Here is a 130,598-nt window from a genome sequence, read left to right on the forward strand (position 1 = left end):
TCCTGTTACTACCTGATGACCCACCACACAGCCCTGTTACTACCTGATGACCCACCACACAGCCCTGTTACTACCTGATGACCCAGCACACAGTCCTGTTACTACCTGATGACCCACCACACAGCCCTGTTACTACCTGATGACCCACCACACAGCCCTGTTACTACCTGATGACCCACCACACAGCCCTGTTACTACCTGATGACCCAGCACACAGTCCTGTTACTACCTGATGACCCACCACACAGCCCTGTTACTACCTGATGACCCACCACACAGTCCTGTTACTACCTGATGACCCACCACACAGCCCTGTTACTACCTGATGACCCACCACACAGTCCTGTTACTACCTGATGACCCACCACACAGCCCTGTTACTACCTGATGACCCAACACACAGCCCTGTTACTACCTGATGACCCACCACACAGTCCTGTTACTACCTGATGACCCACCACACAGTCCTGTTACTACCTGATGACCCACCACACAGCCCTGTTACTACCTGATGACCCACCACACAGTCCTGTTACTACCTGATGACCCACCACACAGCCCTGTTACTACCTGATGACCCAACACACAGTCCTGTTACTACCTGATGACCCACCACACAGTCCTGTTACTACCTGATGACCCACCACACAGCCCTGTTACTACCTGATGACCCAACACACAGCCCTGTTACTACCTGATGACCCAGCACACAGTCCTGTTACTACCTGATGACCCACCACACAGTCCTGTTACTACCTGATGACCCACCACACAGCCCTGTTACTACCTGATGACCCAACACACAGCCCTGTTACTACCTGATGACCCAACACACAGTCCTGTTACTACCTGATGACCCAACACACAGCCCTGTTACTACCTGATGACCCAACACACAGCCCTGGTACTACCTGATGACCCAACACACAGCCCTGTTACTACCTGATGACCCACCACACAGCCCTGTTACTACCTGATGACCCACCACACAGCCCTGTTACTACCTGATGACCCAGCACACAGTCCTGTTACTACCTGATGACCCACCACACAGCCCTGTTACTACCTGATGACCCAACACACAGCCCTGTTACTACCTGATGACCCACCACACAGCCCTGTTACTACCTGATGACCCACCACACAGCCCTGTTACTACCTGATGACCCACCACACAGCCCTGTTACTACCTGATGACCCAACACACAGCCCTGTTACTACCTGATGACCCAGCACACAGTCCTGTTACTACCTGATGACCCAGCACACAGTCCTGTTACTACCTGATGACCCAGCACACAGTCCTGTTACTACCTGATGACCCACCACACAGCCCTGTTACTACCTGATGACCCACCACACAGCCCTGTTACTACCTGATGACCCACCACACAGCCCTGTTACTACCTGATGACCCAACACACAGCCCTGTTACTACCTGATGACCCAACACACAGCCCTGTTACTACCTGATGACCCAACACACAGCCCTGTTACTACCTGATGACCCACCACACAGTCCTGTTACTACCTGATGACCCAACACACAGCCCTGTTACTACCTGATGACCCAACACACAGCCCTGTTACTACCTGATGACCCACCACACAGCCCTGTTACTACCTGATGACCCACCACACAGCCCTGTTACTACCTGATGACCCACCACACAGCCCTGTTACTACCTGATGACCCACCACACAGCCCTGTTACTACCTGATGACCCACCACACAGCCCTGTTACTACCTGATGACCCACCACACAGCCCTGTTACTACCTGATGACCCACCACACAGCCCTGTTACTACCTGATGACCCACCACACAGCCCTGTTACTACCTGATGACCCACCACACAGCCCTGTTACTACCTGATGACCCAACACACAGTCCTGTTACTACCTGATGACCCAACACACAGCCCTGTTACTACCTGATGACCCAACACACAGCCCTGTTACTACCTGATGACCCAGCACACAGCCCTGTTACTACCTGATGACCCAACACACAGCCCTGTTACTACCTGATGACCCAACACACAGCCATGTTACTACATAATGACCCAGCACACAGCCATGTTACTACATAATGACCCAGCACACAGCCATGTTACTACATAATTACCCAGCACACAGCCCTGTTACTACCTGATGACCCAACACACAGCCCTGTTACTACCTGATGACCCAACACACAGCCATGTTACTACATAATGACCCAGCACACAGCCATGTTACTACATAATGACCCAGCACACAGCCCTGTTACTACCTGATGACCCACCACACAGCCCTGTTATTACATAATGACCCAGCACACAGCCCTGTTACTACCTGATGACCCAACACACAGCCCTGTTACTACCTGATGACCCAACACACAGCCCTGTTACTACCTGATGACCCACCACACAGCCCTGTTACTACCTGATGACCCAACACACAGCCCTGTTACTACCTGATGACCCACCACACAGCCCTGTTACTACCTGATGACCCACCACACAGCCCTGTTACTACCTGATGACCCAACACACAGCCCTGTTACTACCTGATGACCCAACACACAGCCCTGTTACTACCTGATGACCCAACACACAGCCCTGTTACTACCTGATGACCCAACACACAGTCCTGTTACTACCTGATGACCCAACACACAGCCCTGTTACTACCTGATGACCCAACACACAGCCCTGTTACTACCTGATGACCCAACACACAGCCCTGTTACTACCTGATGACCCAACACACAGCCCTGTTACTACCTGATGACCCAACACACAGCCCTGTTACTACCTGATGACCCAACACACAGCCCTGTTACTACCTGATGACCCAGCACACAGCCCTGTTACTACCTGATGACCCAACACACAGCCCTGTTACTACCTGATGACCCAGCACACAGCCCTGTTACTACCTGATGACCCACCACACAGCCCTGTTACTACCTGATGACCCCCCACACAGCCCTGTTACTACCTGATGACCCAACACACAGCCCTGTTACTACCTGATGACCCAACACACAGCCCTGTTACTACCTGATGACCCACCACACAGCCCTGTTACTACATAATGACCCACCACACAGCCCTGTTACTACCTGATGACCCACCACACAGCCCTGTTACTACCTGATGACCCACCACACAGCCCTGTTACTACATAATGACCCACCACACAGCCCTGTTACTACCTGATGACCCACCACACAGCCCTGTTACTACCTGATGACCCACCACACAGCCCTGTTACTACCTGATGACCCACCACACAGCCCTGTTACTACCTGATGACCCAACACACAGCCCTGTTACTACCTGATGACCCAACACACAGCCCTGTTACTACCTGATGACCCACCACACAGCCCTGTTACTACCTGATGACCCACCACACAGCCCTGTTACTACCTGATGGCCCACCACACAGCCCTGTTACTACCTGATGACCCCGCACACAGCCCTGTTACTACCTGATGACCCACCACACAGCCCTGTTACTACCTGATGACACACCACACAGCCCTGTTACTACCTGATGACCCACCACACAGCCCTGTTACTACCTGATGACCCACCACACAGCCCTGTTACTACCTGATGACCCACCACACAGCCCTGTTACTACCTGATGACCCACCACACAGCCCTGTTACTACATAATGACCCAACACACAGCCCTGTTACTACCTGATGACCCAACACACAGCCCTGTTACTACCTGATGACCCAACACACAGCCCTGTTACTACATAATGACCCACCACACAGCCCTGTTACTACCTGATGACCCACCACACAGCCCTGTTACTACCTGATGACCCACCACACAGCCCTGTTACTACATAATGACCCACCACACAGCCCTGTTACTACCTGATGACCCAACACACAGCCCTGTTACTACCTGATGACCCACCACACAGCCCTGTTACTACATAATGACCCAACACACAGCCCTGTTACTACCTGATGACCCACCACACAGCCCTGTTACTACATAATGACCCAACACACAGCCCTGTTACTACCTGATGACCCAACACACAGCCCTGTTACTACCTGATGACCCACCACACAGCCCTGTTACTACCTGATGACCCAACACACAGCCCTGTTACTACCTGATGACCCAACACACAGCCCTGTTACTACCTGATGACCCACCACACAGCCCTGTTACTACATAATGACCCAACACACAGCCCTGTTACTACCTGATGACCCACCACACAGCCCTGTTACTACATAATGACCCAACACACAGCCCTGTTACTACCTGATGACCCAACACACAGCCCTGTTACTACCTGATGACCCAACACACAGCCCTGTTACTACATAATGACCCACCACACAGCCCTGTTACTACCTGATGACCCACCACACAGCCCTGTTACTACCTGATGACCCACCACACAGCCCTGTTACTACATAATGACCCACCACACAGCCCTGTTACTACCTGATGACCCACCACACAGCCCTGTTACTACCTGATGACCCAACACACAGCCCTGTTACTACCTGATGACCCACCACACAGCCCTGTTACTACCTGATGACCCAACACACAGCCCTGTTACTACCTGATGACCCACCACACAGCCCTGTTACTACCTGATGACCCACCACACAGCCCTGTTACTACCTGATGACCCAACACACAGCCCTGTTACTACCTGATGACCCAACACACAGCCCTGTTACTACCTGATGACCCACCACACAGCCCTGTTACTACCTGATGACCCACCACACAGCCCTGTTACTACCTGATGACCCACCACACAGCCCTGTTACTACCTGATGACCCACCACACAGCCCTGTTACTACCTGATGACCCACCACACAGCCCTGTTACTACCTGATGACCCACCACACAGCCCTGTTACTACCTGATGACCCACCACACAGCCCTGTTACTACCTGATGACCCACCACACAGCCCTGTTACTACCTGATGACCCACCACACAGTCCTGTTACTACCTGATGACCCAACACACAGCCCTGTTACTACCTGATGACCCACCACACAGCCCTGTTACTACCTGATGACCCACCACACAGCCCTGTTACTACCTGATGACCCAACACACAGCCCTGTTACTACCTGATGACCCACCACACAGCCCTGTTACTACCTGATGACCCACCACACAGCCCTGTTACTACCTGATGACCCACCACACAGCCCTGTTACTACCTGATGACCCACCACACAGCCCTGTTACTACCTGATGACCCAACACACAGCCCATTTACTACCTGATGACCCACCACACAGCCCTGTTACTACCTGATGACCCACCACACAGCCCTGTTACTACCTGATGACCCAACACACAGCCCTGTTACTACCTGATGACCCACCACACAGCCCTGTTACTACCTGATGACCCACCACACAGCCCTGTTACTACATAATGACCCAGCACACAGCCATGTTACTACATAATGACCCACCACACAGCCCTGTTACTACCTGATGACCCACCACACAGCCCTGTTACTACATAATGACCCAACACACAGCCCTGTTACTACCTGATGACCCACCACACAGCCCTGTTACTACATAATGACCCAACACACAGCCCTGTTACTACATAATGACCCACCACACAGCCCTGTTACTACATAATGACCCACCACACAGCCCTGTTACTACCTGATGACCCACCACACAGCCCTGTTACTACCTGATGACCCACCACACAGCCCTGTTACTACCTGATGACCCACCACACAGCCCTGTTACTACATAATGACCCAGCACACATCCATGTTACTACCTGATGACCCACCACACAGCCCTGTTACTACCTGATGACCCACCACACAGCCCTGTTACTACCTGATGACCCACCACACAGCCCTGTTACTACCTGATGACCCACCACACATCCCTGTTACTACCTGATGACCCACCACACAGCCCTGTTACTACCTGATGACCCACCACACAGCCCTGTTACTACCTGATGACCCACCACACAGCCCTGTTACTACATAATGACCCAACACACAGCCCTGTTACTACCTGATGACCCAACACACAGCCCTGTTACTACCTGATGACCCAACACACAGCCCTGTTACTACATAATGACCCACCACACAGCCCTGTTACTACCTGATGACCCACCACACAGCCCTGTTACTACCTGATGACCCACCACACAGCCCTGTTACTACATAATGACCCACCACACAGCCCTGTTACTACCTGATGACCCAACACACAGCCCTGTTACTACCTGATGACCCACCACACAGCCCTGTTACTACATAATGACCCAACACACAGCCCTGTTACTACCTGATGACCCACCACACAGCCCTGTTACTACATAATGACCCAACACACAGCCCTGTTACTACCTGATGACCCAACACACAGCCCTGTTACTACCTGATGACCCACCACACAGCCCTGTTACTACCTGATGACCCAACACACAGCCCTGTTACTACCTGATGACCCAACACACAGCCCTGTTACTACCTGATGACCCACCACACAGCCCTGTTACTACATAATGACCCAACACACAGCCCTGTTACTACCTGATGACCCACCACACAGCCCTGTTACTACATAATGACCCAACACACAGCCCTGTTACTACCTGATGACCCAACACACAGCCCTGTTACTACCTGATGACCCAACACACAGCCCTGTTACTACATAATGACCCACCACACAGCCCTGTTACTACCTGATGACCCACCACACAGCCCTGTTACTACCTGATGACCCACCACACAGCCCTGTTACTACATAATGACCCACCACACAGCCCTGTTACTACCTGATGACCCACCACACAGCCCTGTTACTACCTGATGACCCAACACACAGCCCTGTTACTACCTGATGACCCACCACACAGCCCTGTTACTACCTGATGACCCAACACACAGCCCTGTTACTACCTGATGACCCACCACACAGCCCTGTTACTACCTGATGACCCACCACACAGCCCTGTTACTACCTGATGACCCAACACACAGCCCTGTTACTACCTGATGACCCAACACACAGCCCTGTTACTACCTGATGACCCACCACACAGCCCTGTTACTACCTGATGACCCACCACACAACACTGTTACTACCTGATGACCCACCACACAGCCCTGTTACTACCTGATGACCCACCACACAGCCCTGTTACTACCTGATGACCCACCACACAGCCCTGTTACTACCTGATGACCCACCACACAGCCCTGTTACTACCTGATGACCCACCACACAGCCCTGTTACTACCTGATGACCCACCACACAGCCCTGTTACTACCTGATGACCCACCACACAGTCCTGTTACTACCTGATGACCCAACACACAGCCCTGTTACTACCTGATGACCCACCACACAGCCCTGTTACTACCTGATGACCCACCACACAGCCCTGTTACTACCTGATGACCCAACACACAGCCCTGTTACTACCTGATGACCCACCACACAGCCCTGTTACTACCTGATGACCCACCACACAGCCCTGTTACTACCTGATGACCCACCACACAGCCCTGTTACTACCTGATGACCCACCACACAGCCCTGTTACTACCTGATGACCCAACACACAGCCCTGTTACTACCTGATGACCCACCACACAGCCCTGTTACTACCTGATGACCCACCACACAGCCCTGTTACTACCTGATGACCCAACACACAGCCCTGTTACTACCTGATGACCCACCACACAGCCCTGTTACTACCTGATGACCCACCACACAGCCCTGTTACTAGATAATGACCCAGCACACAGCCATGTTACTACATAATGACCCACCACACAGCCCTGTTACTACCTGATGACCCACCACACAGCCCTGTTACTACATAATGACCCAACACACAGCCCTGTTACTACATAATGACCCACCACACAGCCCTGTTACTACATAATGACCCACCACACAGCCCTGTTACTACCTGATGACCCACCACACAGCCCTGTTACTACCTGATGACCCACCACACAGCCCTGTTACTACCTGATGACCCACCACACAGCCCTGTTACTACATAATGACCCAGCACACAGCCATGTTACTACCTGATGACCCACCACACAGCCCTGTTACTACCTGATGACCCACCACACAGCCCTGTTACTACCTGATGACCCACCACACAGCCATGTTACTACCTGATGACCCAGCACACAGTCCTGTTACTACCTGATGACCCAGCACACAGCCCTGTTACTACCTGATGACCCAACACACAGCCCTGTTACTACCTGATGACCCAACACACAGCCCTGTTACTACATAATGACCCAACACACAGCCCTGTTACTACCTGATGACCCAACACACAGCCCTGTTACTACATAATGACCCAACACACAGCCCTGTTACTACCTGATGACCCACCACACAGTCCTGTTACTACCTGATGACCCACCACACAGCCCTGTTACTACCTGATGACCCACCACACAGCCCTGTTACTACCTGATGACCCACCACACAGCCCTGTTACTACCTGATGACCCAGCACACAGTCCTGTTACTACCTGATGACCCAGCACACAGTCCTGTTACTACCTGATGACCCACCACACAGCCCTGTTACTACCTGATGACCCACCACACAGCCCTGTTACTACCTGATGACCCACCACACAGCCCTGTTACTACATAATGACCCACCACACAGCCCTGTTACTACCTGATGACCCACCACACAGTCCTGTTACTACCTGATGACCCACCACACAGCCCTGTTACTACCTGATGACCCACCACACAGTCCTGTTACTACATAATGACCCACCACACAGTCCTGTTACTACCTGATGACCCACCACACAGCCCTGTTACTACCTGATGACCCACCACACAGCCCTGTTACTACCTAATGACCCAGCACACAGCCCTGTTACTACCTAATGACCCAACACACAGCCCTGTTACTACCTGATGACCCACCACACAGCCCTGTTACTACCTGATGACCCACCACACAGCCCTGTTACTACCTAATGACCCAGCACACAGCCCTGTTACTACCTAATGACCCAACACACAGCCCTGTTACTACCTAATGACCCAGCACACAGCCCTGTTACTACCTAATGACCCACCACACAGCCCTGTTACTACCTAATGACCCAACACACAGCCCTGTTACTACCTAATGACCCAACACACAGCCCTGTTACTACCTGATGACCCACCACACAGCCCTGTTACTACCTGATGACCCACCACACAGCCCTGTTACTACCTAATGACCCACCACACAGCCCTGTTACTACCTAATGACCCAGCACACAGCCCTGTTACTACCTAATGACCCACCACACAGCCCTGTTACTACCTGATGACCCACCACACAGTCCTGTTACTACCTGATGACCCACCACACAGTCCTGTTACTACCTGATGACCCACCACACAGTCCTGTTACTACCTGATGACCCACCACACAGTCCTGTTACTACCTGATGACCCACCACACAGTCCTGTTACTACCTGATGACCCACCACACAGTCCTGTTACTACCTGATGACCCACCACACAGCCCTGTTACTACCTGATGACCCACCACACAGTCCTGTTACTACCTGATGACCCACCACACAGTCCTGTTACTACCTGATGACCCACCACACAGTCCTGTTACTACCTGATGACCCACCACACAGTCCTGTTACTACCTAATGACCCAACACACAGCCCTGTTACTACCTGATGACCCACCACACAGTCCTGTTACTACCTGATGACCCACCACACAGTCCTGTTACTACCTAATGACCCACCACACAGTCCTGTTACTACCTGATGACCCAGCACACAGTCCTGTTACTACCTGATGACCCACCACACAGTCCTGTTACTACCTGATGACCCACCACACAGTCCTGTTACTACCTGATGACCCACCACACAGTCCTGTTACTACCTGATGACCCACCACACAGTCCTGTTACTACCTGATGACCCACCACACAGCCCTGTTACTACCTGATGACCCACCACACAGTCCTGTTACTACCTGATGACCCACCACACAGTCCTGTTACTACCTGATGACCCACCACACAGTCCTGTTACTACCTGATGACCCACCACACAGTCCTGTTACTACCTGATGACCCACCACACAGTCCTGTTACTACCTAATGACCCAACACACAGCCCTGTTACTACCTAATGACCCACCACACAGTCCTGTTACTACCTGATGACCCAACACACAGCCCTGTTACTACCTGATGACCCACCACACAGTCCTGTTACTACCTAATGACCCAACACACAGCCCTGTTACTACCTAATGACCCACCACACAGTCCTGTTACTACCTGATGACCCAACACACAGTCCTGTTACTACCTAATGACCCACCACACAGTCCTGTTACTACAATATCTCGATACCTTTGAAGTAACATAATTTCAATCCCATTACTAACATGCGTTCAACAAGGTTAAATAAAAACATGTGTGTTTCTATAACGGAGGTGTTGTTGAACTTACCCCTGGTCTAATGGAATGTGTTATGAGTAGCAGTCCATCATGATGACTGGTCTGAAGCTGAACGTATTGTTTTTTCGGTCTTTTTGGTGCTTTACGTGATGTTCATTCCTTTTTATTGGAGTGATCAGTCTTCCTGTGTTGAGCTGTTAAATGGCATCTTTCAGAGACAGACACAACGTAAACACATGTTGTCCCATGGAACAGAGAGTACCTATTGGAGCAGACAGACAGACAGCAGATAGATGGCAGACAGACAGACAGACAGACAGACAGACAGACAGACAGACAGACAGACAGACAGACAGACAGACAGACAGACAGACAGACAGACAGACAGACAGACAGACAGACAGACAGACAGACAGACAGACAGACAGACAGACAGACAGACAGACAGACAGACAGACAGACAGACAGACAGACAGACAGACAGACAGACAGACAGACAGACAGACAGACAGTAAACACATGTTGTCCCATGGAACAGAGAGTACCTATTGGAGCAGTGATACATTGTCTTGTTCAGGCTCTGGTCTAAGTGGGGAGTGAGTGTAGGAACTTCATCTGCTTTTTAATTGGGATCCCAGGGACTTAAACCCTTTAAAGCTGACAGCACAGCCACAACTACGGTGTCCCTTTTAGGACCCTTTCAGTCTCAGTAAGACTCATTCTAACAAGATGTTGAGTCATACTCAAAAGGATTTAAAGACAGCAAGAGTTGAGTCATTCTCAAAAGGATTTGACTCATTCTTGCAAGTACTTGAGTCATTTGCACACGGACTTGAGTCATTTGCACAAGTACTTGAGTCATTTGCACAAGGACTTGAGTCATTATTGCAAGTACTTCAGTCATTCTTGCAAGGACTTGAGTCATTTGCACACGGACTTGGGTCATTCTTGCAAGGATTCTATTCATTCTCGCAAGGAGTTGAGTCATATAAGGACTCAGGTTAGGGTTAGACATAAGGTTAGCGGTGTGGTGAAGGTTAGGGACATAAGGTTAGCGGTGTGGTGAAGGTTAGGGACATAAGGTTAGCGGTGTGGTGAAGGTTAGGGACATAAGGTTAGCGGTGTGGTGAAGGTTAGGGACATAAGGTTAGCGGTGTGGTGAAGGTTAGGGACATAAGGTTAGCGGTGTGGTGAAGGTTAGGGACATAAGGTTAGCGGTGTGGTGAAGGTTAGGGACATAAGGTTAGCGGTGTGGTGAAGGTTAGGGACATAAGGTTAGCGGTGTGGTGAAGGTTAGGGACATAAGGTTAGCGGTGTGGTGAAGGTTAGGGACATAAGGTTAGCGGTGTGGTGAAGGTTAGGGACATAAGGTTAGCGGTGTGGTGAAGGTTAGGGACATAAGGTTAGCGGTGTGGTGAAGGTTAGGGACATAAGGTTAGCGGTGTGGTGAAGGTTAGGGACATAAGGTTAGCGGTGTGGTGAAGGTTAGGGACATAAGGTTAGCGGTGTGGTGAAGGTTAGGGATATAAGGTTAGCGGTGTGGTGAAGGTTAGGGACATAAGGTTAGCGGTGTGGTGAAGGTTAGGGACATAAGGTTAGCGGTGTGGTGAAGGTTAGGGTTAGACATAAGGTTAGCGGTGTGGTGAAGGTTAGGGTTAGGGTTAGAAATTGTAGAAATAGGGCAAGGTTTATGACTTTATATATATATAGTAAAGTAAAGTACAGATACCCAAAAAAACGAATTAAGTACTGCAGTACTTTAAAATATGTTTACTTAAGTACTTTACACCACTGTCTTTACCTAACCTTAACCTTATTCTCCTAACCTGCTAAGTTAATTCACCTAACCTGTTACTAAACTGCTACTTTCATTATCCTAACCTGCTACGTTATTTCTTCTAACCTGCCACATTAATTATCCTAAACTGCTAAATTTATAAACCCAACCTATGTAAACAAACGATATATGGCGACAAAGTGGGTGCTTGGTTTCCCTGGGCAGCTCATTCCTGGGTTAGTTGACTGAGAACACTTCCTTATTTACAGAATCGACCTGGGGATAGTTACAGGGGAGAGGATGGGGATAAATGAGCCAATTGGAAGCTGTGGATGATTAGGAGGCAATTATGGTCAGATTGGGAATTTAGCCCAATTTAGCCCAGCTAGATTAATACCCCTACTCCTACAATAAGTGCCATTGGATCTGTCTCCCAGTCTCCCTGCCTCCCTGCCTCCCTGCATCCCTGTCTCCCTGTCTCCCTGTCTCCCTGTCTCACTGCCTCCCTGTCTCCCTTCCTCCCTGTCTCCCTGCCTCCCTGTCTCCCTGCCTCCCTGTCTCCCTGCCTCCCTGCATCCCTGACAAAGCTGTCTCCCTGTCTCCCTGCCTCCCTGCCTCCCTGCATCCCTGACTCAGCTGTCTCCCTGCCTCCCTGCATCCCTGTCTCCCTGTCTCCCTGTCTCACTGCCTCCCTGTCTCCCTTCCTCCCTGTCTCCCTGCCTCCCTGTCTCCCTGCCTCCCTGCATCCCTGACAAAGCTGTCTCCCTGTCTCCCTGCCTCCCTGCCTCCCTGCATCCCTGACTCAGCTGTCTCCCTGCCTCCCTGCCTCCCTGTCTCCCTGACTCAGCTGTCTCCCTGGCTCCCTGTCTCACTGTCTCCCTGTCTCCCTGTCTCCCTGCCTCACTGCCTCCCTGTCTCCCTGTCTCCCTGTCTCCCTGCCTCCCTGTCTCAGCTGTCTCCCTACCTCCCTGTCTCCCTGTCTCCCTGCCTCCCTGTCTCCCTGCCTCCCTGTCTCACTGCCTCCCTGTCTCCCTGCCTCCCTGAGTCAGCTGTCTCCCTGCCTCCCTGTCTCACTGCCTCCCTGTCTCCCTGAGTCAGCTGTCTCCCTGCCTCCCTGTCTCACTGCCTCCCTGTCTCCCTGCCTCCCTGACTCAGCTGTCTCCCTGCCTCCCTGTTTCACTGCCTCCCTGTCTCCCTGCCTCCCTGACTCAGCTGTCTCCCTGTCTCCCTGCCTCCCTGTCTCACTGCCTCCCTGTCTCACTGTCTCTCTGCCTCACTGCCCACTGCCTCACTGCCTCCCCACACAGACACAGACACAGACACAGACACAGACACACAGACACACACGTCTCGACTGCTGACACTTCACGTTAACCCCTCTATCTAATAGGGACGTTGTCTTAGACAGCAGTCATGACTGTCAATGTGTTTTGGCCCGACCCTGACAGCAGTAATGACTGTCACTGTGTTTTGGCCCGACCCTGACAGCAGTCATGACTGTCACTGTGTTTGGTCCTGACCCTGACAGCAGTCATGACTGTCACTGTGTTTGGTCCCGACCCTGACAGCAGTCATGACTGTCACTGTGTTTTGTCCCGACCCTGACAGCAGTCATGACTGTCACTGTGTTTGGTCCTGACCCTGACAGCAGTCATGACTGTCACTGTGTTTGGTCCCGACCCTGACAGCAGTCATGACTGTCACTGTGTTTTGTCCCGACCCTGACAGCAGTCATGACTGTCGCTGTGTTTTGTCCCGACCCTGACAGCAGTCATGACTGTCACTGTGTTTTGTCCCGACCCTGACAGCAGTCATGACTGTCACTGTGTTTTGTCCCGACCCTGACAGCAGTCATGACTGTCACTGTGTTTTGGCCCGACCCTGACAGCAGTAATGACTGTCACTGTGTTTTGTCCCGTCCCTGACAGCAGTAATGACTGTCACTGTGTTTTGTCCCGACCCTGACAGCAGTCACGACTGTCACTGTGTTTTGTCCCGACCCTGACAGCAGTCATGACTGTCACTGTGTTTTGTCCCGACCCTGACAGCAGTCATGACTGTCACTGTGTTTTGTCCCGACCCTGACAGCAGTCATGACTGTCACTGTGTTTTGTCCCGACCCTGACAGCAGTCATGACTGTCACTGTGTTTTGTCCCGACCCTGACAGCAGTCATGTGAGGGGGCTTGGCCCGTTATTTACCTCTCTGGTTTATGGGTAAGGAGCATCCAGCTGCTGCTACCCCACCTCATACTCTCATCCTCCTGAGGATGCAGTGTGTTTTCCTGCCTGCCTTTCTACTTTCCTGCCTGACTGTCTGTCTGCGTGTCTGCGTTTCTGTGTGTCTGTGTGTCTGTCTGCTTCCTGCCTTTCTACTTGCCTGCCTGACTGCCTGTCTGTCTGCCGTCTGACTGCCTGTCTGCTTCCTGCCTATCTACTTTACTGCCTGACTGCCTGCCTGCCTATCTGTCTGTCTGCGTTTCTGCATTTCTGTGTGTCTGTGTGTCTATCTTCTTCCTGCCTTTCTACTTGCCTGCCTGACTGCCTGACTGTCTGTCTGCGTGTCTGTCCGCATTCCCGCCCGCTCATCCATCTGTCAGTCTGTCCCCTGTCCCCTACCTAGCCTCAGCCAGGCTCCAATGACAACAACACACAAACACGCCTGTTATAAACACATCTACTGTGGATAGATTATATACAGTATATCTACCCTATTTAATTAATCTATCTCTACCTAGAGTAACCTCAGCCCTCCTCTAATGACATCCCTCACAGACAACTCATCTCTCTCTACCTAGCCTCAGCCCTCCTCTAATGACATCCCTCACAGACAACTCATCTCTCTCTACCTAGCCTCAGCTCTACTCTAATGACATCCCTCCCGGATATCTCAATAGTCTGATCACATTAGATCAGATAAGACAGGAGACAGATGGAGGGAGGGAGGGAGGGATGGGGGCGAAGGGGAGGGAGAGAGAGAGGAAGGAACCATGAAAGGAGACAGAGGTTTAACAACATCAACATCAGGGCCAACTGCATCTTCTGGCATCGATCGTCTGGCATCACCATCATCAAATCATCTAGCCTAACTCCAGCGGGTTGCCAGGAGCACCAGTTTCCGTTGTGAAGGAACTCTCTGGCTTCGTCACCATGTCAACATACAGTAGATTGTTTTGTTCGTCTACTTCATTGTTATGTCTCCTTAAATGGGGACTCTTTATCTGTGGGTCTATACCGCAATCCAGCTTTTAGAACCCTAAAAGTTGACGTCGCCCCGCGGAAATCTAGTTAGCATAATATAAAATAAATAGGTGGCAGCATCATGTTATGGGTATGTACTGTGGTGGCAGCATCATGTTAGTGATATGTATTGTGGTGGCAGCATCATGTTAGTGGTAGGTATTGTGGTCACAGCATGTCACGTTCCTGACCTATTTTTATGTTATTTTGATTATGCTTAGTTGGTCAGGGCGTGAGTTGGGGTGGGCATTGTATGTTGTGTGTGTTTTGGTTAGTCTATGGGTGTTGTATGTGTATGGGATAGAGTATTGTTAGGTTGTCTAGTTATGTCTATGGCTGCCTAGATTGGGTCTCAATCAGAGACAGCTGTCATTCATTTGTCTCTGATTGGGAGCCATATTTAAGGTAGCCATAGGCAGTAGGCTTTTGTGGGTAGTTGTCTTGTTTAACGTTTGTTGCTTGTCTGGGCACTTGCGTTATTTAGCTTCACGATCATTTGTTGTTTTGTTTGTTTGTAATAGTGTTTTCGTTTCATGTTCATCTTCGTTCGTTTAATTAAAAGAAGATGGCTTATTTTCCTCATGCTGCGTTTTGGTCCGTCTCTCCTCCACACGATCGTGACAGAACTACCCACCACAACAGGACCAAGCGGATTGAGGAAGGAGGGAAGGAACTAAAGCAATGGAGAGAAGAGGAATGGAGTTGGGAGCAAATTTTCAATGGAGAAGGATCCTGGGCTAAGGTTGGTGTGAATCGCCGCTTGAGGGAGGAGAAGAAGGCAGCCACAGCCCAGGAGCGCTGGTATGAGGAGGCAGCACGTAAGAGAGGCTGGAAGCCCGAGAGGCTCACCCCAAAATTTCTTGGGGGGGGGTGGCTAAAGGGGAGTGTGGCGAAGCCGGGTTGGATACCTGAGCCAACTCCCCGGGCTTACCGTGGAGTAAGAGGGCGTCGTACTGGTCAGACACCGTGTTATGCGGTAAAGCGCATGGTGTCCCCAGTACGCGTGCTTAGCCCAGTGCGGGCTATTCCACCTTGCCGCACTGGGAGGGCTAGGTTGGGCATCGAGCCGGATGCCATGAAGCCGGCCCAACGTATCTGGCCTCCAGTACGTCTCCTCGGGCCGGTGTACATGGCACCAGCCTTACAGGTGATGTCCCCGGTTCGCCTGCATAGCCCAGTGCGGGCTATTCCACCTCGCCGCACTGGCAGGGCTACGGGGACCATTCAACCTGGTAAGGTTGGGGAGGCTCGGTGCTCAAGAGCACGTGTCCTCCTTCACGGTCCGGTATATCCGGCGCCACCTTCCCACCCCAGTCCAGTACCACCAGTGCCTACACCACGCACCAGGCTTCCAGTGCATCTCCAGAGCCCTGTTCCTCTTCCACGCACTCTCCCTATGGTGCGTGTCTCCAGCCCAGTGCCTCCAGTTCCGGCACCACGCACCAAGCCTCCTGTGCGTCTCCAGAGCCCTGGACGCACTGTTCCTTCTCCCCGCACTCGCCCTGAGGTGCGTGTCCTTAGCCCGGTACCTCCAGTTCCGGTACCACGCACCAGGCCTACAGTGCGTCTCAGCCGGCCAGAGTCTGCCGTCTGCCCAGCGGCGCCTGAATTGCCCGTCTGCCCAGCGGCGCCTGAACTGCCCGTCTGCCCAGCGGCGCCTGAACTGCCCGTCTGCCCAGCGGCGCCTGAACTGCCCGTCTGCCCAGCGGCGCCTGAACTGCCCGTCTGCCCAGCGGCGCCTGAACTGCCCGTCTGCCCAGCGGCGTCTGAACTGCCCGTCTGCCATACGCCGTCTGAACTGTCCGTCTGCCATGAGCCTGCAAAGCCGCCCGTCTGCCATGAGCCTGCAAAGCCGCCCGTCTGCCATGAGCCTACAGAGCCGTCCGCCAGACAGGAGCCGCTAGAGCCGTCCGCCAGACCGGATCAGCCAGAGCCTTCCGCCAGACCGGATCAGCCAGAGCCTTCCGCCAGACCGGATCAGCCAGAGCCTTCCGCCAGACCGGATCAGCCAGAGCCTTCCGCCAGACCGGATCAGCCAGAGCCTTCCGCCAGACCGGATCAGCCAGAGCCTTCCGCCAGACCGGATCAGCCAGAGCCGTCAGCCAGCCATGACCAGCCAGAGCCAGCCAGCCAGGATCCGCCAGCCAGTCCGGAGCTGCCGTCCCTCAGCCCGGAGCTGCCGTCCCTCAGCCCGGAGCTGCCGTCCCTCAGCCCGGAGCTGTCGTCCCTCATCCCGGTGTTGCCCCTTATCCCGGTGCTGCCCCTTATCCCGATGCTGCCCCTTCAGTTAGGTGGGTTTAGTTGGAGGGTGGTCATTGGGGGGGGGATACGGAAGCGGGGAGTGACTATGGTGGTGTGGGGACAGCGTCCAGAGCCGGAGCCACCACCGTGGACAGATGCCCACCCAGACCCTCCCCTAGACTTTTGGTGGTGCGTTCGGAGTACGCACCTTGAGGGGGGGGTTATGTCACGTTCCTGACCTATTTTTATGTTATTTTGATTATGCTTAGTTGGTCAGGGCGTGAGTTGGGGTGGGCATTGTATGTTGTGTGTGTTTTGGTTAGTCTATGGGTGTTGTATGTGTATGGGATAGAGTATTGTTAGGTTGTCTAGTTATGTCTATGGCTGCCTAGATTGGGTCTCAATCAGAGACAGCTGTCATTCATTTGTCTCTGATTGGGAGCCATATTTAAGGTAGCCATAGGCAGTAGGCTTTTGTGGGTAGTTGTCTTGTTTAACGTTTGTTGCTTGTCTGGGCACTTGCGTTATTTAGCTTCACGATCATTTGTTGTTTTGTTTGTTTGTAATAGTGTTTTCGTTTCATGTTCATCTTCGTTCGTTTAATTAAAAGAAGATGGCTTATTTTCCTCATGCTGCGTTTTGGTCCGTCTCTCCTCCACACGATCGTGACAGAACTACCCACCACAACAGGACCAAGCGGATTGAGGAAGGAGGGAAGGAACTAAAGCAATGGAGAGAAGAGGAATGGAGTTGGGAGCAAATTTTCAATGGAGAAGGATCCTGGGCTAAGGTTGGTGTGAATCGCCGCTTGAGGGAGGAGAAGAAGGCAGCCACAGCCCAGGAGCGCTGGTATGAGGAGGCAGCACGTAAGAGAGGCTGGAAGCCCGAGAGGCTCACCCCAAAATTTCTTGGGGGGGGGGGGCTAAAGGGGAGTGTGGCGAAGCCGGGTTGGATACCTGAGCCAACTCCCCGGGCTTACCGGGGAGTAAGAGGGCGTCGTACTGGTCAGACACCGTGTTATGCGGTAAAGCGCATGGTGTCCCCAGTACGCGTGCTTAGCCCAGTGCGGGCTATTCCACCTCGCCGCACTGGCAGGGCTACGGGGACCATTCAACCTGGTAAGGTTGGGGAGGCTCGGTGCTCAAGAGCACGTGTCCTCCTTCACGGTCCGGTATATCCGGCGCCACCTTCCCACCCCAGCTCAGTACCACCAGTGCCTACACCACGCACCAGGCTTCCAGTGCATCTCCAGAGCCCTGTTCCTCCTCCACGCACTCTCCCTATGGTGCGTGTCTCCAGCCCAGTGCCTCCAGTTCCGGCACCACGCACCAAGCCTCCTGTGCGTCTCCAGAGCCCTGTACGCACTGTTCCTTCTCCCCGCACTCGCCCTGAGGTGCGTGCCCTCAGCCCGGTACCTCCAGTTCCGGTACCACGCACCAGGCCTAGAGTGCGCCACGAGAGTCCAGTGTGCCCTGTTGTTGTTCCCCGCACTCGCCCTGAGGTGCGTGTCCTTAGCCCGGTACCTCCAGTTCCGGTACCACGCACCAGGCCTATAGTGCGTCTCAGCCGGCCAGAGTCTGCCGTCTGCCCAGCGGCGCCTGAACTGCCCGTCTGCCCAGCGGCGCCTGAACTGCCCGTCTGCCCAGCGGCGCCTGAACTGCCCGTCTGCCATACGCCGTCTGAACTGTCCGTCTGCCATGAGCCTGCAAAGCCGCCCGTCTGCCATGAGCCTACAGAGCCGTCCGCCAGACAGGAGCCGCTAGAGCCGTCCGCCAGACAGGAGCCGCTAGAGCCTTCCGCCAGACCGGATCAGCCAGAGCCTTCCGCCAGACCGGATCAGCCAGAGCCTTCCGCCAGACCGGATCAGCCAGAGCCTTCCGCCAGACCGGATCAGCCAGAGCCTTCCGCCAGACCGGATCGTCCAGAGCCTTCAGCCAGCCATGACCGTCCAGAGCCGTCAGCGAGCCATGACCGTCCAGAGCCGTCAGCGAGCCATGACCGTCCAGAGCCGTCAGCGAGCCATGACCGTCCAGAGCCGTCAGCGAGCCATGACCGTCCAGAGCCGTCAGCGAGCCATGACCGCCCAGAGCCGTCAGCGAGCCATGACCGTCCAGAGCCGTCAGCGAGCCATGACCGTCCAGAGCCGTCAGCGAGCCATGACCGTCCAGAGCCGTCAGCCAGCCAAGAGCGTCCAGAGCCAGCCAGCCAGGATCCGCCAGTCATTCTGGTGTTGCCCCTCATTCTGGTGTTGCCCCTCATTCTGGTGTTGCCCCTCATTCTGGTGTTGCCCCTCATTCCGGTGTTGCCCCTCATTCCGGTGCTGCTCCTTATCCTGATGATGCCCCTTAATTTAGGTGGGGTTATTTGGAGGGTGGGCATTGTGAGGGGGATAAAGAAGCGGGGATTGATTATGGTGGGGTGGGGACCTCGCCCTCAGCCTGAGCCACCACCGTGGACAGATGCCCACCCAGACCCTCCCCTAGACTTTTGGTGGTGCGTTCGGAGTACGCACCTTGAGGGGGGGGTTATGTCACGTTCCTGACCTATTTTTATGTTATTCTGATTATGTTTAGTTGGTCAGGGCGTGAGTTGGGGTGGGCATTGTATGTTGTGTGTGTTTTGTTTAGTCTATGGGTGTTGTATTGTGTATGGGATAGATAATTGTGAGGTTGTCTAGTTATGTCTATGGCTGCCTAGATTGGGTCTCAATCAGAGACAGCTGTCATTCATTTGTCTCTGATTGGGAGCCATATTTAAGGTAGCCATAGGCAGTAGGCTTTTGTGGGTAGTTGTCTTGTTTAACGTTTGTTGCTTGTCTGGGCACTTGCGTTATTTAGCTTCACGATCATTTGTTTTTGTTTGTTTGTATAGTGTTTTCGTTTCATGTTCATCTTCGTTCATTTAATTAAAAGAAGATGGCTTATTTTCCTCATGCTGCGTTTTGGTCCGAATCTCTTCCACACGATCGTGACACAGCATCATGTTATGGGTATGTATTGTGGTGGCAGCATCATGTTATGGGTATGTATTGTGGTGGCAGCATCATGTTATGGGTACGTATTGTGGTGGCAGCATCATGTTAGTGGTAGGTATTGTGGTCACAGCATCATGTTATGGGTATGTATTGTGGTGGCAGCATCATGTTATGGGTATGTATTGTGGTGACAGCATCATGTTATGGGTATGTATTGTGGTGGCAGCATCATGTTATGGGTATGTATTGTGGTGGCAGCATCATGTTATGGGTATGTATTGTGGTGGCGGCATCATGCCATGGGTACGTATTGTGGTGGCAGCGTCATGTTATGGGTATGTATTGTGGTGGTAGCATCATGTTATGGGTATGTATTGTGGTGGCAGCATCATGTTATGGGTATGTATTGTGGTGGCAGCATCAAGTTATGGGTATGTATTGTGGTGGCAGCATCATGTTATGGGTATGTATTGTGGTGGCAGCATCATGTTATGGGTATGTATTGTGGTGGCAGCATCGTGTTATGGGTATGCTTGTCACCGGCAGGGAAGGGGAGTTTGTCAGGATCAAATGAAATATGAAAGTTGCATAGCCCAGATAAAAAGTTAAAGGAAAACCCTCCTCAGACTGAAAACCCAATTACACAAATGTTTACGCAAAAGACACACCGGAAGGCCATTCTGAACATTTGTGTAATTGGGTTTTCCCAGGTGTTGAGTGTTCCTGAGTGGCCTAGTCTCAGTCCTGACTTAAATCTGTTTTTAAAAAAAATCTGTGACAAGGTATAAATATCGCTGTCCATCAATGATCCCCAACACAATTTACTGAGCCTGAGCTATTTTGACAAAAACGATGAGATGTATGTTGCCCAATCAGTTGTGCAAAGTTGGTAGAATCATAATAATGAAAATGATTTACAGCTGTAATGGCAGCATTAACTCAGGAGGGTAGAGACATATCCAATTAAGATTTATTTTATTTTTATTTTAATGTTCTATTACTTTCTTTCAATTTGAAAATGTGAAGTAGGATGTGTAGATCTGAAGGAAAACAACGTAATTTAATCTCTTTTTAGATTTTAAAAGCAAAATGTGTAGATGTTCTGGACGTGTAGCCGACTCGGACACCGGGTCTCCACATCTCCCACTCTCCAACGCCAAATAGCCTGAAGCCACAGGGTTCTTCTCGCAGACTCTATTTCCCTATATGGGAGCATTGCGAACCGTAGATCGGGAATTTTTGACCAACAGAGCAGCTTTTTGAAATGTTTTTGTTATTTCTGTATAACAGAAAATCAACAGCTTTTTTCTAAGGTCAATGGGGGGTCAATGGGAAAGAATGTTTGTTTCTCCCAATTTCTGGCCTGGGTTGAGAGGAATTCCTTCTTATGACATCAATACTGACTTGGGGTATACAGTATATTCATAGCAGATCAGTATGCATCGCTGGTCTCCAACACAATCAAGGTCTCTCTCTCTCTCTCTCTCTCTCTCTGTCTCTCTCTGTCTCTCTCTCTCTGTCTCTCTCTCTCTGTCTCTCTCTGTCTTTCTCTGTCTTTCTCTGTCTTTCTCTGTCTTTCTCTGTCTTTCTCTGTCTTTCTCTGTCTTTCTCTCCTCTCCTCTCCCTCTCTCTCTCTCTTTCTTTCTTTATTTCGCTCTGTCTTTCTCTCTCACATAATCTCTCTCTTTCTCTCTCTCTCTGTCGCTTTTCCTCTCTTTCTTTCTGTCTCTCTCTCTCTGTGTCTCTCTCTCTATTTGTCTCTCCCTCAGGTCTCGTTCTCTCTCTGTCTTTCTCTGTCTCTTTCTCTCCTTACCTTTGTCTCACATACACGGTCTCACATCCCATGGTTTTCTCATTTTAATAATTTTAATCAAAAAATCGTATTGGTTTGATTAGACAGAAATGGTGGCTCTATGCCTTCCCTCGTCTCTGTCTCTGTCTCTGTCTCTGTCTCTCTCTCTTAAGTGAAATGGCCAGAACGAGATAAGGTTTTCCACATTTAGATTTGTAATAATGAGACTCTGCTCTTTGTCTGCTAATATGAAAGTCAGATTATAGATCAGGTTAGACAATTGTCAAGAAAAGACAATATAGGGAGGGCTGCTTCAATTTTGTTATAAATACATGCATGGTATCAAAGGGTTGCTCATTTTAAACAATGGGTCTAAAATACAATGAAACAAAATGTCTCAGTAAGGTCAGAACTGAAAGCAAAATAATTGTTTTTGGATCAAGAGAAGACAGGTTAGACGTATCACACAGAGAGGACAGGTTAGATGGATCACACAGAGAGGACAGGCTAGATGGATCACACAGAGAGGACAGGTGAGATGGATCACACAGAGAGGACAGGTTAGATGGATCACACAGAGAGGACAGGTTAGATGGATCACACAGAGAGGACAGGTTAGATGGAAACGTATTATTGTTCCGTACCCCTTCAAACATTCAACCTCCAGCTGTACCCCCTCTAGCACCAGGGTTAGCGCACTCTCAAATGTTGTTTTTTGCCATCATTGTAAGCCTGCCACACACACTATACAATATATTTATTAAACATAAGAATGAATTAGAGCTCTTTGTCACAACCCGGCTCGTGGGAAGTGACAAAGAGCTCTTATACGCCCAGGGCACAAATAATAATATTATAATAATCAATCATTTTGCTATTTATTTGACCATCTTATATGTAAAACCTTATTTGTTCATCGAAAATGGTGAATAAGAAGGGTGTGCTTGAAAGGATGCACATAACTCTACAATGTTGGGTTGTATTGGAGAGAGTCTCAGTTTTAAATCATTTCCCACACACAGTCTGTGCCTGTATTTAGTTTTCATGCTAGTGAGGGCCGAGAAACCACTCTCACATAGGTACGTGGTTGCAAAGGGTATCAGAGTCTTAACAGCAGGATACTCTGAGCGCAGCCCATTCCAGAAATCTGGCAGTGGCTTCTGATTAAATAACATTTTCACAGAACCGCTTGTGGCAATTTCGAGGCGCTCTTGTTGAGATATCGGTAAGTGGACTGGAGGCAGGGCATGAAAGGGATAATGAATCCAGTTGTTTGTGTCATCCGTTTCGGGAAAGTACCTGTGTAATTGCGTACCCAAGTCACTCAGGTGCTTCGCTATATCACATTTGACATTGTCCGTAAGCTTGAGTTCATTTGCACACAAAAAATCATACAATGATGGATAGACCTGTGTGTTGCCCTCGTTAATGTAGACAGAGAAGAGCTCCAACTTCTTAAATCATAGCCTCAATTTTGTCCCGCACATTGAATATAGTTGCGGATAGTCTCTACTCCTAGATTCAGATCATTCAGGTGAGAAAAAACATCACCCAGATAGGCCAGTCGTGTGAGAAACTCTTCATCATGCAAACGGTCAGACAAGTAAAAATTATGGTCAGTAAAGAAAACTTTAAGCTCGTCTCTCAATTCAAAAAAACTTGTCAATACTTTGACCCTTGATAGCCGGCATACTTCTGTATGTTGTAAAAGCGTAACATGGTCGCTGCCCATATCATTGCATAGTGCAGAAAATAGACGAGAGTTCAGGGGCCTTGCTTTAACAAAGTTAACCATTTTCACTCTAGTGTCCAAAACGTCTTTCAAGCCGTCAGGCAGCAAGAGCCTCTCGGTGGATGCTGCAGTGTACCCAAGTGGCATCGGGAGCAACTGCTTGCACACGCATTACCACTCCACTATGTCTCCCTGTCATGGCTTTTGCGTCATACCAACATGAGCAGCAGCTACAGTTGGCTACATACAGACCGTTAGTGGAATTCCCGCGAGAGAGTAACGGTTAATGTGATTGGATGTTAATTATTTGACTAGGCTACCTGTATTTGACATTGTGTTGTTATTTTGCTGAACACTAGATGGTTTAATTTTATTTTTGGCAGTGAAATTAGGCTAATCAGGCAACAAAACAAAAAAACTCACCCAAATGTATAGTCCCATTAGAATATATAAATGGACAACTTTATCAGTATGGATGGTGTGTCCTGTTCTGTCCTCACAGGGACGGAGACTAGGGGAGGAAGACTAACAGACACACACAGCTACGCACGTGTGTGCACACACACACCAACAAACACACTTACACAGACAGGGGAAATGCTAATTGAGAGTGTAAATGACCTGGAAAAGCCAGCTACATCGTCGAAAGATTAAAACTATGTGTTTGAAGATCCAAAATAACTGATATCCAGGAAAACCAAAGTTCCAAAAGCTGGAGATCAAACAAAATATTTTGCTCTGACTCTTATGTGGATGATGTTAAAAAAGATTTGTTGGTTTGATCGAGACGCTGCACTTGATTAATTTATGAAATTGCTTCTTCCAATTACTGATAAGCACCTGTTAAGAAACTGACTGTTAGAACTGTTAAGGATGGAAGGATTAATGAGGAATTGAAAAACTGTATTGTTGAAAGAGATGGGGCAAAAGGAGTGGCTGGCTGACTTACTGCAAATTGAGAAATTATGTGACAAAACTCAACAAAAAGAAGAAGAAACTGTATTATGAAGCCAAGATTAATGATATAAAGAATGATGGGAAAAGTTTTGAGTATTTTAAATGAAATTATGGGTACAAAGACAAATTCATCTCTATCTTTCATCCAATCAGATGGCTCATTCATCACAACACCATTTGATGTTGCCAATTATTTTAATGATTCATTGATTGGCAAATTTAGGCAGGAAATTCCAACAATGAACAGTGAGCCATTGTATTCATCCAAAAAAGAAACTATAATCAGAGAGAGAGAGAGAGAGAGAGAGAGAGAGAGAGAGAGAGAGAGAGAGAGAGAGAGATCCTCTTCCCCCTCCTCCACCTTCCCTTCCTCCTCTTCCTCCTCCTCTTCCTCCTCCTCCATTCCCTCCTCTCTTTGATCTATTCAGCTCCCCGTTGGCCACTTCATCCATTCCGAAAGTGTCAGTCTAATCAACCTCATCATCTGCTGCATGAACTGCGGTTCACAGCCACGGGAGGTAGCTTGGGTACGGAACATCTTGAGATGTTTTATGCAGATTGGGTGGGGGGGTACGGGGGAATGGTGGGGGATGCAGAAAAAGAATGGCCACAAATGCTGATGTTCCAGATACTAAACTAGTCTAAAGAAGGTCAGTTTTATTGCTTCTTTAATCTAATCAACAATTTTTCAGCTCTGCTAACATAATTTCAAAAGGGTTTTCTAATGATCAATTGGCCTTTTAAAATTAGAAACTTGGATTAGCTAACACAACGTGCCATTGGAACACAGGAGTGATGGTTGCTGATAATGGGCCTCTGTACGCCTATGTAGATGTTCAATAATAAAATCTGCAGTTTCCAGCTACAATAGTCATTTACAACATTAACAATGTCTACACTGTATTTCTGATCAATTTTATTTTATTTTAATGGACAAAAAATGAGCTTTTCTTTAAAAAACAAGGCCATTTCTAAGTGATCCCAAACTTCTGAAAGGTCGTGTACACTTGCTGCAGCATTACGACAACTCAGAGACACAACGGTGGGTATTATCTGAGCTGGGCTTGGGTCATTGAAAAGTCGTTGTATCCAGGAGCCAAGATGATTTGGATGGAATCTATCATTCCTGTAGAGGATCTTCTGTTTCCAGAAGGTGTCAACGTTATCTATAAAAGATATTCTAACAATAATCTTTTAGCCGTGTAATGCCAGTAGCCTGCTGAATTTCTCACACCCACGGCTCAACGATGATACCAGACCTGAAATAATAATTGCTCGCTTTATGGAATCAGTTGTTTAAAACTTCTTGCAACTATAGGGGGTGCTGTTCCGCATTAGCATTTTTTGGTCTCCAAATTAAACTGCCTCGTGCTCAATTCTTGATCGTACAATATGCATATTATTGTTATTATTGGATAGAAAACACTTTCTAGTTTCTATAGCCGTTGGAATTTTGTCTCTGAGTGGTACAGAACTACTTCTACAGCACTTTTCCTGACAGGGAGTCAGATTTCAGAAATTTTGACCCCTGATCTGGGGTCGGTTTTAAGGTGCCTGTAGATGCTATGGAGAAACCGACACTGCCTACGTCTTCCTCTGGGTGTCAGTACGTCATCACGCTTTGAATGGATTCGATTGCGCAATCAGAGCCACTATAAAACACAAAAACGTGGAAGTACCGTTCTCTTCCTGCATGCATCTTGCGCAAGATGGACATCAGACCTGCCTCCTTCCAAATGGTTGTTTAGCCAGTGATATTTCTCCGGTCATGTTTTTAGTCGTTATAGTTGTTAAAAACATCATAATGTAGTTAATTTGAACCGTTTTATAGCAATTTATATCCGTTTAGTGCGATTTTGAGGAATTTCTTTGTCGTGCACTCTGAAACTTTGGGCACGTTTCGGGGTCCCGTTCGATCGTTAGTGGACATTTCGAAGGACAGAGGACATCTATCGACCAAAAGAAGATTAGACCCAAGAAAGGATACATTGCCCAAGAATCTGATGGAAAATCACCTCATAGTAAGAAATATTTAATATGATAAATCGTTGTTCTGTCGAAATATTTTAAACGCATATTACGCCATTTTGTTTGTTATAGCTTCTCTTGGCGAACGCTGTATAAGAAAGTAAGGATAATTTTAGAAATGTAAATCAGCGATTGCATTAAGAACTAATTTGTCTTTCGATTCCTGTCAACCCTGTATTTTTTAGTCAAGTATATGATTAGCTTTCGATTAAACTAGATCACTCTGAAAGATGACGTCCGACATTTTGAGGCTTGATTTCCTACTATTTTCATTGTGTAACCACGGTTTTGTATGGATAAATATGCACATTTTCGAACAAACTGTATATGTATGTTGTAAAATGATGTTACAGGAGTGTCATCGGAAGAATTCTGAGAAGGTTAGTGAAAAAATTAATATATTTTGGCGATGATTACGTTATAGCTCTCTTTGGCTTGAATCGATGCTCTGGTAACGTTTGCACATGTGGTATGCTAACTTATCGATTTATTGTGTTTTCGCTGTAAAACGCTTAGAAAATCTGAAATATTGTCTGGAATCACAAGATCTGGGTCTTTCCATTGCTATGCTTTGTCTATTCTTATGAAATGTTTTATGATGAGTAAATTGGTCATACACGTTGCTCTCTATAGTAATTCTAGTCGAGTTGTGATGGTCGGTGCAATTGTAAACTGTGATTTCTACCTGAAATATGCACTTTTTTCTAACAAAACCTATCCTATACCATAAATATGTTATCAGACTGTCATCTGATGAGGTTTGTTATTGGTTATTGGCTATCAATATCTTAGTTTAGCCGAATTGGTGATAGCTACTGGTGGAGAGAAAAAATGGTGGACAAAGAAATTGTGTATTTTGCTAACGTGTTTAGCTAATAGATTTACATATTGTGTCTTCCCTGTAAAACATTTTAAAAATCTGAAATGGTGGCTTTATTCACAAGATCTGTATCTTTCATCTGGTGTCTTGGACTTGTGATTTAATGATATTTAGATGCTACTATCTACTTGTGAAGCTATGCTAGCTATGCTAATCAGTGTGTGGGGGGGGGTGGGGGGTGATCCCGGACCCGGGGTAGAGGCTCGTGAAAGGTTAAAATCCCTTTTCAGCAGTACCGAGCTAGTCCTCCTAATGTCGTTTGACCCCACTTCGACTACGACAGCGTCAGCTCCCGGCAGCTGTAGTAGAACGGTCGGAAGTAGACTTGTAATGTCCTGTACTTCTGCTCCAGGATAGCACAGGAAACAAAATGTGCCATAGACCTCGTGCACCTGGTAACCCTGCAGCTTTCCGCTCAGAGACTAAGTCCACTCACCTGCGTTACTATCTGGGCCTCCGGACTCTGGCTCTGCCGATGACGACAGCAGGAGAAACGGCTGAGGAGATTAAGACGTTTTTTTTGCCTAGATTTTGCCCGATAGACCCGAGCCAGCAGTACTATCCATCGTGGATGACGAATGGGCCAGAGTCTCAGACAGCCTCACGGTCCGATAAGGCTCTGAGGATCTGAACCTGTGGTAGAAGCAACCGGAGAGGGAGACATAACAACGAAGGCGCTGGATCCAAACTTGAATCAGAAGACCCTAGGGAAAAACGCGCCAGATCCTCTTGATCCAGGACTACAACATTTTCCGCCAAGATCAAACTGCCAAAGAGGGAGGAGTTGCAATCTACTGCAGAGATCGTCTGCAGAGTTCTGTCATGCTATCCAAGTCTGTGCCCAAACAGTTCAAGCTTCTATTAAAAAAAAATACACCTTTTCAGAAATAAGTCTCTCACTGTTGTTGCTTGTTAAAGACCCTCCCCTCAGCCCCCAGCTGTGCCCTGGACACCATATGTGCATTTTTCTTCAGAGTTCGTACTGTTAGGTGACCTAAACTGGGATATGCTTAACACCCCGGCCATCCTACAATCTAAGCTAGATGCCCTCAATCTCACACAAATTATCAAGGAACCTAACAGGTATAACCCTAAATACAAAAACACAGGCATCCTCATAGATATCATCCTGACCAACCTACCCTATAAATACACCTCTGCTGTCTTCAACCAGGATCACAGCGATCACTGCCTCATTGCATGCGTCCCCTATTGCCTGCTCTCCCTAAAACACTTCAGCGAGCAGGCCTTTCTAATCGACCTGGCCCTGGAAGGATATTGACCTCATCCCGTCAGTAGAGGATGCCTGGTTATTCTTTAAAAGTGCTTTCCTCATCATCTTAAATAAGCATGCCCCATTAAAAAATGTAGAACTAAGAACAGATATATCTCTTGGTTCACTCCAGACCTGACTGCCCTTGACCAGCACAAAAACATCCTGTGGCGAACTGCATTAGCATCGAATAGCCTCCGAGATATGCAACTTTCAGGAAAGTTAAGAACCAATATACAAAGTCAGTTAGGAAAGCTAAGGCTAGCTTTTTCAAACTGAAATTTGCATCCTGTAGAACAAAGTCCAAAAAGTTCTGGGACACTGTAAAGTCCATGGAGAATAAGACCACCTCCTCCCAGCTGCCCACTGCACTGAGGCTAGGAAACACTGTCACCACCGATAAATCCACGAAAATCGAGAATTTCAATAAGCATTTTTATACGGCTGGCTATGCTTTCCACCTGGCTACCCCTACCCCGGCCAACAGCTCTGCACCCCCTGCAGCAACTTGCCCTAGCCCACCCCCCCCGCGCTTCTACTTCACCCAAATCCAGAGAGCTGATGTTCTGAAAGAGCTGCAAAATCTGGACCCCTACAAATCAGCTGGGTAGACAATCTGGACCCTCTCTTTCTAAAATTATCTGCCGCAATTGTTGCCACCCCTATTACTAGCCTGTTCAACCTCTCTTTCGTATCGTCTGAGATCCCTATAGATTGGAAAGCTGCTGCGGTCATCACCCTCTTCAAAGGGGGAGACACTCTAGACCCAAACTGTTACAGACCTATATCCATCCTGCCCTGCCTTTCTATTCTTCGATAGTCAAGTTAACAAACAGATCACCGACCATTTCGAATCCCACCGTACCTTCTCCGCTATGCAATCTGGTTTCCGAGCTGGTCATGGGTGCACCTCAACCACGCACAAGATCCTAAATTATATCATAACCGCCATCGATAAAAGACAGTACTGTGCATCGACCTGGCCAAGGCTTTCGACTCTGTCAATCACGACATTCTTATTGGCAGACTCAACAGCCTTGGTTTCTCAAATGACTGCCTCGCCTGGTTCACCAACTACTTCGCAGACAGAGTTCAGTGTGTCAAATCGGAGGGCCTGTTGTCCGGACCTCTGGCAGTCTCTATGGGGATGCCACAGGGTTCAATTCTCGGGCTGACTCTCTTCTCTGTTTACATCAATGATGTCGCTCTTGCTGCTGGTGATTCTCTGATCCACCTCTACGCAGACGACACCATTCTGTATACTTCTGGCCCTTCTTTGGACACTGTGTTAACAAACCTCCAGACGAGCTTCAATGCCATACAACTCTCCTTCCGTGGCCTCCAACTGCTCTTAAATGATAGTAAAACTAAGTGCAGGCTTTTCAACCGATCGCTGCCTGCACCCGCCCGACTAGCATAACTACTCTAGACGGTTCTGACTTAGAATATGTGGACAACTTCAACTTCAACTCCAATCCAAAATTAAATCTAGAATCGGCTTCCTATTACACAACAAAGCCTCATTCACTCATGCTGCTAAACATACCCTCGTAAAACTGACTATCCTACGACACTTGACTTTGGCGATGTCATTTACAAAATAGCCTCCAACACTCTACTCAGCAAATTGGATGTAATCTATCACAATGCCATCCGTTTTGTCACCAAAGCCCCATATACTACCCACCACTGCGACCTGTATGTTCTCGTTGGCTGGCCTTTGCTTCATATTCGTCACCGAACACACTGACTCCAGGTCATCTATAAGTCTTTGCTAGGTAAAGCCCCGCCTTATCTCAGCTCACTGTTCACCATAGCAACACCAACTCATAGCACTCGCTCCAGCAGGTATATTTCACTGGTCACCCCCAAAGCAAACTCCTGCTTTGGCCGCCTTTCCTTCCAGTTCTTTGCTGCCAATGACTGGCACGATTTGGAAAAATCACTGAAGCTGGAGACTCATATCTCCCTCACTAACTTTAGGCAGCAGCTGTCAGAGAAGCTAACCGATCACTGCACCTTTACACAGCCCATCTGTAAATAGCCCACCCAACTACCTCATCCACATATTGTTATTGATTTTTGCTCTTTTGCACCCCAGTATCTCTACTTGCAGTATCTCTACTTCCTCATCACCTGCACATAATTTAGTTAATGCTAAATTGTAATTATTTTCACCTCTAGGGCATATTTATTGCCTTACCTCCCTACTCTTACTACATTTGCACACTGTATATAGATTTTATATTGTGTTATTGACTGTATGTTTGTTTATGTGTAACTCTGTGTTGTTGTTTTTGTCACACTGCTTTGCTTTATCTTGGCCAGGTTGCAGTTGTAAATGAGAAATTGTTCTCAACTGAACTACCTGGTTAAATAAAGGTGATCTGGTCTACCTGGTTAAATAAAGGTGATCTGGTCTACCTGGTTAAATAAAGGTGATCTGGTCTACCTGGTTAAATAAAGGTGAAATAAAGGTGAAATAACTGCGCATGCCCCCATTCTCATCGGCGGGTCGAGCTGAGAGAGCTTCAAGTTCCTTGGCGTCCACATCACCAACAACTAACATGGTCCAAGGACATCAAGACAGTCGTGAAGAGGTCACGACAAAACCTTTTCCCCCTCAGGAGATGGAAATATTTGTCATGCTTCCTTTCAACATGAGCCAGCATCCCTGTGGAACGCTTTCGACAACTTGTAGTCCATGCCCGACAAATTTCCGGCAAAAGGGAGTGCAACTCAATATTAGGAAGGTGTTCCTAATGTTTTGTTCACTCAGTGTAGATACCCGTTCATATTCAACCATATCCATGTGAGTAATACTACTCCTCCATAAACTCCCTCCTGATATAGACTGATTAAGGGAACATTTACTCTTTTGCAGGAAAGTTGTACTTGCTGTGATATATGCTTGTCTTCCTTAGTACAATGCACTGACTGTAGGTTTTTCTATATGAGAACATGTGGTTAAATAATAAAAATGTATGCATGGAAGACTGTAAGTGACTTTGAATAAAAGTGTCTACTAAATGGCATATATTATTAATATAATAATTATTATTATTATTAAAAAGGTAAAAATGGCAAGTGTGAGATATGATGTCCTCAGCATTGCACAACCACTCAAATCATTTCCATAGAAAACCATTAAAATTATGCACAGAATGAATAGCAATTACTCATCCAAACATTGCTCATCAGACTAATAGATTCAGTGCCAAATTGGAATTACATTGCAAAAGGTCAGACAGTGGTATTATAGTCAGAAGTTTTGATAAAAGTTTTCATGTAGATAAATGCCACTATTAGTGTATCCTCCTGCATGTTGAGTATTCTGAAACGTAACTCTGTGAATCTATAAATAGTTTGTTGTGGGGGTGATAGCGTTGGTTGAAGCTCAATGTTACCTAGCATCATATCTAAGACAATATGACACCAATGTTGATGAAAATTCGTAAATCAACTTGATTGGAGGTACATGACACACTCCTCGTCTCTCGTCGTTATCCGCCCAGCCGTTACCGATAACTACTATACCGGATTTTCAACAAGGTTATTAGCATTAGGATGGTCTGACAATTTTTTGCCCAAACCTATCTCAAATTAAACGAGGCTACAGCGTCCATAAGGTGACCATTAGACTTGCCACCTTTTGGACTGAAAAAGCTAGCACCCAGTGTCCTTCGCTCCCAAACAGCTGCCTTCACCATCATCAATAAACCTGCAGGAAAGCAGTGTTCAACAGGCTAGGTCGAAGGAAACTGTCTACCGGTGTGCTAACTATTGTTATCAAGATAGATACCTATTCCACCTGCTGTATACTGGAGTCCTAGTTAGCTAACAAGATAGCTAGCTCCGAGTGTCCTTCAGTAATGCTAACACCTGTCCTCAACGTTGTTAACAGAACTGAGAGAAAACAGTGCCAGACAGAAGGGGTCTCTCCAGAGATGTTCGATCGGGTTCAAGTTCGAGCTCTGGCTGGGCCACTCAAGGACATTCAGAGTCTTGTTCCTAAGCCACTCCTGCGTTGTCTTGGCTGTGTGTGTAGCGTGGTTCGTTCTGCGTTGTGTACTTTTAATTAGGACGCTGCCACAACTGACGGTCTGCTAGTTGAAATCTTTTTATTTGCCCTGCACACGAAGAGACAACACACATTATGTTAACCCTTGGCGCAGTCACAGCTCTCAGGCACCTTTGCTAGCCGAAGGTCAGGCAAAAGAGAACAATAAGGGGGTATGGAAATACAGATAACCCGCAATGGGCCAAACCAAAATATACAAAACTTTTACAATCACATGTATGTACAATATTGATATGAAAAAGTGTTTGTACACCAAATAAAAACATTAGCTATGCAGCTGTAATTAAATAAAAAAATACACTGAATTATTATTATTATTATTATTAAATTATTAACATCCCCTCTTGACCTATTTGAATTTGGTGCATAACATCACACTACTACATGTGCTTAGGGTCGTTATCCTGCTGGAAGGTGAACCTTCGCCCCAGTCTGAGGTCCTGAGAGCGCTGGAGCAGGTTTTCATCAAGGATCTCTCGGTACTTTGCTCCATTCATCTTTGTCTCGATCCTGACTAGTGTCCCAGGCCCTGCCGCTGAAAAACATCCCCACAGCATGATGCTGCCACCACCATGCCACTTGGCATTCAGGCAAAAAAGTTAAATCTTGGTTATATCAGACCAGAGAATCTTGTTTCTCATGGTCTGAGAGTCCTTTGGATGCATTTTGGCAAACTCCAAAAGGGCTGTCACATGCATTTTACTAGGGAGTGGCTTCCATCTGGCCACTCTACCATAAAGGCCTGATTGGTGAAGTGCTGCAGAGATGGTTGTCCTTCTGGAAGGTTCTCCCATCTCCACAGAGGAACTCTGGAGCTCTGTCAGAGTGACCATCAGGTTCTTGATCACCTCCCTGATCAAGGCCCTTCTTCCCCGATTGCTAGGTTTGGCTGTGCGGCCAGCTCTAGGAAGAGTCTTGGTGGTTCAAAACTTCTTCCATTTAAGAATGATGGAGGCCACTGTGTTCTTGGGGACCTTCAATGCTGCAGACATGTTTCGGTACCCTTCCTCAGATCTGTGCCTCGACACAATCATGTCTCGGAGCTCTAGGGACAATTCCTTTGACCTCATGGCTTGGTTATTGCTCTGACATGCACTTTCAACTGTGGGACCTTATATAGACAGGTGTGTGCCTTTCCAAATCATGTCCAATCAATTGAATTTACCACAGGTGGACTCCAATCAAGTTGTAGAAACATCTCAAGGATGATCAATGGAAACAGGATGCACCTGAGCGCAATTTCGAGTTTTATAGCAAAGGCTCTGAATACTTATTTAAATAAGTTATTTTTGTTTTACATTTTTTTAAATTTGCAAACAATTCTAAAATACTCTTTTTTTCTCAGTCATTGTGAGTTATTGTGTGTGGAATGATGATGATTTTAATCCGTTTTAGAATAACGTAACAAACGTGGAAAAGTGAAGGGGTCTGAATACTTTCAGAATGTACTGTATATGGATGTTACTCGACATACGCAGTAAAAAAAAAAAAATGAAATTACAAGTGTAATTCATGGTAATATGTACATTTAGTAAACTCAAAGAATGTGATTGTGTGTGTGTGTGTATTTGCGTGTGTGTGAGTGTGTATCCTTGACCTTCATGTCTATCTGTCAAGCTCAGCCTGTCAGTAATCAAACTTAATCTCATGCTCTCGGTCAGTCACACACACACACACACACACACACACACACACACACACACACACACACACACACACACACACACACACACACACACACACACACACACACACACACACACACACACACACACACACACACACACACACACACACACACACACACACACACACACACACACACACACACACACACACACAGAGACACACACACAGACACACACACACACACACACACACACACACAGACACACACACACACACACACACAGACACACAGACACACACACACACATTCTCCCAGTGTTGTTTCTCAATATGCATTCTACCGCATTCTGCACCCCAATGCTCCGCACTCCCGTACTCCGAGTGCGTTCTTCGAGGATGTTCTGTTGACTACGTTCTCATTATTATTAAGAGATGACTTGTGTTTACATTATACGCATTAGCTGGCAAGATACTTTAACTTAGAGTTAACATAGAACATTAGAATAGATAATGAACCTACTTGTTCATTTGCTAGTGCTTTAGCCATAGGTGTTCCGGTCAAGATCCATGTTAGCTGGCTAGCTAGGCTATCACTGGTCACGATTCATGGTTATTTTCGCAAGAGTCCCAAGTTAGCTGGCTAGCTAGGCTATCACTGGTCATGATTCGTTGTTATTTCGCAAGAGTCCCAAGTTAGCTGGCTAGCTAGGCTATCACTGGTCATGATTTGTGGTTATTTTCGCAAGAGTCCCAAGTTAGCTGGCTAGCTAGGCTATAACTGGTCACGATTTGTGGTTATTTTCGCAAGAGTCCCAAGTTAGCTGGCTAGCTAGGCTATAACTGGTCACGATTTGTGGTTATTTTCGCAAGAGTCCCAAGTTAGCTGGCTAGCTAGGCTATCACTGGTCATGATTCATGGTTATTTAGCAAGAGTCCCATGTTAGCTGGCTAGCTAGGCTATCACTGGTCACGATTCGTAGTTATTTTCACAAGAGTCCCAAGTTAACTGGCTAGCTAGGCTATCACTGGTCACGATTCGTAGTTATTTTCACAAGAGTCCCAAGTTAGCTGGCTAGCTAGGCTATCACTGGTCATGATTCATGGTTATTTCGCAAGAGTCCCAAGTTAGCTGGCTAGTTAGGCTATCACTGGTCACGATTCGTAGTTATTTTCACAAGAGTCCCAAGTTAGCTGGCCAGCTAGGCTATCACTGGTCACGATTCGTAGTTATTTTCACAAGAGTCCCAAGTTAGCTGGCTAGCTAGGCTATCACTGGTCACGATTCATGGTTATTTTCGCAAGAGTCCCAAGAGTCCCAAGTTAGCTGGCTAGCTAATCTATCGCTCGGAATGATTCATGGCTACGTGGGTTACTACAGAGACTGCAAGTACTCTGACAACGCTGGGAAAACCTGGTACCTGCTATTATAGAAATAAACATCCTCCAACAACATATCCCTGTTTTGTGCCTGATCCATTACCGCTATTCGGGCTACACTCACCTCAGCACAACTATGTCCTGTAACGTTACCCATTCACTCAATCTGCGGCCAGACAGCCAGCCAGGCTAATGCTAATACAGACGACAACAAACGTTTAACTACATAATTATCAGCTAGCTATGTGTGAATCCTAATGTTCAAAAACAACATACAACTAATGTTATTCAAGGTATATGACTATAGGTAAATTATTTGTGGCTAGCTAGTTACCAATTATTCACAGCCCTATTAACTTACTATTTGGTTTCGATCTAAGCAGGTAAACATGCCAAAACTTAACACAATGTATTTATTGACATATCAGGAGAAAATATTGTAGTAGGAAACATATGTGACATGAATGTTTTCTCTCGCTTCAGCCCAGATAATGACTTAGATAATTGTTAATTATTATAAATATTATTATTAGATAATGGCTGATTTAAGGACATTTTGCATTGTTTTTTTTTACAGGGTTGCGTTACATTTCTGTGCATACTTTCCGTTGAAGCTTTCATCAATGAATACTTCAACATGCGTACAAGCGGAGTACATATCCGAGAAGTGCCCACACCCAGACACATCAAAGTCCTCGAAGTCGTCTTTCTGAACTGAGGAGGACTTTGATGTGCCTGGGTGGTTTAATATAATATCCGCATCATATTCCACAGCATAATTATTAACTTGACCATGCTTAAAGAGATACTCTATGTCTGATTTGTTATTGTTACCCATCTACCAATCACCAGTGGTGTAAAGTAAAAATACTTTCAAGTACAACTTAATTCATTTTTTTGGGGGGGGGGGGGGTATCTGTACTTTACTTTCAATTTATATTCATGACAACTTTTACTTTTACTTCATTTACATTCAATTCCACCCCAAAATAATGTACTTTCTACATTTCTTCTGACACCCAAAAAGGTACTCGTTACATTTTGAAGGCTTAGCAGGACTGGAAAAGGGTCCAACTCATGTAGTTATCAAACATCCACGGAAACATGGCTCTCTTGGGATATGCTGTCGGAGTCGGTACAGCCAAAGGGTTTTCTGTGCAACGCGCTGACAGAAATAAACATCTCTCCGGGAAGAAGAAGGGCGGGGGTATATGTCTCATTATTAACGACTCATGGTGTAATTGTAACAACATACAGGAACTCAAGTCCTTTTTTTCTCACCTGACCTAGAATTCCTCACACATCAAATGCCGATCGTATTATCTCCCAAGAGAACTCTCTTTGGTTATTGTCACAGCTGTGTATATACCCCCTCAAGCCGATACCAAACTTTTACAGATACACAATTGAGAGGATCCTGCCAGGCTGTATCACTGTGTGATACGGCACCTGCACCGCCCTCAACCGCAGGGCTCTCCACAAGGTAGTGAGGTCTGCACAACGCATCACCGGGGGGCAAACTACCTGCCCTCCAGGACACCTACAGCACCCGATGTCACAGGAAGGCCAAAAAGATAATCAAGGACATCAACCGCCAGAGACACAGCCTGTTCACCCCGCTATCATCCAGAAGGCGAGGTCAGGATAGGTGCATCAAAGCTGGGACAGAGAGACTGAAAAACAGCTTCTATCGCAAGGCCATCAGACTGTTAAACAGCCAGTGAGGCTGCTGCCTACATACAGACCTGAAAACATTGACCTCTAATAAATGGAACACTAGTCACTTTAATAATGACACTTTAATAATGTTCACATATCTCGCATTACTCATCTCATATGTATATACTGTATTATATTATTACTATTGCCTAAGCCACTCTGACATTACTCATCTCGTACTGTATGTATATACTGTATTATGTTATTACTATTGCCTAAGCCTCTGACATTGCTCATTCATATATTTATATTTATATATTATTATTCCATTCCTTTACTTAGATTTGTGTGTATAAGGTAGTTGTTGGGGAAATTGTTAGATATTACTTGTTAGATATTACTGCATTGTCGGAACTAGAAACACAAGCATTTCGCTACACTCGCATTAACATCTGCTAACCCACGTGTATGTGACCAATAACATTTGATTTGATTTGATTTGAGAACATCCCTGGCGAACTCACTAAAACACACATCCTTCATTTGTAAATGACGTCTGAGTGTTGGACTGTGCCCCGTGGCTATCTGTACATTTGTCGTCTGAGTGTTGGACTGTGCCCCGTGGCTATCTGTACATTGTAAATGACGTCTGAGTGTTGGACTGTGCCCCGTGGCTATCTGTACATTGTAAATGACGTCTGAGTGTTGGACTGTGCCCCGTGGCTATCTGTACATTTTAAATGACGTCTGAGTGTTGGACTGTGCCCCGTGGCTATCTGTACATTGTAAATGACGTCTGAGTGTTGGACTGTGCCCCGTGGCTATCTGTACATTGTAAATGACGTCTGAGTGTTGGACTGTGCCCCGTGGCTATCTGTACATTGTAAATGACGTCTGAGTGTTGGACTGTGCCCCGTGGCTATCTGTACATTGTAAATGACGTCTGAGTGTTGGACTGTGCCCCGTGGCTATCTGTACATTGTAAAAACAAGAAAGTGGAGCCATCAGGTTTGATTAATAATATAAGGAATTTGAAATTATTTATACATTTACTTTTGATTGTTATGAATATTTTAGTATTTAAATTGACTTTTCATACTTAAGTAGATATAAAACCAAATACTTTTAGACTTTTACTCAAGAAGTATTTTACATGAGTCCATTTCTATTGACATATCTTTACTTTTACTTGAGTAATTTTCTTTTAAAGGTATCTTTACTTTTACTCAAGTATGACATGTGGGTACTTTTTCCACCACTGCCATTCTTGATGAGGCTTCGGACACGCTCAAAGGTCTTTGCAGTTGAATCTGTGCTTGAAATTCAATACTTGACTGAGGGACCGTGACAGATGTTGAATGTATGGGGGGGGACAGAGGAAAGGGGTAGTCATTCAAAAATCATGTCAACCCCTATTATGTCACACAGAGTGAGTCCATGTAACTTAGTATGTGATTTGTTAAGCCAAATTTTACTCCTGAACTAATTTAGCCCGAAAACAAAAGGGCCTGAACACTTACAAATACACACACACTCACAGCCTCAGAGTCCAAACAGACCTTAATTAGAGAGAGAACGACCCCAGCAGCTCTGAAGTAAACAAGACATGACACACACACTAACAAGACACCACAGTGTGTGTGTGTGTGTATCTAACAAGTTTCAACAACACCTGGGAGACTGAATTACTCTGGGTGAACTTAATTTACCCCGAGCCCTGAGGAGGATAAGGATCCTCTAAGTCCCCACACACACACACACACACACACACACACACACACACACACACACACACACACACACACACACACACACACACACACACACACACACACACACACACACACACACACACACACACACACACACACACACACACTCACTAGTTATGTTGTTCTATCCTTGTGGAGACCATAATTTACATTTAAAATATTTTTCCCTAACCCCTAATCCTAAACCCCTTTTTCTCTAACCCCTAACCCTCTAACCCCTAACCCCTAACCCCTAACCCTTACCCTTCCCTTACCCTAACCCTACCCTTACCCTCACCCTTGCCCTAACCCTTACCATAACCCTAACCCTAACCCCTGACCCTTACCCTTACCCTAACCCCCTACCCTTACCCTCACCCTTACCCTAACCCCTTACCCTAACCCTAACACCTACCCTTACCCTTACCGCTACCCTAACCCTAACCACTTACCCTAACCCCTTACCCTAACCCTAACCCCTAATCCCTACCCTAACCCTTACCCTTACCCTTACCCTTACCCTTACCCTAACCCTAACCCCTACCATAACCCCTACCCTTACCCTTACCCTTACCCTTACCCTAACCCTAACCCTAACCCCTACCATAACCCCTACCCTTAACACCTACCCTTACCCTAACCTTACCCTAACCCCTACCCTAACCCCTTACCCTAACCCCTTACCCTAACCCCTACCCTAACCCCAACCCCAACCCTTACCAAAACCCTAACCCCTTACCCTTACCCTAACCCCTTACCCTAACCCCAACCCCAACCCTTACCCTAACCCTAACCCTAACCCTAACCCTAACCCCTAACCCCTACCCTTACCCTAACCCCTTACCCTAACCCTAACCCCTTACCCTAATTAGCCCCTTACCCTTACCCTTACCCTTACCCTTACCCTAACCCCTAACCCCTACCCTTACCCTAACCCCTTACCCCTTACCCCTTACCCTAACCCCTTACCCTAACCCCAACCCCAACCCCAACCCTTACCAAAACCCTAACCCCTTACCCTTACGCTAATTGTAACCCTTACCCTGCCCCTTACCCTTACCAAAACCCTAACCCCTTACCCTTACCCTTACCCTAACCCCTTACCAAAACCCTAAGCCCTTACCCTAACCCCTACCCTTACCCTTACCCTTACCCTTACCCTAACCCCTTACCCTAACCCCTACCCTTACCCTTACCCTTACCCTTACCCTTACCCTTACCCTTACCCTAACCCCTTACCCTTACCCTAATTAGCCCCTTACCCTTACGCTAATTGTAACCCTAACCCCTAAGGTTCAAATAGCCTTTGTCCTCATGGGGACGGCCATGTTTTACTATCATTTTACTATGCTCATTATTAACATACAAGCTTTGTGTATAGCGTTTATTGACGTGTATTCATGTGTATAGTATATATTGATGTGTGTAGTGTTTTTTTTATATGAACAGTGTACATTGATCTGTATTGATTTGTATGCAGGGCTCATCTGGAAAAGACACCTTTGTATTCAGCATGACTCACTGTCAACTTCTTGTGGCTGCAATCCCGGTAACGGGATCGATATGACAACAGCCAGTGAAAGTGCAGGGCGCCAAATTCAAACAACAGAAATCTCATAATTAAAATTCCTCAAACATACATGTGTCTTATATCATTTTAAAGGTAATCTTGTTGTTAATCCCACCAAAGTGTCCGATTTGAAATAGGCTTTTCAGCGAAAGCACCACAAACGATTATGTCAGGTCACCACCAACTCACATAAAAATTCTGCCATTTTTCCAGCCAAAGAGAGGAGTCACAAAAAGCGCAAATAGAGATAAAATTAATCACTAACCTTTGATGATCTTCATCAGATGACACTCATAGGACTTCATGTTACACAATACATGTATGTTTTGTTTGATAAAGTTCATATTTATATAAAAAAATCTGAGTTTACATTGACGTGTTACGTTCACTAGTTCCAAAAACATCCAGTGATTTTGCATAGCCACATCGTTTCAACAGAAATACTCATCATAAATGTAGATGATAATACAAGTTATACACATGGAATTATAGATATACCTCTCCTTAATGCAACTGCTGTGTCAGATTTCAAAAAACTTTACGGAAAACGCAAACCATGCAATAATCTGAGACGGCGCTCAGAACAATAGTCAAATTAGCCGCCATGTTGGAGTCAACAGAAACCAGAAATTACATGATAAATATTCCCTTACCTTTGATGATCTTCATCAGAATGCACTCCCAGGAATCCCAGGTCCGCAATAAATGCTTGATTTGTTCGATAATGTCCGTTATTTATGTCCAATTAGCTACTTTTGTTAGCGCGTTTGGTGAACAATTCCAAAGTCACGAAGCGCGTTCCCTAAAAGCTGACGAAATGTCCAAAAGTTCAGTCAGTAGAAACATGTCAAACGATGTATTGAAACAATCTTTAGAATGTTGTCAACAGAAATCTTGAATAACGTTCCAGCCGGAGAATTACATTGACTTCAGATGTGCGATGTAACAGAGCTCCTTCTTATGTGAATGCGCATTGTCAAAGAATGGTCGGGTCATGGCAGACCTGACTAATTCTCTTCTCATTCGGCCCCCCTTCAGAGTAGAGGCATCAGATAAAGTTTTACAGACTGTTGACATCTAGTGTAAGCCGTAGGAAGAGCAAACTCATTCATATCTCGCTGTGATTTCAATGGGATCTTGGTTGAAAATCGACCAGCCTCAGAATTTCAACTTCCTGTTTGGATTTTTTCTCAGGTTTTTGCCTGCCATATGAGTTCTGTAATACTCACAGACATAATTTAAACAGTTTTAGAAACTTCAGAGTGTTTTCTATCCAATACTAATAACAATATGCATATATTAACAACTATGACTGAGGAGCAGGCCGTTTACTCTGGGCACCTCTGTGCACCTTTCATCCAAGCTACTCAATACTGCCCCTGCAGCCACAAGAAGATAAGGGACGGATCAACATTTACTGAATGGTTTTGTTACCCGTAGGAAAATGGGGGAGGGGGTCATGCTTTTTCAAAAAAATCTAAAAACACATTGTCCATTTCTCAGTGTTTTAGAATGAGTTTCTTGTCAAGCTATATATCGATGTGTGCCCAATACCGCCTCTCATCGCTGATTTTCCACTGGGCGCGCAATATCAAGTTCACCTGTAGGCTGTTTATGGTGTGATCTCAATCCAATTATCAATAGCCTATAGAAGCACAGAGCAAAGTTATATTTCTAAGATAGCTGCTGGGATGGTGTAAATACAATTAGGCTGCATTACACACCGCAATGGATATTCCAACCCTGAGCCCTGGCCTCTCTCACTCTCAGCTCAGTTCATCTCTCCATCATCTCCCCATGTCTGTGTCTAGTGCTGACACAGCCCCACCCCCTCTGAGAGAGAGAGAGAGAGAGAGAGAGAGAGAGAGAGAGAGAGAGAGAGAGAGAGAGAGAGAGAGAGAGAGAGAGAGAGAGAGAGAGAGAGAGAGAGAGAGAGACTGTATCAACCATGTGTATAAAGTCCTCTTCTCTTCTTCTCCTCTTTCAATCTCACAGGGAATCAGAACTTCACAGCAATTACATCACCACTCCATCCTCCTCTTTCCCTCCTCCTCTCCTCTTCCCCTTCTCCCTCCCTTCCTCCTCTCCTCTTCCCCTTCTCCCTCCCTTCCTCCTCCACCTGACCTCAACTCATCATAAAAACAAACCCCTGATTTGATTAGAAAGTGCGTAAGGGCCAGACTGTGGATATAAAGTAGCTAAGGGCTGTGCTGTAGAGTCTACTATGGTGACTAAAGACTCTAAGGTGAATGGTCCTCTGATTGATGGATAGAATGAAGGGCTTTCCAGTGCTGATTAGACCGAGCTATACCTAAGCTTTCTTTGTTTGATATGATTAAAGCTTTTTTATCAGGATTGACAATGTGTGGGAGTGGTGATAGAAATAGCATGAGGTCAGACTCATTGTGCAGACATCGAGCTGCTGCTATGCATATGCATCCGTATTTGAGAGAGCAGACAGGTCAGCCCACTGACTAATTGTTGCACAATCGGTTATTCGACCATGAAAGCATTGTCAAATGCCATTCTGATTCCTGACTTCCTCCCATGTGTGTCGAGCCAGCTAGCCCGTGTCATCTAGCCCGGGTCATTTAGCCCGGGTCATTTAGCCTGGATCATCTAGCCTGAGTCATCTAGCCTGAGTCATCTAGCCTGGGTTATGTAGCCTGGGTCATCTAGCCTGGGTCATCTAGCCTGGGTCATCTGGCCTGGGTCATCTAGCTTGGGTCATCTAGCCTGGGTCATCTAGCCTGGGTCATCTAGCCTGGGTCATCTAGCCTGGGTCATCTAGCCTGGGTCATCTAGCCTGGGTTATGTAGCCTGGGTCATCTGGCCTGAGTCATCTAGCCTGGGTTATTTAGCCTGGGTCATCTAGTCTGAGTCATCTAGCCTGGGTCATCTAGCCTGGGTCATCTAGCATGGGTCATCTAGCCTGGGTAATCTAGTCTGGGTCATCTAGTCTGGCTCAATTAGCCTAGGTCATCTATTCTAGGTAATCTAGCATGGGTCATCTAGCGTGGGTCATCTAGCCTGGGTAATCTAGTCTGGGTCATCTAGCCTGGCTCAATTAGCCTAGGTCATCTATTCTAGGTAATCTAGCATGGTTAATCTAGCCTGGGTCATCTAGGCTGGGTCATTTTGATGCTAGCTACCACATTACCTTGTGGAAGGACATTTCAGTACAATGGTTGACATTCTAATGCCAGCTGTCATTGTATTCCTATAAATATTGTTTGCACTGTTGTGTGTGTCTCCCAGGCTGTCAGAATTGAAATACTGAGGTGCTAGGGAATGATGACCTCTGTCAAAGTGGTTCTGGTTCTCATCAGGATAAGTGGAACGTGGCGTTCGAGGAATTAGAGCACATGGCTCGAGCCTATCAGAGAGACACGTGGTGTGCAATCGGGGTCTTATTCATTTGGCACCCAACGAAGTAAAACGGACTGCAACAGGAAGGGACCACCTGAACTTGTCCAGTAAGTTACGCTCGTTTCCGTTTTTGTTTTTGCAAAACATTTTGTTACGTTTTTATTACGTGCAATAATGAATACCACCAATACTGGCATATGGTGGGAGAGCTGTCCATCTCTCTGGTGCTGCTGAAAACCAACTGTCGTCGATTCAAAACTTTTCTGTCCGTTTCTCTCTGCATCCAATGTACTTTCAGTTGATTCAGTCTCGAATTTGAAATACACAACAAGTTGAGCTGTTTAGATGTTCACCACAGAGGCCATATTTCATAAAGGATCTGAGTTCAGACATGAATCAACAAGAGGCTTTATGGAATAAGGCCTAAAGCCTTTAAATGGTTTACCGCCCCATTATCAGTCATAGTCTAGCCATCTTCATTATTAGTCAGCCATCTTCATTATTAGTCATAGCCTAGTCGTCTTTGTTATTAGTCATAGCCTAGCCATCTTCATTATTAGTCATAGCCTAGTCGTCTTCATTATCAGTCATAGCCTAGACGTCTTTGTTATCAGTCATAGCCTAGGCTTCTGCATTATCAGTCATAGCCTAGTCAGCTTCATTATCAGTCATAGCCTAGTCGTCTGCATTATCAGTCATAGCCTAGTTGCCTGCATTATCAGTCATAGGTTAGTTGGCTGCATTATCAGTCATAGCCTAGTCAGCTTCATTATCGGTCATAGCCTAGTCGTCTGCATTATCAGTCATAGCCTAGTTGTCTGCATTATCAGTCATAGCCTAGTCGTCTGCATTATCAGTCATAGCCTAGTCAGCTTCATTATCAGTCATAGCCTAGTCAGCTTCATTATCAGTCATAGCCTAGTCGTCTGCATTATCAGTCATAGCCTAGTCGTCTGCATTATCAGTCATAGCCTAGTTGTCTGCATTATCAGTCATAGCCTAGTCGTCTTCATTATCAGTCATAGCCTAGACGTCTTTGTTATTAGTCATAGCCTAGTCGGCTGCATTATCAGTCATAGGTTATTCAGCTTCATTATCAGTCATAACTATTCATCTCAATTATCAGTCATAGCCTAGTCAACTGCATTATCAGTCACAGCCTAGCCGTCTGCATTATCAGTTATAGGCTAGTCATCTCAATTATCAGTCATAGCCTAGTCGTCAGCAGTATCAGTCACAGCCTAGTCGTCTGAATTATCAGTCATAGCCTAGTCGTCTGCATTATCAGTCATAGCCTAGTTGCCTGCATTATCAGTCATAGCCTAGTCGTCTGCATTATCAGTCATAGCCTAGTGGTCTGCATTATCAGTCATAGCCTAGTGGTCTGCATTATCAGGCATAGCCTAGTTGACTGCATTATCAGTCATAGCCAAGTCGTCTGCATTATCAGGCATAGCCTATTCTTCTTCATTATCAGTTATAGCCTAGTCATCTGCATTATCAGTCATAGCCTATTCTTCTTCATTATCAGGCATAGCCTAGCCGTCTGCATTATCAGTCATAGCCTATTCTTCTTCATGATCAGTTATAGCCTAGTCGTCTGCATTATCAGTTATAGCCTAGCCAACTGCATTATCAGTTATAGGCTAGTCATCTTCAATGTTAGCTTAAGTCAGATCAAAGTAACATTCTAGAGGCACATGCGCATAGCGATAACATGCATGGGGTGTGAATAGCTCCGTTTTGTACTGACAAAATTGTGGTTATATTTAGAAACCAGACAACAAAGTTTAAAGTAAGCCTTTAAAATCCTTAAATCAACATATCCCTAAGCAACTGGGAGCCTCTGCACAACAGAGAACCAATCAGATGGTTCGGCGTGGGAATCCAACATGGCTTCCCGCAGACATAAAAACCAGGAGCAAACGAGAGTCATGAACAGCTGTAGGATATCTAGGAAAACATCGTTAAAACGCTCTCAACGCTCACCACAACCAACTAACTGCTATGATCTGTTGTAAAAAAAAAAAAAAAGTAGATTAGCTCTGAAAGAAAGTAAAGGCTATCATGTCAGATGTGCACAAAGAAGGCGTTTGCATGAACGAACAAAACATCAAAGTTAGACGTTTGAAAAGAAGATGAATTGGACCAGCATGAATACATTCCGATCAGACAGTCACCGGAGGAAAAAGGAATGAAATCTTAGTTCCGTATCACGGTAGTGCTGTGGGTATGGAAGGGAACGCAAAGGATGAAATTCACAAGCACCAATGAAGCCCTTATCAAACACCGATGAAGCCCTTATCAAACACCGATGAAGCCCTTATCAAGCACAGATGAAGCCCTGAAACAAGCACAGATGAAGCCCTAACCAAACACCGATGAAGCCCTAACCAAACACCGATGAAGCCCTAACCAAACACCGATGAAGCCCTAACCAAACACCGATGAAGCCCTAACCAAACACAGATGAAGCCCTAACCAAGCACAGATGAAGCCCTGAAACAAGCACAGATGAAGCCCTAACCAAACACTGATGAAGCCCTAACCAAACACCGATGAAGCCCTAACCAAACACCGATGAAGCCCTAACCAAACACCGATGAAGCCCTAACCAAACACTGATGAAGCCCTAACCAAACACTGATGAAGCCCTAACCAAGCACAGATGAAGCCCTAACCAAGAGTGAAAAGAGAAAAGGACACTAGGCTACATAGAGTGATGTCTAAGACCAGCTTATCAGAAATTGAGATAATAATCTTTCCCCAAAATACAGTTTATACTCTACTTTCTCCAAAAGTTCTTCTCCAGGAAGTAGTGATAGAAGTAGGTGGATGCCCATAGTGCTACATGGACACTAAAAAGACCATACAAAGGGGGAAATATAGCGTCTATGTCAATAACTGTTCTATGGATGTGTGTGTAAAAAAAGTATCATAACAAAAAAAGTCTGAAATCACAAATGCTCATATTCCTGCCATCTTTCTGAGCGATACAAAATTAATCTGTACAGGCGCAGTCTGGTTGTGTGTGTGTGTGTCTGTGTGTGTGTCTGTGTCTGTGTGTGTGTGTGTGTGTGTGTGTGTGTGTGTGTGTGTGTGTGTGTGTGTGTGTGTGTGTGTGTGTGTGTGTGTGTGTGTGTGTGTGTGTGTGTGTGTGTGTGTGTGTGTGTGTGTGTGTGTGTGTGTGTGTGTGTGTGTGTGTGTGTGTGTGTGTGTGTGTGTGTGTGTGTGTGTGTGTGTGTGTGTGTGTGTGTGTGTGTGTGTGTGTGTGTGTGTGTGTGTGTGTTAATGAGAATGTGAGGGAAGAGCGAGGGATGGTGAATATGAATACGTGTAGCAGGGTGTGAGAGAATGGGTGTGTCAATGCAAAGGGTATATGTTGGGCATGAATAAATGAGAACGGACGAGTAAGTTGATGGATGAGTGTAAATGTGTCTGAGAAGAAGGGAGGGTGAGAAAATACAGAAGGTTGGGACAAACTTGGCTTGGGTGGGTAAGTGTGAGCAAGGGAGGGAGGGTGGGACAGGCTTGGCTTTTGGGGGGTAAAGGGGGGAGGAAACTGGGAAGGGGAGTTGGAGAGGGAAAAGCTTGGGTTGATGAACGAGGGAAGGATTTATCCATACTATAATGTAATTTTATTCATTTTTGTGACTTGCCAACCTGCTGTTAAATGAATAAGAGTTGGTGACAGGATGTCAAGTCACTAGTATTCCTTGTTTGCAGTTAGGATCCAGTGGTGGTTATTGGTGGAGATGGGCTCTCTCCGACGGGGTCGGGACAGAGGAGCTGGCAGAGCATCAGTCTCTACCCTGAAGTATGTGTGGGGCCTCCACTCATCAGACTCTACCCTGAAGTATGTGTGGGGCCTCCACTCATCAGTCTCTTCCCTGAAGTATGTGTGGGGCCTCCACTCATCAGACTCTACCCTGAAGTATATGTGGGGCCTCCACTCATCAGACTCTACCCTGAAGTATGTGTGGGGCCTCCACTCATCAGTCTCTTCCCTGAAGTATGTGTGGGGCCTCCACTCATCTCACTTCAGTTTCTCGGTGGACCCCACTCTCCCCAAGTAGAGCCACCACCAGCCACTACTTGAATTTAACTCACAAGGTTTACAAACTGAGCACAGTATTAAAGCGGCAGTTTTTCCTCCAATGTATCTACAATGATATAACCCACAGACTGTCGGTAACAGGGGAGGAGTATGAGCTTGATAGGCCTGAAAAAGGCAACATTTGCTTTATGTTTTTTTGTTGTGTGTTCTCTGTTTAAATGTTTGCTCAGCCTACATGTTCGCACGTTTTATATACAATATGTCATGTATACAATAACTATGTATTCATACTATGCCTCTCCCATGTCCATGGGAGGTCCACTACCCTCATGACGTGTCTGATAAAATGTTTTGTCTGGTTCTTCAATGGCAGATAAAACAGACAACATTAACTTTAATTCTATGCAAGTTAAAGGCCAACAAAACCGAACGTATTACATTGAATGTTCACGGGCTTCACGATGGCCCAAAAAAAGCATAAGGTTCTTGAACATTTAAAGAGATTTTCAGTACATGTGGTTTTTCTGCAAGAGCTACACTTCAAAAAATGCGAAATGTGAAATTGTAACGACTTTCCTCTTCTTCTGACGAGGAGTAAGAGATATCGGACCAATGTGCAGCGTGGTAAGTGTCCATTTTAATATATAAAACTGAACACTACAAAAATACAAAATAACAAAGTGAATGAACAAACGAAAAGCGAAACAGTCCCGTATGGTGCAGACACAGACACAGGAAACAACCACCCACACAAAACACAATGAAAAACAGGCTACCTAAATATGGCTCCCAATCAGAGACAACGACTGACACCTGCCTCTGATTGGGAACCATACTAGGCCAAACACATACAAATAGAACAACAGAACAAAACATAGAAAAACAACATAGAATGCTCACCCCAACTCACGCTCTGACCAAACTAAAATAAAGACATATAAAAAGAACTAAGGTCAGAACGTGACAGAAATATAATATTTAAAGAGGAGCTAGGTTGGAGAGGCATCATGCTGCCACCTAGTGTAGTAACAGCAGAGGTGTAGGCATCCTGATAAATAAGAACACTTCTTTTCCCCTTATATCTCAGCACACTGACCAAGAAGGATTTGGAATTGTACCTTACATGGAGAAGAATACACATTGATGTCATTGTATATCCCCCCGCCGCAGGGGAAAACCTAACATAGCTTGATTTAGAAATAATTCAAGCTATGTTAGATCAGACCCAGACAGGAACTGTTATTTAAAAAAAAACATTCAACAAGTTAGACAGACATAGCAATAAAAAAAGAAAATTCTAAGAGTCTCCAAAGAGGCTGAAAAATTCCATCTCTACAAATAATTTACAGGACACCTGGAGATCATTATTCCCCACTACAAAAGACTACTCCTGTTTTTCACAAAGTAAGAAAAGCTATTCAAGAATTTATTATATATATATATCTTTTTTTTAAAATTCGCTCAACATTAAACCGGGTTCTAAAATCTATGAAATAGTGATATTGGATCATTCTCCTGTATCATGCTTAATTACGCCAAAAGAAAATACACCTAGTGACGGAATATTTTTATATATATTTTTTTTTATTTCACCTTTATTTAACCAGGTAGGCTAGTTGAGAACAAGTTCTCATTTGCAACTGCGACCTGGCCAAGATAAAGCATAGCAGTGTGAACAGACAGTGAACAGACAACAACACAGAGTTACACATGGAGTAAACAATAAACAAGTCAATAACATAGTTGGGAAAAAAATAAAAAATAAAAGAGAATCTATATACAATGTGTGCAAAAGGCATGAGGAGGTAGGCAATAAATAGGCCATAGGAGCGAATAATTACAATTTAGCAGATTAACACTGGGGTGATAAATCATCAGATGATCATGTGCAAATAGAGATACTGGTGTGCAAAAGAGCAGAAAAGTAAATAAATGAAAACAGTATGGGGATGAGGTAGGTAAATTGGGTGGGCTATATACCGATGGACTATGTACAGCTGCAGCGATCGGTTAGTTGCTCAGATAGCAGATGTTTAAAGTTGTTGAGGGAGATAAAAGTCTCCAACTTCAGAGATTTTTGCAATTCGTTCCAGTCGCAGGCAGCAGAGAACTGGAAGGAAAGGCGTCCAAATGAGGTTTTGGCTTTAGGGATGATCAGTGAGAATAACTATAGAGAAATATAGAGAATAACCTGAACCCATCTTCAAGACCTGAAATGTATTAAAAACGTAAACATAAATTCCTTTACCATTGTAAATGTAGACAGAGAAAAGACGACCCGACATCATTTGGGCTGCTTAAAATAAATATTAGACGCTGTTGAAACATTCGTGTGGCGCAGAGAAAAGCACCAGGGATGAACAGCTTTTCCATAGAATTCTATTCAACATTTTGGGACAAAGTAACGCCCTTACTTACACAAATGACAACACTCAATTCAGTGCTTCCTAGTTCCATGTATCAAACCGTTATTTCAGTGATATTAAAACTAGGAAAATCTGGAGTTTCCCCTACAGATTACAGACCCGTAAATGTAATAAATTGTGACAATAAAATAATAGCAAAACTCATAAGCAACAGAATGGCAAAAGTGTTACCAGACTTGATACATATTAATCAAACAGCATTTATTAAGAATAGACACTTACAAACAAATACAAGAACATATTTCAGGATATTACAATACACTAAAAAACAAGATGTAGATGTATCCCCAATGGCTGTTGATGCCGACAAGCCTTTCTACCATCTTGAGTGGACATTTCTATTCAAAATATTGGAAGCATTAAACTTACAGCTGAAATAATACATTTTTCATAAAAATATTATATAAATATCCTAAAGCAAAAATATACACAAATCATATATTATCAGATCAAATCCCCCCTCCTGTTAGCACTGGCAATTCAACAGCTTGCAGGAAAAAAAATGGTAAACGTGAACATAAACTACATTGTTTTGCAAACGATCTTCTGATATACCTGACTAATATTGACCACTCGTAGCTCCCCTTGCAAAAAAATACTCTAAAATCTCAACATGCTAAATTAACGAGCTGTCACGATCGTTATAATGAGTGGACCAAAGCGCAGCGTGATCTGGGTTCCACATCGTTTTATTACTCAATAAATCTCAAAACGAAACGTGAAGTTAACAATAGTGCTAACAGGCAACTATCCATAGTCAAGATCTCACAAAGCACAAAGGGGAAATGGCTGCCTAAATATGATCCCCAATCAGAGACAACGACAAACAGCTGCCTCTGATTGGGAACCATACCTTGCCAATATAGAAATATAATCCCCTAGATGACCCACCTATAGTCACACCCCGACTTAACCAACATAGAGAATAAAAAGCTCTCTATGGTCAGGGCGTGACACGAACAAAAACTTAAATATAAAAAAATATTTTAAAAATAATAATAACTCATAATCAACATCAATCCTTTACCTGGACCACACTATCACAACTCAGGATATGACCCTAGTTGCGCCCCTGGTTCTGGAATAGTATCAACTCACCACCCAAGGTCTTTACATGTGACACACAGTTAAATGCACTAAAAAGGAACAATGGGAACAATGGGAACATATTGAAGATGCGCAGGATCCTCCCAGAATCTTTTCAAATGTCTGTTTTCAAAAGGATGACGCTAAGAACATGACCAGCTTCATAGTTTAGAACACCAACACCATGGCAACAGGAATGAAAATGAAACAGATTCTACGAGAATTAATATCACACGCCATAAAAACACCCCCTATTGAACAATCCTTGGATAGCTTTTCAGAATTCACTTATCAATTGGAAATTCTAAAGGCATAGAAACCGTAAATGTCGCATTAATAGGGAACATAATTATTTCAATGACAGAAGTAGAAAGCAATTTTGGACTGACCAATGTAGACATTTTACAACGTAAAAGTTTTGTATCACAAAATTTTGACCTGAAAGCTTTTGGACATCAGAGCAGTGTTGAGGGAATCCTATTTGAGTCAGAAAAAGATACTCACATGATAGGTAAGATACACAAAACCTTACAGAGATCCTTTCCAACTGACAACATCGTAGATAAAAAGATCTAAACTATTTGAACCAAGATTTAAAAAGAACAAATAGGAAGAAGATGGAGGGAGTGTTGGAACATATCGAACGGAATGGGAGTGTTGGAACATATCGAACGGAATGGGAGTGTTGGAACATATCGAACGGAATGGGAGTGTTGGAACATATCGAACGGAATGGGAGTGTTGGAACATATCGAACGGAATGGGAGTGTTGGAACATATCGAACGGAATGGGAGTGTTGGAACATATCGAACGGAATGGGAGTGTTGGAACATATCGAACGGAATGGGAGTGTTGGAACATATCGAAGGGAATGGGAGTGTTGGAACATATCGAACGGAATGGGAGTGTTGGAACATATCGAACGGAATGGGAGTGTTGGAACATATCGAACGGAATGGGAGTGTTGGAACATATCGAAGGGAATGGGAGTGTTGGAACATATCGAAGGGAATGGGAGTGTTGGAACATATCGAACGGAATGGGAGTGTTGGAACATATCGAACGGAATGGGAGTGTTGGAACATATCGAACGGAATGGGAGTGTTGGAACATATCGAACGGAATGGGAGTGTTGGAACATATCGAACGGAATGGGAGTGTTGGAACATATCGAACGGAATGGGAGTGTTGGAACATATCGAACGGAATGGGAGTGTTGGAACATATCGAACGGAATGGGAGTGTTGGAACATATCGAACGGAATGGGAGTGTTGGAACATATCGAACGGAATGGGAGTGTTGGAACATATCGAAGGGAATGGGAGTGTTGGAACATATCGAACGGAATGGGAGTGTTGGAACATATCGAACGGAATGGGAGTGTTGGAACATATCGAAGGGAATGGGAGTGTTGGAACATATCGAACGGAATGGGAGTGTTGGAACATATCGAACGGAATGGGAGTGTTGGAACATATCGAACGGAATGGGAGTGTTGGAACATATCGAAGGGAATGGGAGTGTTGGAACATATCGAACGGAATGGGAGTGTTGGAACATATCGAACGGAATGGGAGTGTTGGAACATATCGAACGGAATGGGAGTGTTGGAACATATCGAACGGAATGGGAGTGTTGGAACATATCGAACGGAATGGGAGTGTTGGAACATATCGAACGGAATGGGAGTGTTGGAACATATCGAACGGAATGGGAGTGTTGGAACATATCGAACGGAATGAGAGTGTTGGAACATATCGAACGGAATGGGAGTGTTGGAACATATCGAACGGAATGGGAGTGTTGGAACATATCGAACGGAATGGGAGTGTTGGAACATATCGAACGGAATGGGAGTGTTGGGACATATCGAACGGAATGGGAGTGTTGGAACATATCGAAGGGAATGGGAGTGTTGGAACATATCGAAGGGAATGGGAGTGTTGGAACATATCGAACGGAATGGGAGTGTTGGAACATATCGAACGGAATGGGAGTGTTGGAACATATCGAACGGAATGGGAGTGTTGGAACATATCGAAGGGAATGGGAGTGTTGGAACATATCGAACGGAATGGGAGTGTTGGAACATATCGAAGGGAATGGGAGTGTTGGAACATATCGAAGGGAATGGGAGTGTTGGAACATATCGAACGGAATGGGAGTGTTGGAACATATCGAACGGAATGGGAGTGTTGGAACATATCGAACGGAATGGGAGTGTTGGAACATATCGAAGGGAATGGGAGTGTTGGAACATATCGAAGGGAATGGGAGTGTTGGAACATATCGAACGGAATGGGAGTGTTGGAACATATCGAACGGAATGGGAGTGTTGGAACATATCGAACGGAATGGGAGTGTTGGAACATATCGAACGGAATGGGAGTGTTGGAACATATCGAACGGAATGGGAGTGTTGGAACATATCGAACGGAATGGGAGTGTTGGAACATATCGAACGGAATGGGAGTGTTGGAACATATCGAACGGAATGGGAGTGTTGGAACATATCGAAGGGAATGGGAGTGTTGGAACATATCGAAGGGAATGGGAGTGTTGGAACATATCGAAGGGAATGGGAGTGTTGGAACATATCGAAGGGAATGGGAGTGTTGGAACATATCGAACGGAATGGGAGTGTTGGAACATATCGAACGGAATGGGAGTGTTGGAACATATCGAACGGAATGGGAGTGTTGGAACATATCGAAGGGAATGGGAGTGTTGGAACATATCAAACGGAATGGGAGTGTTGGAACATATCGAACGGAATGGGAGTGTTGGAACATATCGAACGGAATGGGAGTGATGGAACATATCAAACGGAATGGGAGTGTTGGAACATATCAAACGGAATGGGAGTGTTGGAACATATCAAACGGAATGGGAGTGTTGGAACATATCAAACGGAATGGGAGTGTTGGAACATATCAAACGGAATGGGAGTGTTGGAACATATCGAACGGAATGGGAGTGTTGGAACATATCGAACGGAATGGGAGTGTTGGAACATATCGAACGGAATGGGAGTGTTGGAACATATCGAACGGAATGGGAGTGTTGGAACATATCAAACGGAATGGGAGTGTTGGAACATATCAAACGGAATGGGAGTGTTGGAACATATCGAACGGAATGGGAGTGTTGGAACATATCAAACGGAATGGGAGTGATGGAACATATCGAACGGAATGGGAGTGTTGGAACATTTCGAACAATGAGTCAATAATTCATGCCTTCTGGGAGTGGTATAAAGTCCAAACTTCATGTGTAGAGTTAGAAAGATGTCTGTAAGAAGTTTTACGATGTCAGTTTGAAGAAGCTATTGCTTAAATACTGGACGTCAAATTATACTCCAACATTATGAGAATGGAAGAATCAAATTATTTACTATTTAAATATCGAAAACAATCTAGCTACAGACAGACACGACATTACACAAATGGGGCAGAGTTTTTAGAGGCTTTAGAGATGACACTGGGTGTGGATAAGGGGGGAACATGGTGGTCTGAGCGAGCGTGATGTCATTAACATTTGTGGAAACGTATATGTACTGTATGTAAATGTTCAGTTGTCTATTGTTTTTGTCCATTTATGTTTTTTGTTTATTATTTAAGCAAATCTAAAAGTTGTAAAACATATTTTAGCTTAACTTGTTGCAGAGGAGAGGTAACGTTAACTGACCTGTTCTGTCCAATGACAGCGATGAAACCTAACCTGTTCTGTCCAATCACAGCGATGAAACCTGACCTGTTCTGTCCAATCACAGCGATGAAACCTGACCTGTTCTGTCCAATGACAGCGATGAAACCTGACCTGTTCTGTCCAATGACAGCGATGAAACCTAACCTGTTCTGTCCAATGACAGCGATGAAACCTGACCTGTTCTGTCCAATGACAGCGATGAAACCTGACCTGTTCTGTCCAATCACAGCGATGAAACCTGACCTGTTCTGTCCAATGACAGCGATGAAACCTGACCTGTTCTGTCCAATCACAGCGATGAAACCTGACCTGTTCTGTCCAATGACAGCGATGAAACCTGACCTGTTCTGTCCAATGACAGCGATGAAACCTGACCTGTTCTGTCCAATCACAGCGATGAAACCTGACCTGTTCTGTCCAATCACAGCGATAAAACCTTGTGGATTCTACCTCTGAATTAATGCGATTTTTCATTTATTTAATTAAAGCTATCACACCTCTTAGACGATGAGCAAATAAATGACTACGTGTCCCAATTAAATGACACCATATTATCTATAGAGTGCACTACTTCTGAAGGATATATGGTACTATTTGGTGCGCAGACATTCTGTTCTCGATCAATCCACTAATTGGCATTACATTGATAACGTCCCAAGGCTATTATCTTGCATTTCATTCTGGACGGTGACTAATTTGACTGTTTCTGAATACTGTTGGACCACTGTGCTTTGACCAGGCCGAACAAATATATTTAACTATGTTGAACCTGACAGTGTGTAGCCTACACCTATATCACTGACGTAAATGAAATATAAAATGTCATGGCACTGATTAGTTAGGCTTCCTCTAGAAATAATATATTGATGAGGTGTCCGTTGTGTCAAGAGGTTGTGTTCGTTGCCTTTCTGGTGACGCACAGAGCAGAGCAGACAGACACACAGACGGCGTTATGTTTTGAGAATCAGCACCATGGACAACGGTAGACGCGCGGCGCTCACTCGCTCCATCCGTCGTCGGTTTGAAATTAGAACACTCTGTTTTATCGACAAAAATTTGCATCAACGTAGAGTAATCCGAATAGCCCACTTTTCAAACAAACAAACACACCCCGAACAAACAAACAAGACTAACCTCACGGGCAGGCTTTACCATATAGCATAAACGTTGGATTGAAGAGTAGCCTAAAATAGTTCTGAAACGTACAGAGTGCCTGGTCTGCAACCAACTTTGTTGAGGTGATACAAACACGACAACATGTGATATAAACAATACGTTAAATGAAATACACATAAACAACAACAAAACCTGTAAACATTATTTATGAACCTCTCTTTAATTACATTATAATGTAAAAGGTTAAGCACCCCATGGATACCCCTTGGAGTACCGGAAATAAAGCGAGAGGACTGAGGATAGCCTCATACAACAGAATGGACTAAAATAGAATAGAATAGAAAAGGATAATTGTATTTTCCCCACAGGGAACTTCAACTATAAACTTTATACGGATATCAATGGTCTATACGTGCATAAACCTGGCCAGCCATAGCCTTTATGGAGGGGCTTAAGCGAAATGTGCAGGTTCCCTGTCTACCTGGTCGGTAATTCGACCATGACTACTATGAGTTTATATAGCTATCTAGACTAATTTACCAATCTAAAATACGTTAGCTGACACGGGTTAATTGAGTGACGGTCAGTGACTGACAATAACAAGAGAAAAAACTGCAGATGGACAACTAAATGTAAAAATTACACCATCTATATTCTACTATTGTTACTTTCAACAGTACTTTTTTTAGACCCTGGCTGAGTTGTTTTTGTCGGCGGTGATTTTTATGCCGTTATGCCTAAGGCCGGTCCTCAAACATGTATGTTTCAGTCACAACTGAATAGGCCAGAGGAAGAGAGTAACTTCAAAATCCCAAAAACGGCCTTGACTAAATTGTTCAAAATACTAACGAAATTGGTTAGAGGCAATGGTTCTTGTTAACTGTGTAATGTATCTCACCTTTGGTAGCCTATAGCCAGCCATTCAATCACTTTTGAAAGGAAAACAACGGAACATTCTGCTCCATTGCACTCCATTGTATATATACTCCAATATATCTGAGATGATCGTGTAAATCACTTTTGGACTCTTGCTAACGGAAGCATTTACATGATTCCCGTGACCGACAGAGTGTTAGCCAGACACATCATGTCGGTAGGCTACAAACAATAAAACAGCCGCATATCTCCAGACACACAGGGCTCGTAGCCTACGGTGCGCGAATCTGTGAGAGGACACAAGAGGAGGGTATGGAGGGAAGAAGAGAAGAGAGAGGAAGATAAAAACAGAGTGAAGACGCCGAGAACTATATCTCTTCGCCTGAGAAACGAACCTATAACGAAAGAACCGGAGGAACCAGCTAGATTTAGACCACTCCTCCTCATCCCTTTATAGTTCATCTGTTGTTAAAGGGGGAAAATGTTTTCTCTCGTCCTCGACCTACACCAACGGAAATCTGTACCGCTGGCAACTATGGAAAACTGGACAACCAGAGACTGAGATACCTAAACATAGGAACGCAGGCAACAACCCAAAAAACAACTTTATCGGAACCGTTTGGGAATGCACAAGGGGACTGCGCTAGGAGGACTCATACCAGACCGTTGTAATAGCATCGTGAATAACCAACCGTAAGGTGTTGTATGCTACATGAGAATGTACGTGTGAGAATGCTTTCCTGCTTATAAATGTAGCCTATTCATGCCTTTGTCACATTCCGGAGTTCAGTCTGTGTAAAAATGTATGGTGATGTTAAGGTAGCTAGCTGTATGTATCCTATTCCTCTGCTATGATCACACACATTCTTTGGATTTTGGAACTGTTGCGGGTAAAAACCAACTGATTTACTAACACCGGGCAGCCTATGTTCGCGCATCGCATCAGTATGACACAAATATTACGGAGTGTCGGCTTGTGAACAGCCGTCGGTGTGCCTGTCTGTGTGTTGTCTCTATCCACACACATACAGACCAGACCTGTCTGCACTGAATATAATACACACAATGCACACTTCTGTCTGTGTGTTGTCTCTATCCACACACATACAGACCAGACCTGTCTGCACTGAATATAATACACACAATGCACACTTCTGTCTGTGTGTTGTCTCTATCCACACACATACAGACCAGACCTGTCTGCACTGAATATAATACACACAATGCACACTTCTGTCTGTGTGTTGTCTCTATCCACACACATACAGACCAGACCTGTCTGCACTGAATATAATACACACAATGCACACTTCTGTCTGTGTGTTGTCTCTATCCACACACATACAGACCAGACCTGTCTGCACTGAATATAATACACACAATGCACACTTCTGTCTGTGTGTTGTCTCTATCCACACACATACAGACCAGACCTGTCTGCACTGAATATAATACACACAATGCACACTTCTGTCTGTGTGTTGTCTCTATCCACACACATACAGACCAGACCTGTCTGCACTGAATATAATACACACAATGCACACTTCTGTCTGTGTGTTGTCTCTATCCACACACATACAGACCAGACCTGTCTGCACTGAATATAATACACACAATGCACACTTCTGTCTGTGATGTCTCTCCACCTGATGATGACATCTGTAAAGTTGAAATGATATGTTTGGGTGCAGGAATAATAATAATAATATAGCACTGGAGAGCAGCAGAGCTCTAGTGTGTGGGCCTCTCCTCATTCCTCATTCCTCTCCTCATTCCTCTCCTCATGCCTCTTCTCATTCCTCTCCTCATTCCTCTCCTCATGCCTCTCCATATGCCTCTTGTCATGCCTCTCCTCATTCCTCTCCTCATGCCTCTTCTCATTCCTCTCCTCATTCCTCTCCTCATGCCTCTTCTCATTCCTCTCCTCATTCCTCTCCATATGCCTCTTGTCATTCCTCTCCACATGCCTCTCCTCATTCCTCTCCTCATGCCTCTCCACATGCCTCTTCTCATGCCTCTCCACATGCCTCTTCTCATTCCTTTCCTCATTCCTCTCCACATGCCTCCCCTCATTCCTCTCCACATGCCTCTTCTCATGCCTCTCCACATGCCTCTTCTCATTCCTTTCCTCATTCCTCTCCACATGCCTCTTGTCATTCCTTTCCTCATTCCTCTCCACATTCCTCTTGTCATTCCTTTCCTCATTCCTCTCCACATTCCTCTCCTCATTCCTCTCCACATGCCTCTCCTCATGCCTCTCCATATGCCTCTTGTCATTCCTCTCCATATGCCTCTTCTCATTCCTCTCCACATGCCTCTCCACATGCCTCTTGTCATTATTTTCCTCATTCCTCTCCACATGCCTCTCCACATGCCTCTTGTCATTATTTTCCTCATTCCTCTCCACATTCCTCTCCACATGCCTCTTCTCATTCCTTTCCTCATTCCTCTCCACATGCCTCTCCACATGCCTCTTGTCATTATTTTCCTCATTCCTCTCCACATTCCTCTCCACATGCCTCTTCTCATTCCTTTCCTCATTTCTCTCCACATGCCTCTTGTCATTATTTTCCTCATTCCTCTCCACGTGCCTCTCCACATTCCTCTCCACGTTCCTCTCCACATTCCTCTCCTCATTCCTTTCCTCATTCCTCTCCTCATTCCTCTCCTCATTCCTCTCCTCATTCCTCATTCCTCTTCTCATGCCTCTCCTCATTCCTCTCCTCATTCCTCTCCTCATTCCTCTCCTCATGCCTCTCCTCATTCTTCTCCTCATGCCTCTCCTCATTCGTCTCCTCATGCCTCTTCTCATGCCTCTTCTCATGCCTCTCCTCATTTCTCTCCTCATTCCTCTTCTCATTCCTCTCCTCATACCTCTCCTCATTCCTCTCCTCATTCCCCTCCTCATTCCGCTCCTCATTACTCATTCCCCTCCTCATTCCCCTCCTCATTCCACTCCTCATTACTCATTCCTTTCCTAATTTCTCTCCTCATTCCCCTCCTCATTCCTCTCCTCATTCCTTTCATCGCTCATCAGGTGGCACGTCACACACCTGTCTTTTCTCACGTGTCTGACTGTTAGTATGCTGTCTCTGTCACGGCAGCATTGTCATGGAGTTCGTAACCGACTCGTTGGTCGGTGGATCAGACCTGGACCTGAGAGCCTTCCACTTCTACAACGACTCTCTGCTCTTCCAGAACAACTTCAGCGGTGGGTTCAACGAGACCGACGCCTTCCTGCCTGCCGGTGTCAAGATCACCATCGTTGTAGTCTACATGATGGTCTGCGTGGTGGGGCTGATGGGTAACTGTCTGGTCATGTACGTCATCATTAGGTAAGGGCTCTTGGTGGCCTCCTCTCTCTACCTGGTAGGATTGGAGTCCTCACCTGTTTTGATTGGTGGCACTGTAATAATGGAACAAAATGTGTATAAGGGTGTGTGTGTGTGTGTGTGTGTGTGTGTGTGTGTGTGTGTGTGTGTGTGTGTGTGTGTGTGTGTGTGTGTGTGTGTGTGTGTGTGTGTGTGTGTGTGTGTGTGTGTGTGTGTGTGTGTGTGTGTGTGTGTGTGTGCACGTGTGTGTCTTCCTGTCTGCATTGTGTTGGGGTTGTCTGTGCTGTTATTGCTTCAGAGTGACCGCTGGTTTCTGGTGATGCTTGAAAACCAACAAGTTGTTGCCTTCATCTAGCTCAACATGTATTGTTAGAATAACAGTTGGCTCTCACTCAGACAAACCAAATAATGCAATCAGAAACATTTGTACAATTGTTTGTGTGTGTGTGTGTGTGTGTGTGTGTTTGTGTGTGTGTGTTTGTGTTTGTGTGTGTGTGTGTATGTGTGTGTGTGTGTGTGTGTGTGTGTGTGTTTGTGTGTGTGTGAGAGAGAGAGCTAATTGCAATTCCCGAGCTAGAAATCAACATCTATGCAGGTACAGAGTGTAGAGGTGGTAGGTAGTCTAGTGGTTAGAGTGTAGAGGTGGCAGGTACAGAGTGTGGTTAGAGTGTAGAGGTGGCAGGTAGCCTAGTGTTTAGAGCATTGGACTTGTAACTGAAAAGTTGCAAGATCGAATCCCCGAGCTGACAAGGTAAAAATATGTTGTTCTGCCCCTGAACAAGGCAGTTAACCCACTGTTCCTTGACCGTCATTGAAAATAAGCGTTTGTTCTTAACTGACTTGCCTAGTTAAATAAGGGTAAAAAGTATTTGTTTGTGTTTTAGGATATGTGGATCGAAACACTTTAGTGTGGCAATATGAGGGCCCAAACACTTTAGTGTGGCAATATGAGGGCCCAAACACTTTAGTGGTCCAATATGAGGGCCCAAACACTTTAGTGTGGCGATATGAGGGCCCGAGCACTTTAGTGTGGCAATATGAGGGCCCGAACACTTTAGTGTGGCAATATGAGGGCCAAAACACTTTAGTGGTCCAATATGAGGTCCGAAACACTTTAGTGGTCCAATATGAGGGCCCGAACACTTTAGTGTGGCAATTTGAGGGCCCGACCATTTTAGTGTGGCAATATGAGGGCCCGAACACTTTAGTGTGGCAATATGAGGTCCCGAACACTTTAGTGTCACCAGGGAAGCCAAACAGCCCCAAAAATAAGTACATTTTACAACCTATGTATTGATAAGTGTGTTGTTTGCTCTATAACCTGTTAGTTCATATGCCTTGACACCGTGATATAGAGGCCTAAAGGCCGAGACAATAAGAAAACACAGTGGCAAAATAAATTCAACCACACCGTTGTTTCATCACAAAACCTGAGAGCAACCTCTGTCTGGTGAAGTCCACATAACGTGTTGAATGTATAGTAACAGACAGTTACATGACCTACTGCAGAGTCAAACAAGTTCATGTTTCCGACATTTTCGGACGTCTAAACATCAAATGATTTAGAACCACAGAGAGTTACTGCAAGTCGCAAAGAAAACAGGAGCTGCCACCACTATTCCAGTACCATTTCAACATCACCAAATCACCTCTGCTTAGTCTAATACAGCGACAACTAAAAGATACCAAAAACGATTTAGTCCAATCAGTCTAAACTACATATTTTTTTATTATTTAACTTTTATTTAACTAGGCAAGTCAGTTTAAATAAATATAAATATATATATAAATATAAATTCTTATTTACAATGACGCCCCAGGATCAGTGGGTTAACTGCATTGTTCAGGGGTAGAACGACAGATTTTTGTTACCTTGTCAGCTCGGGGATTCGATTTAGCAACCTTTCAGTTACTGGCCCAACGCTCTAACCACTAGGCTACCTGTCGCCCCTGTGATGTGGCTGTCCATGATACTGATTTCTGTGTGTGTGTGTGTGTGTGTGTGTGTGTGCGCGCACAAGTAGAAAAAAACATGACTCACCCTACTTGCAGAGAAACGCCAATGACTACCTCGTCTTTCACGTTTTCTAAACGATCTATGACTCTGTCATACAGTGCACACTTCTAGTTTTTCTTGTCCAAGGCTACCTGGGTAAAATGCTTGCTCGCTATAATCATTGGCCAGTATAGAGAATTAAGTAAAACCACAAGTCCAAATCCCTATTTACATCCATGGCTAATTTAGGAAAAGGATTTATTTTATCTAGCTACCCACTGGAGGACAGCAACACAATGAGATGCAACCATTCAAGTTGTTTTCTGTCAAGGATGTTTGGCTTCTAATGTGATGTGATTGGTGTGAAGCCAAATCCAAACTGGCTTTCCTGGACACTTTCTTTTTGGTGGGCCAGGACCATTCACAGTTGAGCTCACACAGTTTAATATTCACGCTGATTGGCTATTATTTTGTATTCTTTTTATTATTATTCAATGCTACAGGCCGCAACAATGTCACTCTTTTTGACCAGACAGCATCAGATAGATACGCTACACATACTGAGACTGAGGGGCGATGTTTCGTTCGCTCGGATGCTTTCTCTGGCGAGATACATTCAGTCTCTTGCAAATTGAAGGAAATTAAAACATTTTGCGCGTGCTTCCCTTGGCACCCATGAATACATGCCACTGCTCAGTATGTTCTTTTATGATATGAACATGGGAAATACAACAATGAAACCCTATACCTTAAAAGTTCCTCGCCACGTTTTGCAACACTGTTAAGGCTACCTAACACCTCTTACTTTAACATACATGTCTTTTTTTAACCTTAGTTTCCATAGAAACCCCTGTTAGTTGTTTTAGCACCACCTAGTGGCAGTTTAAACGAGGCAGTGCAGAATTTACCTGTTTTTTGTGTCATGTGAAAGCAATTTGTAAGATGTGAAATTGTGACAGAGTAGTAAACAATCTATCGACATCCTTCTGTAGAAGCATTGTAAGATGTCATGTCTATAAGTACATTTGTTTATTAACACAATATTAATGTTTTATCCACCGTTGTTTTTGATGTTTCTGTAAATATAAAAAAAATGTAGTTAGCTTTTAGCGACTTAGCATCAGCTTCTGTGCTGTTATCCATGGGGACAACTAGCTCAGCAATATCAAGCAAACATTTGCATTTTAGTAACTTTATTTTCTATATTTAATACAGTTATTTTGTAAGACATTCTGTGCTCTTGTCTCTGTAACTTTACCACAGCCTTTTGCCTTTGTTATTCACGTTCAACTTCCAGAAACGGCACTCTGCTTCTCATGGAGTTAATGGAATGAGTATTTAGCTAACTGGGTAGCGGTACAATTAGCAAGCAGTACAACACTTTTTTAATTCATATCTTCTTTAGGCAGGAGAAAGGATCCAATTCTAGACAGGGCCACGTATTTCCAACCAACCGTCATCCACTCTTTACATATCGCCAGTAGAATTGTTATGACAAATTCAGTAAACCTAGATAGAAAGGGTAGAGAAAAATTGCCACCTATTTCACCCACTTTATCATAGAAAAGGGATTTCTGTGGAATATAATGGTGCTACTATCAGGCTGCAGATTAATGTCCAATATCTAGAGAATTAACCACCTGTGCCTGGTCTGCTCTCCACACGGTATTACACCTGTGTTCTTCCCAAATGGTGCACTACTCCTCATGTAAGTCCATAGGGGCCCTGGTCAAAAGTAGTGCACTACTCCTTATGTAAGTCCATAGGGGCCCTGGTCAAAAGTAGTGCACTACTCCTTATGTAAGTCCATAGGGGCCCTGGTCAAAAGTAGTGCACTACTCCTTATGTAAGTCCATAGGGGCCCTGGTCAAAAGTAGTGCACTACATAGGGACCACGGTGTCATTTGGGACACAGACATTCCCGTTCTTGTAACGATGTGCGCTGAGAGTTCACGGAGTGAGTGTTTTAATTAAATAAAACGTAACATTAAACAAGAACAACGCATAGACTTAACGCTGGAAACAGAGGAACAATAACACCTGGGGAAGGAACCAGAGGGAGTGACAAATACAGGGAAGGTAATCAGGGAGGTGATGGAGTCCAGGTGAGTCTGATGACTCGCAGGTGTGCTCCGTAACGAGCAGCCTGATGACCTAGAGGCCGCAGAGGGAGCACACGTTGCATTTCTGTAGAACATCTCACTGTATGTTGTTTTTTTTAAAAGAAGGTTAGTGATCCTCTTTGTTACTAGAGGCCACATTCAAGGCTGGCTACATACTGTACCAGTCAAAAGTTTGGATTCACCTACTCATTCCAGGGTTTTTCTTTATTTTTTATATTTTCTATCTAACTATATTTTAGATTTTAGATTCTTCAAAGTAGTCGCCCTTTGCCTTGATGACAGCTTTGCACACTCTTGGCATTCTCTCAACCAGCTTCATGAGGTAGTCACCTGGAATGCATTTCAATTAACAGGTGTGCCTTGTTAAAAGTTAATTTGTGGAATTTCTTTCCTTCTTAATGCGTTTGAGCCAATCAGTTGTGTTGTGACAAGGGTAGGAGTGGTATACAGAAGATAGCCCTATTTGGTGAAAGACGAAGGCCATATTATGGCAAGAAGAGCTCAAATAGGCAAAGAGAAACGGCAGTCCATCATTACTTTAAAATATGAAAATCAGTCAATCCGGAAAATGTCAAGAACTTTGAAAGTTTCTTCAAGTTCAGTCGCAAAAACCATCAAGCGCTATGATGAAACTGGCTCTAATGAGGACTGCCACAGGAAAGGAAGACCCAGAGTTATCTCTGCTGCAGAGGATAAGTTCATTAGAGTTACCAGCCTCAGAAATTGCAGCCCAAATAATTGAGTTCAAGTAACAGACACATCTCAACATCAACTGTTCAAAGGAGACTGTGTAAATTAGGCCTTCATGGTCAAATTGCTGCAAAGAAACCACTACTAAAGGATCTCTCTGTACTTTTCTCCGTTCATCTTTCCCTCGATCCTGACTAGTCTCCCAGTTCCTACCGCTGAAAAACATCCCCACAGCATGATGCTGCAACCACCACGCTTCACCGTAGGGATGGTGCCAGGCTTCCTCCAGACGTGGCACTTGGCATTCAGGCCGAGGAGTTAAATCTTGGTTTTATCATAGCTGAGAATCTTGTTTCTCATGGTCTGAGAGTCCTTTAGGTGCCTTTTGCCAAACTCCAAGAGGGCTGTCATGTGCCTTTTACAGAGGAGTGGCTTCCGTCTGGCCACTCGACCATAAAGGCCTGATTGGTGGAGTGCTGCAGAGATGGTTGTCCTTCTAGAAGGTTCTCCCATCTCCACAGAGGAACTCTGGAGCTTTGTCAGAGTGACCATTGGGTTCTTGGTCACCTCCCTGACCAAGGCCCTTCTCCCCCCAGCTCTAGGAAGAGTCTTGGTGGCTCCAAACTTCTTCCATTTAAGAATGATGGAGGCCACTGTGTTCTTGTGGACCTTCAATGCTGCAGAAATGTTTTGGTACCCTTCACCAGAATTGTTCTTCGACACAATCCTGTCTCGGAGCGCTACAGAGAATTCCTCATGGCTTGGTTTTTACTCTGACATGCACTGTCAACTGTGGGACCTTATATAGACAGGTGTGCGCCTTTCCAAATAATGTCCAATCAATTGAATTTAACACAGGTGGTCTCCAATCAAGTTGTAGAAACATCTCAAGGATGATCAATGGAAATAGGATGCACCTGAGCTCAATTTCGAATCTCATAGCAAAGTGTCTGAATACTTATGTAAATAAGGTATTTCTGTTTTTTTATTAGCTAAAATGGAAAAAGTCAAGAGGTCTGAATACTTTCCGAATGTGAGCTGGGATCACAAGCATTTTTCGACATCTGCAATAACATCTGCTAAGTATGTGTACGCAACCAATACAATTCGATTTTATTCGCACCAATGTCAATGAGCGTCACCACTATCTTTATATTGTGGTACCTCAAACGGTCATGATTACCCGCTGAGATAAAGTCTTATGATTTGATTTTACAGAGTACGTCTGTCTAACATCACCCTAACACCTAGTCTGAGCTGGGAAAAAACAGAGCAAACTATAATACTATTTGGCCCTAAACAGAGAGTACACAGTGGCAGAATATCTAACTACTGTGACTGACCCAAACTTAAGGAAATCTTTGACTATGTACAGACTCAGTGAGCATAGCCTTGCTATTGAGAAAGGCCGCCGTAGGCAGACCTGGCTCTCAAGGGAAGACAGGCTATGTGCACACTGCCCACAAAATGATGTGGAAACTGAGGCGCACTTCCTAACCTGCTGCCAAATGTATGACCATATTAGACATATACAGATTACACAGACCCACAAAGAATTTGAAAACAAATCCAATTTTAATTAACTCCCATATCTACTGGGTGAAATACCACAGAGTGCCGTCACAGCGGCAAGATTTGTGACCTATTGCCACAAGAAAAGGGCAACCAGTGGCGAACGAACACCAACTATTTGCATATCGTTAAAACATTGTATATAGACATAAAAGGACTTTTTAAATGTCTTTATTCCTTTGGAACTTTGTGAGTGTAATGTTTACTGTTCATTTTGATAGATGATAAACAAAGTGATATAAACAATTTAACTGGCTTTGACAATGTAAACATATGATGTCCATGTATGGCAGGTAGCCTAGTGGTTAGAGCATCAGGCCACAAACTGAAAGGTGGCTGGATCAAATCCCAGAGCTGACAATATAGAAATGTATGTTGTTCTACCCCTGAACAAGACAGTTAACCCTCTGTTCCCCAGGTGCCGTTGATTAAGGTAGCTCCCCGCACCTGATTCAGAGGGCTTGGGTTAAATGTGGAAGACACATTTCGGTTGCAGTTCTTCAACTGACTAGGTATTTCACTTTTACGAGATTAAGCCCCTTGAATTGAATTCAGAGAGAGAGAGAGAGAGAGAGAGAGAGAGAAGAGCATCCAACAGGATAATCTTCAGAAACACTTTATTTGTAAATTCCTAGAGACTATCAGTAACATCTCAGTTATCTCCTAACCATAACCCTAGCAAGCAGTTGCTTATCAACAGATAGTTTGTTGATAGTGTGACCATCTGTAGAGCATCAGGAGTTTCCAAATAAAGTGTCCCCAAATATTCTCATATTTCCTCTCAAGCTGCTATGAATGTCAAGGAGTGGGAGTGTAGCTGCTCAATGACTTGACACAACAAATGTTTGAGACGATCCAGCACACACACGGATGATGCACAAACCAGGGTTGTCCATGTATTTATCCCTTTACAGAGGTTCTTTATTCAAAACACTGTTACCTCGGTAACACCGGCACTTTTGTTTACTATTTGGAACGTGGAAGTGAGGTGTGAGACGTGGCAGGAATCAGAGTGCTGAAAGCTGAGAGGTTATAGGAAGTGTTCCCTGTCACAGTCTACAGAGTATGCTCTTTTCAATACTGTAAACCTGGTTTACCGCAGACTCAGAGAATGCTCTTTTCAATACTGTAAACCTGGTTTACCGCAGACTCAGAGAATGCTCTTTTCAATACTGTAAACCTGGTTTACCGCAGACTCAGAGAATGCTCTTTTCAATACTGTAAACCTGGTTTACTGCAGACTCAGAGTAAGCTGTTTTATTTGCTTGTTTTATGTATGCAGTGACTGTACCGTAGCTTGGATAAAATAGTATGTATGCCAACTGGCAATCGGAAAGTATTCAGACCCCTCAACTTTTTACACATTTTGTTACGTTACAGCCTTATTCTAAAATGGATTAAATAATTGTTTTTCCTCGTCAATCTACACACAATACCCCATAATGACATCACAATACCCCGTAATGACATCACAATACCCCATAATGACAAAGCGAAAACAGTTTTTTTTTTTTATGTTTGCAATTGTATTAAAAATAAAGAAAACATATGCCTTATTTACATAAGTATTCAGACCCTTTGCTATGAGACTCGAAATTGATCTCAGGTGCATCCTGTTTCCATTTATCATCCTTGAGATGTTTCTACAACTTGATTGCAGTCCACCTGTGGTAAATTCAATTGATTGGACATGATTTGGAAAGACACACACCTGTCTATATAAGGTCCCACAGTTGACAGTGCATGTCAGAGCAATAAACAAGCCATGAGGTCGAAGGAATTGTCCATAGAGCTCTGAGACAGGATTGTTTCGAGGCACAGATCTGGGGAAGGGTACCAAAACATGTCTGCAGCATTGAAGGTCCCCAAGAACACAGGGGACTCCATCATTCTTAAATGGAAGAAGTTTGGAACCACCAAGACTCTTCCTAGACCTGGCTGTCTGGCCAAACTGAGCAATCGGGTGGGAAGGGCCTTGGACCGGGAGGTGACCAAGAACCCAATGGTCATTCTGACAAAGCTCCAGATGTCCTCTGTGGAGATGGGAGAACCTTCCAGAAGGAAAACCATATTTGCAGCACTCCAGCCGAAGCTTGGTATTGTACATGGTGATCTTAGGCTTGTGTGCAGCTGCTCGGCCATGGAAACCCATTTCATGAAGCTCCTGACGAACAGGTATTGTGCTGACGTTGATTCCAGAGGCAGTTTGGAACTCAGTAGGGAGGGTTGCAACCCGAAGACAGGTGATTTTAAGCTTCAGCACTCAGCGGCCCCATTCTGTGAGTTTGTGTTGCCTACCACTTCACGGCTGAGTCGTTGTTACTCCTAGACGATTCCACTTCACAATAACAGAACTTATAGTTGACCGGGGGAAGCTCTAGCAGGGCAGAAATTTGACGAACTGACTATTTGTAAATTTGCCATCCTATGACAGTGCCACGTTGAATGTCACAGAGCTCTTCAGTAAGGCCTTCTACTGACAATGTTTGTCTATGGAGATTGCATGGCTGTGTGCTTGATTTTATACACCTGTCAGCAGCGGGTGTGGCTGAATTAGCCAAATCCACTCATTTGAAGGGGTGTCCACATACTTTTGTATACATAGTGTATCTTGTGCTTGGATAGTGACTTAGTCTGGATTTAATTCCAGTCTGCAAATTAATCGTTGATATGTTTGCTTCACGTCTCCATCTCAAACTAAACTCTAAGTTAAAGAAAATGTATGCACTTTAAATAAAGTTTGATTTGATTTAGTCCTATTCTTTAACTTTGATTATTGGTGGAGATAGAGACATGAATCCAACATATCAATTATTAATTTGTAAACAAACTGGAAATAAAGTCAGACTAAAAGTCAGTATCACAAATTATACATCTCCTTCAAATGTTCCTATTTGGTTGCGTTGACAATCAAACAAATTTCAATATCACTTTTGAAATGCAGTAACAAGCCTAGGTTTTTAAACTTTTTGAGCTCGAGAAATTGACTTGACCTCCCGTAACCCAAATCGTCCTCCAACGCCCCAAATTTAAGAAGAAATAGTGATTATAGATGTGTTGTCATAACTCACGACCCACCTCTCAACTGTGCCCTTGACTGCTGGATGTGCTCTGGTTGTATGATACTTGACATGACAGAATTGATATCATAGCCGAAGACATGATACACTGAGAAAAAACATTATCCAAATGCATTCCATGCTTCCTTTATTCACACTTATGACAGTGTGGCTTTCAGTTTGGTGTTACCAGATATGTCCTTTATCATATTAATTTTGTAATTTAACCTTTATTTAACTAGGCAAGTCAGTTAAGAACAAATTCTTATTTTACAATGACGGCCTACCGCGGCCAAACCTGGACTATGCTGGGCAAATTGTGCTCCGCCCTATGGGACTCCCAATCGCCGCCGGTTGTGATACAGCCCGGGATCAAACCAGGGTGTCTGTAGTGACACATCTAGCACTAAGATGCAGTGCCTTAGACCACTGACCCACTCTGGAGCCCATTGATGTAATATATTCCTTATTTTCCCCGATGTGAAATTTGACTCTTACAAATGCAGACTGCTGCTTCCACATAAAATCCATAAAATACTTGAGCCAGATACACAGACTTCACATAAGAAGGGTTGGCTGAGAGGACACAGAGATCTGTACACAGCCGGCTTTCTAGAAACGACGACGGCGTCCAAAATAGCAACACGTGGAGAGATCAGAGGATCAGATATCAGTGAACTAATGATGTGTAAAAGAAACATTATCCTGTGTATTTTCAGCGTACTAATGGATAAGATGGACGGGGGGGTTGGAACATTGGTTCATTGGGCATGACACACCTGATCCTTCTAATGAGTTTTTCCTAGCCTCTGTTCTTCTGCCTCTGCTTTGCTTGCTCTTTGTGGTTTTAGGCTGGGTATCTGTAAAGCACTTTATGAAGGGCTTTATAAAAATACATTTGATTGATTTTAAATTTGATTAATTGAACCTGGTAAGGTTGGTGTTTTGCTCCCCCTGGCTCGCTGTGGGCGGCTCTGAAGCCTTCACCTAATGAGGTTTTACCAAGCATCTATGTAGGCTTTATGAAGAATCGATGTAGGCTTTATGAAGAATCTATGTAGGCTTTATGAAGCATCTATGTAGGCTTTATGAAGAATCTATGTAGGCTTTATGAAGAATCTATGTAGGCTTTATGAAGAATCTATGTAGGCTTTATGAAGAATCTATGTAGGCTTTATGAAGAATCTATGTAGGCTTTATGAAGAATCTATGTAGGCTTTATGAAGCATTTATTTAGGATTTATGAAGCATCTATGTAGAGTTGAAATATAATGTACGTAGGCTTTAATTAAGAAGCATTAATGTAAGCTGTATGAAGCTTTTATGTAGGCTTTATGAAGCATCTATGTATGCCTAATGAGGCATCTATGTAGGCATTACACTCGGGGCTCCCGAGTGGCGCAGTGGTCTAAGCACTAGAGGCTTCTAGCACTGCATCTCAGTGCACGAAGCGTCAGTATAGACACCCTGGTTCGAATCCAGGCTGTATCACAACCAGCCGTGATTGGGAATCCCATAGGGCAGTGCACAATTGGCCCTGCGTCGTCCGGGTTTGGCCAACGTAGGCCGTCATTGTAAATAAGAATTGGTTCTTAACTGACTTGCCTAGTTAAATAAAGGTAAAAAATAATTTCTGAGACGTTTATGTAGGCTTGATGAGGCACCTATTTAGGCTTCTGAGATGTTTATGTAGGCTTGATGAGGCACCTATTTAGGCTTCTGAGATGTTTATGTAGGCATTATTAAGTGGCTGTGAAGGTGTCTTTAACCCTTAACACCAATGTCTGTTACCTTATAGGACAGGGATCCTCAACTAGATTAATCCTCTGGCCGATTTCTTCTGGAGCGGATGGTCGGGGGCCGGAATATAATTACAAATAATTTATAGACTGCAAGAAGCACAAACAGATATAATATTGGACTAAAACATAATAATTTCAAACGTTGCTTACATTTGTAAACTCAGCAAAAAATGAAACGTCCATTTTTCAGGACCCTGTCTTTCAAAGATAATTCGTAAAAATCTGAGTAACTTCACAGATCATTGTAAAGGGTTTAAACACTGTTTCCCAGGCTTGTTCAATGAACCATAAACAATTAATGAACATACACCTGTGGAACGGTCATTAAGACACTAACAACTTACAGACGGTAGGCAATTAAGGTCACAGTTATGAAAACTAAGGACACTAAAGAGGCCTGTCTACTGACTCTGAAAAACACCAAAAGAAAGATGCTCTGGTTCCCTGCTCATCTGGGTGAATGTGCCTTAGGCATGCTGCAAGGAAGCATGAGGACTGCAGATGTGGCCAGGGCAATAAATCGCAATGTCCGTACTGTGAGACGCCTAAGACAGCACTATAGGGAGACAGGACGGACAGCTGATCGTCCTCGCAGTGGCAGACCACGTGTAAAAACACCTGCACAGGATCGGTACATCCGAACATCACACCTGCGGGACAGGTACAGGATGGCAACAACAACTGCCCGAGTTACACCAGGAATGCACAATCCCTCCATCAGTGCTCAGAATGTCCACAATAGGCTGAGAGAGGCTGGACTGAGGGCTTGTAGGACTGTTGTAAGGCAGGTCCTCACCAGACATCACCGGCAACAACTCATCGTCCAGCCAACCGTGGCTGGACCAGACAGGACTGGCAAAAAGTGCTCTTCACTGACGAGTCGCAATTTTGTCTCACTAGTGGTGATGGTCAGATTCGCGTTTATCGTCGAAGGAATGAGCGTTACACCGAGGCCTGTACTCTGGAGCGGGATCGATTTGGAGGTGGAGGGTCCGTCATGGTCTTGGGCGGTGTGTCACAGCATCATCGGACTGAGCTTGTTGTCATTGCAAGCAATCTCAACGCTGTGTGTTCATGTGGTACCCTTCCTGCAGGCTCATCCTGACATGACCATCCAGCATGACAATGCCACCAGCCATACTGCTCGTTCTGTGAGTGATTTCCTGCAAGACAGGAATGTCAGTGTTCTGCCATGGCCAGCGAAGAACCAGGATCTCAATCCCATTGAGCACGTCTGGGACCTGTTGGATCGGAGGGTGAGGGCTAGGGCCATTCCCCACAGAAATGTCCCGGACTTAGCAGGTGTCTTGGTGGAAGAGCGGGGTAACATCTCACAGCACGAACTGGCAAATCTGGTGCAGTCCATGAGGAGGAGATGCACTGCAGTACTTAATGCAGCTGGTGGCCACACCAGATACTGACTGTTTCTTTTGATTTTGACCACCCCCCTTTGTTAAGGGACACATTGTTCCATTTCTGCTAGTCACAGGTCTGTGGAACTTGTTTAGTTTATGTCTCAGTTGTTGAATCTTGTCAAGTTCATACAAATATTTAAACATGTTAAGTTTTCTGAAAATAAATGCAGTTGACAGTGAGAGGACGTTTATTTTTTTGCTGAGTTGATATGATCACTTGTCTATCTTATATGTGGGAATACTTAGGAACAGATTTCTTAAATGAAAATCACTTGGAGCTGATTTCCTGGTGTTTTTACAGTCTTTTATGTCCAACAATGAAAATTCCACACACATGTTTAAACATTTTTGCTCATAAAACTACGAGGGGGGGTGGGGAAGGGGCAAATATCAAATCAAATCAAATCAAGTTTATTTTATATAGCCCTTCGTACATCAGCTAATATCTTGAAGTGCTGTACAGAAACCCAGCCTAAAACCCCAAACAGCAAGCAATGCAGGTGTAGAAGCACGGTGGCTAGGAAAAACTCCCTAGAAAGGCAAAAACCTAGGAAGAAACCTAGAGAGGAACCAGGCTATGAGGGGTGGCCAGTCCTCTTCTGGCTGTGCCGGGTGGAGATTATAACAGAACTATGCCAAGATGTTCAAAATATTCATAAGTGACAAGCATGGTCAAATAATAATCATGAATAATTTTCAGTTGGCTTTTCATAGCCGATCATTAAGAGTTGAAAATAGCAGGTCTGGGACAGGTGGCGGTTCCATAACCGCAGGCAGAACAGCTGAAACTGGAATAGCAGCAAGGCCAGGCGGACTGGGGACAGCAAGGAGTCATCATGCCCGGTTTGCCGTGACGTATGGTCCTAATAAAACCAGGTTCCACCAGTTGGGGTACAGTTCTCAGATGATTATTGATTATTGATTATTTTTACACGGGGCAGGCAAAGGGCAGGTCAAGGAAAAGGCTATGGAAGCTTCACTGTGGAGGTGCTAATGGCTGTGAGGTATTACGGGGTTAAACATTGAGTTCCTGCCTCACATCTCAGGAACATTCAATTCAAGGGGTTATATTATTATTATTATTAAATTAATTAATGGATTAGACAAAAGTATCAATGCAGACCAATCATTGAAGTTTTCTCTTGAGTACTCAATCTTCAACATTGAAGAGCATTATTGAGGACCTGGATAATTTCTCCAGTTTATCTGGACTAAACCCCCACCTAGATAAATCAACTATATTACGGATTGGGTCTTGCCATGTTGTCTCCCGGTTAAATGGGCAGATGGTGAAGTCGATGAGCTTGGTGTACATATCCCGGAAAAGTTGAATATTAACTATTAACTTCGATAGAAAACGTAACAAAATAGCTTGAAACCGAGGAGAGGAAAACCTCTGTCCATCTATTGAATAATGACCTTGATTAACTCTCTAGAGACATCACAGTTTACATATTTATTAATGGCTCTGCCGACTCCAAGATAATCCTTTTTTAAATCATGCAAGAAATATTAATTAAATTAATTAAATAATATATAAATATATATATTTATTTAAGAAATATGAGTTTGGAAGGCTAAAACTATTAAATATAGAGTAATTAAACCTATCTCTCTCTTAAAGCCTCCAGTATACAGAAATTATATGTATATCCAAACTGGTTTTCCAGCAGGCTACTGAGAGAGGCACATTCCATGTTTAAGAGGGGGCTTTTTGCCTTTTTACAGATTAAAACCACACAGTTCTGGTGGATTGTCAATGGATCCCATTTTTACAGTATCCTCCTTTTTAAATGAAGTCATGCAAAGTTGGCCGCAGCCATACAGAGTTGGTTACAGCCATACATAGTTGTCTACAGCCATACAGAGTTCTCTACAGCCATACATAGTTCTCTACAGCCATACAGAGTTGTCTACAGCCATACAGAGTTGGTTACAGCCATACAGAGTTGGTTACAGCCATACAGAGTTGTCTACAGTCATACAGAGTTGGCTACAGCCATACAGAGTTGGTTACAGCCATACAGAGTTGGCTACAGCCATACAGAGTTCTCTACAGCCATACAGAGTTCTCTACAGCCATACAGAGTTGTCTACAGCCATACAGAGTTGTCTACAGCCATACAGAGTTGGTTACAGCCATACATAGTTGGTTACAGCCATACAGAGTTGGCTACAGCCATACAGAGTTGGTTACAGCCATACAGAGTTGGCTACAGCCATACAGAGTTCTCTACAGCCATACAGAGTTGTCTACAGCCATACAGAGTTGTCTACAGCCATACAGAGTTGGTTACAGCCATACATAGTTGGTTACAGCCATACAGAGTTGGCTACAGCCATACAGAGTTGGTTACAGCCATACAGAGTTGGCTACAGCCATACAGAGTTCTCTACAGCCATACAGAGTTGTCTACAGTCATACAGAGTTGTCTACAGTCATACAGAGTTGTCTACAGTCGTACAGAGTTGGCTACAGTCATACATAGTTGGTTACAGCCATACATAGTTGGTTACAGCCATACAGAGTTGGTTACAGTCATACATAGTTGGTTACAGCCATACAGAGTTGGCTACAGCCATACAGAGTTGGTTACAGCCATACAGAGTTGGCTACAGCCATACAGAGTTCTCTACAGCCATACATAGTTGGTTACAGCCATACAGAGTTGGCTACAGCCATACAGAGTTGTCTACAGTCATACAGAGTTGGCTACAGCCATACATAGTTCTCTACAGCCATACATAGTTCTCTACAGCCATACAGAGTTGGTTACAGCCATACAGAGTTGGCTACAGCCATACAGAGTTGTCTACAGCCATACATAGTTCTCTACACCATACAGAGTTGGTTACAGCCATACAGAGTTGGTTACAGACATACAGAGTTGGCTACAGCCATACATAGTTGGTTACAGCCATACAGAGTTGGTTACAGCCATACAGAGTTGTCTACAGCCATACAGAGTTGTCTACAGTCGTCCTTTATAATTGAAGTCATGCAAAGTTGGCCGCAGCCATACCTTTACTGCACTATTTGTAAACACTCTAGTAGGTTGATTAATAACCTGAACCAGATTACAAGCACAGCTTCCTCTTGAGCAGACAGCTCGATGAAAACCAGTTTATATTCAGGTCACCCAGAAAATAGACCTCTCTGTAACCATCACACACATATCATCAATCATTTCACACATATTATCCAGATACTGACTGTTAGCACCTGGTGGCCTATAGCAACACGACAAAAGATGAGGCTTCAGATGAGGCAGGTGAACCTGCAACCACAACACTTCAACAGTATTAGACATAAGATCCCCTCTGAGCTTCCCGGGAATACAGGAGCTCGTTACCCAACCTCTGTGTGTGTTCACGTTACATGACACTGAAGATGTCAGCGGTTGCCAAGGAACGAGACAACCTTGTAAACACTCGTTTTTTCTTAACTCTCCTCAATTTATAGAATCAATGGAGAGCTGCATAAGGATATTGGCTATTTGGGGTTTTGGCATTGAACGACACAGACGGTACCTAGTTAAGTGCAACAGGCAGGATCTGTAATCTATGGAGAGAGAGAGAAAGTAGAGTATGGCAGTCTACAATCTCCGACAAACCAAGGATAAAATGAGGTTGAATTGCCACGTCGAGGGAACTGTCATTTACTGACATCGTGTTCCCTTTTCCTCGTTTCTCCTCTGATGACTCATTCGCCGAGGAAGAGGACGGTAAATCATCGCTGCGTTGGTCCTTTCTTCCTCTATTGACGACACACAGAGCTAAAAACCTGAAGAGATGTTGGGCCTGCGACCCAAATTACACCCTGCTCCACTACATAGAACATAGGCTGTCATTTGGGAGACAACTTTCATCAATATTATTATTTTTTTTTTTTTAAGAAAGTCTATATTCATTTTTTCTCCCTCTCTGTTGGGGATCTAAGTATGTTGAAGTGGGACTGAGAGTATAGGCGCTATGTTGAAGTGAGACTGAGAGAGCCCATCCAGGAGCAGATGTGTCTTTATGAAGGAGCTTCACTGTCTCTCGCTGAATCATTATCTTTAAAAAAAAAAACACTATCATGTATTGCAGTGCTCTCTACGCAGTGCGTGCCTGCCTGCTTCGAAATACAGCGTTCACTTCAGCAAACTCAACTTACTCATCTTAATTAGGAACTATGGTCTTTTACAGAAAAAATGTCTGATGGATGGGTTTGGTTCTCAGTATAACGGATGTTTAATGACAGCGGAGCACTAGCTAGATGCAGTCGCACATATCTGGGTGTGTTGATGTCTGTTGCTGTCGATGTCGGTACCCTGTCCTCGGCTGGCAGGATACTGTGTGTGTGTGTGTGTGTGTGTGTGTGTGTGTGTGTGTGTGTGTGTGCGGGCGTGCGTGCGTGCGTGCGCATGTGTGTATTTCTTAGATGAAATATGGAGTCTTTTGCTGTGGATTGCCCATGGCAGTCCTGCTGTGGTATCCATGCTCATTGTCTGAATGATTAAATCTGACCGTTAGTATTTGAAGCACTACCTTATGGGAGTGTGTGTGTGTGTGTGTGTGTGTGTGTGTGTGTGTGTGTGTGTGTGTGTGTGTGTGTGTGTGTGTGTGTGTGTGTGTGTGTGTGTGTGTGTGTGTGTGTGTGTGTGTGTGTGTGTGTGTGTGTGTGTGTGCTTGCGTACGTGTGTATATGCATGCTTCTGTTAACACATTATCGTATGGACAGATGAAAGAGAATCAGTTGAACCTTTCTTACTCCTATTTAATGGAGTGTCATGGCTTCAGGCAAGGCTGAAAACTACAGCAATTATCCAAGATGCTGTAAATCACTATTTAAAATGGTTTCATGGCTTCAGGCAAGGCTGAAAAATACAGCAATTATCCAAGATGCTGTAAATCACTATTTAAAATGGTTTCATGGCTTCAGGCAAGGCTGAAAACTACAGCAATTATACAAGATGCTGTAAATCACTATTTAATGGAGTGTCATGGCTTCAGGCAATCCTGAAAAATACAGCAATTATCCAAGATGCTGTAAATCACTATTTAAAATGGTTTCATGGCTTCAGGCAAGGCTGAAAACTACAGCAATTATCCGAGATGCTGTAAATCACTATTTAATGGACTGTCATGGCTTCAGGCAAGGCTGAAAACTACAGCAATTATCCAAGATGCTGTAAATCACTATTTAAAATGGTTTCATGGCTTCAGGCAAGGCTGAAAAATACAGCAATTATCCGAGATGCTGTAAATCACTATTTAAAATGGTTTCATGGCTTCAGGCAAGGCTGAAAACTACAGCAATTACACGAGATGCTGTAAATCACTATTTAAAATGGTTTCATGGCTTCAGGCAAGGCTGAAAAATACAGCAATTATCCGAGATGCTGTAAATCACTATTTAAAATGGTTTCATGGCTTCAGGCAAGGCTGAAAAATACAGCAATTATCCGAGATGCTGTAAATCACTATTTAATGGACTGTCATGGCTTCAGGCAAGGCTGAAAACTACAGCAATTACACGAGATGCTGTAAATCACTATTTAAAATGGTTTCATGGCTTCAGGCAAGCCTGAAAAATACAGCAATTATCCAAGATGCTGTAAATCTATATTTAAAATGGTTTCATGGCTTCAGGCAAGGCTGAAAACTACAGCAATTATACAAGATGCTGTAAATCACTATTTAATGGAGTGTCATGGCTTCAGGCAATCCTGAAAAATACAGCAATTATCCAAGATGCTGTAAATCACTATTTAAAATGGTTTCATGGCTTCAGGCAAGGCTGAAAAATACAGCAATTATCCGAGATGCTGTAAATCACTATTTAATGGACTGTCATGGCTTCAGGCAAGGCTGAAAACTACAGCAATTACACGAGATGCTGTAAATCACTATTTAAAATGGTTTCATGGCTTCAGGCAAGGCTGAAAATACAGCAATTATACAAGATACTGTAAATCATTCTACATCAAGAGATTATCATTAAATCACAATAGATCACTGTACTTTGGCTTGTGAAAGTTTTCACCCTTTTGTCATTTTTCCTATTTTGTTTTTCAAATGTATTTTGGGTGGTTTGTATCATTTGATTTACACAACACTTTGAAGATGCAAAATATTTTTTCTTGTGAAAAAAAAAAGAAATAACACAAAAAAAATGAAAACTTGAGCTTGCATAACTCTTCACCCACCAAAAGGCAATACTTTGTAGAGCCACCTTTTGCAGCAATTACAGCTGCAAGTCTCTTGGGATATGTCTCTATCAGCCAGGCACATCTAGAGACTGGGATTTTTGCCCATTCTTCAAGGCAAAACTGCTCCAGCTCCTTCAAGTTGGGATGGATTCCACTGCTGTACAGCAATCTTTAAGTCATACCACAGATTCACAATTGGTTTGAGGTATGGGCTTTGACTAGGCCATTCGTAAACATTTAAATGTTTCCCCTTAAACCACTCGAGTGTTGCTTAAGCAGTACGCTTAGGGTCATTGTCCTGCTGGAAGGTGAACCTCTGTCCCAGTCTCAAATCTCTGGAAGACTGAAACAGGTTTCCCTGAAGAATTTCCCTGTATTTAGCGCCATCCATCATTCCTTCAATTTGGACCAGTTTCCCAGTCCCTGTCGATGAAAAACATCTCCACAGCATGATGCTGCCACCACCATGCTTCACTGTGGGGATGGTGTTCTCGGGGTGATGAGAGGTGTTGGAGTTGCGCCAGACATAGCGTTTTCCTTGATGGCCAAAAAGCTCAGAGTAACTTCTTCCATATGTTTGGGGAGTCTCCCACATGGATTTTGGCGAACAACAAACATGTTTGCTTATTCTTTTCTTTAAGTAATGGTTTTTTTATGGCCACTATTCCGTAAAGCCCAGCTCTGGAGTGTACTGCTTAAAGTGGTCCTATGGACAGATACTCCAATCTCCACTGTGGAGCTTTGCAGCTCCTTCAGGGTTATCTTTGGTGTCTTTGTTGCCTCTGTGATTGATGCCTTCCTTGCCTGGTCCGTGAATTTTGGTAGGCGGCCCTCTCTTCGCAGTTTTGTTGTGGTGCCAAATTCTTTCCATTTCTTAGGGCTAGGTGTCCCGCTAGCGGCGCCATCGATTTGAGTAATCCACTCGTTCAACATGCAGAGAAAGGAATCCGAAAATCTACCCCTAAACTTTGTTTCAACAAGTCAAAATACGTTTCTATTTACTCCTCAGACACCCTAAAATGTAATCAAACTATAATATTTCTTACGGAAAGAAGTATGTTCAATAGGAAACCGATTTTAGCAGGTGCATCCTGTCTTCATGGCGCGCGCAAACACAAATTTCCAAGACTGTGTTCCTGTGCTAAAACTGATTTTTCTTGTTCATTTTTGAAGTTACAAGCTTGAAACCTTGAACATAGACTGCTGACACCCTATGGAAGCCATAGGAATTGCTATGACCTTATACTTGCCATTCTAAGAGGATGGTCTCTCTCAACAAAAGAAATTCAGGTTGGTTTTTCTTTGGATTTTCTCCTACCATATCTATTGTGTTATATTCTCCTACATTATTTTAACATTTCTTCGAACTTCAAAGTGTTTTCTTTCCAATGGTACCAATTATATGCATATCCTGGCCTGAGCTACAGGCAGTTTACTTCAGGCGGAAATTGAGAAAAAAGGGGCCTAGCCCTAAGAATTAATAATGGATTTAATGGTGCTCCGTGGGATGTTAAAAGTTTCAGATTTTTTTATAACCCAACGCTGATCTGTACTTCTCCACAACTTTGTCCCTGACCTGTTTGGAGACCTTGCCTGTTTGGAGACCTTGGCCTTCATGGTGCCACTTGCTTTGGTGTTGCCCCTTGCTTAATGGTGTAGCAAACTCTGACGTCTTTCAGAACAGGTGTATATATACTGAGATCATGTGACAGATCATGTGACACTTAGATTGCACACGTGGACTTTTTAAACTAATTATTTGATTTCTGAAGGTAATTGGTTGCACCAGATTTTATTTAGAGGCTGCATAGATAGCAAAGGGGTGAATACATATACACGCACCACTTTTCAGTAGATTTCTACAAAATTATTTTTTTAAAATAAGTTATTTTTTTCATTGGACTATTTTGCGTATTTCCATTACATGAAATAAAAACCAAAATCAATTTAAATCACAGGTTGTAATACAACAAAATAGGAAAAACGCCAAGGGGGATGAATACTTTTGCAAGGCACTGGAGATGTCCTCTCAGCTAGGGTGACTGCTCTCTGCTAGGGTCTGGTCAGACGCAGGGCACTATATAGTTAGGGAGCCTTTTGGGACACACCCAAGGAATCTGTCTAGCAGTTTTAACCAGTTTACCAAATTACCAGGAATGCATTTAAACTTGACGTGTATGGAGAAGAATGAGAATGATGAAGCTTCGATGATAGAGGAATTGGACCTGTGGATGGTATGTCTGTCTGGAGGTGTAACAGTATAACGTTACGTCCGTCCCCTCGCCCATACCCGGGCGCGAACCAGGGACCCTCTGCACACATCAACAACAGTCACCCACGAAGCATCGTTACCCATCTCTCCACAAAAACCGCGGCCCTTGCAGAGCAAGGGGAACCACTACTTCAAGTCTCAGAGCAAGTGACGTCACCGACTGAAAGGCTGCTAGTGCGCACCACCGCTACCTAGCTAGCCATTTCACATCGGTTACAGAGGCAACAGTAGAAAGATCTAAACTGAGACTATCATGCAGTAAAGTTGTCTGATAATATCTCCAACTACATCATAATGCTGCAGCTACCACACACACACACACACACACACCAGGGCTGGCCTCCATGGAGACACAGAGAGCTGGGTTAAAGCCAACCACTGCAGTCACTCACTGCAATCCAATGTCTCCACTGCTACTCCATTGTCTCCACTCCCTCCACTGCTACTCCATTGTCTCCACTCCCTCCACTGCTACTCCATTGTCTCCACTCCCTCCACTGCTACTCCATTGTCTCCACTCCCTCCACTGCTACTCCATTGTCTCCACTACTACTCCACTGTCGCTACTATCACTGTCTCCACTACTACTCCACTGCTACTCCATTGTCTCCACTCCCTCCACTGCTACTCCATTGTCTCCACTCCCTCCACTGCTACTCCATTGTCTCCACTCCCTCCACTGCTACTCCATTGTCTCCACTACTACTCCACTGTCGCTACTATCACTGTCTCCACTACTACTCCACTGCTACTCCATTGTCTCCACTCCCTCCACTGCTACTCCACTCTCTCTACTGTTGCCACTGCTACTCCGCTGTCTCCACTGATACTCCACTGTCTCTACTGTCTCCACCGCTACTCCATTGTCTCTACTGTCCCCACTGCTACTCCACTGCCTCTACTGTCTCCACTGCCTCTACTGTCTCTACTGCTACTCCACTGTCCCCACCGCTACTCCATTGTCTCTACTGTCTCTACTGTCTCCACTGCTACTCCACTGTCTCCCTTGCTACTCCACTGTCTCTACTGTCTCCACTGCTACTCCACTGTCTCTACTGTCTCCACTGCTACTCCACTGTCTCTACTGTCTCCACTGTCTCTACTGTCTCCACCGCTACTCCACTGTCTCTACTGTCTCCACTGTCTCTACTGTCTCCACCGCTACTCCACTGTCTCTACTGTCTCCACTGTCTCTACTGTCTCCACTGTTGCCACCGCTACTCCACTGTCTCCACTGTCTCTACTGTCCCCACCGCTACTCCACTGTCTCTACTGTCTCCACTGTCTCTACTGTCCACTGCTACTCCACTGTCTCCACTGCTTCTCCACTGTCTACTGTCTCCACCGCTACTCCACTGTCTCTACTGTCTCCACTGTCTCTACTGTCCACTGCTACTCCACTGTCTCCACTGCTTCTCCACTGTCTACTGTCTCCACTGCTACTCCACTGGCTCTACTGTCCCCACTGCTACTCCACTGTCTCTACTGTCTCCACTGCTACTCCACTGTCTCTACTGTCTCCACTGTCTCTACTGTCTCCACTGTATCTACTGTCTCTACTGTCTCCACTGTCTCTATTGTCTCCACTGCTACTCTACTGTCTCCACTGCTACTCCACTGTCTCTACTGTCTCCACTGCTACTCCACTGTCTCTACTGTCTCCACTGCTACTCCACTGTCTCTACTGTCTCCACTGTCTCTACTGTCTCCACTGCTACTCTACTGTCTCTACTGTCTCCACTGTCTCTACTGTCTCCACTGCTACTCCACTGTCTCTACTGTCTCCACTGCTACTCCACTGTCTCTACTGTCTCCACTGTCTCTACTGTCTCCACTCCTACTCCACTGTCTCTACTGTCTCCACTGTCTCTACTGTCTCCACTGCTACTCCACTGTCTCCATCTCTCTCTTCTCTTCTTCTCCTCTCCTCTTTCTCTCCTCTCTCCCTTCTCTCTTCCTTCTCTCTCCTCTCTCCCTTCTCTCTTCCTTCTCTCTCCTCTCTCCCTTCTCTCTTCTCTCTCCTCTCTCCTCTCTCTTCTCTCTCGTTCTCCTGACTGTTTGATGTCTTTGCTCTACTTGGTTGCTGAATATTTGATTTCACTGCGAGAAAGAGGGAGAGAGACTGAGAGGTGGTTTTAAGTAGAGAATCCAATATAAATCAATGTATTTTTTAAACAGGTGTCATCTCTGAGTCAATGAAAAAGCCCTTCATTAGGAGAAATACTTCTAATACGCTCATCATGGTTTCCCCTTGTCACCCTCAATACTTATTCACAGTAATACCCCTAGCAACTACTGAAACCACACATCTCTCTCTCTACCTCGCTAATTCACTCTTTCTTCGCTTCGAAATATTGGAGAGTTTGTGTTCTCGAAGTAGACTACGGCAAATTGTTTCCTCTGTTGAAAAAATACTAAATCTTAGGTGTCGAGGAGTCCGATTCCTAGCGGAATCTAAGCTTGATACACAGAAATGCGAATCGACACCGGGAGTTGGTGGGCAAGAAGTCGAGGAATTTATTATTTTGGAGTTGACTCCCCACCACTAAAAATGAGTGTATAAACAGTGTGTGTTTGAACTGACAACTGGAGAAACAAAGAAGTGAGAAGCTGTTCAGATAAAAAACTAAACGAAGTTAAAGTGAGTAGTTCATTTTAGATGGTTTTTTTGTATCTTAGTCACTAGAAGCAAGAATGCTAGCTAATTTGGCCAGCAAAAAGGGGGGAGGGGGGTGGGGGGGTAACAGTTAACTGGTAACGTTAGCCTAGCTAGCTAACAAATAACGAAATTGCCTTCACTTCAAGGAAAAAAACATTTTACCCCAAAGATGACAGCTAACATTTGAAAATAACAAGGCGTATTTTATTTGCATTACTGGTTCATGCGCTAGCTAGCTAACTAGCAGCTTGGCTTTGTTCCAGTTAGTTTCCTCGTCACGAATGAAGAAGGTCGAGTAGCTAAGTTGTGGTATGGTTATGTGAAATTATAAAATGTTCTTGCAATATTAACACAATTTTTGATTCATGATTTATGCATTGATAGTTTGGAGTGGATCAAAGGACTGCGAGGGATCGCCGCTGATGACCCATTTTCGCCCATCGTCCATAACAAACACAACAAACATAACAAACAACTTATCAAACATAACAAACATAACAAACAACTTATCAAACATAACAAACATAACAAACAACTTATCAAACATAACAAACATAACAAACTTATCAAACATTACAAACATAACAAACATAACAAACAACTTATCAAACATAACAAACATAACAAACATAATAAACATAACAAACAACTTATCAAACATAACAAACATAACAAACATAACAAACAACTTATCAAATGTAACAAACATAACAAACTTATCAAACAACTTATCAAACATAACAAACATAACAAACAACTTATCAAACGTAACAAACTTATCAAACATAACAAACATAACAAACTTATCAAACATAACAAACATAACAAACATAACAAACTTATCAAACATAACAAACATAACAAACATAACAAACATAACAAACAACTTATCAAACATAACAAACATAACAAACAACTTATCAAACATAACAAACATAACAAACAACTTATCAAACATAACAAACTTATCAAACAACTTATCAAACATAACAAACATAACAAACAACTTATCAAACATAACAAACATAACAAACAACTTATCAAACATAACAAACTTATCAAACAACTTATCAAACATAACAAACATAACAAACAACTTATCAAACGTAACAAACATAACAAACATAACAAACTTATCAAACATAACAAACATAACAAACATAACAAACATAACAAACAACTTATCAAACATAACAAACATAACAAACAACTTATCAAACATAACAAACATAACAAACAACTTATCAAACATAACAAACATAACAAACTTATCAAACAACTTATCAAACATAACAAACATAACAAACAACTTATCAAACATAACAAACATAACAAACAACTTATCAAACATAACAAACATAACAAACAACTTATCAAACATAACAAACTTATCAAACAACTTATCAAACATAACAAACATAACAAACAACTTATCAAACGTAACAAACATAACAAACATAACAAACTTATCAAACATAACAAACATAACAAACATAACAAACAACTTATCAAACATAACAAACATAACAAACAACTTATCAAACATAACAAACATAACAAACAACTTATCAAACATAACAAACATAACAAACTTATCAAACAACTTATCAAACATAACAAACATAACAAACAACTTATCAAACATAACAAACATAACAAACTTATCAAACAACTTATCAAACATAACAAACATAACAAACAACTTATCAAACATAACAAACATAACAAACATAACAAACAACTTATCAAACATAACAAACATAACAAACAACTTATCAAACATAACAAACATAACAAACAACTTATCAAACATAACAAACATAACAAACTTATCAAACAACTTATCAAACATAACAAACATAACAAACAACTTATCAAACATAACAAACATAACAAACTTATCAAACATTACAAACATAACAAACATAACAAACAACTTATCAAACATAACAAACAACTTATCAAACATAACAAACATAACAAACATAACAAACATAACAAACAACTTATCAAATGTAACAAACATAACAAACTTATCAAACAACTTATCAAACATAACAAACATAACAAACAACTTATCAAACGTAACAAACTTATCAAACATAACAAACATAACAAACTTATCAAACATAACAAACATAACAAACATAACAAACTTATCAAACATAACAAACATAACAAACATAACAAACATAACAAACAACTTATCAAACATAACAAACATAACAAACAACTTATCAAACATAACAAACATAACAAACAACTTATCAAACATAACAAACTTATCAAACAACTTATCAAACATAACAAACATAACAAACAACTTATCAAACGTAACAAACATAACAAACATAACAAACTTATCAAACATAACAAACATAACAAACATAACAAACATAACAAACATAACAAACATAACAAACAACTTATCAAACATAACAAACATAACAAACAACTTATCAAACATAACAAACATAACAAACAACTTATCAAACATAACAAACATAACAAACATAACAAACATAACAAACATAACAAACATAACAAACATAACAAACAACTTATCAAACATAACAAACATAACAAACAACTTATCAAACATAACAAACATAACAAACAACTTATCAAACATAACAAACATAACAAACTTATCAAACAACTTATCAAACATAACAAACATAACAAACATAACAAACAACTTATCAAACATAACAAACATAACAAACAACTTATCAAACATAACAAACATAACAAACATAACAAACAACTTATCAAACATAACAAACATAACAAACAACTTATCAAACATAACAAACATAACAAACAACTTATCAAACATAACAAACATAACAAACAACTTATCAAACATAACAAACATAACAAACTTATCAAACAACTTATCAAACATAACAAACATAACAAACAACTTATCAAACGTAACAAACTTATCAAACATAACAAACATAACAAACTTATCAAACATAACAAACATAACAAACATAACAAACTTATCAAACATAACAAACATAACAAACTTATCAAACATAACAAACATAACAAACAACTTATCAAACATAACAAACATAACAAACTTATCAAACATAACAAACATAACAAACATAACAAACATAACAAACAGGGCAGGTTTGAGGTCTGAGGGTTTTATTTTCTGTTAATGTCCAGCTCCCAAATTATTTTACCTGTTCAGGCACTGATGGTGCTTCTTCACACGAAGGTGACGTATCTGAGTTTGCATTTACACCATATTCAAGGCACGGAAAGTCAAACATCGTCATATTTTTTCCAAGTCGCTATTTCCAAAGCACATCAATACAAAACCTAGGAGGCTCGGGTTGGTTCTCAACCCCTTCCATAGATGTACGCAGTAATTATGACAACTTCCGGAGGACGTCCTCCAACCTATCAGAGCTCTTGCAGCATGAACTGTCCACCCAATGAAAGGATCAGAGAATAAATATAGTACTGAAAGCATAAGCTACATCTAGCTAGCACTGCAGTGCATAAAATGTGATGACTAGTTGACTCAAAGAGAGAGAAAGACAGTAGTTGAATAGTTTTCAACAAATTAATTTCTTCAAAAAGGAAGGAGAATCAAGAGAGAGAGAGAGACATTTCTCATTCTTTTCACTTCCAGTTTCACTTACTTAGCCCGCAAATGCGACTAGCTAGTTTAGTTACTCAAACACCTGGCTCAAACAGAGGGATGCTATGTTAGCTAGCTGGCTATGACTATCCCACACAACACTGGAACTCTTTCAAGTTAAGGTAAGCTTTTGGTTTTATTAATTTATTGCCACCGGGGCCCACCGGTCTGACTGCTTACTGACTATACAACTGTAACGTTAGTACATGATTGTAGCGGGTTTACTAACGCGTTAGTTATATTAGCTATGTTGACTAGGACGTTACTTTAGTTAATATGGGGACAACGATGTAGGCTGTGTGTAGCGGTTATGACATGGTTTGGACAGGTTTTTCCGCCTGGTCACACACAGCTGATGTGTTGTTCATTGAAGTCCACAAACGAAGGGAAAAGGTGAGAGGAGGAGAGTGCATAGAGGATAGAATGAATACAACGTGGATTATGAAAGTGAACTGTGTTCATGCGTGATCAGGGGTGTATTCATTCCGGCAATTTTGTTGAAAAACGTTTCTTAAACGGAAGCAAATGAAACGGTGATAAAAAAAAACTGAATTTTGTCCAATAGAAACTCTTGTTTGCAACTGTTGGACTAATGATTACACCTTATTTCAGCTAGATGACACCCTAGATCAGCTAGTTGCAGACAAGAGTTTGCAAGGCGGTAATGAATGTGTCACTCACAGTCTGTCCACGTGTCACTTTCTGTCACCTCAATTTTTTTCTCTCAAACCTGTGTGCACCTACGTTATAAACGTTCATTCATTGGCTAGGTTGTAGCAACCTCGTGATGGGTATAGGGACAACAAATGTTGAGTATCATGTAAGTAGCCTAAACCGAACGCTGTTACATTGAGTTGGCTGAATGGAATATGAAGGACAGTCATCCAATATGGCTGCAATAGAAATAAGGCCGTGCTCACGAGAGAGAAAAAAATAGTCCTCTCTCTCATCACAGACGTCACTGACATCAATACAGATAGCATCAGCGTTATATATCCTCAGTGAACACGTTTCAGATTGATAGCAGACGTGAATACCATAGCCTTATTCTATCACAATAGTCAGTCCTCTGGATACTGTAACAGAGAGATACATGCTGGCCCCTCAGAGAGGGAAGGGCTAACTCGTCCTTGGGCATTGTCCTTTGAGAACACATTCATTAGGGTTGAGCAATACAGTAGTAGGGGCATTTCTGAGGTCTGGATTGGATGCATGTAGGAAGCTGTCCCATTACAGAGAATATCCCAGCTCTGCATATGAAATTAAGGACATGAGTATCTGGAGAATGTCTACTCCTTTTATTTAATAAAATGTCAGCTATCTGGAAATATATAGATAGAGGTATCCTCTGATATTGACCCCGTTTCGCCCAGTGCAGTGTGTACGTAGTCAGGCTGCGTAGAGACGAGACTCATATAGATACTCTCAAAAAAAAGGGGGATGCAGAGCAGACATTAAATATTCTCTCTGTAGAAGAGACTCTCTGCAAATCTTCAAAATGTGTTGAAGCGGTGTAGAGGAGGGAGGGAGGAGAGGGGGAGAGAGAAGACAGAGTGGTGGCAGGAGAAAGAGAGAGGGAGGAAAGGGGGAGCGGTAGAGAGGAAAGGGGGAGAGGTAGGGAGGAGAGGAGGAGAAGGGGAGGAAAGGGGGAGTGAGAGGGAGGGAGGAGACAGGGAGAGGGGGAGGAGAGAGGGAGGAGATGGAGGAGAAGGGAGGAGAGGAGAAGACAAGAGATGAGAAGAGGGGGAGGGGAGGAGAAGAGAGGAGAGGAGAGGAGAGGAGAGGAGAGGAGAGGAGAGGAGAGGAGAGGAGAGGAGAAGAGAGGAGAAGAGAGGAGGAGAAGAGAGGAGGAGAAGAGAGGAGAGGGAAGGGGAGGAGAGGAGAGGAGAGTAGAAGAGGGGAGGAGAAGAGAGGGGAGGAGAAGAGATGAGAGGGAAGGAGAGGAGAAGAGAGGAGAGGAAAATAGAGAAGAGGAGAAGAGAGGAGAGGAGAAGAGAGGAGAAGAGAGGTGAGGGGAGAAGAGAGGAGAGGGAAGGGGGGGGGGGATATTTTCACGTTATAGATTGGAAGCCACTGCAGGTTTGTGGTTTTCTGGACCAGAGTTTGGAACCACTGGTTTGTCAGTGTTGACTATGCAGCTCAGTGAAACCAAAGACCTACTTCCAGTGAATATTTAGTCTGACACCTTTCGTAAGGCTTTCATCCTCTCTATATTTCCATATATCCATCGGTTGGTTGATCAGGGGATTTTGGCCCGCTTGGTAACACAGGGTTTAAAATAGATCCAACCACTTCTTATGTAACAGGAAGTCTTGTTATAATTATATACCCACAGCATGATCCCATTGCATCTTATTGTTGCTGTCAGAAGTAAACCTTGTAACTCTGTTCCATTTTGAATTGAAAGCAGGAGTCGGCTGTGTGTGTGAGGTTTTTATCACCTTGTAGGAACTGAGATGAACTGAATTGAAGATTGTCAACGAGACGGTTTGAGGCTTGGACTGACTTGGACCAGCAGACCCCAGCAGAGAACAAACTGACTTTACATGTTCTATTTGAACAAATCAAAGGCTTTTTCACACTCTTTAAAAGGAAAACTATCTCAATGTGATCACAATCAATCACCCTTATGCATACCTCTCCCCCTCCCACCCTCTCTCCTCCCTCCCTCTCTCTCCCCCCTCTCCTCCTATCTCCTCCCCCTCTCTCCTCCTATTTTCTCCCCCTCTCCTCCCTCCCTCTCTCTCCCCTCTCTCCTCTCCTCTCCTTCTCCCATCCGCTCCTCCTCTCTCCTCCCCCTCTCCTCCCTCCCTCTCTCTCCCCCCTCTCCTCCTCTCTCCTCCCCCTCTCCTCCCTCCCTCTCTCCCCCCTCTCCTCCTATCTCCTCCCCTCTCTCCCCCTCTCTTCTCCTCCCCTCTCCTTCCCTCTCTTCTCCTCTCTTCCCCTCTCCTCCCCTCTCCTCTCCTCCCCTCTCCTCTCCTCTCCTCTCCTCTCCTCTCCTCTCCTCTCCTCTCCTCTCTTCTCATCTCCTCCCCTCTCCTCTCTTCCCCTCTCATCTCCTCTCTTCCCCTCTGCTCTCCTCCCCTCTCATCTCTTCTCCTCCCCTCTCCTCTCTTCCCCTCTCTTCCCCTCTCCTCTCCTCTCTTCCCCTCTCTTCCTCTCTCTTCCCCTCTCCTCTCCTCTCTTCCCCTCTCTTCCCCTCTCCTCTCCTCTCTTCCCCTCTCCTCTCCTCTCTTCCCCTCTCTTCCCCTCTCCTGCCCACTCCTCCCCTCTCCTCTCTTCTCCTCTCTTCCCCTCTCTTCCCCTCTCCTGCCCTCTCCTCCCCTCTCCTCTCCTCTCCTCTCTTCCCCTCTCTTCCCCTCTCCTCTCCTCTCTTCCCCTCTCCTCCCCTCTCGCCTCTTCTCCAGGTACACTAAGATGAAGACAGCCACCAACATCTACATATTTAACCTGGCCCTGGCTGACTCCTTGGTTCTCGCTACCTTACCATTCCAGGGAACAGACTTGTTCCTGGGCTTCTGGCCGTTCGGTAACGCCCTCTGCAAGGCCGTGGTCTCCATCGACTACTACAACATGTTCACCAGCACCTTTACTCTGACCGTGATGAGCATGGATCGCTACGTGGCCGTGTGCCATCCGGTCAAGGCCCTGGACATGAGGACGCCCCACAAGGCCAAGGTGGTCAACATCTGTGTGTGGGTCCTGGCGTCGGCGATAGGGGTACCGGCCATGGTGTTGGGAGATGTGGAGGTTGAACATAACAGTAGGTTATATTGGGTCTGTTCGTCTGTCTATGTCTGTCTGTCTTTCTGTCTGTCTGTCTGTCTGTCTGTCTGTCTGTCTGTAGGTGAAACAACAGAAAGTGGATTTAGTTTGGTTCGTTATCAAGTCTGATTTATCTGTTCTACTGTCAGATTGACGTCTAAATTAATCTATTCAGATATTTTCATCTCTCCCTCCCTCCCTCTCTCTCCATCTCTCATCTTGCTCTCCCTCCCTACCTCCCTCCCTCCCTCCCTCCCTCCCGTCCGCCCTCCCTCCCTCCCTCCATTTCTGAGTAGATCATCTACTGTACATCATTATACTGCAGTCTGGTTCCTCCTGGGTCAACTAGAGGAAGTATCATGGTGTCTGGGTCCTCCTGGGTCAGCTAGAGGGAGTATCATGGTGTCTGGTTCCTCCTGGGTCAGCTAGAGGGAGTATCATGGTGTCTGGTTCCTCCTGGGTCAACTAGAGGGGGTATCATGGTGTCTGGTTCCTCCTGGGTCAGCTAGAGGGAGTATCATGGTGTCTGGTTCCTCCTGGGTCAGCTAGTGGGAGTATCATGGTGTCTGGTTCCTCCTGGGTCAGGTAGAGGGAGTATCGTGGTGTCTGGGTCCTCCTGGGTCAGCTAGAGGGAGTATCATGGTGTCTGGGTCCTCCTGGGTCAGCTAGAGGGAGTATCATGGTGTCTGGTTCCTCCTGGGTCAGCTAGAGGGAGTATCATGGTGTCTGGTTCCTCCTGGGTCAGCTAGAGGGAGTATCATGGTGTCTGGTTCCTCCTGGGTTAGCTAGAGGGAGTATCATGGTGTCTGGGTCCTCCTGGGTCAGCTAGAGGGAGTATCATGGTGTCTGGTTCCTCCTGGGTCAGATAGAGGGAGTATCATGGTGTCTGGTTCCTCCTGGGTCAGCTAGAGGGAGTATCATGCTGTCTGGTTCCTCCTGGGTCAGCTAGAGGGACTATCATGGTGTCTGGTTCCCCCTGGGTCAGCTAGAGGGAGTATCATGGTGTCTGGTTCCTCCTGGGTCAGCTAGAGGGAGTATCATGGTGTCTGGTTCCTCCTGGGTCAGCTAGAGGGAGTATCATGGTGTCTGGTTCCTCCTGGGTCAGCTAGAGGGAGTATCATTGTGTCTGGTTCCTCCTGGGTCAGCTAGAGGGAGTATCATGGTGTCTGGGTCCTCCTGGGTCAGCTAGAGGGAGTATCATGGTGTCTGGTTCCTCCTGGGTCAGATAGAGGGAGTATCATGGTGTCTGGTTCCTCCTGGGTCAGCTAGAGGGAATATCATGGTGTCTGGTTCCTCCTGGGTCAGGTAGAGGGAGTATCATGGTGTCTGGTTCCTCCTGGGTCAGGTAGAGGGAGTATCGTGGTGTATGGGTCCTCCTGGGTCAGCTAGAGGGAGTATCATGGTGTCTGGGTCCTCCTGGGTTAGCTAGAGGGAGTATCATGGTGTCTGGGTCCTCCTGGGTCAGCTAGAGGGAGTATCATGGTGTCTGGTTCCTCCTGGGTCAGATAGAGGGAGTATCATGGTGTCTGGGTCCTCCTGGGTCAGCTAGAGGGAGTATCATGTTGTCTGGTTCCTCCTGGGTCAGATAGAGGGAGTATCATGGTGTCTGGTTCCTCCTGGGTCAGCTAGAGGGAGTATCATGGTGTCTGGTTCCTCCTGGGTCAGCTAGAGGGAGTATCATGGTGTCTGGTTCCTCCTGGGTCAGCTAGAGGGAGTATCATGGTGTCTGGTTCCTCCTGGGTCAGCTAGAGGGAGTATCATGGTGTCTGGTTCCTCCTGGGTCAGCTAGAGGGAGTATCATGGTGTCTGGTTCCTCCTGGGTCAGCTAGAGGGAGTATCATGGTGTCTGGTTCCTCCTGGGTCAGCTAGAGGGAGTATCATGGTGTCTGGGTCCTCCTGGGTCAGCTAGAGGGAGTATCATGGTGTCTGGGTCCTCCTGGGTCAGCTAGAGGGAGTATCATGGTGTCTGGTTCCTCCTGGGTCAGCTAGAGGGAGTATCATGGTGTCTGGTTCCTCCTGTGTCAGCTAGAGGGAGTATCATGGTGTCTGGGTCCTCCTGGGTCAGCTAGAGGGAGTATCATGGTGTCTGGTTCCTCCTGGGTCAGATAGAGGGAGTATCATGGTGTCTGGTTTCTCCTGGGTCAGCTAGAGGGAGTATCATGTGGTCTGGTTACTAGGGGGAGTATCATGTGGTCTGGTTACTAGGGGGAGTATCATGTGGTCTGGTTACTAGGGGGAGTGTCATGTGGTCTGGTTATTAAGGGGAGTGTCATGTGGTCTGGTTACTAAGGGGAGTGTCATGTGGTCTGGTTACTAAGGGGAGTGTCATGTGGTCTGGTTACTAAGGGGAGTGTCATGTGGTCTGGTTACTAGGGGGAGTGTCAAGTGGTCTGGTTACTAGGGGGAGTGTCATGTTGTCTGGTTACTAGGGGGAGTGTCATGTGGTCTGGTTACTAGGGGGATTGTCGTGTGGTCTAGTTTCTAGGGGGGGTGCCATGTGGTCTGGTTACTAGGGGGATTGTCATGTGGTCTGGTTACTAGGGGGAGTGCCATGTGGTCTGGTTACTAGGGGGAGTGCCATGTGGTCTGGTTTCTACGGGGAGTGCCATGTGGTCTGGTTACTAGGGGGAGTGTCATGTGGTCTGGTTTCTACGGGGAGTGCCATGTGGTCTGGTTACTAGGGGGATTGTCATGTGGTCTGGTTACTAGGGGGAGTGTCATGTTGTCTGGTTACTAGGGGGAGTGCCATGTGGTCTGGTTACTAGGGGAAGTGCCATGTGGTCTGGTTACTAGGGGGAGTGTCATGTGGTCTGGTTACTAGGGGGAGTGTCATGTGGTCTGGTTTCTACGGGGAGTGCCATGTGGTCTGGTTACTAGGGGGAGTGTCATGTGGTCTGGTTACTAGGGGGAGTGTCATGTGGTCTGGTTACTAGGGGGAGTGCCATGTGGTCTGGTTACTAGGGGGAGTGCCATGTGGTCTGGTTACTAGGGGGAGTGTCATGTTGTCTGGTTACTAGGGGGAGTGTCATGTGGTCTGGTTACTAGGGGGAGTGTCATGTGGTCTGGTTACTAGGGGGAGTGCCATGTGGTCTGGTTACTAGGGGGATTGTCATGTGGTCTGGTTACTAGGGGGAGTGTCATGTGGTCTGGTTACTAGGAGGAGTGTCATGTGGTCTGGTTACTAGGGGGAGTGTAATGCAATGTGTGTGATATGACCAGGGGCATCCAATCACAGCCTCCCCTCAGGCCTATCCTTGAAGTATCAAAAACACACACACACACACACACACACACACACACACACACACACACACACACACACACACACACACACACACACACACACACACACACACACACACACACACACACACACACACACACACACACACACACACACACACGCTTGTGCGTGTGTGTGTGTGTATTTTAGTGTGTGGAGATAGTGACAATAGCAGTAACAGTGAAAAGGTCACTACAGCTACAGACTGTGATACATTCCTTACCATTAGGTCAGTGGAGTAGAGACTGTTTACCGTCTAGTTCAGTGCAACCACACCAAGACACATGAAGAGAATCACCGTCTGTTCTCCTCCACTTCAGAAGCCACTAAAGGACATGTTCCTCATGGACAGAGGAGGAGCAGAGAAAGGCAGAGAATAAGAAGAAAGCAAACGGGAGGGAGGGAGGGAGGGAGGGAGGGAGGGAGGGAGAGAGAGAGGCAGTAGTGAGAGAGAGAGAGAGAGAGAGAGAGAGAGAGAGAGAGAGAGAGAGAGAGAGAGAGAGAGAGAGAGAGAGAAGAGAGAGAGAGAGAGAGAGAGAGAGAGAGAGAGAGAGAGAGAGAGAGAGAGAGAGAGAGAGAGAGAGAGAGAGGGAGCACCGTAGGCTGAATGTGATATCTCTATAGTCTGTAGACCCAGTCCCTGCAGGGCTCATAGAGAACTCATTAATGATTCACAAGCATATTTTAAGACAATGAATTAAACATCAGACTGTTAGAGGTACCAGTTTGAGGAAGCATTGCTTCACTGCTATTTTCAGGTCTCTCCAGAGACCTTAGATCTTGTTCAAGTCCAGGCTCTGGCTGGGCCACTCAAGGACATTCAGAGACTTGTCCCGAAGCCAGTACTGTGTTGTCTTGGCTGTGTGCTTAGGGTCGTTGTACTTTTGGAATGTGAACAGTCGCCCCAGTCTGAGGATTTCTCTGTACTTTGCTCTGTTCATCATTCCCTCAATCCTGACTAGTCTCCCAGTCCCTGACGCTGAAAAAGATCCCCACAGCATGATGCTGCCACCACCATGCTACACCGTAGGGATGGTGCCAGGTTTCCTCCAGACGTGACGCTTGGCATTCAGACCAAAGAGTTCAATCTTGGTTTCATCAGACCAGAGAATCTTGTTTCTCATGGTCTGAAAGTCTTTAGGTGCCTTTTGGCAAACTCCGAGCGGGCTGTCACGTGCCTTTTACTGAGGAATGGCTTCCGTCTGGCCACTCTACCATAAAGGCCTGATTGGTGGAGTGCTGCAGAGATGGTTGTGCTTCTAGAAGGTTCTCCCATCTCCACAGAGGAACTCTGGAGCTCTGTCAGAGTGACCATCGGGTTCTTGGTCACCTCCCTGACCAAGGCCCTTCTCCCCCGATTGCTAAGGTTGGCCGGGTGGCCAGCTCTGGGAAGAGTCTTTGTGGTTCCAAACTTCTTCCATTTAAGAATGATGGAGGCCACTGTGTTCTTGGGGACCTTCAATGCTGCAGAAATGTTTTGGTACCCTTCCCCAGATTTGTGCCAACACAATCCTGTCTCGGCGCTCTACAGACAATTCCTTCAATCGCATGGCTTGTGGGACCTTATATAGACAGGTGTGTGCCTTTCCAAATCATGTCCAATCAATTGATTTTACCACAGGTGGACTACAATCAAGTTGTAGAAACATCTCAACGATGATCAATGGAAACAGGATGCACCTGAGCTCAATTTCAAGTCTCCTAGCAAAGGGTCTGAATAATTATGTAAATAATGTTTTCCTGTTTTCCCTTTGTCGTTATGGGGTATTGTGTGTAGATTTCTGAGGGATGATCAGTTATAGAATAAGTCTGTAATATATAATGTGGAAAAAGTCAACAGGTCTGTATGCTTTTCCGAAAGCACTGTGTCTGCTTAAATGGCATAGAGTCCCACCGTAGCAATTTTGGACTTCGAAACTATTTTTAAACATTGTGTGTTCGAGCTCTAGTCTATGAGTCTAGCTACAAACTATTATTATGATCCAAAAGACTGCCAAACACGTACAGTACATGTTTTGCTCTGTGACATCATCACAAGACACACAAGATGTCACGATCGTCATAAGAAGCGGACCAAAGCGCAGCGTGGTTTGAATACATTCTTCTATATTTTAATGAAGAAAATTAAACAAAAACAACAAAACGAATAAGACGAACGTGACTGCTATATAAACACTGTGCTAACATGACATAGACAATAACCCACAACCCACAATACAAAACAGACTACCTAAATATGGTTCCCAATCAGAGACAACGCAAAACACCTGCCTCTGATTGAGAACCATATCAGGCCAAACACATAGAAATATACAAACCAGACATACAACATAGAATGCCCACGCAGATCACACCCTGACCAACCAAAACATAAAACATACAAAGCAAACTATGGTCAGGGCGTGACACAAGAGTCGTTAGAACAGGGGGGACCCCCCCAAAGGGTTTTTTTTTTTTTTTTTTTTTTTTTCTTTTGAGGGGGGGGGCCTAGCAATACACAGCTGATTTGAAATAATCAACTAACCATCGAGCTTTGATCATTTGAATCAACTGTGTCGTGTTAGGGCCAAAAACCAAAACGTGCATCCAGGGGGCCCCAGGACTGAGTTTGGGAAATGCTGCGCTAGAAGATAAGAAGTTCTTCTATATAGATCATAGTAAATCCCAGGTCATAGTGTCTATAATACTGTAAGGGGTTCTACTACATAGAAGATCATAGTAAATCCCAGGTCATAGTGTCTATAATACTGTAAGGGGTTCTTCTACATAGAAGATCATAGTAAATCCCAGGTCATAGTGTCTATAATACTGTAAGGGGTTCTTCTACATAGAAGATCATAGTAAATCCCAGGTCATAGTGTCTATAATACTGTAAGGGGTTCTACTACATAGAATATCATAGTAAATCCCAGGTCATAGTGTCTATAATACTGTAAGGGGTTCTTCTACATAGAAGATCATAGTAAATCCCAGGACATAGTGTCTATAATACTGTAAGGGGTTATTCTACATAGAAGATCATAGTAAATCCCAGGACATAGTGTCTATAATTAACATTTGTCATTGAAACTCATGAATTCAACTGTTTATGTCAAATAGTGTTGTGTTCTACTTCTAGTCCTGGTTGTCCTGAACCAGAACATGGTTAAACCTTTCATTGTAGTCCTGGTTGTCCTGAACCAGAACATGGTAAAACACTTCATTGTAGTCCTGGTTGTCCTGAACCAGAACATGGTTAAACCTTTCATTGTAGTCCTGGTTGTCCTGAACCAGAACATGGTAAAACACTTCATTGTAGTCCTGGTTGTCCTGAACCAGAACATGGTTAAACCTTTCATTGTAGTCCTGGTTGTCCTGAACCAGAACATGGTAAAACACTTCATTGTAGTCCTGGTTGTCCTGAACCAGAACATGGTTAAACCTTTCATTGTAGTCCTGGTTGTCCTGAACCAGAACATGGTTAAACACTTCATTATAGTCCTGGTTGTCCTGAACCAGAACATGTTTAACATTGGGGATAATTTACCTCAATAAAATGTTTAGACTTCTGAAATTAAGTACAAGCAATTTAATAGAAAACTGTATTGTCATTACAAATAAATGAATGGAAGCTCGTTAAAAATAGTAAGCTCACTATCAAGTAAGAGACCATGTCATTGATATGTAATCTTGATCATATAACACACCCACTCACACACACACCCACTCACACACACAGTGATTCACACACACACCCACTCACACACACAGTGATTCACACACACACACACACACACACACACACACACACACACACACACACACACACACACACACACACACACACACACACACACACACACACACACACACTCCTCAGTGATTCACTCAAACACACCGTCTAGAGAGAGAGAGAGAGAAACAATCAAACAAAGAGAGAAAGAAAGAGAGAAGAAATGGTTCTTATGTGGTTGTTTACGACTTAATGAACTGTGGGAGAGACGAGGAGAGGAGGGGGTGGGAGAGAGGAGGAGAGGAGGGGAGGGAGGGGTGGGAGAGAGGTGGAGAGGAGAGGAGGAGAGGAGGGGGTGGGAGAGAGGAGGAGGGGGTGGGAGAGAGCAGGAGGGAAGGAGGGGGTGGGAGAGAGGACAGGAGGAGGAGAGGAGGAGGGGGTGGGAGAGGAGGTGGAGAGGAGGAGAGGAGGGGGTGGAGAGGAGGAGAGGAGGAGAGGAGGAGGAGAGGAGGAGGTGGTGGGAGAGAGTTGCAGGGGAGGAGGGGGTGGAGAGGAGGAGGGGGTGGGAGAGGGGAGGGGGTGGGAGAGAGGAGGAGAGGAGGGGGTGGGAGAGGAGGTGGAGAGGAGGGGATGGAGAGGAGGAGAGGAGGGGGTGGAGAGGAGGACAGGAGGAGGAGAGGAGGAGGGGGTGGGAGAGGAGGTGGAGAGGAGGAGAGGAGGGGGTGGAGAGGAGGAGAGGAGGAGGAGAGGAGGAGGTGGTGGGAGAGAGTTGCAGGGGAGGAGGGGGTGGAGAGGAGGAGAGGAGGAGGAGAGGAGGAGGGGGTGGGAGAGAGTTGCAGGGGAGGAGGGGGTGGAGAGGAGGAGGGGGTGGGAGAGGGGAGGGGGTGGGAGAGAGGAGGAGAGGAGGGGGTGGGAGAGGAGGTGGAGAGGAGGGGATGGATAGGAGGAGAGGAGGGGGTGGAGAGGAGGACAGGAGGAGGAGAGGAGGAGGGGGTGGGAGAGGAGGTGGAGAGGAGGAGAGGAGGAGGAGAGGAGGAGGGGGTGGGAGAGAGTTGCAGGGGAGGAGGGGGTGGAGAGGAGGAGGGGGTGGGAGAGGGGAGGGGGTGGGAGAGAGGAGGAGAGGAGGGGGTGGGAGAGAGGAGGAGAGGAGGGGTGGGAGAGAGGAGGGGAGGAGGGGGTGGGAGTGAGGATGTGGGGGTGGGAGAGAGGAGGAGAGGGGGGGGGAGAAAAGAAGAGAATAAACTATTAGGAGAAAGGATGAGAGAAAAGGAAGGTTAAATCGAGCACCGCTCATCCTCCAGCCACAAAGGAATTTTTAGTCTCCACATATGGATTCTATACTGTAGGTGCTGTCCTAACCTGTAGTCTTTATACTGTAGGTGTTGTCCTAACCTGTAGTCTTTATACTGTAGGTGCTGTCCTAACCTGTAGTCTTTATACTGTAGGTACTGTCCTTACCTGGCTTGTATACCATCAGAGCTTTATTTAGTTGAGGTCTAAAGGAAATAATTTTTCATCAAAACGGCAGCCCCGCCACTTGTTTTGGTACACAGCTGAGGGTATTTGGGGCTGAGGAGATGTAACGCAGATCGTATCGGGGAAGGAGAGAGGAGAGGGGAGAGGGGAAGGAGAGAGAGGAGATAGAGAGGGGTAGGGGGTAGGAAGAAGGGGATAAGGAGAGGAGAAAGAGAGAGGGGAAGGAGGGAGAAGGAGAGAGAGGAGATGGAGAGGGGTAGGGGAGAAGAGAGAAGGGGAGAAGGAGAGAGGGGAAGGAGAGAGGGGAGATGGAGAGGGGTAGGGGAGAAGAGAGAAGGGGAGAGGAGAGAGGGGAACGAAAGAGGGGATGGGAAGAGGGGAAGGAGAGAGGGAGAGGGGAAGGAGAGAGGGAGAGGGGAATGAGAGAGGGAGAGGGGAGGGAGAGAGGGAGAGGGGAGGGAGAGAGGGAGAGGGGAAGGAGAGAGGGAGAGGGGAAGGAGAGAGGGAGAGGGGAAGGAGAGAGGGAGAGGGGAGGGAGAGAGGGAGAGGGGAAGGAGAGAGGGAGAGGGGAGGGAGAGAGGGAGAGGGGAGGGAGAGAGGGAGAGGGGAAGGAGAGAGGGAGAGGGGAAGGAGAGAGGGAGAGGGGAAGGAGAGAGGGAGAGGGGAAGGAGAGAGGGAGAGGGGAGGGAGAGAGGGAGAGGGGAAGGAGAGAGGGAGAGGGGAAGGAGAGAGGGAGAGGGGAAGGAGAGAGGGAGAGGGGAAGGAGAGAGGGAGAGGGGAAGGAGAGAGGGAGAGGGGAGGGAGAGAGGGAGAGGGGAAGGAGAGAGGGGAGAGGGGTAGGGGAGAGGGGAACGAGAGAGGGGTAGGGGAGAGGGGAACGAGAGAGGGGATAGGGAGAGGGGTAGGGGAGAGAGGAAGGAGAGAGGGGTGGGGGAGATGGTAAGGAGAGAGGGGAGAAGGAGAGAGGGGGGAGGGGAAGGATAGAGGGAGAGGAGAAGGATAGAGGGGAGAGGGGACGGATAGAGGGAGAGGGGACGGATAGAGGGAGAGGAGAAGGAAAGAGGGGAAGGATAGAGGGGAGATGGGACGGATAGAGGGAGAGGAGAAGGAGAGAGGGGAGAGGGGACAGGGGAGGGATAGACGGGAGAGGGGACGGATAGAGGGGAGAGGGAGAGGAGAAGGAGAGAGGGGAGAGGGGAAGAAGAGTGGGGAGAGAGCAATGTGAACATAAAACATACACACTACTGTTATAACCCCTCACACTAGACTACTGTTATAACCCCTCAAACTAGACTACTGTTATAACCCCTCACACTAGACTACTGTTATAACCCCTCACACTAGACTACTGTTATAACCCCTCACACTAGACTACTGTTATAACCCCTCACACTAGACTACTGTTATAACCCCTCGCACTAGACTACTGTTATAAACCCTCACACTAGACTACTGTTATAACCCCTCACCCTAGACTACTGTTATAACCCCTCACGCTAGACTACTGTTATAACCCCTCACACTAGACTACTGTTATAACCCCTCACGCTAGACTACTGTTATAACCCCTCACGCTAGACTACTGTTATAACCCCTCACACTAGACTACTGTTATAACCCCAAACGCTAGACTACTGTTATAACCCCTCACGCTAGACTACTGTTATAACCCCTCACGCTAGACTACTGTTATAACCCCTCACGCTAGACTACTGCTAAAACCCCTCGCACTAGACTACTGTTATAAACCCCTCACACTAGACTACTGCTATAACCCCTCACACTAGACTACTGCTATAACCCCTCACGCTAGACTACTGTTATAACCCCTCACGCTAGACTACTGTTATAACCCCTCACACTAGACTACTGTTATAACCCCTCACGCTAGACTACTGTTATAACCCCTCACACTAGACTACTGTTATAACCCCTCACACTAGACTACTGTTATAACCCCTCACGCTAGACTACTGTTATAACCACTCACACTAGACTACTGTTATAACCCCTCACACTAGACTACTGTTATAACCCCTCACACTAGACTACTGTTATAACCCCTCACCCTAGACTACTGTTATAACCCCTCACGCTAGACTACTGTTATAACCCCTCACACTAGACTACTGTTATAACCCCTCACACTAGACTACTGTTATAACCCCTCACCCTAGACTACTGTTATAACCCCTCATACTAGACTAGACTACTTTTATAACCCCTCACATTAGACTACTGTTATAACCCCTCACACTAGACTACTGTTATAACCCCTCACACTAGACTACTGTTATAACCCCTCACACTAGACTACTGTTATAACCCCTCACCCTAGACTACTGTTATAAACCCTCACGCTAGACTACTGTTATAACCCCTCACGCTAGACTACTGTTATAACCCCTCACACTAGACTACTGTTATAACCCCTCACACTAGACTACTGTTATAACCCCTCACACTAGACTACTGTTATAACCCCTCACACTAGACTACTGTTATAACCCCTCACACTAGACTACTGTTATAACCCCTCACATTAGACTACTGTTATAACCCCTCACACTAGACTACTGTTATAACCCCTCACCCTAGACTACTGTTATAACCCCTCACGCTAGACTACTGTTATAACCCCTCACGCTAGACTACTGTTATAACCCCTCACACTAGACTACTGTTATAACCCCTCACACTAGACTACTGTTATAACCCCTCACACTAGACTACTGTTATAACCCCTCACACTAGACTACTGTTATAACCCCTCACACTAGACTACTGTTATAACCCCTCACACTAGACTACTGTTATAACCACTCACACTAGACTACTGTTATAAACCCCTCACACTAGACTACTGTTATAACCCCTCACACTAGACTAGTGTTATAACCCCTCACGCTAGACTACTGTTATAACCCCTCACACTAGACTACTGTTATAACCCCTCACACTAGACTACTGTTATAACCCCTCACACTAGACTACTGTTATAACCCCTCACACTAGACTACTGTTATAACCCCTCACACTAGACTACTGTTATAACCCCTCACACTAGACTACTGTTATAACCCCTCACACTAGACTACTGTTATAACCCCTCACACTAGACTACTGTTATAACCCCTCACACTAGACTACTGTTATAACCCCTCACCCTAGACTACTGTTATAACCCCTCACGCTAGACTACTGTTATAACCCCTCACGCTAGACTACTGTTATAACCCCTCACACTAGACTACTGTTATAACCACTCACACTAGACTACTGTTATAAACCCCTCACACTAGACTACTGTTATAACCCCTCACACTAGACTACTGTTATAACCCCTGACATTGGAGCCTCAATAGAGAGAATATGTGAAGAAAACGTGGTTGTTTTTGGATATTGATTAGCGATTGTCAAGGATGCAGATAAATTCCAGCAGTTTTTAGTTCAGATTATTTGTTTGCAATATGTGATCTATAGGCTAAGAGAGCCAAGCTAATAGTGTCACGTTCCTGACCTATTTTTATGTTATTTTGATTATGTTTAGTTGGTCAGGGCGTGAGTTGGGGTGGGCATTGTATGTTGTGTGTGTTTTGTTTAGTCTATGGGTGTTGTATTGTGTATGGGATAGATAATTGTGAGGTTGTCTAGTTATGTCTATGGCTGCCTAGATTGGGTCTCAATCAGAGACAGCTGTCATTCATTTGTCTCTGATTGGGAGCCATATTTAAGGTAGCCATAGGCAGTAGGCTTTTGTGGGTAGTTGTCTTGTTTAACGTTTGTTGCTTGTCTGGGCACTTGCGTTATTTAGCTTCACGATCATTTGTTGTTTTGTTTGTTTGTATAGTGTTTTCGTTTCATGTTCATCTTCGTTCATTTATTAAAAGAAGATGGCTTATTTTCCTCATGCTGCGTTTTGGTCCGAATCTCTTCCACACGATCGTGACAAATAGATTACAATTATTGTCTCATCTTTGAACTAATTGTAATCAGAAGATGCTATTAACATGTACAAATTATTGGTAACAGCAGAAATAGCAGAATAATAAACATTGTTTATTGATTGTGGAGTTAGAATAGTGTGAGAAGACAATATATTTGGTGAGAATCACACTGTATGGTATTAAATCCATTCTTGCTCTTAAAGGGGCAGTAGCCTACCTTGGGTGTACGTTTTTTCAATATCAGCATTATTTAATCTGCAGTTATTATTCTGCTATTTATTATTAACAACGCCAGCGTGTTAATAATAATCCTAAAGGATAGGAAGACATTCAGTTTCGGGTGAGCTCTCCAGAACTATAGAGTGGGCAAGACATGTTTAATGCAATGTACTGTAGACGAGTGGCTGTGTCCCAAATGAAACCATATTCCCTATTTAGTGCACTACCTCTGACAAGGGCACTAAAGTAGTGCACATTATAGAGAATAGGTTTCCATTTGAGATGCACCCTAGATAGAAGCTTTGAACTGGATTTGCGAGCATCTTCATAATCACCAGAGAGAGAGAGAGAGAGAGAGAGAGAGAGAGAGAGAGAGAGAGAGAGAGAGAGAGAGAGAGAGAGGTTTCTTCTTCACACCAATGACAAGTGGTTCTTTAAAAAAAAAAAATATGAACTTAGAAATCGTCTTGTGAAGTTGATTTGATCCAGGCTCCCTTCAGGCTGCCAGCCAGGGTTTGTAAAAACTGAATTGTGTTTCGTATTACAGAGCTATTGGGCTGTCAAGAGTTCTCAGCTGCTTGGATTTAAAAGGCAGGCTGTCAGATGTCACAGTCAAAGTGATTATAAACGGGGAAAAAACAGAATTAAAAGCTTGTGGACAGCTCTTCAACCTCAAGGTGTTGAGTTTTGAGTGTATTTTGGATTGTTGTTATATCATTTATTTATACGCTGATTTGTTTTATTTTGTGAGTGAAAAGGCATCAACAACAGAAGAGTGTCTATTTCAGTGTCTATTTGGGAGTCATTCTATCTGTCTACGGTCAACAATAGAAGAGAGTGGTCTATTTGGGAGTCATTCTATCTGTCTATGGTCAACAATAGAAGAGAGTGGTCTATTTGGGAGTCATTCTGTCTGTCTATGGTCAACAATAGAAGAGAGTGGTCTATTTGGGAGTCATTCTGTCTGTCTATGGTCAACAACAGAAGAGAGTGGTCTATTTGAGAGTCATTCTATCTGTCTATGGTCAACAATAGAAGAGAGTGGTCTATTTGGGAGTCATTCTATCTGTCTATGGTCAACAACAGAAGAGAGTGGTCTATTTGGGAGTCATTCTATCTGTCTAAGGTCAACAACAGAAGAGAGTGGTCTATTTGGGAGTCATTCTATCTGTGTATGGTCAACAACAGAAGAGAGTGGTCTATTTGGGAGTCATTCTATCTGTCTATGGTCAACAACAGAAGAGAGTGGTCTATTTGGGAGTCATTCTATCTGTCTATGGTCAACAATAGAAGAGAGTGGTCTATTTGGGAGTCATTCTATCTGTCTATGGTCAACAACAGAAGAGAGTGGTCTATTTGGGAGTCATTCTATCTGTCTATGGTCAACAACAGAAGAGAGTGGTCTATTTGGCAGTCAGTCTATCTGTCTATGGTCAACAACAGAAGAGAGTGGTCTATTTGGGAGTCATTCTATCTGTCTATGGTCAACAACAGAAGAGAGTGGTCTATTTGAGAGTCATTCTATCTGTCTATGGTCAACAACAGAAGAGAGTGGTCTATTTGGCAGTCAGTCTATCTGTCTATGGTCAACAACAGAAGAGAGTGGTCTATTTGGGAGTCATTCTATCTGTCTATGGTCAACAACAGAAGAGAGTGGTCTATTTGGGAGTCATTCTATCTGTCTATGGTCAACAACAGAAGAGAGTGGTCTATTTGGGAGTCATTCTATCTGTCTATGGTCAACAACAGAAGAGAGTGGTCTATTTGGGAGTCATTCTATCTGTCTATGGTCAACAACAGAAGAGAGTGGTCTATTTGGGAGTCATTCTATCTGTCTACGGTCAACAACAGAAGAGAGTGGTCTATTTGGGAGTCATTCTATCTGTCTATGGTCAACAACAGAAGAGAGTGGTCTATTTGGGAGTCATTCTATCTGTCTATGGTCAACAACAGAAGAGAGTGGTCTATTTGGGAGTCATTCTATCTGTCTATGGTCAACAACAGAAGAGAGTGGTCTATTTGGGAGTCATTCTATCTGTCTACGGTCAACAATAGAAGAGAGTGGTCTATTTGGGAGTCATTCTATCTGTTTATGGTCAACAACAGAAGAGAGTGGTCTATTTGGGAGTCATTCTATCTGTCTACGGTCAACAATAGAAGAGAGTGGTCTATTTGGGAGTCATTCTATCTGTCTACGGTCAACAACAGAAGAGAGTGGTCTATTTGGGAGTCATTCTATCTGTCTATGGTCAACAACATAAGAGAGTGGTCTATTTGGGAGTCATTCTATCTGTCTATGGTCAACAACAGAAGAGAGTGGTCTATTTGGGAGTCATTCTATCTGTCTATGGTCAACAACAGAAGAGAGTGGTCTATTTGGGAGTCATTCTATCTGTCTATGGTCAACAACAGAAGAGAGTGGTCTATTTGGGAGTCATTCTATCTGTCTATGGTCAACAACAGAAGAGAGTGGTCTATTTGGGAGTCATTCTATCTGTCTATGGTCAACAACAGAAGAGAGTGGTCTATTTGGGAGTCATTCTATCTGTCTATGGTCAACAACAGAAGTTAGTGTCTATTTGAGAGTCATTCTATCTGTCTATGGTCAACAATAGAAGAGAGTGGTCTATTTGGGAGTCATTCTATCTGTCTATGGTCAACAATAGAAGAGAGTGGTCTATTTGGGAGTCATTCTATCTGTCTATGGTCAACAACAGAAGTTAGTGTCTATTTGAGAGTCATTCTATCTGTCTATGGTCAACAATAGAAGAGAGTGGTCTATTTGAGAGTCATTCTATCTGTCTATGGTCAGCAACAGAAGAGAGTGGTCTATTTGGCAGTCAGTCTATCTGTCTATGGTCAACAACAGAAGAGAGTGGTCTATTTGGGAGTCATTCTATCTGTCTATGGTCAACAATAGAAGAGAGTGGTCTATTTGAGAGTCATTCTATCTGTCTATGGTCAACAACAGAAGAGAGTGGTCTATTTGGGAGTCATTCTATCTGTCTATGGTCAACAACAGAAGAGAGTGGTCTATTTGAGAGTCATTCTATCTGTCTATGGTCAACAACAGAAGAGAGTGGTCTATTTGAGAGTCATTCTATCTGTCTACGGTCAACAACAGAAGAGAGTGGTCTATTTGGGAGTCATTCTATCTGTCTATGGTCAACAACAGAAGAGAGTGGTCTATTTGGGAGTCATTCTATCTGTCTATGGTCAACAATAGAAGAGAGTGGTCTATTTGGGAGTCATTCTATCTGTCTATGGTCAACAATAGAAGAGAGTGGTCTATTTGGGAGTCATTCTATCTGTCTATGGTCAACAACAGAAGAGAGTGGTCTATTTGAGAGTCATTCTATCTGTCTATGGTCAACAATCAGAAGAGAGTGGTCTATTTGGGAGTCATTCTATCTGTCTATGGTCAACAATAGAAGAGAGTGGTCTATTTGGGAGTCGTTCTATCTGTCTATGGTCAACAACAGAAGAGAGTGGTCTATTTGAGAGTCATTCTATCTGTCTATGGTCAACAATATAAGAGAGTGGTCTATTTGGGAGTCATTCTATCTGTCTATGGTCAACAACAGAAGAGAGTGGTCTATTTGGGAGTCATTCTATCTGTCTATGGTCAACAACAGAAGAGAGTGGTCTATTTGGGAGTCATTCTATCTGTCTATGGTCAACAACAGAAGAGAGTGGTCTATTTGGCAGTCATTCTATCTGTCTATGGTCAACAACAGAAGAGAGTGGTCTATTTGGGAGTCATTCTATCTGTCTATGGTCAACAACAGAAGAGAGTGGTCTATTTGGGAGTCATTCTATCTGTCTATGGTCAACAATAGAAGAGAGTGGTCTATTTGGGAGTCATTCTATCTGTCTATGGTCAACAACAGAAGAGAGTGGTCTATTTGAGAGTCATTCTATCTGTCTATGGTCAACAACAGAAGAGAGTGGTCTATTTGGGAGTCATTCTATCTGTCTATGGTCAACAATAGAAGAGAGTGGTCTATTTGGGAGTCATTCTATCTGTCTATGGTCAACAACAGAAGTTAGTGTCTATTTGAGAGTCATTCTATCTGTCTATGGTCAACAATAGAAGAGAGTGGTCTATTTGAGAGTCATTCTATCTGTCTATGGTCAGCAACAGAAGAGAGTGGTCTATTTGGCAGTCATTCTATCTGTCTATGGTCAACAACAGAAGAGAGTGGTCTATTTGGGAGTCATTCTATCTGTCTATGGTCAACAATAGAAGAGAGTGGTCTATTTGAGAGTCATTCTATCTGTCCACGGTCAACAACAGAAGAGAGTGGTCTATTTGGGAGTCATTCTATCTGTCTATGGTCAACAACAGAAGAGAGTGGTCTATTTGAGAGTCATTCTATCTGTCTATGGTCAACAACAGAAGAGAGTGGTCTATTTGAGAGTCATTCTATCTGTCTACGGTCAACAACAGAAGAGAGTGGTCTATTTGGGAGTCATTCTATCTGTCTATGGTCAACAACAGAAGAGAGTGGTCTATTTGGGAGTCATTCTATCTGTCTATGGTCAACAATAGAAGAGAGTGGTCTATTTGGGAGTCATTCTATCTGTCTATGGTCAACAATAGAAGAGAGTGGTCTATTTGGGAGTCATTCTATCTGTCTATGGTCAACAACAGAAGAGAGTGGTCTATTTGAGAGTCATTCTATCTGTCCACGGTCAACAACAGAAGAGAGTGGTCTATTTGGGAGTCATTCTATCTGTCTATGGTCAACAACAGAAGAGAGTGGTCTATTTGGGAGTCATTCTATCTGTCTATGGTCAACAATAGAAGAGAGTGGTCTATTTGGGAGTCATTCTATCTGTCTATGGTCAACAACAGAAGAGAGTGGTCTATTTGAGAGTCATTCTATCTGTCTATGGTCAACAACAGAAGAGAGTGGTCTATTTGGGAGTCATTCTATCTGTCTATGGTCAACAACAGAAGAGAGTGGTCTATTTGGGAGTCATTCTATCTGTCTATGGTCAACAATAGAAGAGAGTGGTCTATTTGAGAGTCATTCTATCTGTCTATGGTCAACAACAGAAGAGAGTGGTCTATTTGGGAGTCATTCTATCTGTCTATGGTCAACAACAGAAGTTAGTGTCTATTTGAGAGTCATTCTATCTGTCTACGGTCAACAATAGAAGAGAGTGGTCTATTTGAGAGTCATTCTATCTGTCTATGGTCAACAACAGAAGAGAGTGGTCTATTTGGGAGTCATTCTATCTGTCTATGGTCAACAACAGAAGAGAGTGGTCTATTTGAGAGTCATTCTATCTGTCCACGGTCAACAACAGAAGAGAGTGGTCTATTTGGGAGTCATTCTATCTGTCTATGGTCAACAACAGAAGAGAGTGGTCTATTTGGGAGTCATTCTATCTGTCTATGGTCAACAATAGAATAGAGTGGTCTATTTGGGAGTCATTCTATCTGTCTATGGTCAACAACAGAAGAGAGTGGTCTATTTGAGAGTCATTCTATCTGTCTATGGTCAACAACAGAAGAGAGTGGTCTATTTGGGAGTCATTATATCTGTCTATGGTCAACAATAGAAGAGAGTGGTCTATTTGGGAGTCATTCTATCTGTCTATGGTCAACAACAGAAGAGAGTGGTCTATTTGGGAGTCATTCTATCTGTCTATGGTCAACAACAGAAGTTAGTGTCTATTTGAGAGTCATTCTATCTGTCTATGGTCAACAACAGAAGAGAGTGGTCTATTTGGGAGTCATTCTATCTGTCTATGGTCAACAATAGAAGAGAGTGGTCTATTTGGGAGTCATTCTATCTGTCTATGGTCAACAACAGAAGAGAGTGGTCTATTTGAGAGTCATTCTATCTGTCTATGGTCAACAACAGAAGAGAGTGGTCTATTTGGGAGTCATTCTATCTGTCTATGGTCAACAACAGAAGAGAGTGGTCTATTTGGGAGTCATTCTATCTGTCTATGGTCAACAATAGAAGAGAGTGGTCTATTTGAGAGTCATTCTATCTGTCTATGGTCAACAACAGAAGAGAGTGGTCTATTTGGGAGTCATTCTATCTGTCTATGGTCAACAACAGAAGAGAGTGGTCTATTTGGGAGTCATTCTATCTGTCTATGGTCAACAACAGAAGTTAGTGTCTATTTGAGAGTCATTCTATCTGTCTACGGTCAACAATAGAAGAGAGTGGTATATTTGAGAGTCATTCTATCTGTCTATGGTCAACAACAGAAGAGAGTGGTCTATTTGGGAGTCATTCTATCTGTCTATGGTCAACAACAGAAGAGAGTGGTCTATTTGAGAGTCATTCTATCTGTCTATGGTCAACAACAGAAGAGAGTGGTCTATTTGAGAGTCATTCTATCTGTCTACGGTCAACAACAGAAGAGAGTGGTCTATTTGGGAGTCATTCTATCTGTCTATGGTCAACAACAGAAGAGAGTGGTCTATTTGGGAGTCATTCTATCTGTCTATGGTCAACAATAGAAGAGAGTGGTCTATTTGGGAGTCATTCTATCTGTCTATGGTCAACAATAGAAGAGAGTGGTCTATTTGGGAGTCATTCTATCTGTCTATGGTCAACAACAGAAGAGAGTGGTCTATTTGAGAGTCATTCTATCTGTCTATGGTCAACAACAGAAGAGAGTGGTCTATTTGGGAGTCATTCTATCTGTCTATGGTCAACAACAGAAGAGAGTGGTCTATTTGGGAGTCATTCTATCTGTCTATGGTCAACAATAGAAGAGAGTGGTCTATTTGGGAGTCATTCTATCTGTCTATGGTCAACAATAGAAGAGAGTGGTCTATTTGGGAGTCATTCTATCTGTCTATGGTCAACAACAGAAGAGAGTGGTCTATTTGGGAGTCATTCTATCTGTCCACGGTCAACAACAGAAGAGAGTGGTCTATTTGGGAGTCATTCTATCTGTCTATGGTCAACAACAGAAGTTAGTGGTCTATTTGGGAGTCATTCTATCTGTCTATGGTCAACAACAGAAGTTAGTGTCTATTTGGGAGTCATTCTATCTGTCTATGGTCAACAACAGAAGAGAGTGGTCTATTTGAGAGTCATTCTATCTGTCTATGGTCAACAACAGAAGAGAGTGGTCTATTTGGGAGTCATTCTATCTGTCTATGGTCAACAACAGAAGAGAGTGGTCTATTTGAGAGTCATTCTATCTGTCTATGGTCAACAATAGAAGAGAGTGGTCTATTTGAGAGTCATTCTATCTGTCTATGGTCAACAACAGAAGAGAGTGGTCTATTTGGGAGTCATTCTATCTGTCTATGGTCAACAACAGAAGAGAGTGGTCTATTTGAGAGTCATTCTATCTGTCTATGGTCAACAACAGAAGAGAGTGGTCTATTTGGGAGTCATTCTATCTGTCTATGGTCAACAATAGAAGAGAGTGGTCTATTTGGGAGTCATTCTATCTGTCTATGGTCAACAACAGAAGAGAGTGGTCTATTTGGGAGTCATTCTATCTGTCTATGGTCAACAATAGAAGAGAGTGGTCTATTTGGGAGTCATTCTATCTGTCTATGGTCAACAACAGAAGAGAGTGGTCTATTTGAGAGTCATTCTATCTGTCTATGGTCAACAATAGAAGAGAGTGGTCTATTTGGGAGTCATTCTATCTGTCTATGGTCAACAATAGAAGAGAGTGGTCTATTTGGGAGTCATTCTATCTGTCTATGGTCAACAACAGAAGAGAGTGGTCTATTTGGGAGTCATTCTATCTGTCTATGGTCAACAATAGAAGAGAGTGGTCTATTTGGGAGTCATTCTATCTGTCTATGGTCAACAATAGAAGTGAGTGGTCTATTTGGGAGTCATTCTATCTGTCTATGGTCAACAACAGAAGAGAGTGGTCTATTTGGGAGTCATTCTATCTGTCCACGGTCAACAACAGAAGAGAGTGGTCTATTTGGGAGTCATTCTATCTGTCTATGGTCAACAATAGAAGTGAGTGGTCTATTTGGGAGTCATTCTATCTGTCTATGGTCAACAACAGAAGAGAGTGGTCTATTTGGGAGTCATTCTATCTGTCTATGGTCAACAACAGAAGAGAGTGGTCTATTTGGGAGTCATTCTATCTGTCCACGGTCAACAACAGAAGAGAGTGGTCTATTTGGGAGTCATTCTATCTGTCTATGGTCAACAATAGAAGTGAGTGGTCTATTTGGGAGTCATTCTATCTGTCTATGGTCAACAACAGAAGAGAGTGGTCTATTTGGGAGTCATTCTATCTGTCCACGGTCAACAACAGAAGAGAGTGGTCTATTTGGGAGTCATTCTATCTGTCTATGGTCAACAATAGAAGAGAGTGGTCTATTTGGGAGTCATTCTATCTGTCTATGGTCAACAATAGAAGAGAGTGGTCTATTTGGGAGTCATTCTATCTGTCTACGGTCAACAACAGAAGAGAGTGGTCTATTTGGGAGTCATTCTATCTGTCTATGGTCAACAACAGAAGTTAGTGTCTATTTGGGAGTCATTCTATCTGTCTCTGGTCAACAACAGAAGAGAGTGGTCTATTTGGGAGTCATTCTATCTGTCCACGGTCAACAACAGAAGAGAGTGGTCTATTTGGGAGTCATTCTATCTGTCTATGGTCAACAACAGAAGTTAGTGTCTATTTGGGAGTCATTCTATCTGTCTATGGTCAACAACAGAAGAGAGTGGTCTATTTGGGAGTCATTCTATCTGTCTATGGTCAACAACAGAAGAGAGTGGTCTATTTGGGAGTCATTCTATCTGTCTATGGTCAACAACAGAAGAGAGTGGTCTATTTGGGAGTCATTCTATCTGTCTACGGTCAACAACAGAAGAGAGTGGTCTATTTGGGAGTCATTCTATCTGTCAATGGTCAACAACAGAAGAGAGTGGTCTATTTGGGAGTCATTCTATCTGTCTACGGTCAACAACAGAAGAGAGTGGTCTATTTGAGAGTCATTCTATCTGTCTATGGTCAACAACAGAAGTTAGTGTCTATTTGAGAGTCATTCTATCTGTCTATGGTCAACAATAGAAGAGAGTGGTCTATTTGGGAGTCATTCTATCTGTCTACGGTCAACAACAGAAGAGAGTGGTCTATTTGGGAGTCATTCTATCTGTCTATGGTCAACAACAGAAGAGAGTGGTCTATTTGGGAGTCATTCTATCTGTCTATGGTCAACAACAGAAGAGAGTGGTCTATTTGGGAGTCATTCTATCTGTCTATGGTCAACAACAGAAGTTAGTGGTCTATTTGAGAGTCATTCTATCTGTCTACGGTCAACAACAGAAGAGAGTGGTCTATTTGGGAGTCATTCTATCTGTATATGGTCAACAACAGAAGAGAGTGGTCTATTTGAGAGTCATTCTATCTGTCTATGGTCAACAACAGAAGAGAGTGGTCTATTTGGGAGTCATTCTATCTGTCTATGGTCAACAACAGAAGAGAGTGGTCTATTTGGGAGTCATTCTATCTGTCTATGGTCAACAACAGAAGAGAGTGGTCTATTTGGGAGTCATTCTATCTGTCTATGGTCAACAACAGAAGAGAGTGGTCTATTTGGGAGTCATTCTATCTGTCTATGGTCAACAATAGAAGAGAGTGGTCTATTTGGGAGTCATTCTATCTGTCTATGGTCAACAACAGAAGAGAGTGGTCTATTTGGGAGTCATTCTATCTGTCTATGGTCAACAACAGAAGAGAGTGGTCTATTTGAGAGTCATTCTATCTGTCTATGGTCAACAACAGAAGAGAGTGGTCTATTTGGGAGTCATTCTATCTGTCTATGGTCAACAACAGAAGAGAGTGGTCTATTTGGGAGTCATTCTATCTGTCTACGGTCAACAACAGAAGAGAGTGGTCTATTTGGGAGTCATTCTATCTGTCTACGGTCAATAACAGAAGAGAGTGGTCTATTTGGGAGTCATTCTATCTGTCTATGGTCAACAACAGAAGATATAATGACTCCCAAAAAGACACTCTCTTCTGTTGTTGAACGTGGACAGATAGAATGAGGAATGCTTTTCCAACAGTCTTGAAGGAGTTCCCACATATGCTGAGCACTTGTGGGCTGCTTTTTCTCATCCCAAACAAGCTCAGTTGGGTTGATGTCGGGTGAGTGTGGAGGCCAGGTCATCTGATGCAGCACTCCCTCACTCTCCTTGCGGTTTAGCCATAATTATGACTTTGTGGCTGTTGTAACTTAGTGACGCCATTGTACACGAGCTCCAGCTGATTCTTGTTCATTTCCTTATTACGCGTGACAAGAAAAGTCTAACTCTCGTGAGAAGGGACTGTCTGTCTTGGGGGGGCATATAGTCGGCCTTAGAGCCAATGAGAAGAAAGAAGGGGATTTGTCAGGGAACTCCCCCTGGACACTTGCTGCTAAACCCTTGGTACTATGTACTAATCCCTTGGTCATCTGTTATAAACCCTTGGTCCTATGTACTAATCCCTTGGTCCTATGTACTAAACTGCTAAACCCTTGGTACTATGTACTAATCCCTTGGTCATCTGTACTAAACCCTTGGTCCTATGTACTAATCCCTTGGTCCTATGTACTAAACCCTTGGTCCTATGTACTAAACCCTTGGTCCTATGTACTAAACCCTTGGTCCTATGTACTAAACCCTTAGTCCTATGTACTAAACCCTTGGTCCTATGTACTAAACCCTTGGTCCTATGTACTAAACCCTTAGTCCTATGTACTAAACCCTTGGTCCTATGTACTAAACCCATGGTCCTATGTGTGTATACAGGATGTGGGGTTGGGAGCAGAACACACATTTCTGTTGGACATTTGTAGATATTGGACAATAGTCTTCTTCTGTGTCCTGTCCCTGTAGGTGGTGTGTCCTAACCTATGTCCCAACACTCGTGTCCTAACCCCAACCCCAACAGTAACCCTAACCTATGTCCTAACCCTTAACCTAACCCCAACCCCTACAGTAACCCTATCCTATGTCCTAACCCTTAACCCTCGTGTCCTAACCCCAACCCCTACAGTAACCCTAACCTATGTCCTAACCCTTAACCTAACCCCAACCCCTACAGTAACCCTATCCTATGTCCTAACCCTTAACCCTCGTGCCTAACCCCAACCCCTACAGTAACCCTAACCTATGTCCTAACCCTTAACCCTCGTGCCTAACCCCAACCCCTACAGTAACCCTAACCTATGTCCTAACCCTTAACCCTCGTGTCCTAACCCCTAACATATGCCCTGTCCTCCTCCTAGGTGTAGAGTGTATTGTAGTCCTTCCGGACCCTCGTAGCTACTGGGACCCGGTGTTCGGCACCTGCGTCTTCCTCTTCTCCTTCCTCATCCCGGTGGCCATCATCAGTGTCTGCTACAGCCTGATGGTGAAGCGCCTTCGCAGCGTCCGCATCCTGTCCGGCTCCAAGGAGAAGGACCGCAACCTGCGCCGCATCACTCGCATGGTCCTGGTCGTCGTGGCAGCCTTCGTGGTCTGTTGGACCCCCGTCCAGATCATGGCTCTGGCCCAGTCGTTGGGCTTCAACCTGAGTAGCCTCCTCACCATGGCCCTGATGCACTTCTGTATCGCGCTGGGCTACGTCAACAGCAGTCTTAACCCAGTTCTCTACGCCTTCCTGGACGAGAACTTCAAGAGGTGCTTCAGGGAGTTCTGCCACCCGGGTCCGTTCCGCCTGGACAGCCGGCAGCAGTCGGGTCGGATGAGGAGCATCGCCCGCGAGGTGGCCTACAATTGCAAGACGGCGGACGGGAATACAAACCCCGCATGACTAGGCGTGGAGCTGCCCCTGGTCTGCCAGGAGCCCCAGAACAACCACCACCAAGGGACAGGGAACTCCAACACGGAGCTCACCCAGATCACTACCCTCTAGCAGCACGTCGGCCCAGGGACAGGCCGAGGAAGAGGACCGGAGGTGGCCCAAGGCAGGGGCAGGGACACTGTCCGAATGGCCTGGTTGGGGCCGGATCTAGGCCAGAGCTGTTTGGAGGCCGAACAGCAGGGTCAAGTAGTCTAACGGACCTTCTACTAGGGACTAAGGGGCTTCTCTGTGTCTTCAGTGAACATGGATGTTATGTACATGGATGTCATGTTGTCTTTATTTAGTTGGGTTAATCATTTTCAGGTCGATTACGTTCAGAGTTTAGGTCTGTGTGCGTCAAGGACCATTTCCGCGAATGTCAACAGTTTTTGCTCACGCTTATCTCAACTCTGATTGGTTGATTAATGACGTTGTCGTTGTCAGTTTTTCACTGTGTTGTACAGATGTTTTTTTGTCTGTTTCTACGCTGTAGGTAATTACTTTAACTGGATGTTATTCGTTTATTTCTGTTTTATTTTGTTCGAGAGAAACAATTTGTCTGATTCCAGGGCCTTAAATACCAAACGAAGTCTGTATAAATACTATCCACTATCCTGGATAAAGTGTGTCAGTCCTCGATGGTGCTGTACTGTACGTTTCCTTGTTTGTTTCGTATCACCTTGCAGGAGTTGTGTAGGAATGCAGGAGTTGTGTAGGAATGCAGGAGTTGTGTAGGAATGCAGGAGTTGTGTAGGAATGTAGGAGTTGTGTAGGAATGCAGGAGTTGTGTAGGAATGTAGGAGTTGTGTAGGAATGCAGGAGTTGTGTAGGAATGCAGGAGTTGTGTAGGAACGAGCAACACATCACAACAGAGACTTGCTTGTTGAAGCCTTTATTGTTCATTGTTACGATGAAATAATTGCAGATGATGATGCTGCCTGATGTTCCGCGTGTGAATATTTCTGCTTGTCGTCCTTTAAAAATGAAGCAAATATATTTTGTACTATAATTTGTTTGAATCCAGGCTGTATCCCATCCGGCCGTGATTGGGAGCTACATAGGGCGGCGCACAATTGGCCCAGCGTCGTCCGGGTTTGGGCGGTGTAGGCCGTCATTGTAAATAAGAATTTATTCTTAACTGACTTGCCTAGTTAAATAAAGGTTAAATAAAATAAAATAAATAATTACCCTGGATACATAACATGGTGTTACCGTGGATACATAACATGGTGTTACCGTGGATACATAACATGGTGTTACCCTGGATACATAACATGGTGTTACCCTGGATACATAACATGGTGTTACCCTGGATACATAACATGGTGTTACCCTGGATACATAACATGGTTTTCCTCTATATACAGTGCCTTCAGTAAGTAGTCACACCCCTTTACTTTTTCCACATTTTGTTGTGTTACAGCCTGAATTTAAAATTAAATTGAGATTGTTTTGTCACTGGCCTCACACACACAATACCCCATAGTGTCAAAGTGGAATTAGGTTTTTTGAATTAAGAAAAAACTGTATTAAAAATGAAAAGCTGGAACATCAATAAGTATTCAACCCTTTTGTAATGTGCTCAAAAAGGAACATAATAAGTTACATGGACTCACTCTGTGTGCAGTAATAGTGTTTAACATGATTTTTTTTAAGGACTTCCTCATCTTTGTACCTCACACATACAATGATCTGTAAGGTCCCTCAGTCGAAGCAGTGAATTTCATACACAGATTTAACCACAAAGACCAGGGAGGTTTTCCAAAGCTTCGCGAAGACGGGCACCTATTGGTAGAAATATAATATTCCTTTGAGCATGGTAAAGTTATTAATTACACTTTGAATGGTGTATCAATACACCCAGTCACTACAAAGATACGGGCGTACTCCCTCGCGGTTGCCGGAGAGGAAGGAAACCACTCCGGGATTTCACCATGAGGCCAATGGTGACTTTAAAACTGTTACAGAGTTAATGGCTGTGATAGGAGAAAACTAAGGATGGATCAACAACATTGTAGTTACTCCACAATACTAACCTAAATGACAGAGTGAAAAGAAGGAAACCTGTACAGAATAAAATATTCCAAAACATGCATCCTGTTTGCAACAAAGCACTAAAGTAATACTGCAGAAGATGTGGCAAAGCAAATCACTTTTTGTCCTTAATACAAAATGTTATATTTGGGGCAAGTCCAATAGATGACATTACTGAGTAACACTCTCCATATTTTCAAGCATAGTGGTGGCTGCACCATGTTCTGGGTATGCTTGTAATTGTTAAGGACTGGGGAGTTTTTCAGGATAAAAAATAAATGGGTTGGAGTTAAGCACAGGCAAAATCCTAGAGGAAAACCTGGTTCAGTCTGCTTTTCAACAATCAATTTTAGTCCCTTTTTGTAACACAATGACATGTGGACAAAGTCAAGGGGTGTGAATACTTTTTGGATGCACTGTATATATAACATGGTGTTACTCTGTATATATAACACGGTGTTACTCTGTATATATAACGTGGTGTTACTCTGTATATATAACGTGGTGTTACTCTGTATATATAATGTGGTGTTACTCTGTATATATAGACATGCTATATAAAAGTATGTAAAAGTATTGTTCCAATCATCTATCGAAGACACTTGTAAAACTTGTGTATCAAATCAAATCAAATCAAGTTTATTTTATATAGCCCTTCGTACATCAGCTAATATCTCGAAGTGCTGTACAGACACCCAGCCTAAAACCCCAAACAGCAAGCAATGCAGGTGTAGAAGCACGGTGGCTAGGAAAAACTCCCTAGAAAGGCCAAAACCTAGGAAGAAACCTAGAGAGGAACCAGGCTATGAGGGGTGGCCAGTCCTCTTCTGGCTGTGCTGGGTGGAGATTATAACAGAACTATGCCAAGATGTTCAAAATGTTCATAAGTGACAAGCATGGTCAAATAATAATCATGAATCATTTTCAGATGGCTTTTCATAGCCGATCATCAAGAGTTGAAAATAGCAGGTACGGGACAGGTGGCGGTTCCATAACCGCAGGCAGAACAGCTGAAACTGGAATAGCAGCAAGGCCAGGTGGACTGGGGACAACAAGGAGCCATCACGCCCGGCAGCCCCGACACACGGTCCCAGGGCTCAGGTCCTCCGAGAGAGAAAGAGAGAGAGAAGGAGAGAATTAGAGAGAGCCAAGATTTTCAAAATGTTCATAAATGACAAGCATGGTCAAATAATAATCAGGAATAAGTGTCAGTTGGCTTTTCATAGCCGATCATTAAGAATTGAAAACAGCAGGTCTGGGACCGGTAGGGGTTCCATGTGTTTAGTAATCATGTTATTGGTGTATATTTACCACATGAGTCTGTACATGTGTTGTTAACTCTGCGTGTACAGGGAGTATCTTTCCAAGGGTTACAACATTCCGGTAGCTTTACCAAAATTCCCAGGTTTTTCGAAAATCCTGGTTGGGTATTCCGGGAATCTTCTAACCAGGTTTTTCTAGAATACCAGGGATTTCAGGGAAAGTTACTGGAATTTTTGCAACCCTAGTCTTCCCATTAGTTTACATGTCCAGACCACTTGAATGTCAACAGAATATTATCAAAAATCCAAATCTAGCAAAATAATTATTGCCATTATTATTAAAAGTGCAAAACAGTGTTTTTGTATAAATGGTTGATGCTGTCAAGAAGATTGTAACAGTATGTTTACTCGTGAACTGCATTTTACGTAGCTATTTATTCTTATTCATTTGTGATTCATTTGCTGATGATGAACTCAGTTTATATGCTAGACCTATTTTTATTCATGCTAACGACATTTGATATGCTAGCCTGCTTGTTGTTGATTCTAAAGACAGTTATATGGTAGCCAGCTTGTTTTTTATGCTAAAGACAGTTTATATGCTAGCCAGCTTGTTGTTGATGCTAAAGACAGTTTATATGGTAGCCAGCTTGTTGTTGATGCTAAAGACAGTTTATATGCTAGTCAGCTTGTTTTTTACGCTAAAGACAGTTTATATGCTAGCCAGCTTGTTGTTGATGCTAAAGACAGTTCATATGGTAGCCAGGTTGTTTTTGATGCTAAAGACAGTTTATGTCCTAGCCAGCTTGTTGTTGATGCTAAAGACAGTTTATACGCTAGCCAGCTTGTTGTTGATGCTAAAGAACATTTGCAGAAGCTTGAATTTAAAAATGTTATATTTGTATCTGCATATGAATAAAATGGTTGTGATGGGAAGTATCCTTTGTTTTTGTTTTATTCTCTAATCAGATAATATAACCTTTATTATCATCCCAAAGCATAACATAGGTTCAGGTTTTGCGGTCGGAGTCCGCACCTTTGGGGGGGGGTGGGGGGGGGGTGGTTCTGTCACGCCCTGACCTTTGAGATCCTTTTTATGTCTCTATTTTGGTTGGTCAGGGCGTGAGTTTGGGTGGGCATTCTATGTCTGGTGTTCTATGGTGTCCTTGTTTTGTATTTCTATGTGTTTGGCCTGGTGTGGTTCCCAATCAGAGGCAGCTGTCTATCGTTGTCTCTGATTGAGAACCTTACTTAGCCTGTTCCCACCTGTGTTTGAGGGAAGTTGTTTTCTGTTTTGTGTGTCGTCACCTTACAGAACTGTTTGTTAGTCGTTTTTGTTGTTTTGTTCAGTGTTCAGTTGATTGATTAAAATATGAACACTTACCACGCTGCACCTTGGTCCTCTTCTCCTTCTCCTGACGACGTTCGTTACAATAATATAACCTTTATTATCATCCAGAAGCATAACCACTTAAAGGGCTAGTTCATCTAATATAAAGTTGTACATTATATCTCTCACTGATCATCTCTGTCTGTTACTAGGAGGGTGTTACTGTCTATATCTCTCACTGATCATCTCTGTCTGTTACTAGGAGGGTGTTACTGTCTATATCTCTCACTGATCATCTCTGTCTGTTACTAGGAGGGTGTTACTGTCCATATCTCTCACTGAGCATCTCTGTCTGTTACTAGGAGGGTGTTACTGTCTATATCTCTCACTGATCATCTCTGTCTGTTACTAGGAGTGTGTTACTGTCTATCTCATCTCTCACTGATCATCTCTGTCTGTTACTAGGAGGGTGTTACTGTCTATAGATCTCACTGATCATCTCTGTCTGTTACTAGGAGGGTGTTACTGTCTATATCTCTCACTGATCATCTCTGTCTGTTACTAGGAGGGTGTTACTGTCTATCTCATCTCTCACTGATCATCTCTGTCTGTTACTAGGAGGGTGTTACTGTCTATATCTCTCACTGATCATCTCTGTCTGTTACTAGGAGTGTGTTACTGTCTATCTCATCTCTCACTGAGCATCTCTGTCTGTTACTGGGAGGGTGTTACTGTCTATATCTCTCACTGATCATCTCTGTCTGTTACTAGGAGGGTGTTACTGTCTATATCTCTCACTGATCATCTCTGTCTGTTACTAGGAGGGTGTTACTGTCTATATCTCTCACTGATCATATCTGTCTGTTACTAGGAGGGTGTTACTGTCTATAGATCTCACTGATCATCTCTGTCTGTTACTAGGAGGGTGTTACTGTCTATATCTCTCACTGATCATCTTTGTCTGTTACTAGGAGGGTGTTACTGTCTATATCTCTCACTGAGCATCTCTGTCTGTTACTAGGAGGGTGTTACTGTCTATAGATCTCACTGATCATCTGTCTGTTACTAGGAGGGTGTTACTGTCTATATCTCTCACTGATCATCTCTGTCTGTTACTAGGAGGGTGTTACTATCTATCTCTCTCACTGATCATCTCTGTCTGTTGCTAGGAGGGTGTTACTGTCTATATCTCTCACTGATCATCTCTGTCTGTTACTAGGAGGGTGTTACTGTCTATCTCATCTCTCACTGATCATCTCTGTCTGTTACTAGGAGGGTGTTACTGTCTATCTCATCTCTCACTGAGCATCTCTGTCTGTTACTAGGAGGGTGTTACTGTCTATATCTCTCACTGAGCATCTCTGTCTGTTACTAGGAGGGTGTTACTGTCTATATCTCTCACTGAGCATCTCTGTCTGTTACTAGGAGGGTGTTACTGTCTATAGATCTCACTGATCATCTCTGTCTGTTACTAGGAGGGTGTTACTGTCTATATCTCTCACTGATCATCTTTGTCTGTTACTAGGAGGGTGTTACTGTCTATATCTCTCACTGAGCATCTCTGTCTGTTACTAGGAGGGTGTTACTGTCTATAGATCTCACTGATCATCTCTGTCTGTTACTAGGAGGGTATTACTGTCTATATCTCTCACTGATCATATCTGTCTGTTACTAGGAGGGTGTTACTGTCTATATCTCTCACTGATCATCTCTGTCTGTTACTAGGAGGGTGTTACTGTCTATCTCATCTCTCACTGATCATCTCTGTCTGTTACTAGGAGTGTGTTACTGTCTATATCTCTCACTGAGCATCTCTGTCTGTTACTAGGAGGGTGTTACTGTCTATATCTCTCACTGATCATCTCTGTCTGTTACTAGGAGTGTGTTACTGTCTATATCTCTCAATGATCATCTCTGTCTGTTACTAGGAGGGTGTTACTGTCAATTCAATTCAATTCAATTCAAGGGGCTTTATTGGCATGGGAAACAAGTGTTAACATTGCCAAAGCAAGTGAGGTAGATAATATACAAAAGTGAAATAAACAATAGAAATTAACAGTAAACATTACACATACAGAAGTTTCAAAACAAACACTGTCTATATCTCTCACTGATCATCTCTGTCATGTTCTCCCATTCCCTCACTTGCTCCCTCCCTCCCCTTTCTCTCTTTCTCTCTCCCCCTCCTCTCCCTCTCTCTTTCTCTCTCCGTAGCGTAAAGGCTGTTGATACTGTAAATGAGCTCCACTTCACTGATCATCGTCATCAGGACATCCTACGCTGGTGGAACACTCGCGGGGGTGGCGATGCGTAACGGACTGACCTAAGTGACCATTAATAGACACTCCTGGAGGGTAATATACTAGACCGATCTGCCATGTTGTTGTTCAGTGGAGTCTAATGAAACCTCTCATTCAGGACCGGGCAACAGAAAAATAAAATTTCAACAAAAGGGGAAGAAAGAGGTGGAGTCCCGGCAAGCACGTCTCCTTCTGTCTTCATGACCTCATTATGACCTCATGCTACAGTACTCCATCTCAGTGCTGAAGTCGTTCAGTACTCGCTTCCCATCTCGTTATGGTGAATCATCACTTCCTACTGATTGGTTTGTTAATTGTTTGTGGATAGTGTATGGTTGATTTACAGTTAAAGTGCATTCGGAAAGTATTCAGTCCCCTTAACTTTTTCCACATTTTGTTACGTTACAGCCTTATTCTAAAATGGATTCAATTGTTTTTTCCCCCTCATCAATCTACACACAATACTTCATAATGACAAAGCAAAAACATGTTTTTAGACATTTGTGAAAACGTATTAAAAATTAAAAATTGAAATATTACATTTACATAAGTATTCAGACCCTTTACTCACTACTTTGTTGAAGCACCTTTGGCAGCGATTACAGCATCGAGTCTTCTTGGGTATGATGCTACAAGCTTGGCACACCTGTATTTGGGGAGTTTCTCCCATTCTGCAGATCCTCTCAAGCTCTGTCAGGTTGGATGGGGAGCGTCGCTGAACAGCTATTTTCAGGTCTCTCCAGAGATGTTCGATGGGGGTTCAACTCCGGACTCTGGCGGGGCCACTCAAGGAGATTCAGAGACTTGTCCCTAAGCTACTCCTGCATTGTCTTGGCTGTGTGCTTAGGGTCGTTGTCCTGTTGGAAGGTGAACATTTGTCCCAGTCTGAGGTCATGAAAGCTCTGGAGCAGGTTTTCATCAGGGATCTCTCCGTACATTGCTCCGTTCATCTTTCCCTCGATCCTGACTAGTCTCCCAGTCCCTGCCGCTGAAAAACATCCTCCCAGCATGTTGCTGCCACCACCATGCTTCACTGTAGGAATGATGCCAGGTTTCCTCCAGACGTGACGCTTGGCATTCAGGCTAAAGAGTTCAATCTTCGTTTCATCAGACCAGAGAATCTTGTTTCTCATGGTCTGAGAGTCCTTTAGGTGTCTTTTGGAAAACTCCAAGTGGACTGGCATGTGCTTTTTACAGAGGAGTGGCTTCCGTCTGGTCACTCTACCATAAAGGTCTGATTGTTGGAGTGCTGCAGAGACGGTTGTCCTTCTGGAAGGTTCTCCCATCTCCGCAGAGGATCTCTGGAGCTCTGTCAGAGTGACCATCGGGTTATTGGTCACCTCCCTGACCAAGGCTCTTCTCTCTGGTTATTCAGTTTAGCCAGGTCGCCAGCTCTAGGAAGAGTCTTGGTGGTTCCAAACTTCTTCCATTTAAGAATGATGGAGGCCACTGTGTTCTTGGGGGCCTTCAATGCTGCAGAATGTTTTTTCCCCCAGATCTGTGCTTTGACACAATCCTGTCTCGGAGCTCTACGGACAATTCCTTCGACCTCATGGCTTGGTTTTGCTTTGACATGCACTGTCAACAACCTTATATAGACAGATGTGTGCCTTTCCAAATCATGTCCAATCAAATTGAATTTACCACAAGTGGACTCCAATCAAGTTGTAGAAACATCTCAAGAATGGTTAATGGAAACAGAATGCACCTGAGATCCATTTCAAATCTCATAGCAAAAGGGTCTGAATACCTATGTAAATAAGGTATTTTTTATTTATTTATTATTTTACAAATATTCAACAACCTGTTTTTGCTTTGTCATTATGGGGTATTGTGTGTAGATTGCTGAGGGAAAAAATATATTTTATGAAATTTAAAATAAGGCTGTAACGTAAAACGAAATGTGAAAAATTTCCAAAGGCACTGCTTTTCTCTCCTCTGTCTGTCTCTCTCTCTCTGTGAGAAAAACGAATGGGAAGTGAGGAGTACAAATGTTTTTCAAAACATTTTAGCCTTGAGTATTAAAGTGTGTGTGTGTGTGTGTGTGTGTGTGTCTGTGTGTGTGTGTATTCACAGACAAAGCGATCAGAGCAGACAGAGGAAACAGCAACAGAGAGAGCTTCGTTCTGGTGAGACACACAATATCAAGCTGTGACACGAACAATCGTTCCCGTGTCTGAGATGTTCAACTTATCCTCCATTCAGCTCGTTATTCTGTTTTTAGACCATTTTGTTTCTGTATTTTTATTATTTTATTTATTTATTTTATATTTAGTATGTTTTTATTTAACAAGGCAAGTCAGTTAAGAACAAATTCTTATTTACAATGACGGCCTAGGAACAGTGGGTTTAACTGCCTTGTTCAGGGGTAGAACAACAGATTCTTGTCAGCTCGGGGATTTGATCTAGCAACCTTACGGTTATAGGCCCAACGCTCTGACTACTAGGCTACCTTACCTCATTCCTTACTGCTATACCTGTACTTATATTGATTCCTTATCAATAAAATCATACCTGTATTTATACTACATGACCAAAAGTATGAGGACACCTGCTCATCGAACATCTCATTCCAAAATCATGGGCATTAATATGGAGTTGGTCCCCCTTTGCTGTTATAACAGCCTCCACTCTTCTGGGAAGGCTTTCCACTAGATGTTGGAACATTGCGGCAGGGACTTGCTTCCATTCAGCCACAAGAGCATTAGTGAGGTCAGGCACTGATGTTGGGTGATTAGGCCTGGCTCGCAGTCGGCGTTCCAATTCATCCCAAAGGTGTTCGATGGGGTTTAGGTCAGGGCACTGTGCAAGTCAGTCAAGTTTTTCCACACCAATCTCGACAAATCATTTCTGTATGGACCTCGCTTTGTGCATTGTCATGCTGAAACAGGAAAGGGCCTTCCCCAAACTGTTGCCACAAAGTTGGAAGCACAGAATCATCTAGAATGTCATTGTATGCTGTAGCGTTGAGACTTTCCCTTCACTTCCAGAGGCAGTTTGAAACTCAGTAGTGAGTGTTGCAACTGAGGACAGACGATTGTTAAGCGCTGCGAGCTTCACGCACTTGGCGGTTGTTGCTCCTAGACGTCTCCACTTCACAATAACATCACTTACAGTTGACCCGGGGCAGCTCTAGCAGGGCAGAAATATGTTGGTGCCATGTTGAAAGTCACTGAGCTCTTCATTACGGGCTATTCTACTGCCAATGTTTTCCTGTGGAGATTGCATGGCTGTGTGCTCGATTATACTCACCTGTCAGTAACGGGTGAGGCTCTAATGGCCGTATCCACTCATATGAAGGGGTGTCCACATACTGTACCTTTGGAAATGTAATGTATATGTCTTTTCAGATGGTGACAGTCTACCACTAAGCTGTATGACGAGGACGACCAGATCAGGTGATCATGGTGACAGTCTACCACTAAGCTGTATGACGAGGATGACCCGATCAGGTGATCATGGTGACAGTCTACCACTAAGCTGTATGACGAGGATGACCCGATCAGGTGATCATGGTGACAGTCTACCACTAAGCTGTATGACGAGGATGACCCGATCAGGTGATCATGGTGACAGTCTACCACTAAGCTGTATGACGAGGATGACCCGATCAGGTGATCATGGTGACAGTCTACCACTAAGCTGTATGACGAGGATGACCCGATCAGGTGATCATGGTGACAGTCTACCACTAAGCTGTATGACGAGGATGACCCGATCAGGTGATCATGGTGACAGTCTACCACTAAGCTGTATGACGAGGATGACCCGATCAGGTGATCATGGTGACAGTCTACCACTAAGCTGTATGACGAGGATGACCCGATCAGGTGATCATGGTGACAGTCTACCACTAAGCTGTATGACGAGGATGACCCGATCAGGTGATCATGGTGACAGTCTACCACTAAGCTGTATGACGAGGATGACCCGAGGCTCAGAATCAACGGTCTCAAATTCCACTTCAGATACAGTGTGATCTTATCAGGTAATGATCTTATCAGGTAATGATCTTATCAGGTAATGATCTTATCAGGTAATGACCTGAAGCCTGGCCTACTCCAAGACCATCATCACTGCATGAGGGGGACTGAGGAGGATGAACACAGATATTCCTTCGTTCTGCCACGTTCCACAAAGTCAGTCAAGTGGTCATAATTACTCCGTTCTCTGTGATTCGAGTGTCACTGCTGACAACTTTGTGGAATTTCTTTGGTCGTTTCAAAACTGCCTGTGAGAGAATGCAAATAATTCAAAACCCTGTTGTTTTTTTCTTTCTTCAAGAAAACTAGCGAAACGGATCGTGACGCCATCCTGCGACCATATAAGGAACGGAGTTCACAGCTGAGCTCTAAGATCTCCTTCAGGAATATAGAGTACTGAAGAAGAAAAGAGGAGGGGGGGGGCGGGGGAGGGAACCCTCACTTTAACATGCAATCAAAACCTAATATAGACGTGACTATCGTTGAGTCTATAATATTCATACATCTCCTGAGAGTAGGAGTGCTGATCTAGGAACAGTTTGTCCTTTTAGATTATAATGAATGAACAGGCGGGGAGCGGGCGGTGGATCTGATTCTAGATCAGCATTCAACTTTATGAATATGGTCCCAGAGCCTCATATACAGTGGGGAGAACAAGTATTTGATACACTGCCGATTTTGCAGGTTTTCCTACTTACAAAGCATGTAGAGGTCTGTCATTTTTATCATAGGTACACTTCAACTGTGAGAGACGGAATCTAAAACAAAAATCCAGAAAATCACATTGTATGATTTTTAAGTAATTAATTTGCATTTTATTGCATGACATAAGTATTTGATCACCTACCAACCAGTAAGAATTCCGGCTCTCACAGACCTGTTAGTTTTTCTTTAAGAAGCCCTCCTGTTCTCTACTCATTACCTGTATTAACTGCACCTGTTTGAACTCGTTACCTGTATAAAAGACACCTGTCCACACACTCAATCAAACAGACTCCAACCTCTCCACAATGGCCAAGACCAGAGAGCTGTGTAAGGACATCAGGGATAAATTGTAGACCTGTACAAGGCTGGGATGGGCTACAGGACAATAGCCAAGCAGCTTGGTGAGAAGGCAACAACTGTTGGCACAATTATTAGAAAATGGAAGAAGTTCAAGATGACGGTCAATCACCCTCGGTCTGGGGCTCCATGCAAGATCTCACCTCGTGGGGCATCAATGATCATGAGGAATGTGAGGGATCAGCCCAGAACTACACGGCAGGACCTGGTCAATGACCTGAAGAGAGCTGGGACCACAGTCTCAAAGAAAACCATTAGTAACACACTACGCCGTCATGGATTAAAATCCTGCAGCGCACGCAAGGTCCCCCTGCTCAAGCCAGCGCATGTCCAGGTCCGTCTGAAGTTTGCCAATGACCATCTGGATGATCCAGAGGAGGAATGGGAGAAGGTCATGTGGTCTGATGAGACAAAAATAGAGCTTTTTGCTCTAAACTCCACTCGCCGTGTTTGGAGGAATAGAAGGATGAGTACAACCCCAAGAACACCATCCCAACCGTGAAGCATGGAGGTGGAAACATCATTCTTTGGGGATGCTTTTCTGCAAAGGGGACAGGACGACTGCACCGTATTGAGGGGAGGATGGATGGGGCCATGTATCGCGAGATCTTGACCAACAACCTCCTTCCCTCAGTAAGAGCATTGAAGATGGGTGGTGGCTGGGTCTTCCAGCATGACAACGACCCGAAACACACAGCCAGGGCAACTAAGGAGTGGCTCCGTAAGAAGCATCTCAAGGTCCTGGAGTGGCCTAGCCAGTCTCCAGACCTGAACCCAATAGAAAATCTTTGGAGGGAGCCGAAAGTCCGTATTGCCCAGCGACAGCCCCGAAACCTGAAGGATCTGGAGAAGGTCTGTATGGAGGAGTGGGCCAAAATCCCTGCTGCAGTGTGTGCAAACCTGGTCAAGAACTACAGGAAACGTATGATCTCTGTAATTGCAAACTAAGGTTTCTGTACCAAATATTCAGTTCTGCTTTTCTGATGTATCAAATACTTATGTCATGCAATAAAATGCAAATTAATTACTTAAAAATCATACAATGTGATTTTCTGGATTTTTGTTTTAGATTCCTTCTCTCACAGTTGAAGTGTACCTATGATAAAAATTACAGACCTCTACATGCTTTGTAAGTAGGAAAACCTGCAAAATTGTCAGTGTATCAAATACTTGTTCTCCCCACTGTATATATATATTTTTTTCTAGGCAAGTCAGTTAAGAACAAATTATTATTTTCAATGATGGTTAACTGTCTTGTTTCAGGGGGCAGTAAGCCAGATTTGTACCTTGTCAGCTCGGGGATTTGAACTTACAACTTTTTGGTTACTAGTCCAACAGCTCTAACCACTAGGCTACCCTGCCGCCCCCATATACACAGTATATTTACAATATACAGTATGTATACAGTATACATGTCTCTGCTCGATGCTGTGGTATTAACGCCCCAGAATAGCCAGGCGATTGAACGTCTGCCGGGTACAGAGGAGGCTGGTGGGATGAGCTTTCAGGAGGACGGGCTCATCGTAATGGCTGCAATGGAATTAATGGAACGGAGTCCAACG

At 44.5% G+C, this 130,598-nt stretch overlaps 1 protein-coding gene across 1 annotated transcript; it reads left to right on the plus strand.

Moving 5' to 3' along the window:
- The first annotated feature begins 58,046 nt into the window (after positions 1-58,046).
- On the plus strand, positions 58,047-121,300 carry LOC139557912 (nociceptin receptor-like). Its single transcript, XM_071373251.1, has 4 exons — positions 58,047-58,782; positions 61,197-61,427; positions 92,278-92,633; positions 116,509-121,300. The coding sequence occupies exons 1-4, from the start codon at positions 58,715-58,717 to the stop codon at positions 117,033-117,035; spliced, it is 1,182 nt and encodes a 393-aa protein (XP_071229352.1). The 5' UTR covers positions 58,047-58,714; the 3' UTR covers positions 117,036-121,300.
- Positions 121,301-130,598: the final 9,298 nt, after the last annotated feature.

The sequence above is a fragment of the Salvelinus alpinus genome, chromosome 28 (assembly GCF_045679555.1).
Source record: "Salvelinus alpinus chromosome 28, SLU_Salpinus.1, whole genome shotgun sequence".
Classification (NCBI taxonomy): domain Eukaryota; kingdom Metazoa; phylum Chordata; class Actinopteri; order Salmoniformes; family Salmonidae; genus Salvelinus; species Salvelinus alpinus.

Coding starts and splice junctions, on each gene's coding strand:
- LOC139557912 (XM_071373251.1), top strand. CDS start 58,715: ATGCACAAGGGGACTGCGCTAGGAGGACTCATACCAGACCGTTGTAAT. Junction 58,783..61,196: donor AGCATCGTGAATAACCAACC/GTAAGGTGTTGT, acceptor CTGTCACGGCAG/CATTGTCATGGAGTTCGTAA. Junction 92,634..116,508: donor TGTGGAGGTTGAACATAACA/GTAGGTTATATT, acceptor TCCTCCTCCTAG/GTGTAGAGTGTATTGTAGTC.